General features: G+C 51.6%; 21 protein-coding genes, 1 non-coding gene and 2 pseudogenes across 23 annotated transcripts in view; 17 read left to right on the forward strand and 7 right to left on the reverse strand.

Annotated features, from left to right (window-relative positions):
• Positions 1-283, forward strand: part of LOC100902469 (fatty-acid amide hydrolase 2-A) — a 2556-nt gene extending 2273 nt beyond the window's left edge. The window contains exon 6 of the mRNA XM_029112522.1: positions 50-283. Within this exon, the coding sequence (XP_028968355.1) occupies positions 50-283 (234 nt within the window). The remainder of the gene's footprint in view (positions 1-49) is intronic.
• Positions 284-8491: 8208 nt separating this feature from the next.
• On the forward strand, positions 8492-10697 carry pch2 (pachytene checkpoint 2 protein). Its single transcript, XM_018640940.1, has 6 exons — positions 8492-8549; positions 8896-9058; positions 9154-9312; positions 9440-9861; positions 9985-10138; positions 10250-10697. Exons 1-6 carry the CDS (start codon positions 8518-8520, stop codon positions 10496-10498), a joined length of 1179 nt encoding a protein of 392 aa, XP_018496456.1. The 5' UTR covers positions 8492-8517; the 3' UTR covers positions 10499-10697.
• A 1499-nt stretch (positions 10698-12196) lies between these two features.
• On the forward strand, positions 12197-16947 carry LOC100902610 (tyrosine-protein kinase JAK2). Its single transcript, XM_003747120.2, has 9 exons — positions 12197-12305; positions 12618-12750; positions 12901-13002; positions 13143-13542; positions 13650-14060; positions 14179-14553; positions 14644-14840; positions 15144-15704; positions 15825-16947. Exons 2-9 carry the CDS (start codon positions 12620-12622, stop codon positions 16945-16947), a joined length of 3300 nt encoding a protein of 1099 aa, XP_003747168.2. The 5' UTR covers positions 12197-12305; positions 12618-12619.
• A 3420-nt stretch (positions 16948-20367) lies between these two features.
• LOC100902902 (tyrosine-protein kinase receptor TYRO3-like) lies at positions 20368-23078 on the forward strand. Its single transcript, XM_018640909.2, has 3 exons — positions 20368-20817; positions 20866-21061; positions 21982-23078. Exons 1-3 carry the CDS (start codon positions 20368-20370, stop codon positions 23076-23078), a joined length of 1743 nt encoding a protein of 580 aa, XP_018496425.2.
• A 1044-nt stretch (positions 23079-24122) lies between these two features.
• Positions 24123-25015, reverse strand: LOC100903050 (mediator of RNA polymerase II transcription subunit 30 pseudogene; annotated as a pseudogene).
• A 4829-nt stretch (positions 25016-29844) lies between these two features.
• LOC100903189 (SCAN domain-containing protein 3-like) lies at positions 29845-31880 on the forward strand. The gene is made up of 3 exons (XM_029112523.1): positions 29845-30653; positions 30782-31145; positions 31404-31880. The coding sequence occupies exons 1-3, from the start codon at positions 29845-29847 to the stop codon at positions 31878-31880; spliced, it is 1650 nt and encodes a 549-aa protein (XP_028968356.1).
• Positions 31881-32778: 898 nt separating this feature from the next.
• Positions 32779-36162, forward strand: LOC100903334 (tyrosine-protein kinase SRK3). The gene is given in 4 exon segments (XM_029112524.1): positions 32779-33004; positions 35013-35176; positions 35263-35586; positions 35588-36162. Coding segments are annotated over 4 exon segments (1242 nt in total). The 3' UTR covers positions 36116-36162.
• Positions 36163-36999: 837 nt separating this feature from the next.
• LOC108864730 (uncharacterized) lies at positions 37000-40179 on the forward strand (annotated as a pseudogene).
• A 409-nt stretch (positions 40180-40588) lies between these two features.
• Positions 40589-41738, reverse strand: LOC100904242 (mediator of RNA polymerase II transcription subunit 30). Its single transcript, XM_003747051.1, has 3 exons — positions 41566-41738; positions 41288-41458; positions 40589-41201 (listed from the first exon to the last, which is right to left on the reverse strand). The coding sequence occupies exons 1-3, from the start codon at positions 41719-41721 to the stop codon at positions 40809-40811; spliced, it is 720 nt and encodes a 239-aa protein (XP_003747099.1). The 5' UTR covers positions 41722-41738; the 3' UTR covers positions 40589-40808.
• Positions 41739-43992: 2254 nt separating this feature from the next.
• Positions 43993-46160, forward strand: Bap55 (Brahma associated protein 55kD). Its single transcript, XM_003747052.1, has 5 exons — positions 43993-44099; positions 44471-44750; positions 44883-45064; positions 45186-45613; positions 45713-46160. The coding sequence occupies exons 1-5, from the start codon at positions 44075-44077 to the stop codon at positions 46055-46057; spliced, it is 1260 nt and encodes a 419-aa protein (XP_003747100.1). The 5' UTR covers positions 43993-44074; the 3' UTR covers positions 46058-46160.
• A 2691-nt stretch (positions 46161-48851) lies between these two features.
• Positions 48852-50860, forward strand: LOC100904529 (adhesive plaque matrix protein). Its single transcript, XM_003747053.1, has 4 exons — positions 48852-48880; positions 49485-49547; positions 49682-49959; positions 50059-50860. Exons 2-4 carry the CDS (start codon positions 49490-49492, stop codon positions 50464-50466), a joined length of 744 nt encoding a protein of 247 aa, XP_003747101.1. The 5' UTR covers positions 48852-48880; positions 49485-49489; the 3' UTR covers positions 50467-50860.
• A 2130-nt stretch (positions 50861-52990) lies between these two features.
• LOC100904677 (PP2C-like domain-containing protein CG9801) lies at positions 52991-64867 on the reverse strand. Its single transcript, XM_029112512.1, has 7 exons — positions 64482-64867; positions 61631-61842; positions 57891-58140; positions 54516-54754; positions 53910-54220; positions 53551-53772; positions 52991-53452 (listed from the first exon to the last, which is right to left on the reverse strand). The coding sequence occupies exons 1-7, from the start codon at positions 64646-64648 to the stop codon at positions 53054-53056; spliced, it is 1800 nt and encodes a 599-aa protein (XP_028968345.1). The 5' UTR covers positions 64649-64867; the 3' UTR covers positions 52991-53053.
• A 2561-nt stretch (positions 64868-67428) lies between these two features.
• Positions 67429-71483, forward strand: cutlet (chromosome transmission fidelity protein 18 homolog). Its single transcript, XM_018640913.1, has 15 exons — positions 67429-67549; positions 67651-67813; positions 67927-68041; positions 68124-68318; positions 68425-68550; positions 68686-68767; positions 68864-69040; positions 69164-69365; positions 69568-69653; positions 69766-69934; positions 70041-70180; positions 70287-70447; positions 70537-70677; positions 70841-70977; positions 71099-71483. The coding sequence occupies exons 1-15, from the start codon at positions 67429-67431 to the stop codon at positions 71481-71483; spliced, it is 2400 nt and encodes a 799-aa protein (XP_018496429.1).
• Positions 71484-71796: 313 nt separating this feature from the next.
• On the reverse strand, positions 71797-74895 carry Adk2 (Adenosine kinase 2). The gene is made up of 9 exons (XM_018640947.1): positions 74804-74895; positions 73887-73969; positions 73642-73763; positions 73413-73546; positions 73100-73261; positions 72802-72945; positions 72476-72634; positions 72258-72368; positions 71797-72172 (listed from the first exon to the last, which is right to left on the reverse strand). The coding sequence occupies exons 1-9, from the start codon at positions 74820-74822 to the stop codon at positions 72057-72059; spliced, it is 1050 nt and encodes a 349-aa protein (XP_018496463.1). The 5' UTR covers positions 74823-74895; the 3' UTR covers positions 71797-72056.
• A 4745-nt stretch (positions 74896-79640) lies between these two features.
• LOC100904966 (uncharacterized) lies at positions 79641-80521 on the forward strand. The gene is made up of 3 exons (XR_001951225.1): positions 79641-79706; positions 79969-80029; positions 80292-80521. It is a non-coding gene; the product is annotated as an uncharacterized LOC100904966 (transcript).
• Positions 80522-86456: 5935 nt separating this feature from the next.
• On the forward strand, positions 86457-95002 carry CRMP (Collapsin Response Mediator Protein). Its single transcript, XM_003747128.2, has 8 exons — positions 86457-86504; positions 86613-86631; positions 89892-89998; positions 91793-91977; positions 92073-92272; positions 92424-92531; positions 93447-93560; positions 93680-95002. Exons 2-8 carry the CDS (start codon positions 86629-86631, stop codon positions 94739-94741), a joined length of 1779 nt encoding a protein of 592 aa, XP_003747176.1. The 5' UTR covers positions 86457-86504; positions 86613-86628; the 3' UTR covers positions 94742-95002.
• Positions 95003-97019: 2017 nt separating this feature from the next.
• LOC100905350 (adhesive plaque matrix protein) lies at positions 97020-98196 on the forward strand. 2 transcript variants are annotated; one of them, XM_003747059.1, is made up of 3 exons: positions 97020-97199; positions 97276-98022; positions 98121-98196. In XM_003747059.1, the coding sequence occupies exons 1-3, from the start codon at positions 97046-97048 to the stop codon at positions 98135-98137; spliced, it is 918 nt and encodes a 305-aa protein (XP_003747107.1). In that variant the 5' UTR covers positions 97020-97045; the 3' UTR covers positions 98138-98196. The 2 variants fall into 2 exon arrangements, with proteins under 2 accessions (XP_003747107.1, XP_018496454.1); XM_018640938.1 differs by having other exon boundaries at positions 97276-98188.
• A 1231-nt stretch (positions 98197-99427) lies between these two features.
• On the forward strand, positions 99428-100342 carry LOC100903906 (beta-1,3-galactosyltransferase bre-2-like). Its single transcript, XM_003747129.1, has one exon. It carries the CDS (start codon positions 99428-99430, stop codon positions 100340-100342), a length of 915 nt encoding a protein of 304 aa, XP_003747177.1.
• Positions 100343-104383: 4041 nt separating this feature from the next.
• mRpS18A (mitochondrial ribosomal protein S18A) lies at positions 104384-105245 on the reverse strand. The gene is made up of 3 exons (XM_003747060.1): positions 104932-105245; positions 104714-104817; positions 104384-104547 (listed from the first exon to the last, which is right to left on the reverse strand). Exons 1-3 carry the CDS (start codon positions 105238-105240, stop codon positions 104427-104429), a joined length of 534 nt encoding a protein of 177 aa, XP_003747108.1. The 5' UTR covers positions 105241-105245; the 3' UTR covers positions 104384-104426.
• Positions 105246-105887: 642 nt separating this feature from the next.
• On the forward strand, positions 105888-109253 carry LOC100904055 (protein kinase C-binding protein 1). Its single transcript, XM_003747130.1, has 8 exons — positions 105888-106027; positions 106371-106465; positions 106567-107105; positions 107206-107461; positions 107561-107840; positions 108071-108361; positions 108518-108808; positions 108966-109253. The coding sequence occupies exons 1-8, from the start codon at positions 105968-105970 to the stop codon at positions 109251-109253; spliced, it is 2100 nt and encodes a 699-aa protein (XP_003747178.1). The 5' UTR covers positions 105888-105967.
• Positions 109254-111255: 2002 nt separating this feature from the next.
• Positions 111256-115807, forward strand: LOC100905642 (cytoplasmic aconitate hydratase). The gene is made up of 6 exons (XM_003747061.2): positions 111256-111447; positions 112407-112572; positions 112679-112829; positions 112940-114608; positions 114719-114966; positions 115148-115807. The coding sequence occupies exons 1-6, from the start codon at positions 111347-111349 to the stop codon at positions 115498-115500; spliced, it is 2688 nt and encodes an 895-aa protein (XP_003747109.1). The 5' UTR covers positions 111256-111346; the 3' UTR covers positions 115501-115807.
• Positions 115808-116550: 743 nt separating this feature from the next.
• On the reverse strand, positions 116551-117702 carry LOC100905789 (histone H1-delta). The gene has a single exon (XM_003747062.2). The coding sequence runs from the start codon at positions 117636-117638 to the stop codon at positions 117042-117044; it is 597 nt and encodes a 198-aa protein (XP_003747110.1). The 5' UTR covers positions 117639-117702; the 3' UTR covers positions 116551-117041.
• Positions 117703-127959: 10257 nt separating this feature from the next.
• LOC108864732 (pollen-specific leucine-rich repeat extensin-like protein 1) lies at positions 127960-128569 on the forward strand. The gene is made up of 2 exons (XM_018640914.1): positions 127960-127977; positions 128120-128569. Exons 1-2 carry the CDS (start codon positions 127960-127962, stop codon positions 128567-128569), a joined length of 468 nt encoding a protein of 155 aa, XP_018496430.1.
• A 4568-nt stretch (positions 128570-133137) lies between these two features.
• Positions 133138-134438, reverse strand: part of LOC100904197 (serine/threonine-protein phosphatase 6 regulatory ankyrin repeat subunit C) — a 7009-nt gene continuing 5708 nt past the window's right edge. Inside the window, exons 11-14 of the mRNA XM_029112525.1 lie at positions 134277-134438; positions 133924-134156; positions 133552-133806; positions 133138-133448 (exon numbers count right to left, since the gene is read on the reverse strand). The exon at positions 134277-134438 is cut by the window's right edge and continues 408 nt beyond it. Of these exons, the coding sequence (XP_028968358.1) occupies positions 133288-133448; positions 133552-133806; positions 133924-134156; positions 134277-134438 (811 nt within the window). The 3' untranslated portion in view covers positions 133138-133287. The remainder of the gene's footprint in view (positions 133449-133551; positions 133807-133923; positions 134157-134276) is intronic.

Here is a 134438-nt window from a genome sequence, read left to right on the forward strand (position 1 = left end):
CGACGCCGATACTCGACTCACTCAATCAGTTTACATATCTTCTTTGCAGACGTATCTGTCACCGAAGCGGTATTTCTCCTATCCTGCAATCTGGAACATTCTCAATTTGCCGGCGACCGTATGTCCGGTCGGCTTGACGCAGGATGGTTTACCTGAGGCCGTGATGCTAGTGGCGGGACGTTTCCAAGACAGATTGTGTCTTGCGGTCGCGCGTTATCTCGAGAGCTCGCTCGGTGGGTGGCGTCCCCCGTGCGATATACTTCCGGGTTCTCAGTCGGAATGAATTCCCACGGGTCCTCTGCGTATTCGGTCGCGAAGAGAAGAGGAGGGACGGAGTGAACCGACTGACGATACATATGACAACGTGGTGTCCGTTGGAGCTTGAGTTCGCCGCCCGATACTCAGAATTCAGAGCATTGTCACAACACCCATCGCGCAACGATGTTTCTTTCAACATTGTCCCGGAAGGAGTTTGATGGACATCGAATCAATATTAAAACATACCGAGCTCGGTTCCTCCGCTCGCTCCCACGATTTCGACAAGTTTCTCGGTTCTCTCCCACTCAAGCTCCCGAGAGTCGTCCGGAGGGCGCAAGCAGGGAACAAACAACAACGGCTGGAGACCGGACGACGTCTCATGGGGGAGACAACATTAGCAATAATGAAGTTTGAAGACATTCATCCACACCCCTGATTCGCAGATTATGCAAAATTACGCCAGGGAGATTGTTGATGGTTGCGAGATGCAGAACGGCGGCGGCTCTTCAAATCGAGATCAAGAAGTCTTGGATGCTGCGAGGAGGGACGCTGCGAGGGACGTCAGGAATGAATAACAGGGGTCAGATAATAGGAACAAAGGGCAGGCGAGCCGGGGGAACGTGGCACTCGGCGAGTGAGCTGACTGAAGGGCCGATTTTCTAGGGGAGCAGCACATCGAGTAATGTCGTTAGCAGCGCCTCCGACCGTCCCTTGTAAAGCTAATCTGGAGGACAGACCGACCGATGGACTGACAAACGGGCGGGCAGGACGGCGAGCGAGCGAACGGACGGACAGGCAGGGATACACTCACACTTACGCACGCAGTCAGGCAGAGCGTGGTACACAGACAGACGGACGCACGCACACACGCGAGCAAGCACGCACGCCAATGAGTTAAAGTCGTTAAGACAACTTTAAATTACGTTAGAAGCTCAAGGGACGATTCGGAGAAAGTCACAGCAACGTTCTTTGATGTGTCCTGCGCTCTTGGACTGGCGATCCGAGTTCACGTCTCTCTCGGCCGACATCGAGCTGGTCACTCAGGACAGGGCTCCGAAGGTTCGGTTTGATCTCTACCGTTCCACTAAACCAATTCACCCGATAATTCCGCGACGTCGAACAACAAATCAGTCTGCGAGCGCGAACCAAACTCGTGATCGAGGCTGGACGTGTTTCTCCTAATCTACGTAGAGTTCGGATCTCGAGTAAACCAGCCCGAGTTCACTGTGCGAGCCTCGATATTTCCAGCCGCTTGCCGCGACAAATCGACAGCATGCCGCACCTCAAGACCGCGGGAAGTTAATTCGGAGAAAACGACAAGAATTCTCTCCCCCTCCCCCCCCCCACCGAACTCGACAGGAATCTGCGTTGACAAGCTGCGGATGATTACCGCTCATAAATCAAGTGATTCAACACGTGGTCAGGGGGGAATTCCGAGAGACGTCGATGATGGTATCCCTGCACGACGGCCGCAGAGAAATGTGAGTGCTCGGCCTGGCCACCGGTATGGTGATGTTCGCGAGAAAAGAAATTGCTGCGCCCGCTTTAACCTGACTGTGGCGCTGAGAACAGGCCAACGTATGTACGTACGCACAGACAAGGCATCTAGCTGGCCGGCCGGCCGGCCGGCCAGCCTGCCTGCCACCCAGCGTGTGGGTAATGAATCTACACCAGCTGGACGGCAGAAAACGCGTTTTTAGAGGCAAGTTTCAACCGCACCAGCCAGCCTGATCTAGCAACCGAACAAGCCGACCAAGGCTCGAACGTACGGCCATTGCAGTTCCGGGACGATCTCCCTCCGCGTCGCGAAGCCTAAAGATAGATAGCTATTGCGGGAGCTGCAGCTCGAAGCGACTCTGCAGCGCCAGACGTTGCCGTAGTTAGACAGGGAACATATCGAAACGGCGAATTTGAGGTTTTATCAAAGCGGGCGCTTAGCTGGTGCCACGCACGGTCATTCTTTGGGTGGAGAGGGGATAACTTATTGCGACTAATGAGGGGGGAGTTCGCGCCACCGAGGAACGGTAGCTTTTCTCAATCGACCTGCTATCGTAGTAATGCAAATCAAAAGCAGCGAGATATACCCAGGAGGTGGAAAAGCCGGGGGATCAAGCCGCTAAGAAATAGAACTCCAAGTGGAGAATCGACCGGGCGACGATTCGTGGTCAAACCACCACGATGGTCTGGATGGTCGGCGGTTCTGGGCTACGGGAAGTCTCAAGAGGCCCCGGAAGCGCGCGAAAGGGGAGGCTAAGACAGGCAACGGTAAAGTGGAATTCCGTTTAAAGGCAAACGAAGTCCCGGACTGACGTGCCCGTTCGCGGGTCCGGTCCTCTTTCCGTTTGTCTATACGTCTGCTCGTCAAAGCTTGGAAGGAAAAGAAGAGGGATAGGACGACAGATATATAGTACAGAGGGGAACCGACGGAAGGAACAGATGTGGACGAACGCTCACTGTGTCGCTCGGTTGGTCTGACAGTCATTGAGCGACCTTTGGCTCGTCGTTTGACAGACCAGATTCTACACTACAGCGTTTGGAAACTCTAGGCTTGCGCGCGCGCTGCAGATTCCTCCTTTTCTCCCTTTGAGAGCAGCGACAGTATAGCGACGGCGACTGTGAGCTGAACGGGCCTAGGAAGAGGTATTGACATCAAAAGAAGACTCGTTAGTTGCTCGCACAGAAATGACATGGAGCCAAACAATCGGATTGTGTCTGTTACGTTACCGACCGCCAAACAAGGAACGCACAACAGCCACGACGTATTAGTTCGACTGACTCAATGCCATCTCGGCTGACCCTCGTGGTCAGCCGACATTGATTATTGGCAGCCGTTTCAAAGCAAAACTATTGTTCGCCTCGCTTATTTTAGAGAAGAAATGGCCCGCTCCGGGAACGGGGGACAGAGAGGGAGCGAGGCTGCGGGAAAGAGTTCGGGGCGGCTCCAGCAGGACGGCAGCGGCCAGGCTGCAGGAATCGGTCGTAGCCTCAGCAAGCGAGCGGATCGTGGTCGGTGGAGGAAGACATCGCTGCGATCACAAAGGAAGCAATCAGAAGCTCTTCCCGTAGGAAAAGGATGAGTTGGACGATACGAGACAGCTCACGCGACCTGAATGAGAAAGTGTTTAAATTTAAATCGTGAAGCTCCACGTTCTTCTACGCCGGCTCATTCGTTCGCTGAGCCGTCCGCTCGTGCGAACGCGACGCCGCGATGCCAGCACCCTATTCAATCTCTAGACTTCGTTTCCTACGGTCCTGACGTCGAAGTCGTCCTCGTATTCTTCTCAGCTACAAGCTATTGCTTGGGAATCAGTCGGCGCGCGATCCGGAGACCGGATGGACGACCAGCCGGCCGGGCATCGAATTCGCATCGAATTCAAAAATCCGAGCTCTTGATTTCCGATTCCCCTCGTGAATCATTGATCGTTAGCGAAATCCTCGGACTATTCCATCGTATGTTAGTGGCGCATTCAGTCGAAGCGGCTTTGGCCTTCGGGATAAAAGAAACGAGTTTATTCCCTTCGCTTCTGTCCATTATTTCGATTGAAAGCGCTTTTAACTCGCTCCGTCGAGTCCACTAGCGCAGCGGAGACGCGTCGGCAGATCCACTTTTGGGCAGCGCGGAATCACAATTCCCGTGAGTCTCAAGAGTACAGATCAGAGGGAGGGCGTTCGGAGGGACTCTCATGGGAACAGTCTTGGTCTCGACGGACGGATTTCGTCGGATCTTCGTTGTGCTCCTCCATGTGGATTATAGTGCGTGACTTCAGATTCTCGTATCGGTCCTGTAAGTGACTTCGCCTCACGGAAATTCTCTCGAGAATAAATGCTACAAGAGCAGATCCACGGGCCAAGAATAATATGCATTCTTGTTGAGGGTCTCCCATCGATAACTTTTTCCTCTCCCTCTATGGGACACTGTCGAGGACCTGCCGATGTTGGAGCACTTGATGTACCTAGTTCCACTCGTCGCAGTCGCGTTCACGGTCGTCGTAGGTCGTCCTCATGAAGCCGAGGCATAATTTGTCCCTGACTTCAAAATGTCCTCAGACTTTTTCGGCCGCTGCGGTCTTCGCACTGGCTCGGAACAGGGCGCAGAATGGAACAGAGTAGAATCTCATTAGTCAAACAACGGAGCCCGCGACTCTCTATTTTATCCCGCATAAACTAACTTCCCTCCTAGATTTAGATCTAAGTCGGGCGAACTTTGCCCCTCGCAGAGAACGGCTGGACGTCTCTACGAGCGGATAGATGAGCAGCCCGGGTCGCGCGCGGCTCAGCGCGCAGACCTCGCTCTCGACATGGTCTTCAAAACCTAGCGAAGCTTTCGATGAGCAAGAAGCTCTCCTGGGTACCGGATCAGAGTTCGTCGAGCTCTCCCAATCGTGGAATCGTGGTCACGAGCACCGAATCACGTTCGTTCCGACAATCGTCCTCGATGAATGAAGAGGGAAAGATTGCGGTGCAAAAACGGAGACCGCGTTGCATTTGCAACATCCGGGCGAAGTTTTATCCAGATCCTCTTCCTGAATGCCACGGTTTCTTCTCGCCCTTCGTTCCCTCGTTCTCTTGAAACTTAGGTGAACTAAGAGTTTTTGCAGCTCAGCAGCTCTCGATAATTAAGGCTAATTGCAGTTATTCAAATAAAACAACACCTAAAAACCCGAGCACCTGGAGGCATGGAGGGTGCTTGCCGGAGACTCGCCGCAGCGGAAAGCAGCACGCAGGTTTGCTTTACTGCGCCAAGTGCTGCTTGCCACCAATCCCTAGGAATGTTCCTCTCCTGCCGAAAGTTCTTCGTCACGCCAGCTCGTTAAGACGATCACCGAATCTCCTGCAAAACTCCAGATGCCGAGCTCTTGTGCTCAAAGCTGGGGATTCGGCTCGAAGCTCGGATCCTTGGTAGCGGAATGCGAGAGAACGGAAGAAGATAGATTCGTCTCAACAACTCCCGGCCACCGCCGATATGACAATGTCGATATGAAAAAGTTTCTGTCCCCGTGGCCATTTTTGTAAATTTGGTCGTGGTGCCTCGCGACCGGAGACAGCCGCCGAGCTACGCACAGTATTAATGTTTGACTGAAACGGATTGCAAATCTCCTGAGGTTAAGAGCGTTGGATGAAAACAAATTTGAGAAGCCACACGCGAGGGATAGGATGAACGCAGCTGGGTCGAGAGCGAGACGAGGAGACACGCGCGAGCGGACGGAAGAACGTCGCAAGAATGGAGGAGAGAGAAAGCACCGTCGAGGATAAGTCCGACAGGATCCGCTTTGTTGGTGAAATATCGCTGCATTTGGATGATTAGATTCGTTGTGGCTCTGACGTCGCACGGTCGACGCGGCTACCAGCACCGCCGCCGCGTCGTCGTCGTCTCGATCCCTTATGTCGTCCTCAAGTCATAACTGGAGCTCTTGCGTGCCCCCTCGCCGCTCGAATGTCCTGCCCCTGACGACGACGGGAGCGCTTATTCCTCCGGTCTCTTCTATTCCGTTGAGAAACGATCTCTCCATATTTTATCCCGAGCGACAAGCACGCGTTGGTGGGGTGGCAGCACGGCTCTTCGTGACGTTCGTGGAGAATCTCGTCGCGGTGGTCAGCGCTCGGAGGGAGAAAGGGACATGTAAATGAGGTAGAGGCTCGGGTGAATTGTCTCCGGACCTGTCTCGAACGGACTCCGACATCGTGAACCCCAGCGAAATCCGTGACGATGGGACTCGCCAAACCCTGCGTCCCTTGAATAATGTACAGAAGGAGGAAGTGACCAGTGTAGCTCTCGAGCACAAGGAACATGAGCAGGGAGCAGTTTACTGTACGATGCGGGAGAATGGGGGATCGCTTGGGTGGAAAGCGGAACATCCTCCCGATGAAACTTTAACTCTACCAGTCCTCTGGGTAAATATTAATGTTCAGCAACAAGCAATCCTTGAGTCGCAGAACGGGGGAAAACGAAAGATAATCCTCGTCCTCCGGCTCAGCTAATCGAATCGTTCGCGGCCAGCGAAACTCGGCGGAGTTTCCCCAGCGTCCCTGACGATGCACGCAGCGATTCGCGGCCGAATTCGATTCGCATGGCATGGCGTACTCCGCAGGAAATTAATCGAAAGTTCCGTGTGTCGGACGTCGTGACTTGCGACGACCGTTTCGGAACGAAACGCTTCCGAACGACCGCCGCCTGGCTAGAACTTCGACAAGCTGAGCACTCTCTGCATGACTCGCCCCGACGTCTCCAGATCACGGAGCTAATCTGCGGTCTCTGGCGTGCGGTGTGTTGTCTCGAAATCACGACAGTGACATGTTAAATTGACATTTGGAGAACTTTAAGGCAGCCTCGGTCCCCCGAGGTACGGGCGTCTCTTCTGTTGCTGCAGCGCCACACGACAACTTCAAACACCGCCGCCCATCATTGCCTCTCACTCGCGTTGCCGGAGTTTCCTTCTCACTGCTCCCTCCCTCCGATCCGGAAGAATTCTGTGACCAGCCAGACGGGCTAGGTCCTAACTTGCAGAGGCGTCGATGAATACAAAACAGAAGAGACGTTCTGGACGCACGGAGTCGGTCCCCACCGTTTTCCGGAAACGGACCCGCTCTATCCGACGAGGATTGAGTTCTCTCCCAGCAGTGATGATTATTCTTGAGCCGGAATGAGTTCGTCCACGCGCAGGAAAGGCTTGTACGCAGCACGCGTTCGAGCCAAGGCGGCTCCGGGAACTTCGCTCGATAGAAAGCTCGAAGTGGCCTCCTTCGCCCTGTCTCCCCTAGCACGGCACGCAATGACAATATCCTTCATCAAGTAAAAAGCGCCCTTTCGAGAACTTTCGTCTCCGCTGCATCCAGATAAAAATGAGAATGCTCGGAGCCGGTTGTACCCCTCTAATGATGAGTATTCAGGACACGGCATACAACAGAGGCAGAGCTCGCACAGAAGAGATGGGGAAAGAAACGCGCGCGGACTGTCAAGAAAGGGGATCTCTGATCCGATAGCTCGCTAATTCGGGGATTCATCCACCTTATTAGGGTCGACACAACGCTTTCCGGAATGCCTTCCGCGTATCTTCCCAAGGCTCATGAATCCATGAACTCACGAGGCGGAATCGCTCCTCGAAGCTGCTCCTTGGCGGGGAAGGTGAACTCTGCGATCCAAGCTCAAGTTACCGATCATCGTCGGTCGATGAGAGGAGCGAAAAAGCAAGAAAAGCGATCTCATTTCGCTCAAGTCCATTTGAACCTCGATCTGGCCAACACGGGAGGCATGTCGTGAGCCGAGGCAGCACATAGGGGCATGACATGGGAGAGCATAGCCCGCGTGGACGAGGAGCGAGGTTGTGAAACGAGTCCTGCTTAATTCTGCCCACCAGCCCGCGGAGCCGGAAGGTCTCAACAGCGGGGAAGGAGGAAGGACAAAAAATTTCGGTACCCTGATGTACAACTTGACTTGCCGACCCGATCGACTCCTCTAGCTAGCTCATCCTCTGAATCACCCTGTGGCTTTCCAATCGAGACCGACAACTTGATTGAGAATGTCCCGTAAGCACAGTCAGTTGCGGATCCAGGAGGGGGGGGGGGACATGAGGCGACCGCCCCTACCTCACGCCTTCTTCCCGCCTATGTACTTCCCATGTTGAAAGAACGTTCAGGTATCAATCCGCACCCACCCAAAGACGTTGACCCCCCCTCGCAGAAATGCTGGATCCGCCACTGTTCCCATTCTACTGCTAACCGTCCACAATGCTGTCCAACTCTCTGCACGACGCCCGAGTCTCATGCAGAGAAAGGGAATTCGCGAAGACTCGAATCCTCTCTCAGGCTCGTCTCAATCGGGCTTCTCAATGATGATCGCACAAAACTATCCGCTCAGGTTTATGAAAGAATCCTGCTCCCTGGGCCTTTGGCAAATGTCTCGAATCCCTACAGATACATCAAGCGGATTCACTCGGATCAACCCGTTATCCCCGTGCGGAAAGATCTTATACTTCGGTTCTTCAACTTGCGAGAAGATCTGACGAGGCAACCTCCTTTCTTCTACTAGCTAGGTAGCGGCGTCAGAGGACGACGCTCTACGCTTGAGTGAAGACGCCAGACCGGGCCTCACCGAGACATCAGCCGCATCGATACCGCCATCGACGAGCGATTTGAATTTCCAGAAAGTAACCGTAACCAACCGGTTCCGGCTCGGGGCAAAGTTTGTGTTGTGTCAGAAGAGCAACGCTCGTTGCTAGAGCTTCGCATTTGTGATTCGTGCGTGGACTTCTGTCGAACGGAATGCTGATCGAGGTTCAACTCAATTTGGAGGGGTGAGTTTAGGATTCTCGATCGTTGGTTCAACCTGTTGATCGTGGGGATGAGCGCGTTTCAGACGCGAACATCTTTCGCGGACTCCTGGAGATTCGTGAGCGGCCAACCATGGATTTGAGCTCTCGTTCGGAGCCATGTATGACATCCCCGCCTTAAGATTGTCAGAGCTCTCAATCGCCAGGTTGCTCCGAGTCCGGGAGCATAATCGGTTTTATTGGTCATGGATTCATTTCCAATCGAAACATACATTGAAGAAGTCAGAATCATGATTGACCTCGTAAGCTGCCGGCTTCCAGAGAGGAAATTGGAAGTTCTGGGTTGTTCATGACCTTCCCTTCATTCCAGCTGTTCCAAGTCACGCTTCGATGCAGAGTACATCAAAGAGCTCGTCGGAAGTTTCGTTGAAGAACGTCTCCCGTTCGAGAGAGTAGAGGAATTCGTGGGCACGAAGCTCCATGAAGTGGTCGATAAAATCGTGACGGATGACTCGGATGTTTCGGAAAAATTGGTAGATACTCCTCCGGTCAATATTTCAGAAGATCGAACTCTCGGTTTCCCATCTCCGTTGGACCTCTCCTTCGAATAACCGGTATTCTTTTTCAGAAATATTACTTCTACTTCCTCAACAATGATGGGTACGGCACCGAATTCGTCGAAGTGGACTCAACGAACGAGAACGCCGCTCAGATCCTGACACTTCCATGCTCAGAATTAGAAGGGATCTGGGAAAATCTTCATTTTGAAAGCGATGTTAAAAATAGGGTGAGAGATGCATACTCGGCGTCCGGGAGAACAGCCGCATACGCGATGAGCTCTATCATCGCTCCTGTCCTTTTCATGACAATCACAGCGGACCCAGAATCAAGCTAATAGTATCCAATTCTTTCAGCTCTTATCGTATGCCTCGAAAACGGTGCTCTTCTCGGACATGAAAGTCGACCAAAACATCATCTCCTTGAATAAAGTGATACTCCTGCACGGACCTCCAGGAACCGGGAAGACATCTCTATGCCGGGGAATAGCACAAAAGCTGGCGAAGAAGTTCTCAGAGACTTTCGAGCACAAATACTTCGTCGAGATCAACGCTCATTCTTTGTTCAGTAAATACTTCTCTGAAAGCGGTAAACTAGTCCAGCAGATGTTCGACAAGATCTCGTATATCGCTAGCGATCGAACAGCTCTTGTCTGTCTCTTAATCGATGAGGTGGAATCACTGGCGCATTCGAGGGCAGCTGCGGCTTCCGGGAACGAGCCATCTGACTCCATCAGAGTGGTGAACGCTCTTCTTACCCAGCTCGACAAACTCAAATCGTAAGCTATTTACCGCTGAATTCTGCCGACTATCCTCTGATTCCTCGATCCCTGGTACGGGAATCAGTTTTCTCGAGATTCTGATCCCTTGAGCGTATGCGACCCCTTGCCGTCATATTTCAGATTGCCCAATGTCTTGATCTTCACCACATCGAACGTTGAATCGACAATCGATGGAGCCTTTGTTGATAGAGCTGACCTCTGCCTCTACATCGGGCATCCTTCTTCGGGAGCCATCTCGAAGATATACGCTTCCTGTGTCGAGGAGTTGATCAAGGTCAGCAGTAGATTCTGATTTTGAGTATGCTTTTGAACGGAACCCAGGCATCATAGACATATCGATATTCCGAGAACAGATCGAGCAAAGGAGCGCCATTTTCGATTGCAGAGAAAGCTCCTAGAGAAAGCCCCCTTCGGGGAGGGATCGGACCTCGCACCCATCTGGAACGATTGTGTTCGACTCTCTGGGGGACTCAGCGGGAGATGTCTACGAAAGCTACCTCTCCTGGCCTACGTCGAAGGAGACCAATCGATGAAGGCTTTCATGGAGTCCTTCCTGAAATTGATCAAAGCCAAGGCTGCCGAGAAAAAACTGTCCCAAACCCACCACATGTTTCAGTCCATAAGTCTCGTATAATGATGCTAAATTCGTTCGCCGATCATTAATGGATCAGCATCAGAAACCTGTTTAATCTCGATTCCTTGATCGGGCACGATCTCTGGTCTGATGCTGACCCATGCGGTCGAAAAAAGCTCACTAATGCTCTCTCCCGTGCCAACTGACTGCTGTACATATATCAGCGAGGAAACTTTCTACAAAATAAATGAATGTCGTGCTACGGCCGAATATTGTTTTGTCCTCGACCATCCTGATTCCTCTCTGTCCGAACGCGAGATGAATTCTTCTCCCGAACCGACCTCGGAGCTCCTGGATTTCAGGGTGAGAACGACGATGGGGATTTTCCGCCTGGGGACACGATATCTGGGCCTCCCCGGAGATCTCAGGTGGCCCTGGATCTCGAAACTCCGAGCCCTTCGCACCAATCCTGGAGAAGATTCTCTGCAGAACTTTCTGGAGTCCCCCATGCCTTTCACTTCATTTCAGTCAGCATCGTTCTGCATCGGATGTCCGGAGAAGGACCACCCGAACGCTTGAAAAATGGCCAGAATAGAGATTCCGAATGGTGTTTGCGAAGATGGGAACATTATACGCTCAACTAGAACGAGCATCATGCTTCTATCGATCGCTCATGTAGTGTAGTACAGACTTTCTAGATCTACATAAATGAGACGTTGAGCTACCTGATGCCTAAGCCTCATAGGGTGGAAAATGTTCCCGTGGCTCCAGTGTATCTCCAGAAGTTCGCTTCGGAAGCTAAATATGGCTGGTGTAGATCCCTGCCCTCATTCTGCTGGAAACTCAATATTGCGGCCTCTCTGGATGGCCAGGTCCCAGAGATCTGAGCAACTGATGGGCCTGTTGATTCGCGCTTCCAGACAGGGCTGATTGTCATTCCCGAGCACGGGAGGAGACGTTGAAATTGAGGTAGTGAATTGAAACGTGCATGACGCGTGCATTCTCAAAACATCTGGGTAGGTAATCGAGCACCCTTTCGGAGTATAGCACCCACCCTATTCACTAGATCTGTTCCTAAGCAACGCCTAAGTGGGGATGAAGGACGAACGTTGTGTCTGAAAGTCCGAGCTGCTGCTCTGTTTCTTGATACGTAATCCCTCGGAGCTCCTGAGCTTTTCTGGTCCCAAGCTCTCTCGCGGAACCCGTGATCGGACAGTCCGAGTTCGGCATCTAGCTCCCCTCCAATCTTTAGTTTCTTTGGATTGCATCAGCGCGGAGGTGGGGGAGCCGGAGTCGGACCTCTGGCAGAAGGAATCGCCCGATTTCAAAGAGGGTACAGCCAAAGATGAACAGCATCATTGTTTTCATCTCTCTGGCCCCTGAGAGAGCCCGCGCGGCATCTGCAGGCAAGATCGACTCATCATCGGTGGTTGCTTGCTCGGAAAATTCCGGGAAATCAACGTATGTCCGACCGATCGAGACTTCGAACCATCGTTCTGTTTGTTTGGTTTTGGGAGGGTGCTTGAGATCACCCCCACCGCTATTGAATTGAAGAGTGTCAGTGGGACGGTTCTGCGTTGAGAGCGCGGTTGTCATCATTTGTTGGAGAATAGAGTATTATTCCATTTCGTCGAGTTCCTTCGTTCACCGAGGACAGATAGCGACTGTGATCTCGATAGGCCGAGCTAGCGGTCTTCAAAAACAAGCGAGAGTGGTCGTCTGATACTCGGGCACCCTAACTTGTTGTTTTCCGCTGCACGAGTACGCACCGGTCTTCGCAAGAGCGTCAAAATTTCTTGAAAACAAGGAGTTTCTGACTTCGGAGTGGGAGTTGCTGAGAGCGGGGTTGTCATCATATGTTTGAGTAGTGAGTATTATCTATGGTGTGTTCAACTACCGAGTGATAAACAACACGGGTCGTAGGTTGAGTGGCTACGTACTCAATGAATTTATCGTTTCGTCCTTTTTGCGTAATGATATGGAAGCGTGCGGCGCCCGCCACATTATCATCCAGAGAAACTATTCCGAGGCCTGTTCTGAGACAAAGTCTCCGCTCTGCGAACGTATAATAGAATGGAGACTGGAGTGGCTAGATAGTTCTTCCGTCAACTGGGGGAATCAGATGATGATTAGAATGAGCGGAGATGCGGAATCCTCAGGACGGTTCCTTCCTTCCCAGAGATGGCGAAAATCTCGCTGGATAGCTATCTGCCCAAGGTGGAAACATTTCTGCTGGAGTCGACGAGCGCTTATTCGGTCGATGATTTGATCCAGAGAGCTTGTGAGCTCAGTGGAATCACGCCCGTTTACCGGTGGGTCCCTCATCGATGGGAACTCAGCATGGATAAATATCCCAGGAGGAGCTGTAGCCTGGCATTTCATTCTCCGTTGTCCTCCGTAATAACCCCTGCTCCTTCCGGGAGCTTCAGGAAATTCGCATAATACAGAAATTTCGATTGCAGGTACTTGACAACGCTCTACAACTTGGACGAGAGAGTTTTCTTGAGCCCCCACCAGACGGTCGGGGGCGATGGGAGACAATATAATCTCCAGCTGCGCATCAGGTAGTCAACCTTCACCATGAAACTCGATTGGAGGAAGGAATCTGTGGGAATTTCCCTGTGGCGTAATTGGGACAGGATGCTTCGCCTTGTGGCACCATGCCGATCAATTTGAGCTAAACGGGTATCATCTATCTCGACAGGTTCCATCCGATCAAGACGGAGCTCTTGTTAGAAGACAACGTCCTAGATTTTTATTATTACCAGCTTCTGGATTACCTCTTGAACGAGTTCAAATTGAAAGAGCCGAACCCTGAGCTAGTCAGTCATCTCATCGGTCTAGTCGCGGTGGATTACGTCAAGCAACTGGTGGAAAACAATGAGACGCCCAGTAACGATAGAAGTGCCGACTTTCTTCAGTCGATCACCTTTCCCCCGAGCTGGAATTTCTCGTGGTGGAAGAAGAGGGTTGTGAAAAAGTTCTTCATCCAGAACGTACAGCGGTGCTACGAGAATTGTAAACGAGATCTCCGGTACATCGAGACTGCCTTTATCGACGGAATCTGGGAAGTTCTACTCGAGAGTCGTCAAGAAGACTTCAAGGTATGCAGGCCTTACACCGCGGAGTCGAGCGTGGTCGGTGATGCCGCGCTCTCATGGTCTCGACCAGGTGCGGATTTAATTCCACGAGATAATTTAATTCCTCGCAGGTTCGCGTTTTCGACAACGAGACTGTTCATCAAGCCGATGTGATTGTTGGCCACCTGTCGTACTGCACGGCGGAAGCGAAAGAGGGTCCTTTCCTCAGAATTTTCCGGGATCAGCAAGATGATAGACGCTTCCCGATAACGCAGATGTGTTACATGAACATCGTGAATAAAAATCTGTTGGAATTGAACGTCCGCGACGAGCATCCAATCTACCTCGCTCTCGAGGAGAATCGACTCGTCGAGCTCGTGACACTCATTGAGGGTTACTATCGTATGACCGGACGTTTCACAGCTTTTCTGTGCCCCAACATCCAACCGCCCTCGATCGTCGCAATGAAGAAGCGCAAAATCCACGGTCCAATCAAGAGAGCGGTTGCGGAGAACATTCTGCACGAAATCAAAGATCATAGGGTGAGGACAGATTCTAGAGATGTCGGAGGAATATTTTGCGACGGAGAACTTCGATCATACCGAAGGCAGATTCTGATTCAGTGGAGCATCAGGTCGACGTTTTTTCTTTCCTTCTCAGGGGTGCTTCTTGGTGCGGCAAGATCGTCAACTTTATAGAGTCTATCACGTCGATATCCTTTCGCCAAACGGCCGCGTGGTCTCGAGCAGAGTTATCGAGACGAATGAGGGCCACTTCAAATTGAAGGGAGACTCGGAAGAGAATGCTTTCGTTCAGCTCACTGATCTTGTCAACGCGAGGCTGACTCCAGGCTTGAAACTTTATCATTTGGCACCTTGTGACTACAAGAAGACAGGCCTGCAACTTTGTAAGGAGATCCCAGAGGAGGAAGCCGGTGGTGAGAACGATGGGAAGGGTCTCCTCCTCAATCGATATGTCTTAGCTCGGATGGAAGGGACAGTTCTGCGGAGCAGCTGGCAGCAGAGGGTGCTCAAGGTGAGATCTTGAATATCCGGCGTCTCATCGCCGATGGAAGTAGATCAAGATTTCTCTAGGAATGAACACGTATCGTCAACTCTCTCACAGGGCACTTATAGAAATCGTGTGGTGGTATACCGCATCCTCCTGGACAACAGCCTCCTGAGGAGTTTTCTCGACAAAGCGGATGAGATAGTCAACTGGAGATGTCGTGAAATCGTTCCCGTACTCGGCCTCGGAGTTCATCCATACAATTGCTTAGCATCGGAATTCATACCTCTCGGGTCACTCGATCTCTACTTAAAGTGAGTTCAGAACATAGCGAATAATCAGCCGAAAACCTCGTCTGGTCATCAGAGCCCGTGGCCTCAAGCATTGATCACGTTTTCATTAGCTCCTATCCATTGATGAATGATTAATTATGATAATGATATTTTTTTTCAATTTTTCTCTCGATCCTCCTCATTCTTTCCCCAACGAGAAGAGTTTGAAAAAAAATTGGGAAAATAATTCATGACTATAAGTCGATGGAAAATCATAAATGCTTGAAAGCACGGGCTCTACTGAGCATGTTTTCCCGTGGATTACCAACTCTTCCGTTTTCTCAGAAACTCCGGGGAGGACCTCACGATTGGTGATCTGGGCGATGCTGCCCTGTGTTTGGCAAAGGCAGTATGGTATCTGGAAGAACAAGGCTTCGTTCACGGCAGGATCCGCTGTCGCTCTGCTTTCGTAGTCGACCGATCAGAAAACTCGTTCAAGGTCAAATTAGGCGAACCGGGACTGCAGGTGTACAACGAGGACGACGTCCCTTGGATCGCCCCGGAATACCTCTCTGTGATGGATTCGGTCGCACACGCTCAGAAAGCAGACCTTTACGCTCTCGGGACAACCATGTGGGAGATTTTCCACCAGGCGGAAAGTCCTTTCAAATTGGTTTCTTACGAGGATGCGAAAGCATTCTTCGCGAGCGGAAACCGCCTGTCGCTTGCGGAAGTGCCTCAGGAATTCTGCCCAATCATATCGGACTGCTGGCACAGCGATCCGGAAAAGCGCAGGGTCCCGAAAGAGATCGTGCGCACCATACATCAGCTACTTTATCAAACGTACAAGCCTGGGAAGTACAACACTTACGCTCAGATCGACTTCTCGAAAATGAGCACGGTCAAGTAAGTTGAGGAACAGAATAATTACTCACTGGTAGTCGACAAGAGGAAGATTCAACGACGGATCTTCATCCGTTGGTGCTCGAAAACTTCTCTCTCCCTGACCAGACCCCGTCTTTGCAGCCCGGCGCCGCCCCCGTTGCCCTCCCGGTCGAATCGGGAATCCATCAGAGATCTCCGGAGACGAGATTCAGTGACGAGTCAATCAACCATAGCGAGCAGGAAAGGATGGAAGCAGAGCAAGTTCCTCCGATTACTGTTGGGGAAAAGTAAGGAATACGACACCCTGTCAACGGTCAGCTCTCTCGCCCTGTCGCAAGTCACGGTCGACACTGAAATTTGCGACGACAACATATTCAGCTGCGATAATTCCGAGGGCAATCAAGAAGAGAAGCTATGCGATGTCTCGAATGATGAGACTTGGCTCATCCAGAGGAGTGACATCAAAATGGGAGAGCTTGTCGGTCAAGGATTCTACGGGACTGTTTTCAAAGCATTTCTGACGCGGAGCTCGGGCGAACCGCAAACTGTCGCCGTCAAAAGAGTGAAATCCGCGGTTAGAGACGGTAATCAGAAGGATCTCGAACGAGAACTAGATATCATGAAACAGCTCCAACATCCAAACATCGTTGAAATCATCGGACTCATCGACGAGGGAGAGATGTTCCTGGTCATGGAGTTCATCGGTATGGGTGCATTGCCGGCCTATCTCGAGGCCAACAAAGAGAAATTGAGCCATCGTGAGCTCATCAAGTTCACCCGTGATGTTGCGAGCGCTATGGAGTACCTGGAGAGCAGGAAGATCATCCATCGGGATCTGGCTGCGCGTAACATTCTTGTTCAGTCCGAGACGTGCGTTAAATTGAGCGATTTCGGACTCGCACATACCCTCTCCGATGCGGACTATTATACGATCAAGTCCATGGATCGCAGCCTCCCGATAAAATGGTATGCACCAGAATCCATCCTGTTCAACAAATTTACGATGAAGAGCGATGTTTGGAGCTTCGGTGTCGCCATCTGGGAAATGTTTACTTTCGGGATGGATCCCGTCGTGAAGTATTCAGACAATCCCACGGAGATCGGGAGAGCCCTCATGGACGGACATCGCTTGCCCTGCCCGGATAACTGTCCCCCGGATGTGTATCTGATGATGGAGCAATGTTGGAGATCCGACCATAACTTGAGACCCAGTTTCGCCACGCTGTTGGCAACCTTCCAGAACATGGTCGAATCGACCGGGTGATCCACACGTGGAATATAGTCATACGTACATTGTGATATAGACGTGAATCATGTAGGTACATGGTGGACATAGGTGTAGGTACATGTAATTGTTGGCACATGTTCGCTGGAAGAATAAAGCTCGATAGATATTGATTTGGAGGATGATGTGATTAACCCTCAGGGTCGCTTATAATATCCATACCCCATTGCTCTCCGGGGCATTCTATAAGATCGAGGAACACCTGGCCCACCCCTTCCTATTCCTCATGCCATACTAATCCGTCTTAGGGATTGCTTCAGGACATGATCCTGCCCGCAGGGGCGAGGAGTGCGAATAGATCACGTCACGACCCGTTCCCTCAGCAGGCAGGAAATGCCTTCTTAGATCCCTCTAAAGCTGATTCTCAGGAATCCGCGGAATATTCGATGACGTGCACCGCAGAGAAGTTCGTCGCACGAAGGGTTCTCAGAGCGAGGAATCATCGTTCCAAGGAACACTAGCAGGGTTCCCTAAGGTCTCGAAATCCTTCCGAAGCTTGTCCTCTCATCAGACTCATCCATGAGATAGATCCCGATTCACCTACACTCTTCAGAGAGCCGCATGTCGCTTCTTACAATCCTTGACCGGGGGATTTTATTCGTACCCCCGTCGCGCTGATCGGAATTATGCCAGCAGCTCCGACGTGTCGGAGCGCGGAAAACTCACGTTTCTTCAACCATCTCCAGCACGAGATCAGTGATATGTTCATTCCTATTCGGCATGAGTAGATTGCGCAGATGAGTCGGGGGGACTCGAGACCGTTCTGATCCGGAACCTCTGAGAGCTCCCATGATAGGCATGGATTCGAGCACGACCTCGTTACCCGATATCCACTGCTTTAATCGTCATGCTCGGACATGCAACTCAAGATTCTTCAATTCAACTCTATCCGTTTCGAGTATTCAGAAGATAGAATAGGCGCGTTTGATGTCCTCTCTGATGATTGGCCATTCAAAAACATGAAGATGTTCGTAGCCACATATTCTTTCTTGTAAAGACCCTACTTATTGAGATTCACCCGGAATACATCGATTTCACAAAGACGTGACATCTGATCACCTGTCGCACAGGCGTAACATATACATGGAGGGCTCCCGGATAGGTGAAGAGCATATATTCCATGCGGATTACGACAGAGGTACGGTTTACATTCCTGAGGAAGGTCATGCCCGTCTATTTTCCGAGCCCTCGAAGACCCTCCAGGTCTAGAGGTTGCCCGTGGGTCGAGGCTTTCTGTCTATTTTTCTCATCTTTCTAGGAAAGAATTGATCAAGCTTACTTCACGACTCAGGTCCGGGACTTCCCCCCCCATATGATGCCCGTCTCTCTAACATGAAGCCTATTCGTATGATCAGACCGTGTAACGCACTTGCTCGCTCGAACTTTTTTCGTCAGGAGCGGAAATCCTTTTCGTATATTGACATGGAGAACTTTCAGAAGTCATCGCTTGGGCCCCTCGCAACTCTGGACTCATAGCGCATACGTGAACACCGCATTGCGTGAAGTCGACTTTTTTTCTCGCCTCGATGCATTCAGCCTATTGTACAGTACCTCTGAGAATTTAGTCGTGAGGTCTCTCCGAGAAAACGAAAGCAGGCGCCTGATAAGCAGAGGAAATGAGGAGCCTTGGAATTCTGTGAACGCCCCGTACCATCTCAAAGAAATTCTAGAAGTGACAGGCGGGGCTGAGTGATGAGTAGAGCTGAGAAGTTCCGGCAATCAGATCTCGTCTTCATATCCTAGCCTAAGTGTGCCACAGCGGCCACTCCCGGCTCGATCGACGTCCACTTCTCCAGTGGATGTCGACAATCTCGGATCCTCAGCTTAAAGACTGCTGGTTCGAGGATACGCCTTGGTCGCGACACGCGTGCCTCGGGGGAATCTCAGTTTCCGAGGATTGACGACGTGCATGCCTGACTTCCTTGAGCGAGAGGTTCCCTACGAAGTGGCGATTCATTCCGTAAGCTGAATCAGAGTCTTAATTTATTCTTTGATCCCCTGAAGCGACGCGAGTCTGTGTCGTTCTGGGAGCGATTGCAGCACGTTCTCGGCCTTCCCGTGCCTCTCCCGGGCTCCATTTCGGTGTGCTCGCGAGGTGCTCCAACTGCGTCTCCCTCGGATTTTGGATGTTTTAATTCAGCAGCTCCTGTGATGGGTATGCTTGTCCTCCCCATGGATCGCCCATATCCAGACCCTCAACTGGGATTTTCCGAGCATCCCTAGGGTCCTCAGCATATTCAGTGAACATCGGTTTTCTCTGCGGTCATTGGAAGCATTCCTGGCGCTGAGGGGCTGTACCCGATCCCGGCAAGAGGGGCGCTCCGAGACTTTTCTGCAGACCTGCGGTGGAGCAAGGCGCCTCGAATTTTGTGGATATGCCAAAATCTGTCCTGTACGACAGCCCGCGGGAGAAATTGAGTATGCTGGGGCGAGGCTCTGGTGGTACATCTGCCAGCGAAGTTTTTCTGTCTCCATCCAGGATCACTCCTGCGGGTGGAAATTCCGGAATGAAGAATTCTCATGGCGCTTCTCCAGAATGCCCCCCTCTACTTTCCGGAGATTGCTCCGGGAATGGGGGGCTCCGTGTGACGGTACTCTTTCCACCCTTCGCCCATCGGCATCTAGGCCGCGTAAGGAATGCAAGAAACGATACCCATACATAACAAGTAAAGGGCTGAGAGCTGGGACGCTCTCTTTTCGGCACATTCTAATCATAGGATGAGTAGCTGATTTCAAAAAGAATCTCCTGCTGCACAGAGCGAAGCTCGAGATATTCTCCATTTCATCTTACTCATAGGCGCAGAAAACCCGATCGACAGCCCGGAATACCTTGACGATGACTATGCCCCCGACTGAAATCAGAATCGACCCTAGTTTAGGCTGTCAGAGCTCAAATCGTTTCGTGGATAATTGGATGCGTTCACTCTTCCAGGGAATTTGCGGACAAGTATGTCCAGCTCCGACAGGTTGATCTTGAGGACCAGGAGCGCCTGGTAGCTGCCTTTATCTGATCGCTGGAACAACACGATTATGACGATTCTGACGACGGGGAAGTCATGGAGAAAAACTCAGTGGAGCCGATCACTTAGAGAGAGAGCAGCACCACCACGCGCTTTGAGCGGGCAAAATCGAAAGTCCAGACGTCCAGATCGAGCCTGTAAGGAGCCTGTCTTGTAAGGGGAATCTTACCGCGGAATTCCGATTTTCCTCTCTGCTCGCGCTGGAAAACCAGGGCTGGGAGTTGAAGGCGCTTGTATTCGACGGGACACCCTATTTTCGCAGTCTTGCGCCCCCGGCACTGCCGCATCGTCGGAATCAGGAGATAGCCGAACGTGCCGTCAGAGTCGCGGTGTAGATCTGACGGGCAAGGACCTTCCGAAATCGCCCTCGATGCCGTCAATGGGGAAACGCAGATTCGTCGATTCTATCGACGAAGCGACCGCGGGACAAAAGTTTTGCGGAGCGGAGTACCCACTAGGCGAGGAAGTCGTGCTCGCAGAATCCCTCCTGGAGAAATGCCTGCTGATGGAGTTTGGGAAAGTGAGGCATGGCGTTCCCGTATCGCAGACCCCCTCACTAGCCCTTTCGTCCCTCATCAGCGGGAGTGATCTCCATATGGGTCAGCGAATCGGCAAGGGATGCTTCGGAACAGTCTTCGAAGCCAAGCTGACGAGGGACCAGGACGACCCTCAAAGTGTCGCAGTGAAGAGAAAGGATCCCGAGGCCGACCGATCCGTCGTGGAAGATTTCGAACGTGAAATCGCGACAATGACGCAGCTCGAGCATCCGAATATCGTGGGGATCATTGGAGTTGTCGACGAGGGCGAGAGGCTCATGGTCATGGAGCTGGTAGGCCTTGGTTGTCTGCCTTAATGTCTTCACGCCAATCGCGACCAGCTGGGCGAAGAAGACCTGATCAGATTCGGCTGTGACATCGCGAGTGCGATGGAGTATCTTGAGAAGAAAAAGATCGTCCATCGAGATCTCGCAGCGCGGAATATCCTGATAGAGTCCAACTCATGCGCCAAGTTGAGCGATCCCGGGCTCGCACGTTGCTTGGAGGAGGATGGCATCCTTCCGGCCATTTTCCTGGGTCGCTGCTTGGGTCGTCAGCAGTTGAATAGCGAGCTCCGGAGTCGATCCCGCTCGACATGTTCACCACGAAGAGCGATGTCTGGAGCTTCGGGGTCCTCCTCTGGAGAATGTTCACATTCGGTTTGGACCCCATTCTGATGTATTCGATGAATCCGAGAGAAATCGGGATGGCACTCATGGATGGTGATCGTCTGCCATGCCCGAATGACTGCCCCACCGTTGCATATGAGGTCATGCGAAAATGCTGGAAATCTCGCCCTCGCATTTCCAATGAGCGGAGTGACTCCTTAGGCTCAGTAACAATCCGCAACCTCAATGATCCGAGGAAACACATTGTCATCGCTAGCGAACGAGAAGTCCGATGGAAAGACCCCGGGCTCGATTAGATGAGCCCTCAGTTGTTTACTCGATGCTCAGGCGCATTAATTTGGTCTGTATTATTGAATTATTATTTCTGTGTTCTCTTTGCACGGTGCGCTCAGTCTCATTATTGATGATCTATGGACCGGGGGTTCCAGAATAACGAATTCCCATGGGGCTTATAAGCCCTCTCTCACACCCGAGGAATTCCGAAATCAGAACCCTCCCCGCCTCACCCGCCCCATTCGCATATGAGCCGCATTCAGAATGCGGGGAGGGGGGGGGTACATAGTATGGGGAGGGGTGAGAGCTCGGACTCTCTGTCCGGTACATTTTGGTATATATTGGTTAGCACATCTACGGCGAATATCTTTCGCTGGACTGGAGCGGAGTTAGAGATATCTTTTTCTTCAACCTACTCCTTAGCCCAAAATAACACTCGAGAAGGTAAGTGTTCTTCGAAGACGACTGTTTCTATGAATGATTCTGCTTACATTCAGATAGGCAGGCGGTATTCCGATCTTCCTGTATAATCACTTATAATGTCCTCTCTTGCAGAAATGGCCAAGACTTCCAGCTTCCGCGGTGTCGATCTCACGGGCAAGGACCTTTCGGGATCTCCCTCGATGCTGTCAATGAGGGAACGCAAACTTGACGATTCCATCGGCGAAGCGGCCGTGGGAACAATGTTCCGCGCAGTCGAGTATCGTCAGGGCGAGGAAGTTTCGCTTGCAGAATCAGCTCCCCTTTTGGAGCAATGTCTACTGATGAAATTCGGCGGAGCGAGGAATGACGTCCCCGAAGCGCAGGCGAGCTCACCGGCCTATTCTTCGCTCATCGACAGGAATGATCTTCAAATGGGTCAGCAAATCGGCCAGGGATGCTTCGGAACAGTCTTCGAAGCCAAGCTGACGAGGGACCAGGGCGACCCTCAAAGTGTCGCGGTGAAGAGAGTGGATCCCGATGCTGACCGATTTGCCGTGGAAGATTTCGAACGCGAAATCGCCATAATGACGCAGCTCGAGCATCCGAACATCGTGAGGATCATTGGAGTTGTCGACGAGGGCGAGAGGCTCATGGTTATGGAGCTGGTGGGCTTTGGCTCCCTGCCTGAGTATCTCAACGCCAATCGCGACCTGCTGGGAAAAGAAGAGCTGATCAAATTCGGCTGTGACATCGCAAGTGCGATGGAGTATCTCGAGAAGAAGAAGATCGTCCATCGGGATGTCGCAGCGCGGAACATCCTGGTAGAGTCCAATTCATGCGCCAAGTTGAGCGATTTCGGACTCGCGCACTGCTTGGAGGAGGATGACATCCTTCCGGCCCATTTCCTGGGTCGCTGCTTTGCAGCTGAATGGCAAGCTCCGGAATCGATCTTGCACGACATGTTCACCACGAAGAGCGATGTCTGGAGCTTCGGAGTCCTCCTCTGGGAGATCTTCGCTTTCGGTTCGGAGCCAATCCTAATTTATTCAATGGATCCGAAGGAAATCGGGATGGCACTCATGGACGGCGATCGTCTGCCGTGCCCGATTGACTGCCCCACCGATGCATATGAGGTCATGCAAGAATGCTGGAACTCCGACTACAACTCGAGACCCAGCTTCGCGTGTGTTCTGAACATGCTCCAAAGAATAACCGGATTTGCGAAGTAGGTATCTTAGATAGCTAGAGTAGTATTGTCTCCAATGGAATAAAAATTAGTGCAGTATTGTTCGAAATCTATGATTGCATGATTAAATAAATTCGGAATTCTATCCTAACCGGAAGCCGTGAATTCAAACACTTCAAATAACAAGTTTCTGTATGCTCGAGCCAGAAAGCAATTCTCGTGACTAAAGGTGAGGTGAGGTCGCTTGGATCGGGCAGTCGTTCACGGGTTTCCTCTGACTGAGCAGCCACCTTTGATTGGGACCTTCTTTCCCGAGTTTCCTCCTCTCCGTGACTTATACCCGCGTTCCGAGACATCTCGCAGCGAGACCAACGGACTTGCGATTTGGGAGCTATCCTTTCAGAAATATGATCGGAAATAAAGCGCACGTGCTAGGCGGAGGGAAGAGATTGTAAACTTCCGTGTAGGATCCACGCGTTCGCGGGACTTGCTGGGCTCGTTCTTCGTGAGAGTCTTCACCGAGACCAATGCGACCCATAATCCACGGTGCGTTACTCAATTACGGAACGTGCCTCCTGCCGTTGAAGACGTCCGTCCTGGGCGGCTGATTTTGAGACGAAATTCCTTCCCAACAAGAACATCAAGTTCTAACTGAGGATCCAGCGAATGCAATACCGCATACCGCAAAACTCCGGAGGAGGGAGGCAATAGCGTCGAGGACCTCTTCGTATCGGAATTTGGGGTGCAAAGGAGATCAAGACCGATGGGTACCCGGGGGAAGGTTACTCCAGAGAGCGTTGGGCTCATCGGGGAGAGGGGGGCATCCGGCTACGTCTTCAGTGAGAGATGATGCCTCTGATTGAGCCAGTAGGGAAGATGATGTATGTATATGTGTATTCAGAGAATTTATTGCAGTTGGAGACGCTTATTGATTTTTCGGAACCTCTGGGTGGTCTCTCTATCTATCAAGGCCTCGAATCCTTATTAAAAAAAAGATCAGATGAGGATGAACGCACCGCCGGCAACTCGAAGGGGAACACGTCAGTGCAATGCATCGCGGCTCCTCCGCGCCTCACTCGAGATCAGCCTAGAACATCGGCGGCTTAGACTTGAAGCCCGTCACTCTATTCGAGAAAGGAAGATGTTTCTTCCGCATGGCGAGCATGGTATTGATCTCATAGACAATGCTCCTGAGTACATCGATAATTTCTTTCATCTGCTTGTTCTTCAGGCAGACTTGTTCTTCCAGCTCCTGGTGCTCGTCCATCAGAGCTTTCATGCGCTCGGATGGCTTCTTCTCCTCTTCGTCCCTCCGCTGCCCTTCTTCGAGGGGGACGAGTTGAATCGCTCCAGCGTCCCGTTTGAGTGACGAGAACTCAGCGCCTGATCCATTCTGATTGCAGACTCCGTAAATCCGACGCAGTCTCATGAAGAGACCTTGCAAGGCTCTCGAGGTTTCTTTGAGCTTCGCTTTCCGTTCCTGAAGGAACATCGGAGTTCGGTAAGGTGAGCTCGCTCGCAGTGAGACAGAGAGGAGCCTGGAACCGGGCAGTACTCGAGCTTTTGACTCACCTCATGGAAAATCCGTGCCTGAGTGTTCGTGGTCCCTGTGGGCGGCTGCATTGTCCTAAGAATTTGGAAGAACTCACATGCTTTTGTCACGACCTCCTGGACTGTCTCCTGTCCGATCCGACACATGACGGCTAGGTTGAAGTCTGAGCCGTTCTGCTGTTGGTTGATCTCCTAAGATGAAATCTGAAGTTAGGCCGGTTGTGGAGGACTCCTGCTGTACCACTGAGTCGGAACGTTCGATACCTTTCTCGAATCAACAGATTCTCAACTGACCTGCTGATTGCCATCCTGGTCCTGCTGATCGCTGTCGATGTTATGATCATGGAGGGATATGCCGCTCATGTTCGGCGGGGGATAGCCCCTCACATTCGATTGAGGATAGTCTCCTGGCCCACCCCTACCACCCATGGCGCCCTGAATTCCTCCCGTTTGATTTCCATGTCCACCGCCCACCATACCGCCGCCCTGATGGTGAGGAGAAGCCATGAGCAGGCTCGATGATAGGGTCTCCGGATTAGAGTCACACTGAAAGTTAGAGGAGGGTCACCCTAAGACAGGGCGCCAGAAGTTCTTCCGTGGTGAAAAGATAATTGGAAGCGTGTTTTTGTTTTCATCCATTCCCGCTCGCAGCTTTCAGCAGCGGGGTTGCTCTTTACCCTCGCGACCGGCGGGTGATCCAAAAGGGCAATCTTCCCCTCGACATAGAGGGAGTACCCCGCACAAGCATCTTCGAAGTCAAATCGCTAGCCTATCGAGGATCCCGGGTCGGTGTCGCGGGGGTTCCCGGGGTGAAAGAATCATCAGGGTCTGAGAACGGCTCCGGTAAGCTCCGCGAATGAACGGGCGCCCGCTGCGGAGCCGTAGGGCTCAGGGGTCCACGACTCCAAGCGCGAGGAAGTGCTCCTCATGTCAACCCCTTCCACCTGTTCATCGATGGAATGTCAATGGAGGGCAGCGGCGTGCGAACTCTGAGGGCGTCCGTTGCGACGAGCAAGGGATCCCGTTCGAAGATGTCTCCGAACAAGGTGCCTCCCACGGTGGAAGTTCCGGAAGGCTCCTCCCGCGTTCACGAGATTCATCTATCGGTATTTTTCGAGAGAATCTTTTTTCTTCCTCTTCCCAGCGCCGGGACTTCGTCCTCCGTATGCGCCCTAACCGCCATAATGGAAAGGCCTGATTCTTTCACTGCAGCGATGCCCCCTTCCGACACAGCGGAGGAATTCCATTCACATACGTCGGTATCCGTTCATCCGTAACCGGCGTAGGTGATATCGGTGACGTTTGGTGTTAGAACTTCGAGCTCCACCTCATAAGCCAGATTGAGTTTCCCCGGGGTCTCACTAAAACTCATCGGCCTAGCGGAAAGGTTTCTGGTCCCATTCCTTCCTCCGATCCTTTCCAGTCTGAAACACAGCCGCCCTCCGGACTCCTATCTGAGCCGGCTCATCGGATTCTCTCCGTTGAGACAACTCCCGATACTAATGCTGGTCGCAATTGCAATGAGCGAAAATCTGGAACGGAGCCTCTGCGAGAAGAGCACTACTGATTACATCATCTCATCGGAGACTGATTCCCCTCCGCAAAAACTCCGAGGCTTCTCGTAGTTGTTATGGTGTGATGTCCTCGGCTTATCCTGAAGGACTTCAGTGCACATTCGCAGGCTCGCCCAAAAAAGCTTGTACGGATGAACGAAAGGGCATGACTAGGCACTCAATACCCATGCTGTAGGAGACGGATAAATTGATAAGACGAGTTTTTGGATGATGCGAAACGTTCAGTTTTTTATCCGCTCGGGGATTTTCGTCCGGAGAAATTTTTCATCATTCCCGAACAATTGCGGATTGACCCACATTGGCTGCGAGAGGTAGAAGACGAGGACGTCGGAACCGTGGAGTAGAGACCCTCCCGCAGACAGGTTCTTCTCAAGGACCGAACACGGTCATTTCACGGCAAGAAGTCAGGGGGGCTAAACCGCCGACCGAGCGAGATGCTATTTGGTTGAAACGCCTCACGGGCGGGAACAGTTCTGTCGACGAGAGCGTCGAGTGGGCAGCAGCCTCGGGATTGAATCGAGCTCCCGAATTCCATGCTAGGCCGCTCATGGCCGCTCCCCGTAAGTTGCTCGAGAGTTTGATTGCACGTTTGTAGAGATGAGAAAGCGATAGCTGGAGGATTCCTCTCATTTCCAGTCCGTCGTCCAATAGGCTGACAAGCCTCATCTGCAGCAATTTCCCTACCCCGATTTCCTCGAACGATGGCTTCCGCCTGACGCAATCCCGAAGACTTAGTGCCGGAGTACTCGATGGGGTTGCCCTCGGACCTACGAGAGTCCAGAGAACGTAGAAACGCAGGATAGAGAATACCATTCAAGGCGCATGACCAAATGCTCGGAGGAGCGCCCTTGCCTGGTGGAACCTCTTTGAGCAGCGTCGAGTTTTTCCGTTCCTCATCTCGGGGATCGTCAGAGCTGATTACGTGCAAGACCTTTTTCTCCGAATAGACCCGATAATTTTGGGGCTCCACATCCGACAATTCTTGGATTTTCGAAATCCGCGCCGAATCTTCTCGCGCCCTGTGCATCATTTGGCCGCTCCTCTCGCACACATTGACATTTATTGACACACATTAAGATTTCGAACACAAAGTTGCGATCATGGAGCAGCCCAGGCATCTCGGCACCGTGCGCGTCGATTGAATCGTCGACGAGGGCGAGACGCTCATGGTCGAGAAGCCCGTGGGCATTGGCTCTCCGCCAGATTACCCCCACGATAATTGCGACGGTCTGGGGGAAGAAGAGCTTATCAAATTCGGCTGTGACATCGCGAGTGCCATGGAAAACCTTGGGAAGAGGGAGATCTTTCATCGCGATCATTCCGCGCGGGACATCCTCGTAAAGTCCAATTCATGCGCCAAGTTGAGCGATTTTGGGCTCTCTCACTCCTTGAAAGAGGAGGACATCCTTCCGGCCAAGTTCCTGGTGTCACGAAGCGGGTTCGGTGAAGCTTAGGTATCTACATATTTACGCGTGGAGAGACCTATTTAGTATGTATGTATGTACTCTATCCATCGTGAAGTGTAAAATCTCCGGGCCCGAGAGGGAGAGGGGTCTCGGGAAAGGAGGGCTGTTACGCGGTTGTCTCAAACCGCGCATCCACTCAGAGTTTAGTGAGTCAGTGACAGCTTCAGAGACGATTCACGGTCGTCTCTGCCAAGCTCTGAATTACTCGAATAAAGCTACCCCTGTGTCCACACCCAGTGAAACATAAGTTTAGGTTGTTTTCCATCTGAATCAGTGGCGGGCGGTAACACCTGTATCGCTGCTCACTCAGCAGTCGAATGGCAAGCCCTGGAGTCCAACTTGCTCGACATGTTCATCACGTGGAGCGATTTCCGGGGCTCCGGTTTCCTTCTGGGGGAGATGTTCACGTTCGGTCAGGAGCCCATTCTGATGTATTCGATGGATCCGAGGGAAATCGGAATGAACCTCATGGAACGCAATCGTCTGTCATGCCCGATTCACTGCACTACCGATGCATATGATGTCATGCAAGAATGCTGGATCTCAGACTTCAACTCGGCACCCAGCTTCCCCATTATTCTGGACACGGTAGAAACAATTATCGGATTTGCTGAGTAGGTAGATAATTTAATCACTCGTCAGCTAGAATAACGCAAAGTTCTGCTCGGAATATATTATCTTATGAATCAATAAAGTTAGGACTCTTTCGCATCGGCCTCCACCGCAAACGAGAAACAGATTGGTGTATCTCCTGGCCCAGACCTCCAGATTCCAGCGAGGACCTGAGAATTAGATTCAATCTCGCCGACACCGAAGCATTAAGAGATTTCCTGACGACTCAGGGACAAAAGATGGACGACGTCGATCCAGAGCTCTACAGAACACCAGCGATGACGAACAACAGATGGAAAGAGGCTGACAGGGATAACCGAAATGCAATAACAAGATTCGCAGTCCACGGATTCCATCACTTGGTCTGCGCAAATCGGGAATTTCACGAGGCAGACGACCGCTGCCGATGTACCTTCTGCGGCGCGAGATGCCCAAGATACCACCTAAGGGAGTGTGTGTCACATACGAGTCGTCGTATGGTGTAAAGTAGGGCCCAATCTGTGCATATTCCCGTATCCATACAGATATTTCCAGTAATGCAGTGTCCAACAATAAATGTCGTGCATCGGGGACGGTCGCGTGAGGGAGAGGGGAGAGAGGGAGAAAAAGATAACAATCATTCACTCGGGAAATCATCACGAGAGATGTCTATCACGTTCGACAACTCCAAGCCCCAATCCCTCACTAGCGCACGTATCCCCCCATCAGCGACCGTGAGGGACAACCCCGTGTTTTCCTTGACTAGCCAGTGGAGGATTCGTGTGTACGTGTCGGTTCGATCAGCAAGATCGGAAGATCCGAGGGAGGAGCGATCCTCAGAGTTTGAATGCCCGGCCCGGCGTACACATGTATATGTATGTACCTGTATTTTAAGAAGCATTTACACAGCTCGTGTGATAATAAACTGTTTTGATTTGATTCTATCGTATCGAGGAGACAGTTCCGAAGGAGATAGACACCGAAACAGGTCTTCGCCAAGGATGTCCCCTGAGGCCGTTGTTATTCGCCCTCTACATATGTGAACTGGAGGGCCGACTCCTCAAAACAGGAGCGGGCTTCCGCGTGCGCACGAGAGGGGTTTCTTTGTCACTCGACAGAAGAAATTCCTCAGCATCCCAGGGTTGCTGTATGCCAACGATCTAGTCCAGCGGTGGCCAAATGGGGGTCCGCGGACCACTGGTGGTCCGCGACCTATATTTTGGTGGTCCGCGGAGCATTCTGTCCAGTTTACACCAGAGGGAGCTTATCTGACACGAGCACAGCCCATGACTTTCGCGGCGGAATCTGCACAGCCCTATGTGCGTCAGTCATGAGACGGCCGCGCGTGCTGCTGAAGGCGCATTGGATACGAGACGTGATTGTGTATGTACCTGTGCTCTGCGTGTCGAAGTTTCACACACCACACGCCGAGCGAGCAGATGATTCCGTCTCGATTTGGAACGTCCGTTCCTAAATATTTGTGCTTGGGTATCGCGCACATGGGTTCAGTCGAATGTGTACGCGCCGCGGACTGTTCGATCGAGAGTGAGCTCGAGCCTGGCTTCTAGCCTTGTTTCCGGAAGGCGTCACCCAAGTTCATTGAAGAATCCCCAGCAGTTTCCTCGGAATGGGCGGGAAGAGTCAGGCCAGAATCCAGAGCTTCTTCAGGAAGCGAAAACACGTTTCCGCGGACGCCGATGACAACCCATCTTTTGGAGAGCTAGCCACTGAAGGGGAAGTACGATATCCTGTTATTGACTTGGAGGAAGAGGCCATGCCGTTAATTGAGTCGGAGATACAGATATCTGGGACCTCGAACTTCTCTCCGGTCAGGATAGGTGGCAGAATAGCGGCATCGGGGAGGCCGAAAAAGCAGTACAAACGCACGCGGAAGTACGATGCGAGCTATCTCAGATTCGGATTCATTCAAGAGCCCGGTAGCGAATTCGAGCCTAGGCCGCTGTGCATTGTTTGTTCGGAGTGCCTATCGAATGAAGGAATGAAGCCGTCCAAACTTCAGAGGCACCGAGATTTGAAACATCCCGATCTGGCTTGCAAACCGTTGGAGTACTTTCAGAGAATGCGAGACGAACTCAAGCAGCAACAGAATTCAATGAGAAATATGACCCTTGGTGACAATAACTCCCAGATGAGAGCCTCGTATCTGATATCGCTCGAAATCGCGAAGAACAAGAAAGCATACGTCATCGGCGAGGAATTGATAAAACCATGCATCCTACTGGCGAGTCAGGAGGTGATCGGACACGACGCTTACCAGAAACTCAGAGGTATCTCCCTGTCGCGCAACACGGTGAAACGGAGAATCGAGCACATGGCCGATAACATCCAAGATCAAATTATCGATTTGGTCAAGAAGTCGACATTCTACTCGATCCAGATCGACGAGTCAACAGATCTGACGATAAAGCCGTATTGGTCTGTTTCGTCAAGGTCGAACACGACGGAGAACTCTTGGAGGAACTTCTCTGCTCTGTGGAACTGCCGGGTCGGACAACTGGCTCCGAAATATTCCGAGTCCTTGACGGCTTTTTCGAAGATCATAGCATACCGTGGAAGAACTGCATTGGGGTATGCACGGACGGAGCCGCTAATATGACAGGACGTCTGATGGGTTTCACAGCAAGAGTCAAGAAGGTCGGACACCCCAACTTGCTGAGCACCCATTGCATCATACATAGGGAACAACTGGTTGCGAAACGACTCTCTCCACAATTGCACAGCGTTTTGTCTGATGTGGTCCGCATTGTGAACGAGATTCGTTGCAAACCATTGAATTCGCGTATCTTCGAAGCTCTCTGTGAGGAAATGGGTTCTCAGTTTTCCCATCTCCTCTTGCATGCAGAAGTCAGGTGGTTGTCTCGTGGGAGAGTTCTCAATCGACTTCTTTCTTTGTTGCAAGAAGTTAAGGTATTTTTCCAGCAGCAGAACAATTCGACGTTCCTTGCTATCATGTCCGATGTAGATTGGAAAGCCAAACTATCATACTTGGCCGATATTTTCTCTCATTTGAATGAGCTGAATTTATCCTTACAAGGGAAGCATTGCGATATGTTCACGCTGCGAGCGAAGATTGACGGCTTCCGTAAAAAACTAGTTCTTTGGCACGCCGCAGTCTCAGAGAAAGATTTTCCGATGTTTCCTAATTTCGATGAGTTCTCGAAGCAGAATCACCTCAGCGAGGGAGTGGTCGTAATCGTCCGGGAGCATTTACAAACCCTCATGGATTTGTTCGGTAAATACTACCCGGAGCAAGAAGATCCCAGAAATGGCAGTCTCTGGATTCTGGATCCGTTCACCGCGAAAATTGACGACACGAACTTGTGCATGAAAGGGAAAGAAAGCTTGCTGGATCTCGCTTCAGATGCGAGCCTGCAGATGAAGTTCCACGCTTCGTTGTCGAGAGCTCATTTTTGGCTCGGAGTTGGACAAGAATACCCGATGCTGAGCGCGGAAGCGATGAAGATTTTGGTGCAATTCTCCACAACTTACCTCTGCGAGAAAACGTTTTCATCTGTCACTGCCATCAAGACTAGATATCGGACTTCCCTCGAGATGCACGCGGAACTTCGACTAGGAGTTACGAATCTAGCGCCTCAGATCGACGCGATCTTGTCGTCGAAGCAAGCACAGGTATCGCACTAATTCTATTTATACACGTTAACGTAGGTTGCGTGAACGTTCTTAATTGTTTTCGAACTCGGAGTCCATGGAGATTGTGAAAACTCCTGCGCAGCTCCTCTTTGCTATCTCTATCATGCTTGTATTTCGAAGAGGTGAAATATCTGGTGCTATGAAGATAAATTAAGTGCATTCTTGATGTATTCTGGCCCCCTTCTTCTCGCGTTCTGATTTTAAAACGGGTGACCTAAATTTTGGTGGTCCGCGGGGTCCGTCGCCATGACTTTGGTGGTCCGCGGGACGAAAAAGGTTGGCCACCCCTGATCTAGTCCTCCTCGGCAGGAGCGTCAAAGAATTGGAAGAACTACTCTCAGTAACATCCGTCTTTGGGTCGGAAATGGGAATAAGCTTCCATTCTCAAAAAGCGCGATTGTAGTGTTCTCCGAAGGGGCGGGACTCACCTCCCGGAAGTTCCTCCTCCAGGGAAAGCGACTCCCGATCGAAGACTCCTACAAATCTCTCGGCATAACTCTGTCCAGCTCGAAGAACTATCTGGACAGACAGGAGAAAATGTGATAAGAGGGGTCCTTGAAGCGCAAAGACAGCTACGGGCCCAGGTCCTTTGGAGTTTCAACAGATTTGAAATCTCTAGAATCCTCTGGAAAGCCACAGCAGTTCCACAAGTGACGTATGCTAACGCCGTGGTAAGCATGTCGGCTAGCTTGAACAAGAAACTCACGACAGCCCAGAACGAGGTCGGAAGATGCGCCCGTGGTATCCCTTACTCGGCGGTCGCTACCTCATTTGTCGGGGGGAACTTGGCTGGTCGCCTTTCATAGCGCGGGGGGCGCAAAGTAAGATTCGCTTCTTCAATAGAGTGAATCTATTACCGGAGACAAGATGGGTGAAAAATATCTTGGATATGATCGAGCCAACCGGAGTCGAAACAGCCGCGTACGAACGTATGAAGCTACTGCGAGAGCAGTTCGGTTGCTCCCTGATTCAACCGACTTTCCTGAACGGACGTTCACGTCTGAATAAGTTCAACAGTCATATCGGGAAACAGGTAAACTTGACGGTGGATGGCGTGCGGGTGATGGAGAAGAAGTCTACCCTGACGAGGTATCGTAACTTCAAGAGGATCAGAGGTTCGAGGGAAGTCCGATACGACAACTCGCGTGGAAGCGCCCTCCTGGCGCTCGCAAAGGCAGGAGCCTTGCAGACAAGGAGCTCCAGGTCTCACTTCACGCCGAACCTGGACAGCTCATGTATGAAACGTGGTGTCCACTAGGAATCGGTCGAGCACGTCCTGCACGACTGCGGGGATAGATATGTGGAGGACGAAAAGCTCGTTTCGAGACGCTCCGGACCTCTCATCACTCGACAGAACTAAGAGGCTGCTGGAAGATAGGGAAAGAATCCAAGATCTGAGGTAAATCCGCCTCTGAAGAAGAGAGCACTCTGATTTTGTTTATCAAGTAGGAGGGATCAATAAATTACCATTACCATTATCACTGCGGAAGTCGAGATTCCCCTGGTGAGCTACTCACGAAGCGGAGCAAACTACATTGTGCCGCTTGAGACGGGCTCCATTCTTGGGTCTCCTGTGAAGAGTCTCCTCAATGAGGATCTCCTCGTTCGAGGCTTGGGGCCGTTCACCTCATCTAGAAGGCTAAGATGCTCCCTGCATTGACCAGACAGGCGATCATGCGATCTAATCCGCTTTCGGATCCGATCGATGAGAGGGAGCTACTCGGGAATGTGCATCGCTGCGGCGACCACTCGGCATATTATTATTAGTCTACCTCTAGATGAATGACGGACCCGTCGAGCTCCTTCCAGTCTGAGCCTAACCATTCACTGTCTTATCAGACTGTGGGGACGATAAGTTTCCGTCTGTAGGGGTCAATTGAACACGACTTACTATACTCATTGCAATGACGACGAGTCCCGTAGATAGGAGACAGAGATTCCCATTCGGAAGCGACATTTTGGTCTGAAATCTGCAGAAACACTTAAGAGTCTAGAGGAGCACTGGGGGTGCGCCAAGAGGGTGTTGTGTTCGAGAGATGCTCTCGAGTGTTAGATTGGCGACCGAAGTCTGACTCTGACCTCTCATTCCTAATCGAGGCAGCAACTGACGATACTTCTGAATCCGCTATGTGAGGCGATTGCACCCAGATAATCTATACTGGAATCTTCACGTCCGATACTGTCATATCTCGCGATGTCGGATATCCATCAAAAGGATACTGCGCACATGTTCTGCGGGGGACAATGAGTTTCGAAACTTCAGCATTCGATCCGCTGCATCCGTCCAACGTGGGAGTTCCTCGCAGATCAGCTCACCGTCATTCGGGAGCGCGGGCTGTCATCAAATCGAGGAATAGACCGGGATGCCGGAGATCAATTCATCGACGCACGCACCCAGTCGATTATGATTGATTATATCTTCATAATGGAATTTGGAAATGACCTCGCCGAAGACTTGCCCTCGATATGGATCCGAGCTCTCGCCTCGAAGTCTCGGGATCCTTTGGGAATGATGTGTGCTCAGCGAGTGTAATGTGCCTACGCGGGCGCCCCGCGCTCTTGAAATCTCTAATATCATTGATAATGAAGGCGAGAAGCTGGGACGGCTCCCTGTGGAGGATCCTCGCTTCCTCCGAAGACTTACACCGGAGTCCTCTTCTGTTCTCTCTGCATGGTGCGCCCAGTCTCATCATTGATGATCTTTGAACCAGAGGTTCCAGAATAACGAATTCCCATGGCGGCTTCTGAGCCCTCTCTCACTTCCGAGGAATTTCGAAATCAGACCCCTCCTCGCCTCACCCGCCCCTCCCACAGCTGAGCTGCATTCGGAATGCGAGAAGGGCGAGTACTAAATAGAGGGAGAGGTGAGAGCTCGGACTCTATTCCAGGTACATTTTGGCATATATTGGGTAGTGCATCTATGGCGAATATCTTTCGCTGGGTTGGAGCAGAGTTAGAGATATGCTTTTCTTCAACCTACTCGTCAGTTCAAAATAACCCTTGAGATGGTAAGTGTTCTCCGAAGACGACTCTTCCTGAGGACTTATCCTGAAATTTACATTCAGATAGGCAGGCGGTATTCCGATCTCCCTGTATAATCAGTTATAATGTCTTCTCTTACAGGAATGGCCAAGACTTCCAGCTTCCGCGGTGTCGATCTCACGGGCAAGAACCTTTCGGGATCTCCCTCGATGCTGTCGATGAGGGAACGCAAACTTGACGATTCCATCGGCGAAGCGGCCGCGGGAAAAATGTTCCGCGCAGTCGAGTATCGTCAGGGCGAGGAAGTCCTGCTTGCAGAATCAGCTCCCCTTCTCGAGCAATGTCTGCTGATGAAATTCGGCGGAGCGAGGAATGACGTCCCGAAGCGCAGGCGAGCTCACCGGCCTATTCGTCGCTCATCGACGGGAATGATCTTCAAATGGGTCAGCGAATCGGCCAGGGATGCTTCGGAACAGTCTTCGAAGCCAAACTGACGACGGAGCACGGCGAGACTCGAAGCGTTGCAGTGAAGAGAGTCGATCCTGATGCTGACCGATTTGCCGTGGAAGATTTCGAACGCGAAATCGCCATCATGTCGCAGCTCGAGCATCCGAACATCGTGAGGGTCATTGGACTCGTCAACGACGGCGGAATGCTCATGGTCATGGAGCTCATGGGCTTCGGTTCTCTGCCAGACTACCTCCACGCCAATCACGAATCACGACCTGCTGGGGAAAGAAGAGCTGATAAAATTCGGCTGCGACATCGCGACTGCGATGGAGTCCCTTGGGCAGAGGGAGATCGTCCATCGGGATCTCGCAGCGCGGGACATCCTGGTAGACTCTGATTCATGCGCCAAGTTGAGCGATTTCGGGCTCGCTCACTCCTTGAAAGAGGAAGACACTCTTCCGACCAAGTTCTTGGACCGCTGCTTGCCAGTCGAATGGCAGGCTCCGGAGTCCATCTTGCTCGACATATTTTCCACGAAGAGCGATGTCTGGAGCTTCGGGGTCCTCCTCTGGGAAACATTCACATTCGGTCAGGATCCCATTTTGATGTATTCGATGGATCCGAGGGAAATCGGAATGGCACTCATGGATGGCGATCGTCTGCCGTGCCCTATCGACTGCCCCACCGATGTATATGATGTCATGCAAGAGTGCTGGGACTCGGACTACAACTCGAGACCCAGCTTTGCAATCATCTTGCACAGGCTTCGAAAAATTATCGGATTCGCTGAGTAGGTAGATCGTTCAATTCGAATTGTATCCCATCAAATAAACAATGCGGAGTTCAGCTTTATTGTCTCATGATTCAATGAACTCAGGATCCTGTCGTATTAGAATGTCCTGAAGACTGTCAGGACATTCGAATAATGATGTTCTGATGATTCGAATAATGATGCGGTCGAGTGCGCACTCGAAGAGAAAGTCACCGGCAATGAGTCAGTCGGTGATATCTGGAATTTTTCCCACAACTTCCTGTGAGAATGCCCTCGCATTCCCGATGAGCAGATAGACTCCTTGGACTCGAAGACAACCCCCAACCTCAATGACCCGAGGAAATACATTGTCCTAGCTAACGACCGAGAACTCCGATGGAAGAACCTCAGACCCAATCAGATGGCCACTCAGTGGTGTCCTCGATCATTAGGCGCATATAAGTGGGCATTTTCTCTGAATCAGTATTACTCAGTCTCATTATTGATGATTTATGATCTTTGAACCGGGGGCTCCAGAATAACGAATTCTCACGGGGGCTTATAAGCCCTCTCTCACACCCGAGGAATTCCGGAATCAGAACCCTCCCCGCCCCATTCGAGCCGCATCCAGAATGCGGGGAGAGGAGGTACATACTAGGGGGAGGGGTGAGAGCTCGGACCCTCTTTCAGGTGCATCTTGGTATATATTGGTTAGCACATCTACGGCGAATATCTTTCGCTGGATTGGGGCAGAGTTAGAGAGATCCTTTTCTCCGACCTACTCCTTAGTTCAAAATTTCCCTCGAGAAGGTGAGTGTTCTCCGAAGACGACACTTCCTAACGATTTATTCTGAAATTTACATTCGGATAGGCAGGCGGTATTCGGATCTCCCTATATAATCACTAATAATGTTCTCTCTTACAGAAATGGCGAAGATTTCCAGTTTCCACGGTGTCGATGGGACGGGCAGCGACCTCCCGGGGGCTCTCCCGATACCGTCGATCGGGAAACGCAAGTTCGACGATTCTGCCGACGAGGCGGCCATCGGAAAGAAATTCCGCGGAGCCGAGTACCCACAAGGCGAGGATGTTCTGCTCGCAGAATCAGCTCTCGTCATGGAACCAAGTGTACTGGAGAAGTTTCGGAATCCATTCGACCAGATCGACCTTCCTGAGACTGAACTCCCTTACACACCGGAATCGACCATCTCGGCCATCTCACCAGCCTCGCCGTCACTCTCTGTCGAGGCGGAGGTCGGCGGAGATAGGATCACCTCGTGCAATGATTCCGAGAGCTGTGATGACGATAAGCAGATGCTCATCCGGAGGAGTGATCTTCAAGTGGGACGTCAAATCGGCCAGGGATGCTTCGGTACAGTCTTCGAAGCCAAGCTGACGACGGAGCACGGTGAGACTCGAAGCGTTGCAGTGAAGAGAGTCGATCCTGACGCCGACCGTTTCGCTGCGGAAGATTTCGAGCGCGAAATCGCGATAATGACGCAGCTCGAGCATCCGAACATCGTGAGGGTCATTGGACTCGTCAACGACGGCGAAATGCTCATGGTCATGGAGCTCATGGGCTTCGGTTCTCTGCCAGACTACCTCCACGCCAATCGCGACCTGCTGGGAAAAGAAGAGCTGATAAAATTCGGCTGCGACATCGCGAGCGCGATGGAGTACCTTGGGCAGAGGAAGATCGTCCATCGGGATCTCGCAGCGCGGAACATCCTGGTAGAGTCTGATTCATGCGCCAAGTTAAGCGATTTCGGGCTCGCTCACTCCTTGAAAGAGGAAGACATTCTTCCGACCAAGTTCTTGGACCGCTGCTTGCCAGTCGAATGGCAGGCTCCGGAGTCCATCTTGCTCGACATATTTTCCACGAAGAGCGATGTCTGGAGCTTCGGGGTCCTCCTCTGGGAAACGTTCACATTCGGTCAGGATCCCATTTTGATGTATTCGATGGATCCGAGGGAAATCGGAATGGCACTTATGGATGGCGATCGTCTGCCGTGCCCTATCGACTGCCCCACCGATGTATATGATGTCATGCAAGAGTGCTGGGACTCGGACTACAACTCGAGATCCAGCTTTGCAATCATCTTGAACAGGCTTCGAAAAATTATCGGATTCGCTGAGTAGGTAGATATTTCAATTCGAATCGTATCCCATCAAATAAAACAATGCGGAGTTCAGCTTGATATTTATTGTCTCATGATTCAATGAACTCAGGATCCTGTCGTATTCGAATGTCCTGAAGACTGTCACCGAATGCATAGCATCGGTCATAGCGCACTCGAAGAGAAAGTCACCGGCAATGAGTCAGTCGGTGATATCTGGAATTTTTCCCACAACTCCCTGTGAGAATGCCCTCGCATTCCCGATGAGCAGATAGGCTCCTTGGACTCGAAGACAATCCCCAACCTTAATGACCCGAGGAAATACATTGTCCTAGCTAGCGACCGAGAACTCCGATGGAAGAACCTCAGACCCAATCAGATGGCCACTCAGTGGTGTCCTCGATCATTAGGCGCATATAAGTGGGCATTTTCTCTGAATCAGTACTATGTTCTCTCTGCAAGGTGCGCTCAGTCTCATTATTGATGATTTATGATCTTTGAACCGGGGGCTCCAGAATAACGAATTCTCATGGGAGCTTATAAGCCCTCTCACACCCGAGGAATTCCGAAATCAGAACCCTCCCCGCCCCATTCCCATTCGAGCCGCATCCGGAGTGCGGGGACAAGGGGTACATACTAGGGGGAGGGGTGAAAGCTTGGACTCCTTTTCAGGTACATTTTGGCATACATTGGGTAGCGTATCTATGGCGAATATCTTTCGCTGGGTTGGAGCAGGGTTAGAGATATCCTCTTCTTCAACCTACTCCTCAGTTTAAAATAACCCTCGAGAAAGTAAGTGTTCACCGAAGGCGACTCTTCCTGAGGACTTATCCTGAAGTTTACATCCAGATAGGCAGGCGGTATCCCGATCTCCCTGTATAGTCAGTTATAATGTCCCCTCTTACAGGAATGGCAAAGACTTCAAGCTTCCGCGATGTCGATCTCGCGGGCAAGGACCTTTCGGGATCTCCCTCGATGCTGTCAATGAAGGAACGCAAGGTTGACGATTCCATCGGCGAAGCGGCCGTAGGGAAAATGTTCCGCGCAGTCGATTATCGTCAGGGCGAGGAAGTTTCGCTTGCAGAATCAGCTCCCCTTCTGGAGCAATGTCTGCTGGTGAAATTCGGCGGAGCGAGGAATGACGTCTCCGGAGCGCAGGTGAGCTCAGCGGCCTATTCGTCGCTCATCGACAGAAATGATCTTCAAATGGGTCAGCGAATCGGCCAGGGATGCTTCGGAACAGTCTTCGAAGCCAAGCTGACGAAGAACCAGGGCGACCCTCAAAGTGTCGCGGTGAAGAGAGTGGATCCTGATGCTGACCGATTTGCCGTGGAAGATTTCGAACGCGAAATCGCCATCATGTCGCAGCTCGAGCATCCGAACATCGTGAGGATAATCGGAGTTGTCGACGAGGGCGATAGGCTAATGGTCATGGAGCTGGTGGGCGTTGGTTCTCTGCCTGAGTATCTCAACGCCAATCGCGACCTGATGGAAAAAGAAGAGCTGATCAATTTCGGCTGTGACATCGCAAGTGCGATGGAGTATCTAGAGAAGAAGAAGATCGTCCATCGGGTATCGCAGCGCGGAATATCCTGGTAGAGTCCATTTCATGCGCCAAGTTGAGCTATTTCGGACTCGCACACTGCTTGGTGGGAGATAACATCCTTCCGGCCCACTTCCTGGGTCGCTGCTTTGCAGCTGAATGGCAAGCTCCGGAATCGATCTTGCACGACATGTTCACCACTGGAGCTTCAGAGTCCTCCTCTGGGAGTTTTTCGCTTTCGGTTCGGAGCCGATCCTAATTTATTCAATGGATCCGAAGGAAATCGGGATGGCACTCATGGACGGCGATCGTCTGCCGTGCCCGATTGACTGCCCCACCGATGCATATGAGGTCATGCAAGAATGCTGGAACCCCGACTACAACTCGAGACCCAGCTTCGCGTGTGTTCTGAGCGTGCTCCAAAGTATAATCGGATTTGCGAAGTAGGTATCATAGATAGCTAGAGTAGTATTGTCTCCAATGGAATAAAAATTAGCGCAGTATTGTTCGAAATCTATGATTGCATGATAAATTACATTCGGAATTCTGTCCGGGCCGGAAGCCGCGAATTCAAACACTTCAAACAAGTTTCAGTATGCTCGCGCCAGAAAGCAATTCTCGTGACCAAAGGTGAGGTGAGGTCGCTTGGATCGGGCAGTCGTTCACGGGTTTCCTCTGACTGAGTAGCCACCTTTGATTGGGACCTTTTTCCCCGAGTTTCCTCCTCTCCGTGACTTATACCCGCGTCTCGAGGCATCTTGCAGCGAGGCCAGCGGACTTATAGGGGAAGGAGCGAGCTCATCTCCCCGTGGCCGATCATTTCTATCATTGCGCCAGCGAAAGGGATGGTATAATATGTATATCGGGAGGATTTATTACAGTCGGAGATGTACATCATGTTTCTGAAACCTATGGGCGGCGTCTCTATGGAGACTCCGAGTCACAATAAAAGAGGATCGAGATTTACGTGAACGCACTGCCACCAACTTGAACGGGAACACGTCAGCACAATGCATCGCGCGACAGTCGCGCCTCGCTCGAGGTTTCCGTCTGTCGAAATCGTATATAAAATCGGTCTAGAACATTGGCGGCTTGGATTTGAAGCCTGTCACTCTATTCGAGAAAGGAAGATGTTTCTTTCGCATGGCGAGCATGGTATTGATCTCGCAGACAATACTCCGTAGCATGTCGATGATTTCCTTCATCTGCTTGTTCTTCAGGCGGACTTGTTCTTCCAGCTTCTGGCGCTCGTCCATCAGAGCCTTCATGTACTCGGAGGGCTTTTTCTCCTCCTCGTCTTTCCGGCGCTCTTCTTCAAGAGGGACGAGTTGAATCGTTGCAACGTCGGGTTCGAGCGACGAGAACTCACCGCCCGATCCATTCTGATCGCAGATTTCGTAAACTCGACGCAGTCTCTTGAAGAGACCTTGTAAGGCTTTCAGGGTCTCGTTGAGCTTCGCTTTCCGTTCCTGGAGGAAGATCGAAATTTGCTTGGGTGGGCTGTGTCGCGGGAAGACAGAGATAAGCACGGGAGAAACTAAACCTTGGGACTTACCTCTTGAAGATTCTGCGCCTGAGCGTTCATTGTGCCTGTGGGCGGCTGAAGTGTTTTGAGGATTTGGAACAACTCGCACGCTTTCGTCACGATCTCCTGGACAGTCTCCTGTCCGATCCGACACATGACGGGTATGTTGAATTCTGAGCCGTGCTGCTGTTGGTTGTTTTCCTTCGGAAATGATCAAGAATCAAGCTGGTTGGAGGAAATATCTGATTTGACGCTGACTCGGAACGTCGAAGACCAAATACTCTAGCATCAAAAGATTCTCAACTGACCTGCTGATTGCCGTCCTGGTCCTGCTGATCGTTGTTGATATTATGCCCATCGAGAGACATGCCGCTCATATTCGGCTGGGGATAGCCCCCCATATTCGGCTGAGGATAGCCTCCCATGCCCCCCATACCACCCATAGCGCCCTGCGGTCCTCCCATCTGATTTCCATGTCCACCACCCATCATGCCGCCACCGCCTACCCCGCCTCCCTGATGGTAAGGGGACGCCATCAGCAGACTTCGATGCTGGGCTTAATGTAAGGATCACCAAAATCGAGACACCACACAAGAGAACAGGAGGGCCGCCTTCCAACGGAGCGCCAGAGGCTTGAGTCTGTGATGGGAGCGAAACTGTTTGTTTTCATTCGTTCCCGGTCGCCGCTTACAGCACCGGGTTGCTGTTTACCCTGGCGGCCGGCGGGTGATCCGAAAAGGATCGCCTAGCCCCAGCGGTGCGGGAGTATCGCACTTACGCATTCCTCTTTCATTCCCGGTATCCATTCATCGGCATTCTTCGATTAAATCACACTTTTCCCGATTCCGAAAGCCGGGAAGGGACAATATGTATATACTCCAGTATTTGATAGTATCGGATCTCAATGCACTTTCAGGGGTGGTAAGGACTTCGCAACGCTGATCGACTACAATCGATGGGCGAATGATCTGACCCGGACTTGTAATTGATACGCGAAACGAAGTCCCGTTACCAGAATACTAAGCTCTCGATCTTTGAGGGAAGCCTGCGGCTTCCTTGCCGTCTTCTCACCACGGAGACTCATCGGGTCTCCACAGACGTTCGCTCTCAACCTCGATCCAGACTCATATCAGGGGATGATCCTTATATCCTGGGAATATTCATCCCGCTGACACCTCAGGAATCGCGAATCACTGCAGCGAGGAACTCGAGTTCCGTCTCCGTTCTCGGTTTCTTTCTCGACGAATACAGGTCGGGGCTGACGACAGGGGGAACCAGCCGGGAGTTCCGCCCACAGATCACGGAGCTCTTAAGACGATCATTCCCGGGATTTTTGCTTGTCAGTGCGCAAAATAGAACTGAAGAAGATTGAGAGTCTCCAATTTGAGATACTGTTGTACTTCTTCTTTGCCCCTCGAGAGGTTCTTCCCTGTTCTGCAGAAGTCGGGAACGTCGGAAATCTCGGATGTCTACGTCGGCGACAGAGACTTCTGCTCGGACGGGATCTCAAGTTTCACAAAGAACAGCGAGATATATGGACGTACCTCATAGGTACAGCACGACATCGTTTTATGCGTGGTATGATTCTCTGAACGTCATGGCCTTGATATGAGTGAAATGATATGATGAGTGATATGAGTGAGAAAGGAAACGATCTGTCTCAATGAGACGGGCTCCGTCTCCCCACAAGAACTCTCAAGGAGAAACTCCCCAGGCACAGCCACTGAGTGCGAGGAGAGCCGTGTGAGCTGTACAGCTCCGAGTACATTGTCCGATTTTGTCGTGCAATTCCCGAGCGACGCAGCAGAAACAAAGGGAGAACTCCGGAAATGAATACATCGTCGTGCATCTGATCCGTCCTCGCGGGTTCAACGAGATCATGAGCTCAAGGAAGCAGAAGAGATTTGTGCTCACTCGTGAGTAGAGCACGAGTGCCGTGGCATTCGATATTGCCATCGCGAGAGATCCGATGTATGAGGGAGCGAGGCCTTCAAAGAGTTCCGAGTAGAGGATCGAGCGAGCGGTGTCGAGGAAAGACAGGGGTCGCAGTTTCCGGGCGGAAACCTACCGCCAACTTCTGAAGACCCGGGACCCTAGAGATGAACTCAAGTTGCCGCGGAGGGAGCGGCTGCAAGTCTCCCCAAAAGAGGAATCTATGAGGTGGCTCTCGGATCTCCGATGACTCTCCTCAGAACATTGGAAGACATGGTCAAAGACATTATGCAAGGCGGATGGTATGGCATATATATGATAGAACGCTCGAAAGCGCGCATGCGCCAGATGAATCCGGAAAGGAGCGACCAAGGACTCAATTTCCTTATCTCGAGGAACCTCGAGTTTTCAAAACCCGCGCCGAGCTGCCCATTGGCGCCGTCGAACAATAACACCGCTCCTCTCATTTGTCGTGGAGAGCTGGGGGTCGGCAGTTCGGCAGGCCGGTTCTGGGTGGGCCGCCAGCTTGAGCCAAACAGACTCAACGAAGAACAACAACACGAAGTGGCTTGCAGCGCCATGGCGGGACAAAAGTGAACTATCAGAGCCGGTGTCTTCTTCTCCCATTGTAGCCGTGTGAATCGTATCTCGAACCTGTACCCCGTATCAACGTTAAGTTCAAGCTCTGAAGTCTTTGATTGGCGTCTCAGAAGTTCTCAGGCAGGCGTGAGAAGTGCACTCAAGGGAAGCCGGACCGTTTGTTTTCATCCGTCCTCTCGGTCGGCGCTTACATCGCCGGGGTTGTTGTTTAGCCTCGCGGCTGGCGGCTCCAGCGTCTCCTCACGGTGAAGTTTAAGTGTTCTTCGCAAAATCCAGATCTGAAGAATGAGTTCTGGAATCTACGGTGGAGGTAAACACGACGTGAATCTACAGATTATAATCCTCTAGGTTCTCAGCTCCGTCTCGAGCGAATTCTGGAACTGGAATCCCTATAACCAGAGACACACAGTCGAGCCCAGTCGTCATATTATTGAGCGAACATCCGTGTTTTCGATACCTGGTCCATGCCGAGCTATCATCGGAGTCGCGTCTTTGATCCCCGGGACTCCGTGTCTGAGCCCGGTGACCGGTGTCGTCGACAAGAGCTTGTGGCTCAGAAATCCGAACCCGATCAGAGGACCTGGGGCGCTTTGGGCGCCATCATCGAATTTAGCCCTTCAGAATGAAAGCGAACGTAGTTGAGATGTGTTCTTGAGTAATTCGCGATTTTTAATGCTTCAGATGAAGTTGGAGCGGTCGTGTTCGACTACGGACACTATTCATTCCGCGCCGGATACGCGGGAGAAGATGCTCCGAAAGCCGATATACCGTCCGCGATCGGTCTCGTGGATCAGCTCATCGAGGGCAAAGACGAACTAGAAAAGAAGTATTTGATCGACGTCGGAGCCCTCAACTACCCGCGGAAGGGGGTCGAGCTGCAATCGTTCCTCAAGGATGGACTCATCGACGACTGGGAGCTCTTCGAGAAGATTCTTGATTACAGTTATGACAAACACATCCGGTAAGAGCTTGGGGTTTTCTGATTCCGCATCTCTGAACTCATAGATTCGAAGGGATCGTTCAAGCTAATCTCGTGATTTCCTTGGCCGCATCGGATAGAGAGACTGATCGAGAGCAAATATCTGCCTTCCAGCTCCGAGTCGCAGCTTCATCCGGTGTTGATTTCGGAGGCGTCATGGAACACCCGGCCGAAACGCGAAAAACTCACTGAGCTCATGTTCGAGAAGTACAACGTTCCCGCATTTTTCCTCATCAAAAATGCTGTCCTCTCAGCGTTCGCGAACGGAAGGGCTACGGCGGTGATTGTCGATTCAGGTAAACGGCAGAACAGCTGAAGAGCACACACCTAGACCTGATTCGCCCCATCGGAACACCGCTTCCACGAGTTACAGACTCAGCGTTTGAGAACATGAATCACCGGATCATTCTCTTCCAGGTGCGACTCAGACTTCTGCCGTGCCGGTACATGACGGCTACGTGTTACAGCAAGCGATCGTGAAATCACCCTTAGCTGGCGATTTCATCACAATGCAATGTAAACAGTATCTCGAGGACCATGAGAAAGTCGAGCTCGTTCCCAACTATCTGGTCGCGTCGAAAGAGCCTGTCAAGGAGCGGGAACCTCCGAAATATACGAGAAAGACCGTGCCCGAGGTGTCGAAATCCTGGGCCAATCTCCAAGTGAGGACGCTGTTGCAAGACTTCCAGGCCTCGGTCCTCCAAGTGTCCGATGCGCCCTACGACAAGGAGGTCGCCGAAGGCATGCCCGCTGTTCACTACGAGTTTCCCACGGGCTATAACAACGACTATGGAGCGAAAAGATTCGAAATACCCGAGGGTCTCTTCGATCCTTCGAGCATCAGGGTGAGTATTCTGGATCGCTTTTGATTGGGACTCGACTGTCGGATGTGAAAGCTGTTTGAAGCATCGAGGAAAGCTAAATATGTTCTTATCGCGTTACAGCAACAACTTCCGGGTACTCCCCTTGGAGTCGCGCAGGTGGTCACGACATCGGTCGGCATGTGTGATGTCGATATGAGACCTTCATTCTACGGCAACATTACCGTAGTTGGCGGCTGCACTCTCCTGCAGGGCTACGCTGACCGCTTGCAGCGAGACCTCTCCCACAAGACTCCGCCATCGATGAGGCTGAAATTCATTGCCCCAAACACACCTGCCGAGAGACGGTTCGCTCCTTGGATTGGCGGTTCCATTCTTGCCTCGCTCGGAACCTTCCAACAAATGTGGATATCGAGACAGGAATACGACGAAGGAGGCAAACAGGTGGTCGAACGAAAATGTCCTTGAACAAATGATCTTAAATTTCATTGTATATTGAGAACTTTCTAATAAATATCATATTCTTATTGCGCCGAGCGGAAAGAAATAAATGCGGATCCAATACACCGGACCCCCTCTCGTCTCTCAATGAGGATTCGCTGCTCCAGCGTGATCTGTCGAATGCACAAACATATATATTTTTCCTATATTCACAAGTTCTTCCAGGTTCTCGAGTGATACTCTCATATTCACACTTTTTACAACTTTTAGTTACAATTTACACGACTGACTTCTTTCTCGTCGCGAAGTTAAGTGCTTCTTAATGACTTCGTGGAGGGCACGATTTCAATGTTGCGGAACGTAAGTGACCGCGATCGTAGAGCGTAGCTTTGAAAGGCGAGTTTTCTGAGGGCGACCGCTCGCGAGCCGAATACACCTTGCGGTCAGCGGAAAAAAATAGATTGAATACCAAAGGTGATTCATGATAAGTGAGAGGCTATGATGCACCATACCCTATCCGTGGGAAATCAAGATCCAAATTCATGGACCCTTGTCGCATCACGACTTTTAGGAAGTGCAAGGTTCGGTGTCAATCCTGCACGAATCGGTCGAATCCCGGCGCTGAGTGTATCCTACGTACATATCATACGGCTCACGTGCGGAAACCACCCCGAAGATGATATCGAACACAAGAGAAGCATCGGGAGAGAGGGAAAGGAAGAGTATCGATAATCACACGAAACCGCAACCGTCAACGACCAGCTGAATCAGCACCTTAAGCTAGGGCCTCTCCTCTCTTCCTTAAATTCCCTCAAATGCAAAACCTTAATTTACTGGGGAAGGGTCAATAGACAATCGATCAATCACCATTGAGGAAGGACTCGGATCCGGAGATGATTTTTGGCGGTTCTGAGTGCGGTTTTCGATCCTCGGTCGACTTTGACCGCGGTTTCCGATCTTCGATCGACTCTAACCGCGGCTTCCTGGAATTGCTCTTTTCTGCGAAATCTAGACCCGAGGCACTCCGTTTCTTGACATTTGTCACCGCTGGCTCGCAAGGGCCCTGCTCTCCTTGTGACTTCGACTTAGCCGAACACGGTAATCTCTTAATAGTTCCGCAAATTCGGCATGTGATTATCATCCGCTTGCATCCTTTTTTCCCGCGAATTCTGAGAAGGAATAGAAGATTCAGTATCATGGGAGGAAGCTTGGAATCACTGAATTGTACCCTCATCTGTGAGAACAAACCTCGATGTTGCGTTCGTGCCCGGAACTAGGAGTGTGGAACATTTTTTGCACATCGAGCGCTTCAGAGTCGGATGCATCTTGCTCTGAGTTCTCCGGGAAAGCACATGGAGAGTGTGTCCGTAGAATGCCTGAAGATTCGACACGGCTGGATCGCTCTCCATCAGTGCTTCTTGACACTGACTGAGAAAATTCATCCGGTGGAAAACATGGGAGTTCTTAAAATTTTTCGCCATGCCTCCGATTCGGTGAATAAACTGTCGAATGAGAACAACTACTTCCTCCGGGAACGTCGCACCGCTCAGTACACCAGACTCACGTTCAACACCGCAGTGCGCAACTCAATTGAGTCCCGATGGTGGGTGATCTCCGTCGAGCCGCCGCCTGATCATATTTTGGCGGATGGACGCATTTGCTGATCGCGAGGCGCTCATGAGTTCGCGCGCGGACGGAGTAGGGTTTCTCCGTTTCGGATCTAAGCCATCAATTGTGGCCCAGACTGAAGATGCGAGTGACCAGGATGTACCCGTAATTATCTCAAAGGACGGCCGGAACAGTGAAGTCTCACGAATTCCCCCAAGTATCCGGATAGTGTGGATGAATCGAACGTCAGGACACGACGGCGCTTCGCCCCCTGGAACTCCTGTCTTCAGTCGTGGATGGACGAATCCGAACGTCCCCGGAGAGATCAAGAAACCACCGCGGGTATCGGATAATCTTTCGGATGAATGATTCTCAAGGCTGGAGCTAATATCAACCCTCGGTCGGGTTCATCTAATCGACTCACAAGCGGTTGTTTGTACTGAAGTATAGAGGTCTATCAGGTCCCAACCCAACCCCAACCCATGAGTAACCCATGAGTCTGACTGAGCCGGCACCACCGAAGTCATACCCGCTGACATCAGAATTGGACCCGAAAACTCGATGGATATCGATGTCCTCCTCCCTCTCTCCATCTTCCGGAGCTTCGCCAACTCAATACAAAAGTTCTCGAATGAATTAGAGCCGCGAACACGGCTGATGGTATGAAGTTTGCCCTGTTTGTCTATTCGTCCTCTGTTGGCATGAGGCATGATCCATTCGGGAGTCATTTTCTCTTGAATTCCCAGAAAGAGAATCGAGTGGGGAGCGTCTCGTTCAGATCTGCCGATCCCCGATATCGGAGGTTCTCCCGATTAGGCCTCGACTTCAAGGACCACCCTCAATATCCCCACACGAGATCTCGTTCTCCAGAGCTTAGTTTCTTATGTCGCAAGATCCAGACGCAAGAGATTTTCTACTATGCAGATTCGAGTCGCAACGCATCGCGTGGCAGTCATCAGATCATCAGATGTGACACAATCTCTGAGTTGTTCGAAGATCCGGACCGTTGTCAGAGTATCGACGAAATTCCGTGGAGGGTATTTTCCTCCGTGAATCTCATCAGTCCGTTATCGATCTGAGCGGCCGGATTTCCCGTGGGATGGTCCCGTTCAAGCCTGCGATGCAATACTTCATCGGGGACTTGCCCTTACCAAAGAGAAAGAAACTCTCCGCTGGCTCGACGTGGTGACCCTCTCCTTGAAGGACCATTGCTCCATTCACTCAGCGTCTACACGACAACCGGTAAGCAAGCTAAGCGTCGCGAAACTAATACAGCGCGATAATTATTTCTTTCGTTCGTTTCTCTGGATCTCACCATAAATTCGGTGAAGGTGCACTCATTGAATTCCAATATTCCCACCCCCTCGTTCTCCTTGACAATCTAAGCATGAAACCGAAGATCGCATGACTCTGCTTGTGAAAGGGACTACTCGAAACGAACGCCAGAGAGCAGAGAATCGAGGAAGACGAACTCGGGATCGGCCCCGATTCATGAATACTGATCAGACGCTCTAGAGATTGTCTTTCCAAATATCTGGGGAGAAGTGTATGTGGGAAGCGGTATGTCGTAATACCGATCAGGCTTTCGCGCCGAGTCAAGTGGGTGTCACTATCCAAGGGTCAACTCGCTTCATCCGCTTCTGAGAGTTTTTTTTGCTTTCGCCAGAGTCCCTATTCTCTGGAACGATCTCTTAATCATACATTTTTGGCGGATTCCGTGACTAACCGTTCTAGGAACGTTTCATTCGTGTTGACCTTAGACCGCCAAGAACATACTTGCGTGTCTCCGACGCGAGAGCGGAACCAAATGTCCGAAACACGTACTCTGATCCCTTTTTCTCGGCAGCGAACATGAAACTTTCGGTTTTGGCTATCGCTCTCCTCGTGGGCTTCGTCCAAGCTCAGAGAGGTGAGTAACATCCGGAACTTCCTTTCCGTCCCCTTTTCCCATGGGTATGGGATATCCTCCGCGAGAAGATCCTCTTTTCCGCTTAGAGCTAACTGAAGATTCCTTCTGATTCCTGCGATGCCCCGAAATCTCAGCCGTGAAGAAAGCTCACGATACCTCGCATTTGGACAAGTTGGACCGTGATGAACTCCTGAATATTCTCGGTGAGATCGAGAGCAGCGCTCCATCGAAATCGACCAATTCCCCGTACAGGCCGCCATCGTCGTTCGGCCCTTACCCACCGGTGAATGCGCCCACGGCGCCGCCACGCAACAAGTATACTACGACATACAAACCCTTCCGCGTACCCACTACATCGAGATCATCGTCATCTGACATTGACGATCTAATCAACAAATACAAAAACAAGAAGGTAAGCCGATACGTCTTGATAGGATCATTTGTCACGCACCTTGTTTTCGAAAGATGCCTGATCAGTTCTCACAATCTATCCTCTACTCCTTTCCAAAAGGGACAGCCGGGCTCACCGACTGCCGACGAGCTGCTCCGTCGCTTGAGGAACGGTAGTCCCTCCCGTCCGCTTTCAACCTATAATTACCCGGGACCGAGTTACGCAGCTCCAGGAGGCTCTTCGAAGTCGTCGTCCCTACCATATCCTACATCCTACGATAGCAAATTGTACCCGTCCAGACCGTCGTCTTATCCCTCGGCGCCGTCATACCCCAGTGCTCCAAAATACTCCTCGTACCCTTCGGCTCCTTCGTATCCATCTGCACCGACCTATTCGTCGAGACCCTCTTACCCTTCGTCGTATAGCACGCCCTATACGTCGTCTGGAAGCTACGGGAATCCTTCCCCTAAATACGCAGCGACAACAAAGAAGCCCAAAAAAGGATTCTTCGGCAAACTCTTCGGCTAGAGTGAGTGGGCGGGATGCGCGCATTACAGAAGATGTCATCGCGTATTGCATTCAAGCCTTTTCTCGATGAATGCTCCGGCTATACTGAGTGAGAGGGAGATAATCGAGACAGCGAACTGCCCGGGCTGAACGGATCCTAATATTCGTCGGTGTGCGAGAAACGTCATCGGTCAGGAAGAACGCGAGATTTTCTGGTCTGTCAAACAGGTCGCTTATTATCTTACAAATCTCCAGATGCTGTGCGTAACGAGCTACGCGAGGTGATACACTTCTCCATTGTCGAGTGCTCGGGAGTGGGGTCTCTCTGTTCGGTTGCGGATGTCTTCTGCCCTATTGTATTGCGCGAATTGTTCGGTTTATAATAAGAGAGCTAATAAACTCCTGACGACACCTATCCGGGATTTTTGCCTTCACATTCGACTCTCCTGAGTCGATTCCGATTCGCTTGCCTGACGGCAGCGGCCCCGCCCTTTCTTCGCCGGAACTGGAGAAACTCATCCGAGGCTAAAATGAATATTCCTCGGAGCCAGGGCCTTCCCGGAGCTGAGTAGTATTTCCGATAAAACGGTCCAGCCCTAGGGAGTTCCGACAGACGACGCGTGTACTGGATCAGTCACGGGGAAATACGAGAAAGGGTAAGCTGGATTTAGAGATTGTCCGATCGGTAAGGCCAGAATACCTGCTATCGCCTTGAATACATCATTCCGCCTCAGGAAGGCTCAAAACCAAGCGGTTCGCGAATCGTTCCGTCCTGCTCCATCGTACGCGCAGTAGCGCACGGTCGGTCGACGAGTCTGACTGCTGTCTGTTCAGACACTCAGGTCTCGTTACGGCTCCCCTAATTCGAGCGATTATTCTTCCCGCTAAGGATACAGTTGACTCGAGAGGGATTCGCATTGAGCGACCACGGTCATAAACCCTCCTGAAGGTCTTTGATTCGTCGGCACAGGGCTCTCCAAACGCGAGGAGCATTGGATATTTTTTGACAATATAGCTAGGGGCACATCTATGAATAAAAACCATCAGGATCGGGAAGCGGCCGCGGAAGGCTCCGATGAAGCGGAATTTCACGAGATCTCGGTCTCAGCAGCCGACAGCACCTTCGGAAAGACTCGCGCTCATGAATGACCCGTAGAGAGACCGCGAAACTGATTCTCTTTGCATCAAGAAGCGCCAGCGAGCATAGACCAACTCTTTTGGGAAACGGTATTCACAATTATTATGCTTCGACAGGAGTATGACAGCAGCGGGACCGATGAATCAGATCCATATTTCAAAGTTTATTCTCGCTCGTGAGTGATGATTCTAAACAGAATAATATGGAGCTCGTCGAGAGGTCTCGCTGAGCTGAACGGAACTCAAGTCTATTCGTCCAATGCCTTCGCGGTTGATCTCATCCTCCATAAGTTTCACGACTTCTCATTAGCTCGTTATCGTCCTTCGCGGAGTTCGGAAGCCGGGCTTGTTGACCCCCGAAAGCTAGAGGGCCGGTATACGACAGATGGGCATTCACGATCAGACTTTCTCTAGTCAGCGCCGGCTGTCTCACGCTGGACATTTGTCACAAACAAGCGCATACCCCGAGGAGCTGAGGTCGCGAATGGGAACAAAGCAGGCCGAGTTGAAAAACATTGGATTCAGGGTTCCAATCAAGTGAGTGATCGCGAGTGCAGCACAGAACACAGCTCACGAGGACGCTCGTGTAGACTTCTGAAGCGGAGTCGAAAGCCATGTGGTTGAGGATACCTGAAGCGAGCGTATCAGACATCACAGTGTTTTCCGGGGTAATTGACTCGTACGCAGAAGATTTTCGGGGAGCATTTTTGGACGAGAGCGATAAATCTCAGTCGTGAATCAGCGGTACTTCTCCAACGTCCCCGGTGCTGATCAGGGACGATGAAAAACTCGCGGCGGGAACAGAGCTCGAAATCTGACGCGTGGAGTTCCGAAGGTGTTCCTCGATACTTGATGTCGAGAGTCTGATCTCCAAAGGTGTTCCCGAAGCGTCGAGAAACTCTTGTCGATGTCTCCCTCGGAAGTATGCCTAGACAGCGCAGGCAGCCCAGATAGAGCTCGCTAGGAGCCAAAAGCTACCTTTTCGTGCCATTCCTGAGCCCGTTCGTCAACCAGACAGAGATAACTTCGAGGGAATCAACGGGACATCTCTGAAAGATCCTCCGTGAATACATTGGAGTTTCCCATTCTATGGCCTAATTCGTTAAGAACAGGCGTACTCTTCCCCGTCCTCTTATCTTTATCCCATTGGAAGTGAGTCTCTCAAACTTCTGCTCCAGTCTGCGGAACACTTGGAATTATTGAGATCTTAGGGAAATTAAAGTCGAATCGGGGGAGATCGATGGGGGGGGCGCTGTGCCAAGCACAGCATTAACCTAATTCCGAGGAGAAAATCCGCTCATGCTCCATTCGCTTTCCTAGTCTGCGATATTATTCCCCTACCCCCGCCGCTAGGACAACCCGGGATCGTTGCGAGCCTAATTCCAAGTCTGGTTAATGGGAGTTCTTGTAAAAATTGCACCATTTATTCTCTGAATGAGAGCACGCATAATCAACATGGAATTCGCTCGCATCAAATCATCGACTCAAAACTACAGAGCGGAGCGCTTCGTTTACTCTCCGCGGTCGATGGTCTCGATGATGACGTTGCCGTCGTCGGGTTCGTCGTCGTGGGCGTTGCGGACTTGCTCCTGAGCTCCGCGGTGCCGTTGCTATTCGTTTTCGAGAGCCTCGACGACGAGGTGGTCGTCGATGAGGACGACGAGTTGTTGTTCTTCTCCGTAGTGCGTGTGTCGGAAGTCACGGGTGATTCGAAGAACGCTTTCCGCGCATCCGCTATCGATCTTTTCGTTGGCGTTGTTTTGGCCGAGGGTGTCTTGTGATGTCTACCCAAACGCACGGCACACAGAGATGCATGATCCAACTTTCCCGGGACAAGAGCTAGCTTTTGGCACACTCTCTGACGTCGCTCCTGTAACGAGAAATTATCAATGGCCTGATGCCCTTCCTCTATGTTAGGGCGTTCTGTTCTTTCGGAATTTCGTCTGCCACTTCGACAATGAAACTCACTCTATTTGTACACTGCTCGTCCTTATAGAGCTCGGGGTCTTCGAGAATTCTACGTTTGGCCATGGTCAGTCTGGTGGCGAATTCCACCATTCTCTCGCAGACCTCGCGCGAAGTTTTCACCGGAACCTGCTCGTCACCTCCCACTCCTTTACGCAGAAGATCCTCCATCCTCAATAGCGTCAGGGCATGTCTTTGGTGTGCTTCGACGATGGGCAGTTGATTCTGGAACAGTCAGTGCACGTTCGTGTCAAATCTCGATCGATTCCGGAAGAGGCGGGCGGACCGGGTCATTAGGGAATCAGGAGTCTGAGGAAAAATAATCCAATCCATATCCACGCTCTCCGTAAGAAACTGCGTACTTTCTCGTTTGCTGAGGCGATCCTGTGGCTGGCGGATCTCTTCACACTGGCGGAAGTTCCCCGGTGACTAGAAGACTTTTCTTTGTTTCGGTCTTCTGCGCCGGAGCCAACTTTCTTCGCCAATGCGAACTTGCCAACAACGGGATCGAAATTATCTGAGATTCCATCCGACGTGAGGAAAACCATATCGCCCTCGTCAGCCAGCGTTAGGGACACGGTGAGGTTGTTCAGTTCGGGGTTTTTGCCATCGACAGGTCCGAGCGCCCCGAGCGCGTCACGCATATCCCGCATTGAATGAATATCATGGGAACCTGGATCGGGTATGAACGATCGTGACTTGGACATTTGAATTAATTAAAATTTTCATCTGCACGGAGGTTCAGCTTCCGCCAAGACTATTCGAGGAATCGCTTTGTCTACAATTAGGTCATACGTTTGAGGCTCGGAAGCTATATCGATCGTGCGCGGAGCACTAATCGATTCACAATTAAAGTTTCGAACGAGATTACGCTATTCGACCTCGAACCGTCCGGGGACTTAGAGGGGCTCGCACATGATTTCGGTCGGAGAGGCCATATCTGGCGTCTCTTACATTAGCCTACTTACCAAGGGTGATTTCGCGGACGCCGTGTTTCTCGCTGAAAACGTACGCAAACGAATCGCCCACATTGCAAACGCAAACAGCGAAGCGTCCGTCTTCGAGAGGACAGACTACACAGGCGCACAATGTCGTCAGGAGAGCGTCTTTTTCGAGAATGAGATTGTGAGCTGCTTCGAATGAGCGCAGAAGGCAAACGAACACATCGAGCGTCGACGTAACGTTGTGAGCTCCCGCGAACAAGGCTCTGAAAGAGGACAATAGGTTTTAAATTCATTCAAGGGTCAGGTCGATCAGTTTTCTTCAGCCGTCGAAGTTCCTCGGCCGTCCCATGCTCAGATTAGGCTTTCAGCTCGATTTCTCATGGGCTTTGCGGAAGTTTAGGACCCAGATAGGAAGTTAGATAGGCCCCGGGCTCTCCACGGGAGTGTGGCTGGCGAGCAGGCTGTGCGCTGAGCCGTGTGTCCTCGATACTCCCTACCGACGGGCTCCATGGGTGACTCAAACTCACTCGGTCAAATCCCTCGTAAGATCCCCACTACGCTCGGAAGATGACCGCAGCCGAGGCTGGTCAACAGCTCAATGTTTTTGACCCGACGCGAACTCCCCTCGAAGGAACCATAGTTTGCTGTTCCTTGCAAGATCGGTGGAGACCTCGATGAAGTCACAGCGGAATTCTCCTTTGGAGAGCGACGGCGACATCGGATTGAATGTTCCAATGGCCTGTTTCATCGCAAATGATTGTCGTTTGGAGTTCACGCAAAAGTTCAACGCTCGCCTTCAGCTGGCAGCATATTGATCGGCGTGACTGATCGCTTGTCTCGGTCTCCGCTCAGACTACAACACAGGGAAACGAATCATCTCGCATTAAAAAACGTATTAAATTGAGCGTTCCAAAGCAAGGGATGTCCGACGGTTGGTCTCTCGGCGCCTGGCGCAGTGGCGGCTGCCGGGTCTCTCGAGAGGGGAGGCGGGAGAAGAATGGAAGAGAATTGTCGCGCCAGCTTCCATTGTCGCTGAGTGCCTTAGGATCCGGGAGAGCAGTAAGAATGGCTTTTCGCCTTCTCGGTCTGATGCTACATCCAGAGGAGCTGTTCTCGGGCTCACAATATCCGAAGGGCATTTACCCTGGAAATCCGACTAGCAATAGAGAGATGAATCGAGAGAGTGGGAAGCGGCATTGAACCTGGGATGAGGTCCTTACAGTGAAAACTGCAACGGCTGACTGTCTATCTGGCTCATGAATGATAGTCGGTCTCGGACGCTGGTCGCAGGCCCACGATCAAAGTCCCCGGAGGATCCAAGTCTAGGCCATGGGTTTCAGAGAAGGGGTTCGGAGCTCTCGAACCTATCGGGGATGATGGACGAAGCCAATACTTCTCGATATTCCCGAACCACCTCAAGCAAGATGCCGGGAGAGCGTTCCGAGGTTCGCTCCCTGCCTGCCTGTTCACCAACAAACGACAGCTCCACGTGCTCGGTCGGATCGTTTTCCGACATCTTGACTTTCATCGCAAAGTTTCCATTCGTCCATGTTGTCAGTTGTCGATCAGCGCGGGGTCACTCTGCTAGGCCCTCAAGGCCTGAACCTCTCTGAGCGAAGGCGAGCGACGTTCCGCACTCCGAGTCAGAGCCTTCTCCGGGATCTTCCTCGAGAGTGCAGGTCAAGCTGTCCTATGCGGGAACGGGGTCAAGCCGAGCAGAAATCAATCCTCGAAGACACGCTTCGCAAGAACGTTGCACTCGATGAGGCGCGTGGGAACTGAAACGACATCGAGGATTCTCTCTATTTCAGTGGGAAGCGTGACACGCACGGTTGCTGAGTTTGCGCGCATCGATGCAGGCACGCGACCACGCCCTGAATGGGCAAACAACAGAACAGACAATTTTGCGGTCCGCCGACGGACATAAAATTCCGGTCCAAAACTCATCTCCTAGCCATCAATGGAATACGCGCTCCGTTCAGGGAAACTTGTCGATGATTTCGCATTCCGAACACCATATCCCGAATCGGAGGGTCCTAGACCCGGACGACACGCACGTCCTCCATGTCGTTCACCGATGACCCCCGCAGCGTAATTCGAGGGAACACGATGATCACGATCGTGATCCACCCTTTCTCTCCGAGCGAACCTTTGTTGCTAGCTGAACTCGAGTCCTAAATTGAGAGCGCCGCGTGAGGTGGCTCCGAGTTCGAATGGCTACGAAAATGCCGTCGTCTCGGCCCCGACGTCACCGTCGGTCGCAGAGGAGGATAATTATGTTGGTAGGTAAAATGGTTCGTCAAACGAAGAAAAATATCCAACGGCGCAGTCGGATCCCCTCTCCCGACCCTGTTGGAAAGATCTCAACTCCATTCGCATCGCGCGCCTGCCGCCACTTAGGGAGTTCCATTTCAATCCCCGACTCTCTGCACGCTACACAGGTTCATTACCGGCGGAAAGTTCCTGGAGAAGAAGCCTGCTCTCGTCCTCGTCCATTTTGTCGGTGGAGCAGTAATGACGGGAAGACGACCCTCTATGTGAGGAAGAACTCTATCTCTCCTTTGAATCCGACTGATATTGTTCCCAACATACTTTCCCGGATGAGAATCGGCCCTTTGGATTAAACTTGCGCCGAGCGAACCCGAGCAACGTGGAAGTACAACAGCCGGAGCTCCTCCTCGTCAGGGAAGGACTGACTTTTCATGAAACAAAAGCGATGCACACCATGAAGCGAATGGATGAAGCGGGGCATCCGGTTCCGCAAGTCTCGCTGCGAGCGGACCGAAACGACTTCTTCCTCCACGACTTATCCTATTGAGCCGGATCGGAGGAATGTTCCCTGACCTACCGGGGAGGGTCGATGTTTCTCGCCGGAGAAACGCCCGAGAACGGAATTGAATTCGAAGCTGCGTGTGAATCGAGTCATGGCTTCCTTCGGGTTGCGGGGAAATGGAGTCAGGCAATCCGAAGCGTTCCCCGCAATACGACACGATCCTCTCGACTCGCACACAATGTATCCAGATCGGTCCTATGGCTTCTTGCTACGATACTCGCAGCATGTCGCTCAGCTTCAGTCCCGATTTTCAATACCTCCTCGCCGATCCACACGCCTCCCGCGTCCATTCAAGGAATCTTACTGCTCACAAAGTCTTCCCTCGATGCAAGGCTTCCCGCGGAACCATGACGCTTTGCTTTTCCCTCGACTCCCTTCCACCACGATGAATCACTGAACCAATTAAGGGATATCGGTACATTGCAGACGACGGCCTCGAGGTCCCGTCGACTTCGGGCATCATCGTGTGAGGCCCGGGAGCTTCCTGCCATTGTTTGGGTCCGCATCGCTTGATTCAGGACTCGACGACGGAAACTGTGAGCCTCCGGGAGGGCGCTGATACTCACTTATTCAGATAATCAACACAGCCGTGAACGGCGCATTGCGCTGCTAAGCAACTTTTCTCGCCCCAGTTTACTCCATCTGCCAAGGCGAGGATCGCTGAGTTTTCGCGCACGCAAAGTCCGAAAGCATCTGCAATCGGTTCACCAGTGTTTTCCTTCGTGTTCGGGTTACATTCATACAGCGTTGTCGCTAGCCCACAGGCGAAGTCGGTGGGACACTGCCAGCTCGGGATACCGGCCACTTCCGTAGGTTCTGCAAAGAAGGAAAATATGAGTCTCTCAGGAGAGAGGAATTCAACTTCGATCGATTATGTCATCCATTGGACAGCCCCAGGGGTGGGCTCTCGATTCTGAAAAAATAAGCCCCCCTGGGCTCCCGAAAAATTGGACTTTGGAAGCTCGGGAACAGACCACGGCGCGTGTGAGCGGAGGAATGAATTCTGTTCCTTCGGTCAGCAAACAGTTATTTTGCTCCGTCTGCTGAATAGCTACGCGCATAGCACGGGGAGTCATGGAGCGAGGAAAGCAACGAGGTACTACTCGCTAGTCCAACTGCTGGGTCCCTCCCCCCCCAACGACGCACGCCCCCCCCCCACCGATCGGAAATAGGCAGGAGCTCGCAAGGCGGAATTAGGTTCGGCTCTGCCACAGTGAATCACTGACGGAGACGATCACGTATCGACCCTTCATACGACCCACTTTGGGAGCTCCTCGAAGAGTCTGCTGCTCATTCAGGCAAACAAGGGGCAATCGTCTCCAATAGATTTGAGACGACACGGTGCCACTGTAGCCACGACCGACGTTTGACGGACAGGGGCACGTTCCTTCTCCGCGAGATTTCGCCGAATCACCCGAACGCTCTTCCGCGAAACGGATCACGCTCTGGGTTTCGAAACGGTTATGGGGCAATTTTCGTTCGAGCGTGAGCTCGACGCCGCGAAGCCGAATGAGAGGAATCCGTTTTCTCCTGTTTTTCCTTACATTTTCGCAGCTAGACTTTTGGCCCAACTCCAAGCTTAGATGGAGAGCAGGGGTTGCGAGGGGAGGAAGTGCTGGTCAGAGGCAATGCTGATGAGCGAATGCACAGAGGGGTGGGCAAGCTCGTGGTGGGCAAACTATGGTCATCGCCGTCATCAGAGACTTACCGCCTACAAAGTCAATAAACCCTCGCGACTCAGTGTGCTCACACGGGTCGGGGCGCAGTAAAGTGTCTGATTATTCCTCCAACGTTATGGTCGGAAGGATAAGAATTATGGGCTGTCTTACGAACTCGTATTAACAAAATTTATGATCTCTCGGTCTCCAACGGAATGCTGGAAAAATGGATCGAGCGAAAGCAGAGCTCAGGTTCGCAGCCGTAAGTGAGGCAAGGAGGATTCCCGCGAGACTTTCATATTATGAGCATTGATTGGTCGGCCGACGTCTTATGTTTGATTTTATTCAATTCGACGGAAGGATGCTCTTGCTGGGAGAGACTCCCGATCATCGCAAATCTATCGGCGTGAGTCGACACAGAAATTGCATTTAGGGAATGGTGCCTCGCATTGAAGTCATGCGACAGATGGGAACCCTCCCTTCGGCGGACGCACAGGAATGATCCCTCATGGAAATCGTCTTCCGTGACCCCGTGATGCTTTTGTGATGGAAAATCGTCCCAATCACGTAATATCCCTCCGATATCATTCCTGAGCGGGGAATCAGATCACAGGACTGAACGGCGAGCATGACCCAGTTTGGCGCGGATTTTTATATTACCTAAGCGCACTCAGATCAGACGACTTCTCCATGTGAGGAAAAACTTACACTACAATTGTGCATTGAATAGGATGTAGCAAGACAATTTTCTCTCAAAACGGAATCCAAGCACGGATCGTCAGCCAGAGAGAAAATCACATCGAGGAACAAGACGTGATGACAAGACGAGCGTTTCGTTCCAAGGCAGCGGAATCCATATTGCTCGAATCGACCCCGCTTCGATTTCCCCACAAGAAGGGATAAAATAGCTCCAAAATCACTTCAATCGGAAATGACCCCGGCAAACCTGCTGCTGCCGCTGCTCTCGCTGACAGCGACGTCGCAAACGAGAAAATGTCGTGGGGATTCCGTCGAGTCGGAGTAGTCGACCCCGAGACTAGGCTCTGCCCACTCGGAGGATATCAGTTATCAATCGAGACCGACCCACCACGCTACGATATCGAATGTCGTCGGGGCCCGTCCTACATGAAGGCACGGGTGCATTCTCGACAAAAGTTCCTTAGTCTACTACGGCAAGCTGTCGGTCTTGCAAGGTTTTCCCATCGGAGTGTCCGCCTGAAGATTGTGCATCGCGTATCGGGAAGTCTCTTTGAGCAGAATGATCTTGGCGGGAACTACCTTCCAGGGTCCACTCGAAACGAGCTGCGAGATGAGCAATCCAAACCGCAGAGCGTCGCATCGGATGTGTCCGTCAATAGGATACGATTGAACTGTATGGAGACCATCTGTCGCTACAACGATGCGTCCGGCGAGCGGTTTTGGACCGCCCACGGACGACCTGAGGCTGTTGAACTTTTTTCCTTTATATTCTGATGCGACTAGAAAGATACATCTGAGAAGAGCTCAACGCCGCTTGCGGTCTTCATTGAAAGACAAATCGATACGCGACCCGGAGACAACCGACGCTATTCGATGAAGTTCCATGCACGCATCGTCCAATCAGACACGCCTCGATACGATGCGGGGGAACATCGGGTATCGCCGGAGCCAATCGTTCTAGGGACTGGGGGAGATCAAACGCAGCTCTGATCGCTCCCCGACCTCCCCAAGCGCTCCCTTCGGTGTCAGATTCAGACTCCAAAATTCACCCCGGCTTGAGATATGAACGCAGACTGATGATCATCGACTGGATCTCCTATCGTCTATTTCTGCTCCGATAAAAGACTTCAGAAATCTCCCCAACAAAACTTTCTCGTTGAGCTTAGTATGTCTCGGGAGACATCGGATCGCTCAGAAACGGATAATATGGGCGTCGAAATCTGTATCGGACGAGTCTATTTCCGATGCCAGTTGTGGTCATGTCTCTCGAAGGGAGGAAGGAAGTCTTGTCCTTGCTTCCTGCGCTCTCGTTCGGGCCGAGAATGGACCGCTCTGAGAATTTGACTCATGGTTTCTCCCGGGGCGCCCCTCGGCGGCGCGCAGCATCCACCACACCTAGCCCAAAAATATGACTGAGAAAAATATCCATGAGATTGGCTATCGCGGAAACCGAACCGAACTGTTCCACGGGAGGAAATGACCGACGAGCTATGCGGGGAGAGCTTCCGACATGTCCACCCGGGCTCGAGAAGCCTATAATCATCCGTCCTACTCCTCCAATCGAGGGTGCAGAGCTGGGGAGACGTCACAGAGATGGCGATCCCGATCTGGTGTCGTTCTCGACAGAATCGAATCGATGCAAAGCAACCGAAGGACGACGATTTTCCTCTATGCGAGACCCAGCTCGGAAACGACATTTGGAACTCTGTCGGGATTCCAGCTTAGGCAGCTTCCGTGTCAGGAGCTCAGGGAGAGACATTTCCCTCTGCCCTCGTTCGAGCTCCCGTCGAGATTGTTCGAGAGCGGCAAACTTCCAGACCGCGTTTACTAATGAGGCTTGCGCAAGCGAGAATCAATGCCGACGTCATTCTTCCGTGGTCGTACCTAGACCGGAAACCGACTGTGCCCTAATTGACAAGACTCGAGAGCTTCTCTCGGAAGGCGCATACCTTTTTTCCTCGGCGAATCGTCAATGAAATCGACGGAATCATTTGGAGCGAAGGCCTCCTGGGAGTCTTTGGGAACGATTGCCGTGAGGCCTTGATTGGGTCCCGTGTGAGCCGCGACGACTCGCGGAGCCATGTATGCCACCGGATGGCTGGGCAGATCGTAACAAGACTTTCCATGTTGGATTTCCGGAGCTGTGCAGCCGTTGCTTTCTCTGGAATGCGGAGATCGAGAGTGAATTCCTTCGTTGTCTCGTTGAGCTCACCCGGCGGAGTTGCCAGACATATTATCACAGAGAGTTCGACAGAACCAGAAGCGTATCATGAGCTCAACTCTCGAGCCTGAATAAGCAAATTTAGTCGACGTATTCCCGGACAGAGTCGAGACTCGAGACCCTATTTGAGCAGCTGTCACTCTGTGGGGTAGGGGAGCGCCTATCTACTCACATCCCAAACTCGGATAAGATTAGGGGCAATGCGCCGGTCGCTCGCAGAAAAGATCCAATTTCGACTTGACGACTGCACCAGCTCGACGTTCTCAACCCTCCATCTACTGACATCTGCTCTTTGTCTCAAGCCGAAAGAGGAGAATAATAATGTCATTCCGCGGCGGTGCTTTCAGCCGAAGGAGAAGGGTGCGAATTAGAAAGGGAAACTCGATTTACGTTTAGTGTTCCATAGAATCCGACGGGCAAGACTCTTGGTCGAAGTTGAAAGTTCGACTACTACAACTAGCCGTCGAGTCGGTTGAAATTAGTATTCTCGTGAAACGCGTCGGCAAGCGATTCTATCCGATAAGGTCCAACGGGATTCCTCAGCTCCTCCTTTCCAGGGGACAATATTGGGCGTTGACGTGAGGAATATGATGATAATACGGCTGTCCGATTCAGGGAGATCTCTGAGGGGCTTTCAATACCGAGCGCCAGAACCTCAAGGCCCAGAGAGATCCGGAATCTGGATTTCCACAGCACAAAGCTTTCCTTGATTGCGATCTCTGCAGCCATCAGAAAATGAAGCTTGGACGACAAGCGTGATATTGGCGTTGTTCGGTGAACGGGCGTACAAAACGGCAATTGTTCCCTTGGCAGGTGAGAATTGCGAGAGCACATTGCGGTTGAAGGTGACAAGCGACGCGAGTAGTGGTCACGAAGCACATCAACGACCGAAACTGTGACCAACTGGAAGAAGGAGCGGCCGAAAGAGCGGGGAAACGCGCGAGCGAGTGAGTTACTGGCTCGTCTCTGATTAATAGAGGTCCATTACAGCGACATCTACTACTCTGCGCGCGTGGAGTGTTCATTCGCACGCCAACCTGGACCACGAAATACTTTCTTTCTACAACATGGCTCGATTTTCCCTTTCTTCTGATGAGTGTTTCCCGCCGCTCATGGTGACAATGTTGTCGATAGACAGGGCGGGCGATCGTGCCGACGAGAACAAAAACTCATGCGAAAATGGTTGAGAGAAGCAGTCGGTCGGAGGTCCTCAATAGCGCGGAGTCAGGTTGGAGCAGGCTGAAGCTCAAATACTGTAGGGTTTCTCCCGCCGTTTACAGAACGTTACCCCGGAAGGACTTCCCCGATTTCTCGAAAACCACGTCCTAAGGGCCGCGAATCGAAACCGGCGACGAATTTTAGCGAACTCGGATCGGGGTGCCACGGTGATGGACAGAAGGAGAAGTCCAGGAAATTATCTCTGCATGTCTCACGGTGGGGACATTGAGTCTTGTCCCAGGGGCAATTGGATAGTTCCGTAAAGTCAGAACATATGTATGTCCGAGCTTCTATGTACCTCGAGGTACGTGACAGCTGCTCGGAATCCTGATCCGCGAGCCGTTGGAATTGACTCCGTCCCCGACATTCTTTGTAGCGTTTGGTGTGTTTTCTGTTGTGGTAGTTGGGAGCCGCCCATCAGTCGTCGCGGAGCAGCAAAACGTCCCCAACAAACGTTAGCGCGGCTTCCCTTTCTTTCTATCGGAAAAGCCGCAGAAAACGCCAAATTCGTCCCAGGCAACGACAGCAGCGGCTCGGGCAACAACATCAAGTGTTTCACTCACTCCAACAGTTTGCCTGTCCCTTGTGAACCCGAGCATGAGCGGCGGTTCAACGGTAGCAGCACCAACTGAATCATCAACAGCGGTAGCAGCGGTAGAGAGAAACACGAGCCAACATAGTAGTCGACAACATCACCCCTTTGATATTATAGCGATGCGATGTTGTTTCCACCGATCACCAGGATCGGACCCTAAGCAAACAGGATTAGCAGAGGGACTTATCTTCTCACAAACAAGCTCACCGGTCTAGCGAGGGAAGAAAAATCTCGGAAACCATTATGAAGCAACCTGTCACCCTCCGCAACTCGTCATTACAGAATTTCTCTCTATGAAGCACGGTGATGTGACGGCCTTCGGAGATGAAGAAAAGAGAGGAGAGAACAAACACTCGTACACAACGGAACCAACAAGAGTCACCTGAATGAGTCGTTCAGCAAACAAGAACCACTTCGCGATGAGAGAACAAAATTGCCTGACTGTCAGATCCGACCTGACAAGGCAGATAAAAACGAACGCTGATTCTCTCTGGATAAGCTTTCGCTCGGAAGCCGTCCGTGCATATCGCGGCCCGGAGATAGCGAGCAGCTTAGTCACCTGTTCCTCCAGGGTCTTCTTCGAGCATTCAGATGGGCTTCAATGACATGCGCGCATCCTTCAACTTCTTCATTACGTGCTCTCGACCCGCGAGGGAATGAACAAACAGACGACACGAGTAGCTGGTCTGGCGGTCTCGCACATTTGTAGCGATAAACACACCCGTGTGTCTAATCATCGATAATTCGGAGAATTCTGAAGTCTTACCCGTTCAGATAGCGGTGAATGAAACTGTCATGCGTTTCAGGTGACGTTGACGCTTCAAACTTCCGTCGAGTCGACGGCTGATCCGGTACAGGATCACAGTCTTCTTTCAAAGAGAAACTTCTCCACAAATCGACCACCCGGCTGCGCAAAGTCTGCGTGGAACTCATTTTTACACTCTTTCACTCAAACGCTATTTAGCTCGCACAAGTGGTATGTTCTCTCGGCATCACAGAGTATCACAGAAGGGGAAACCTCGCCAACAGAAGCTTAAAATAGCGAATTAGCCTGATGGAAATATCATGGCATGGCGTGAACTTCTCCAGCGCCTCCTGAAGTCCTCCTGTTTGCTTCACATCTGTCTCGTCGGCTGCTTAGTGGAAGTAGACAGACGGACGGGCTGGCTGGCTGGCTGGCTGGCTGGCTGGCTGGCAGGATGGATGTTGGTGTGCAGCAGCACTCCTCTCAGAACACTGGGTATGGATGCATGCCCGCTGCCAAGAACCCCTCTCCCTTGTGTTTTGGACGGATGCAGATGGCGCCACCGTTCACTTCGGTTTCCCCGCTCTCTTGTCTGCTGCCTCGCCAGCAGCACCAGATCGCTCGGTTTGCTTTCTCGCCACCGCGCCGGTGCTTGGATGCCTATAGAGGGCACGCGGGCTCGCTCAATGCTGTCCACGGCCGCCGCCGCGGCCACAGACCATTTCGACGTTGTCGTCGCTGCCGCCGCCGCCGATGACAACAACCGAGGCGGTAGCAGCTGAGAGTCGGGTGAGAGCTGCTGGAGAAAGTGAAAAGCGAGCGCGAGAGCGTGACACCATCACGCAACTGGCTTGCTCTCAAACACGCAACCCCCACACGCACGCTCTCGAATCAACGACTTCTAAAGGAGCCGGGGTGCTTGAAGTTTCACCTGTGGGCCCTCCTACCGGAGGCTCATGACGCGTGAATCGAGCAGATGTCCCGCATCGGAGGACAGCCCGAAATCCTCTTTGGATCTTGTGAACTTTCAGTTTTTTTTTCGATGAGGAGCTTTGATCATCCCGTTTTTTACCCTCGTTGCCTTCCCATCATGTCATAGAATCCGACTTCGACGCCGACTCGGGGGACTCCAGGTTGGCCTCGTCGTTCGAAAATCCGTCGCCCTCTTTCGTTTTCGCTGGTCCCGTCAGCTGTCACCCCCAGTCCGAGCAGCCGTCGCGTCGTCGTGACTCTAGTCTTGCTCTCGAACGAGCGCAATTCAGGGACGCCACACCGTTGACCTCGAGTGACATCGGAGAAAATATTTCCTCGCGAGTCGATTCCTAGGAGGGAGCCTCTTTCGGGAAGAAACAAAAGAGGAGCTCCGTTCTTTCTTTATCAAGTTCTGCCTCCGACCGATGAATCTTTAATTCGGAATAATAGCTCCGCTAGGTTAGAACTCCAGAGGCCGTCGCGAACAATGGCTTATCTTCCTTGCTCATGAGGGGAGGGACCGAGAAAAGCGTACCGAAAGAGCCTTCAGCGGCAATAGATGATCCAATGCATTCGAACCTACCTTTGACCTCCTCAGCAGATCAACTCTCCCAAATGGATTTTCTCTTCCCAACACTTTGGGCAATATTCTGCGACTTCCTCCCGTCGACCACTCGAGCGCCGACCGATCAAGCGACTTCGAAAATCGGCAGAGCTTTGCTTCTACATACAAAGTTGCCAGTTTCCTTCCTCTTCCACCTGCGAATGCACTCCCGCACATCGAGAGAGTCGAGTGAGCTAAGCGCATTCGCAGGCTGGGACCCGCGATGATTACCGTCAGGTCGCTGAAATTCGGACGTACGGGTCAATCTTCTGGTGATCACGGCTGCTGCGAGAAGGGATCGAATGAGATGACTGAAGCAGGGCGCGGTGGAGACGGGTGCATTCGAGATATCGAGATTTCCGCCCCTGCGAGGAATCGAGACCACGGCGGAATAGCGAAAAAAAACGTTGCGGAAGCAATCGAAGTGACCTTGATTCCAAATCGAAGCTTCTCAAAATACGGTAGATCACAGAGAGGAAACTGCCGATGATGGAATTCGACCTTCCAACTTGGTCCCGGTGGCGATATGAAGGCATTCCGTAGCACGTGACACATTCGTTTCTGACACACGGTGAATTTCCAATGCTGCTCGAGAGAGCCATATTTCACGCTCGGAATTTCAATGAGGGACTCCTCTATTCTTAGCTTTAGCCTCTAACGTTCATCCGGCTAACAGGAGAATGCCGATGCATGGGCCTGGAGTCTACCCCAATGGGAATGTAAACAGCGGGGCGTCAGGAACAAAGCAATCGGGGCGGATTGACTACTTCTGCGTATACAAGCGCGAGTTACGGATCCGCGACAGGAGCTTTCGATTAGAACTGGCCGCCGTCGCCTGAATTGCGCTGATGGTCTGTATGGCTCATCTCGGTTGAGATTCAGATCATGTCGTTCAACTTGATGCACTCTATGAGAGAAGGATCAGATACGCGCAGGGTAGAGCCATGAATGACCCCAGCGGCACGTCAGCGAGGTCCCCAAGAGGAATTTCCTAGGTAAGCGGGTCCAGAGTCAGTGGAAGATCCGCCCAGACGTCGAACCATCGGAATTCTGGCCTCAGGGAATTCGCTTCCACAATCCGAGCAAGTGTTCGCAGCAGTGGCGGATCAATTCTTTGCAGCGTTTTGAATTTGGCGCGCTGACTCACGATCAGCTGACACGGAATTTTTGGCGGGCCGAGGGCTCCCTTGCCTCTCCCGTCTCCGTAAAAGTCTCTGATACCTCTTACCTCGATCAAACAGATCGCTACTTCCCCCGCGAAGAGTGAATATGCGCAAAATTGCGCATAAGAGCAACTCCGATCAGTGAAGCCGGGACTAGGATCTCAAGGGATCTCTGGGCCTTATGCCATAAAAATCCTCGGATCAAGTCTCTCCACGGCCACCGAGGGACATGGAGGACATGGAGGAAGAGCCCAGTGACACTCTCACGAGGGAAGATGAGGAAGAAGAAGAAGCGCCTGCTGGGAGGAGCGTCAAGAGGCTTGCTTCTCCGACCCCAGGATGCTCTTCAGGTAAATGGAATCATCTCCAACAGGACCCTATGGATGCAATTCGATCTCCGGAGTCTCATTTCGCAACTGAGCGGCTCAAGTCCAGTCGATTGTTCCAACAGACTCCCCTGACGCGAAGAGGGTCCGATCCGAGAGTCCTTCAGGCGATCTCGAGATCGACCTCGACACTTCAACTCACGAGGAAGTTCCCCCAGTTCCGCCGGTCACTAGATGGGCAAATGTTTTCCCCGTTCGAACTCGCGATGGTAGACTGTCCCTGGTTCCGTGAGTATTACTTTTCACTATCCAGTCCCGGACTGATGTGAGCGCTGAAAATATGCCAGTCGACGAAATTCTCTTCGAAGATGGGATGCGAATGGCGGCTTCTCGCATTCCAGGGTGCGCAGTACAAACTCCATCGAAGCATCTACTGAAAGCGTACCGAGCAACGGGGAAAAACTGTCCCTACTGAAAAAACCCTTCTGGGACGTATTTCTCGAAGCAGAGGCGGAGGTAGAGTTTCTTTCCGTATCGACACCTACGCATTGTCTGCGATCCCGACGAATTTCATCGTTGATGAGTCTTCTCCCCTCAGTTGGAGAGATTGCGCCAAGTTCCCGTCTCCCACCTTGATACCTCTGCCGAGAACGCCGCCTTGCCCGAGGGTTACGCCGATGTGGAAGAAACGAGACCCGGGGGTCACCGAGACAGCAGAGAACAGAGGCCCAACGATGAACTATGGACTGAAAAGTACAAACCGAAAAGCTTCCGAGATCTTCTCAGTGATGCGGTGAGCTCAGAGTTTGTTGGGAAAAAAAAGATTTCCGCTTTTCGACCCAAGATGGAGGCCAGGAAACTCAACTTCGTCAATGATCAGAGACAGTCTCGACTTCCAGGCGCTTAACCGTATGGTCTTGCAATGGCTCAAACTGTGGGATGCTTGCGTCTTCAATAAAGAGGTGAAGAAACCTCCCCCCGTCCCTCAGGAAACAAACGAAAGGAAACGTTTCTTCCAGAGGTGGGTCCCGCTTACCGCTGCTCGCTGATGCTCCGGTCATAGATTGACATCATATTATCCATTCTATGTTTCATATGATGATTCCTATCTCTTCCCATGCGGCTGAGAATCCAATATGACTCTTCATTCTAGGGATCAGCTGCCAGAGCTGAACATGGAGCTCGATAAGTCGAGGCGTCCCGTGCAACCCGTGGTGTTGGTGGCCGGACCGCCCGGGCTCGGTGAGTGGGTTTCCCTGATTCTTCTAGCCCGAACGCGTATCGGTGTTCGAAATGGCGACGCTATTGAATATACGAGCGCCATTCTCTTCAATCCAGGGAAGACGACCCTAGCTCATGTTCTCGCGAGACACTCCGGCTATAATGTGGTCGAGCTGAACGCGTCGGACGACCGTAGTCCGGAGGCTTTCCGATCTGCGCTGGAAAGCGCAACCCAGATGAAGTCCGTCTTGGATAAAGAATGCCGGCCGAACTGTCTCGTCATCGACGAAATCGGTGAGCTCGAACGTTTATTTCTAATACCCCTCCCAGGTCCAAGGCCTCAAGACACGTCTCTCCCGTCGCGATCCAAGTTATCGGTTGACCTATGATTGGAAATTCGCTTTGCTCCAAATACAGATGGCGCACCGTCGCAATCCATAGCCGTCCTGCTCAATATGCTGAAGCCAGAACCCGCTGCGGAGGGCAAAAGCAAGAAACGGAAACCTAAAGTCCTCACACGGCCTGTGATTTGTATCTGCAACGACCCTTGGGGTCCAGCTCTGCGACAACTCCGACAAAACGCGATTCTCATTCAGGTGCCGTCCATACAAACCCAAAGGTTAGTGATCTTGGGGTCGATCCTCGGAAGGGTGTCTTGCGACCATTCCTCTGACACAAGGCAACTGCAAACCGGGAGATTTACCGACCCACCCGGGTCTGTTTCGTTCTATTGGTATGAACGAGATGAGAACCTCGTTCCCCGTGAGATCTTCTCAATATCTGGGTGCTGAGAGGTTCTTATCGGAATACTCTGATTACAGGCTTTCCGCGAGATTACAAAATATTCTTCGGAGAGAACGTATGAAGTACGACTCCGCGGCCTTGCAAGCCCTAGCTGAGAAAACCGGTGAGGTTCTGATTCGTAATTCACCCTTGAGGTACCAAGGGAGCGCTCCGGCTCTTCAAGGATTCGAGATTTAGCTATGAGTGTTCGGTCTATGATTGTCTTGTGGCTGCAGGGAATGACATCCGGAGCTGTCTATCAACTCTTCAATTCCTCCACTCGAGAAAAGGTGCTGTGAGCATGACCGACGTGACAGCTACAAACGTCGGCAATAAAGACACCCAACAGACTCTAGGCAACGTACTTCATGGGATTTTCAGCAAACCTCGAGAGACTCAGACCAGGTATGAAGCTTTATGTGGCCGGCCATCGATGCCCGGCGATCGATGCTCGGTAGAATCGATTCATGGCTCGGACGGAAGAGATCGAATATCAAATTACGGTTTTCAGCGGCCGACGTGCGAGATCGTCTGACATACCCGGTCTCGTTCAATCCTTTGGGGATTACGAGCGCGTGAATCAGGCTCTCTTCGATACCTATATCAGCCGACAGGGACTCGACTCTGAAATGACCTCTAAGGTTCCGCTATGTGAGTTGAGGCCGTGCGTCACCCGGTCATTATCCATTATGCTGCTTCCGCCTCTCAGTGGGTATCCATCGCCCACGAATTTAATTTCACTTATCTCTGACTCCAGCTTCGGAATGGCTCTGTTTCGCGGATCAGGTACAATCAGTCATAATGAGCACTCAAAACTACTCATTGATGGCGTATGGTTCGTTTACGGCAGCTCGTTTCCATACCATGCACGCCAGCTATAGACCGACCAAGCTGGTGATGAACAACTCTCACGTCGAGGTAAGACTCTAGTTGAATGATATCGTCTACTCGCTTTCTATCTGGACCGGAATCCGAAGCGTTCTCCCCTCTAATCACGAATTTTCCAGAATTACATGAAATCCCAGAAAATGAAACACCATCTGTCCTCGCTTCTGTCTTCCACCACTCCGTCGATGGCCGCTCAATATTCGGGATCGAATATTCTGCTTGAGGTTTTGCCTTTCGTCTTCGGTATCATCCAACCCCAGGTACTTCTCGGAAGCTTCAATCACGATTGAAGCCGAGCGCTATGAGTCGCTCAAGTCACTTCCGGGAAACCCTGTGATTGAAATTGACAACTACACATCGCTGTCCCTCCGTGGCTTGGCCGTGACGAGAGACCTAACGTTCGAGTTCCTCTCCGAATTTCAGCTGAAATCGTCTAACGTTCAGCTCCTCAACGACGAAGACCGCACTAAATTCAGAGCCGCCACTGGAGTCATGTCAGCCTTCGGTCTGATGTTCCAACAGCGCCACATTGAAGGCCGATACTCGTTCGAGCTCGAACCGTAAGCAAACCTCAGAAACTCTTTCAGAAATCCTGACATCGATACGAAAAACGCTTGGGTTGGACGGAGACCCCGCTGCGGGAGCAAAATGAAGCCTTCACCGAGGAATTGCTTGTTTCAGGAACATCGAAGAGCTCGTGCGCTTCCCCGGTATAGAGCAATCTTTCACGCCCCTGACGTACGCCGCAAAACTCATGTTCTCTCGGACCCTGGAGCTGCAGAAAGTGCGCAGCTCGGAGGACTCCGTTACTTCGACCGTCAGAGCGAAGAAGGTCACGAAAAGCTTGGCTCAAGTATCGAAACCGGCCATACAGCCAGAGAGAGTCAGGAAAGACTTCTTCGGTAGAGTTATCAAGAAAAAGTCACTGAGCGACGAAAGCCCGAGTCAGCAGACTGAGAGGGAGCAAGAGGAAGCAAAATCGGAATCGTACTCGGTGTATTATAGGTTTAAGGAAGGGTTCAGCAATGCTGTTCGAAAAAATTTGAAGATTAAGCAAATACTCTAGCGAATAAAGAAATCAGTCTTTGGACTTCAGCCGGACGTGACGTAAGCTACAAGCGACAGAATTCTTTGGTTTTCTACCCATGTATTCCCGTATGTCATCATCATCATCCATCATCATATCATCATTCATGTGTTACGAAGACGGGGGAGCTCTTCGATTTGGAAAAGGACTGCAAATATCCGAGAAGGCATCTTTGGGTAGTTCGGGTGAACCCCACGACTAATTGACGACATGTGTGCCTCTTCTGCTCGACTGATTCTCAGGCGAATCGGCAGGAAAATTTCCACAAGAGCCTACACAAAAGATGAGAGGGTATTATCGTAGAAAACTTTCTTTATATCTCTCCTCCGACCCGTCGAATACTCCCGCTAGGGCAAGGTGACGAATAACACCCAACCAATCCCGAATCGAAGCGATTTGAGCAACAGCCGTGCCGGTGGTAAGTAAAACAGATGCAGTCTCCTTGTGCAAGTTTCTGGGTCCCGATGTGCTGACGCTTCGAGAATGCGGAGTCAGAAGCTTACAAAATTCGCATCGATCCCTTTTCCCGTCAGACACTCACAGGATGAGCTCTCAGAAGCCAAGAGCGTTTTCGTATGATTTGCGGTCTGGCAATGAGCATCCCGATTGTCGGATCATCATACTTGCGCACTTGACCCCGAGAGCCACGCACTCGGCGATGGTTTTTTCTGCGGAAAATAATACCAGTTTCAGAGAGCTCTGTTCCCGGAATCCCAGCTCCGTTGGTTATCGACAAGGATATCGCGCTTCAACGAACCTGGACGTATCCAGCCAGGAAGCCTCCCACGAAGGAATCTCCGGCTCCGTTGGTATCTATGATGTCCTCCTTGGGAATTCTTTCGACAGGGTACTCCGTTACCGCACCTGCGAACGAAACACCAGTCTATGAGACGCCACGAACTCTCGAGGGAATCGAGCCGAAATCTTCAATTCTGGGACGCATCGACCCTATCTGGGTCCGGAATACCCACCGTTCTGTATAACAATGACAGGATCGCAACCCTGCGTGAAGACAACCAACCGGGATCCGGATTCCTTGGGCAGCTTCTCTGCACGCTTGGCAATTTCCTTCGTGCAGTCGCTAGGCCAACCCTGGGCTTTCGCTAGCTCCGCCGCCTCGCTCTCGTTGCCTTCGAATGGAAACCGTTCCAGAGGTCACTCCAGATACGCGAACAGTTTGTACAACGAATCTTGAAACCCAATGATTGAACGACTCCTTCGCCATCGGAGGGACGTGAGTCACTCATTCGGGAGAAGAGCCCCCAGAGTGATCGACAGCGAATAGCGGAAAACTCACCGAAAAGTATGTCGACGTAGGGCATCACCGACATCATCTGCGTCGAGAATACTCCACAAAGGAACGGTGCAGACAGATTCATGCAGAACGGCTTGCCCTTGGCGGTGGCGTGTTTCCCAACATGAAGCATAGAGTCCACGCTCACTGTGGACATCACAATCAATATTATAACCGTTCCTCGACTTCATCGGACAGGTCAGGAAGCCGAGGGACAGCTCTGATGTGTTCAAATCTTGGGGTTTGCAGGAGATCAGATTGTGGGGATTTGAAAGAGGGAAAGAAGAGTGGAAATGCGGACCTGTCAAGAAGAATCCAGATATATAGTAATACTGAGCGTTTTCCATGAGCTTCAAATTGTCCTCTTTGAGGAGATGATCTAAAGTGAAACAATTCGCGGCAGCCAAATTGGCGCATAGCGATCGATGAGTTCCACCGTCGGTCAACAGAACGGCACAAGTTCCTGAAAGGCACGAGATAGTCGATGCTCCGGAATTGGTCTATTAGGAGCGCGAGTTCACGCTGAGAGATGAAGAGGTTGATGAAGGTCTCAATTCCAGAAACATATGCATATTGTATGATTTTTTCGCGAAAATCTTCCTCAGTAGACGCACCGGTAGGAGTAGTCTCATTGATCTGGTAGCGGACGTTGACGCCGGCTTCACGAGCTTTCTCCGCCAGGATATTCCCAAACTCATCCTTCCCGATGCAGCCCATGTAAACACAACGATCCCTCTGGCGGACGACCCTGAGGTTCGAAAATGCCGTTATTTAACCCGAGGCCTCGTGCAAGGGTTGTAAAAGCAAGTTTCGGAATAAAACGAACGACTGAACTATGTCTACCATTGGAAAACCCTGCAGGTGTTCTGAGTAGCTCCACCGGCAACGTAGTCTACGTCTGTCTTGCCTTGCAATTCCCTGTACATGGGAACATGCTTCTCTTCGGCCAGAATTGCATCGTTTGCCTGGAATAACGTCTCTTGGACGATGAGCGCTCCAAACATCTCCACCCACGGTCCGAAAATCATTCAAAGATCACTTCCCGGGATTTGGATCTTTCTGATTACGCCGATCCCGAGTCTCCATACCTTGAGTCCGAACCTTTCCAAAAATGATTTATCCACCTCGGCGCTGATGTCCAGGAGAGGATTCCCCATACAGAAGAGAACGCCTGGAAGATGAAGGAAGGCGATCGAATTTCATAAATTAAGGAAGGAATGATTGATTGATCGGTCGATCATCGTTCACCGATTCTCATCGTAGGCTGACGAGAATGGAATCACACGATATCCTATCGAAGCCAAGGGCAGACCATGAACGGCGCACACGTCTTACGCGCCGAGAGATGTGACAAGAGATCGATATCGCTCAACGGGATGAGGCTATCAATGACCATGCATTCCCTAACGCTCGATAATAACACGTAAGACGTCTACGGGTCCCCGAATTCAAGCGAAAGCTCTTGACCACCGCAGCTGCTATTCTTCAAATTCCGCTTATGTAGGTGAGACCTAGTCGAGGGAATGAAACGTCGAAGATAAAACGGGAGATAGTCTTTGCCGGGACATTGTAAACTGACAATGATTCGGCCATGTGACATCTCCCTCGGGTCGATGCTCGTGGAAGATTGGACGTCAAGGAAGCGCCCTGGAATTGTGGCGGGGGTCTGCGCACATAATTAGAGTTCCTCCTCCGCTCGACAGTCAGCGCCCGAATCCCCTGCAGACACCGGTGCCGATCAGGTGATTCGGATATCGAATATGATGTCGGGAGGCAACCCGGAAACCCGATGGAATCCCAGATGTCCGGTATAATCGGGAGATTGCCATTGGGAGTTGGCAGTCCTGGATCAAGACCGCCGGGATGCGCGTCTATTGCCAACCTTCGCGGACGGGACGAACTCCCCTCAGAGGGAAGTATAGTCGAAGGATTCACAATGGGACGTGTCCGCAGTTTTCCACTCAGCTGTACTACGATTATCGTTCGCACAAGGTACGGAGCTCACCTTCGGGAAGTTCAGACATTATTCCACCTTTCGTACTTATCGAGAAATAATGGTTTCCCACAGACAACGTGTTCGTTAAGTGAAAGGAACTGCCGCTTGGAGCTCCGAATGTGGAGAGAGTCGTTTCCCCTTGCCGTCGGCATGGCGGCAAATATTCGAACTTCTACGGTGCAATCTCATTCGTTCATCGGCCAACTCAGTTCAAGGGAAGGAGAGGCTCAGACATTAATTATCCCACGTCTAGGCCGATCGCAAATCGCCGGACCCTTCCGGCGTAGGGCTTATTATCTCTGGCGAGCTCTTCGAATTGAAGAAGAAATTTCCCAATCGGAAGCGTTCGGTGAAACCGGCAGATCCAAAGAGACGCACATTTTGCGTTCAAGAATATCTACTTCGTGGTCTGAAACGAAGGCTTTCGCGATCACCTGGCGAAGCCTTCCCCTCTCAGGTCTCCTCGTCGTCTCAGAACTCTCCGGGAGCTATATTGAATTTTGCATCCCTTATCGACGCGCTGGCATGTGCGCGAAGAGATCTTGTGACGCTCTCCGATCTCGCGTCGTATCCTTCCGGAGACAAAAGAACTGAAGCTTTTCATTCATAATAATCAGATTATCCGGGATGTACTCGTTTTCCATAATTTTGTACTCGATAATCCGCGATGTAAGCGAAAGGAGTTTAATGGCAGCCGAGCCGTCGATCGAGAGAAAAGTTTTTCAGCCTCAACAACGACAAACGACCTGGAAACAGATATTCGATCTGCTGCCTCTTCGTGGGACTTGTTGACACTGGGCGTGGGGCCACACATCGACGATGACGAATCCTGCCCCGGGAATTCAGCGCAGCGATAAACACGGAAGATCTTACGATGCGCGGCTTTTGTTTCCTAGCGGCTCGTATCGATCTCTCTTCGCATCTCTCAGTCATCCCACGGAGAGCGCGACGTCACAATATGCTCACGCTTGACCGCACATTGATCGATAGTGTGTTAAGCGATATACGCTGCGGCTCACATTTCGTAGTCGCGTCATGACTCTCCTGTTCTCGTCCTCCAGGAACCCACCGCGGAGTACCGGATGAACGTCTTTTGAAATTCGAATATTCTACTTCCGCTTCCGGCGCGGCGAAGAGGGAGAACAGTCGTTGGAGAGACGACGAGCTGCGAGTATTCGAAAACAAAAACGGAACGTGCTAGTTTCACAATCTCCTCCGCGTGAACGGAGCCTCTGGATAGGAGAAAATCGTTCGACCGATCCGGCCTCGAAACAGGTAGGCTCAAGGCAGTGCAATCTTGCGCCGAGGTTGTCCGTCTGCACACGAACACTTGTTGCGCCAGTGTGCGAAAGGATCGATATCCCGAGCCTCGTTTTCTCCCGCGGGAAATCGGTACGGATGACTTGATTTCATCGGGTTTGCAGCACGTGTCATCATGCCGGCCGACCTGGAAGAGACGAAGATCCTCATCAGCTCGATTCTCACGGCCAGCGAGAACGCTCTCTCGCTGGGCCAGTTGGAGGCCGAGTACAAAATGATGGAAAACGAGTTCATCCCGTTCAAGGAGCTCGGTTTCAAGTCGTTGATCGAGTTCCTCAATAAATGCCCCGATTGCGTCCGAGTAGTCCATTCGGGAGGGACGGCACAAGTGTTGCCTGTCGTGAGTGATGAAGTGAAACACATACGTGACTTTGTAGAAAACCAGAGGAGCGACGGATCAAAAAAAGTGAGTTGAATAGAAACTTGGCTTCTCTCCACGTGAATTCAAGCTCCGCAATGTGCGATTCCGGAACCCTAGACAAGCTGCAGAATGTGCTTTCCGTTCCTATATTCCGCCGCAGTGTCGTCAACAACGAGCCGCCGTAGACCGCTGCGGGGAGAGTCCACCTATAGAGACCAGGACTCGTAAAATCGGCGTACCTCCGTCAATTCACGCTCCGATCTCGAATTTCAGGTAGCCTACAAGATCACGCAGGTTGTCGAAGAGAACATTTTGCGTCTCTTGGCGAAGAAACCCGGTCACAGAATCTTATTGAGCGAATTGACGTCCTTGTACAAGCGAGCGTACCAGGCTCCACTTCCCGCGCCCAAAGGGAAACTCGTCGCATGGTTAGCGACTTCGAATAAGTTCGCTATATTGTCGTGCGGTAAGAACTTGAAGCACATCGAAGCACTCAGTCACGTTAATCTCAACCACTACAAGAGCTCGGTGCCACTAGCCGAGTTATCCGCCCTAAGAGCCTCGGTACAAAAAGCCTTGTCCGGCGCCCAGAGAAGTTGCGCACAATCGGAAATTCGAGTGAATCGAAGCGCTCCCACGAGTCGAAGCTCAAACCTCGCTGAGGTACAATCGGCAGCGTTCACGCAGCACACAACGACGTATGCACCTGCGGTCTCGCTACCAGCCCCGAGCACCCAATCGATCCCTGTACCGGGAAGTAGTCCGTCCAAGGCAAGAAAGTCGCCTCTACTACCTACTCCGGACCCGAGCCTTCGTCTCAACGCCACGATGGGGAGTTCGATCGCGAGGTTCATGGAGCCTCGATGCAGCCCCGAGGCGTCCGCGGCGGAGCCGAAACGACCACCTCTCCAACCGGTGGAAGCTGCTCCCAAAGAAGTCGCGAGGGAGCTCACGTCCGAAAAAAAGCAATTCCTCATCAGGATGATGATGAAGAATCCCGAGAGTACTTCCGTCACCGCTTTACGTCGAGCTTACGAATATAATTACGGAGCCATCGATACGCAGACTTTTCTCGATTGGTTATTCTCAATGGATGAATGTCTGGTGATCGGTGCGGACAGCGGAAGAGTTTACTTGAGACCTCAGCATCGCGTCCTAGCCACCCCGAACGGGTACCATCTTCCGATCGCGACGGCGACGCGTTCCGTCGCCGTTTCGCAGGACACTCCGCCGACTCAGAATCAGCTGACAATCCCTGTTCCGCCGCACGATTTCGGCGCCCCGGTGTCGGAGACCCTCAAGGTGACAATCCAGGGCATGGCCGACCAGACATCAGCCGACCCTGGGCAGACAGGCCTCGAGGTCGCTCCTGATTATTCCGAAGAGGATTCCGACGACCGTGTCCTGGAAGGTATCTGTGGTCTCTCCGTCACGGATATCGTCGACGTAATGCAATTGCTATGGAGCAAACCGAAGGTCCCGCTCGACCAGCTGCTCGAGGACTTCGAGGCGACCTTCCAGAGAAGGATCGATCCGATCGATGGCGTGGAAGCTCTTGTGGAGAAACTGAGCACGCTGGGTCTGGTCAAAGTCGCACCAAACTCAGACGTGTCCTTGTTCTCGCCGGTGCGGCTGAGAACTTTCGATTACGTACGCTCATCCGGGGTTGAGTCGCAGCTCATGAACGACGAGCTCTGGAGTAATTACATCGCTGGAGGCCCCTTGTGCCAGGGGTACTCGACGACGGGCAAGATTCTCTGTTACAGCCAAGATGGATCCTGTAGCTTTGTTACGGACTGGAGTCCGCCCGACTCTCAATACGTCCGGACGGAAATCGTTCCCCAAGGACAATATGTCTGTAAGTTCCCAGTTGGTCAATCACCTCGATCTAACGCTTCTCGTAATTGGCTGCATGGGAACCTCCCTCCCTCGAATGGACGCTGGCAGAGGTGATCTGACCACCGACGGGACTGGAGGGGCAATCGCAAAATCTCATAATTTCCTCTTGTTCTCAGATTGTAATGATGGTCACAAGTTGAACGCGATCGCTCAAGTGGCTGTCTCCCGAGTAGGCCACTGGCAGGTTTTCCTCCCCGACCTGCAGAAGTTCCGACCTTGTCGAGCAGAGCAGCTCCTTTCTGGACCTCCACAACCAGTTCTGAATGTTATTCCAATTGGGAGATGTCCACCTGTCGGGGAAAACATTAAATTGACAGTGAGTTCACCTCCTCTGTGTTGTCGATAAATGTGGGGGTGGTCTCGAGGTGCTTTTCATCAATACGCACTAGTTTCACGCCAAAGCTTGACTTCTAATTCCCAGATTGTGAAGACTACGGAGACATCGACCGAGGGATATCCTCGAACATACGTTTCCTTCGGCGATGAAGAAGTCGTCGGTATCGTCAAGTCGAGGGCCGACCCGAACTTCGCCTTCAGGCTCCTACGTTGGGATCATCAAAGATTCATTCCTCGAGAGGACTTGGCCAAACTCTCTTTGGATAGAGGTCTGACCCTGGTGGACCCGTCGGCTCTCGAGGCCGGAGACGTTTTCAGCGAGGGCGACTGGATGAATACCTTGAATGAGAAGCTTTTCATTGCAATGTCGGAGTTCGTAGAATTGCTCGACACCATGGGCTTCCGAGCGGACGCCATTCACGACCTTCTTCTCATTTAGATCATAGATTCTTTCAAAGTGGTACAGTGTTTGAGGTTTCGGATTGAGGAACGGAAGCTTGCTTTTCGTGCCTGAAAATGGAAGACGATTACTTTATTGTACATGTTCCCTGCCAGATAATAAAACGTCGTCAGAATGTAGTCGACGAATGCAGATGATCGGTATTTTCCACGCGTCCGACTCACTCGACGCCAATGATTATTCATCGTAAGGTTCCTCAAAATCGACTTGACGTTCGCATGATTATCTCTCGGATCGTTCTCCCTAGAACACTCGTTGATTCATCGGAAATCATTGTAGAGAGCTGAATTATCTCGTCGAATTTGGCAGCTTGTCACGCTCCTGTTCGTTCGAAATTCCCATTAGCGATGCCGATTCCGCTCTCGTGAGATTGGTATTTCTCGATCCGTGACGCTGTTGAAATCCAATGCAGATTGGGAGATGGTTGAGTGATGGACAGCTCTCCGCGTCGTCAGCTAACTGCCAAACTTGTCTCCAGATAAAATGATTCGACGCATCAACGGCACGCCAAAGCCGACGAACCGCAGCGAGGAAAGGTGGGTAATTCGATCTCTTCCATTGCCGCATTCCCCTCGAGAAACTGATCATTTCGACTGAATTCCCACCCTGCGGAATCAGTTCCGCGATCATTGTTCGGATCATGGGAGTGCACCTGTAAGGAGTCGAGCCTAGGGTTCCTTGGCGGCCGAAAAGCACGCTCCGGGGATCCGCGAGCAGGCGAACCTGCGACTGCGGGAATGCAATCGACCTCGGTCGGCAGCGTCTCTGGACCCCTGTAATTTCGTACTCCATTTCCAGATGAAGTCGCTCGTACTCCTGTGCCTTGCGGTGACGGCCTTCACTTGTCGCTCGGTTGAAGGTTAGTCAAACGCTGAAAATCGCGATGATTCACGATTCACCGTCGTGAATCGTGGAATTTTTCAATGGATTTCCTTCACCACTCTGGTAGACGTCCCTATCCCCCTTGGGTAGTCGGTCGCCCGATCCGTTCAATCAATCAATTGAACAATCATCACTGTTGACATTACTTGATCCTATGATTGGGCAGTGTTCCCGCTAGTTCTGCCTGTCAGTGTCACCACAAGGCATCGCATAACCTGACCACTCGGTATCATTCGCAGCGGCCGATTGTCCCGATGGCAGTTCCTGTGACGATTCTCAAACGTGTTGCATACTGAGGAATGGGACCTATGGCTGTTGCCAGTATGCGGACGCAGTCTGCTGCTGCGATAAAACGCATTGTTGTCCCAGTGACTACGTTTGTGACATATCGACCTCGTCTTGTCGTCAGGGGAACAGATCGATGAAATGGGCTGAAAAAGTTCCAGCTCTTCGATGAAGTCATCACGATGTCTATCCGAGACCTCGGCACTGTAATCTTTTTGGAATGCGATGGAATAAACCATTTGGTTGAAAGATATATCAGCCTATCATCAATCATGAACGAGCGGTCGAAATCAACAAAATTGGACTTGACGCTTCTAGATCTTTCCAGGAGCTCATTTGGTTTTGCGGCTCCAGCAGCTCCGCCGAATACCTTATACCTCTATTCATTCTCGGATGAACTTCTACCAACGGGTCGTTTCGATGAGCCCTTAAGCCCTACTGCCGACAGAGCTGATGGCAGTGTAACGACCGATTTTCGACCGAAGACCCTTATTCGAGTTAACGGCGCACCGTCGCTTCGGCGCCGATCGGCCTTTCCGGTTTCGCTTATTGGTAGGACAGATATCATTATTGTCGAACAAGCTCTCCCTCGATGTCGCTCCATGAAAACAGTTCCGGGATTCCTATGTGGAAGCTGGGAACGCACTCAACGTGATGGATGCGGCATTCGAAGTCGCAAGTTGAGCTTGAAGCGAGTGTGGAGTCACTTGAAGATTGGATTGAATGGCTTGGTTGCTCTCCCGGAAATGGAACAAGCTGATTACTATCGATGAGCTTCGTGGAGTCCGGCAGAGACTTTCTCCAGTGACGAGCGCTCACAATTAGTGCGAGAATAATCTCTCATACGGGCCGCAGATGAAATCTCGTGAATTAGTTCAAGACACTCGACGCAGTGTTCGGGAAGAGATTGTGGAAGGAACGTTCGCATGCAGTGAAACCTCGGTGCAGGACCGGGAAGCTTGGACTCGTAGGATTAGTTCTCCTCGTGACAAGACTCCCACATCCCAACTCGTCGGCTCTCTCAGGGGATGTGTTGATATTCCATGCGCTCCAAGGATACGCATTGCTCTCCGGGTCAGGTCTCCATTTATCTGCGTTTGGCTTCTCATCTGGCAGAAAAGGAGCCGGGAAAGGCATCGAAGCGGAGTTTCAATAATTCTCAGAGATCAATGCTTTGCGAGCCGAGAGCCCCTCCTGTAGCAGAAGCCTGAGGCTGTAGCAGTATGAAATGAATTTGCTTCCTCCCTCGTTCACCGAGAGCCCTTTCGTCACAAGGAGGTGCTACCAGTGTGGTAATCTAACGGATAGTCGAATCATACCTTTTCCTCCCTCGGATTTATTCCCAATATTTTTTACGTACCTTTCGGTTTTCTACCTCCATCGCGAGAGATTCTCCAGCGCACCCAGCGCCCTCACTGCGTCCCTCCCCTCAAGGAACGCCGCCGCCCCTGAAACTTCCATCTGCTCTCGGTACATTTGCAAAGCCTCTTACAGCCGAGTCATACGAATGATTTCAAGTTGTCTCTCCCGAATCGATACACCCAGCGCATACTTGAGTCTAGCCCGATTCTAGCTGAGTACGGTTCCCCTCAGCCTCCCCACCCTCACCTACCCATGCTCATCTGTCAGGGAGTGATTCCTACGCTGAACGCGATGGTTGAATCGCAGAGAAGATTTGTGCCCTCATTGTGAGCCGCTCGGAGCGCCAGACACAGGAACGTTGGTGAGGTTCTACGAAACTACGAATGAATCGCGAATAAACAACATTATAACCTTATCATTCATGGCGCCCTGATCGCCCATCGCCGTGATCGCCCATCGCCCTGATCGACAAGATCCCCACGGATCGACACTTCGAGGAACTGTTACAGGAGCACTCCTCCAGTGCTCGACAGAGCCGTCAGAACATTCCCTCATGATTAATTGACACAACGTGCCGGTGAATTATGCGTAATCATTCATGGTGGATCCATGACTGTCTAGGGGACGCCCTGCGCCATCGTTCAATATGTGTTGTTTTGGTTCACCCCCTCCTCTTCGAGTTTCCGTCTCGACGGCATCGATGGGGGAGTCCCCCCTTCCCCCGTCCCCGCTTGACCAGAACGCCGGGACGCTCGCCGAGGCCAGTCCCTCGTTGACTTCGCCGAAGACTTAGCTCCCCCATCGCCAATGTGCCTTCGACTAGGGTCGGGATTCTTGGACACGGGGCTTTCTGGGGGACCCACGGTGGACGACGTCAAGACCGTAAGCAGGATTAGGCCGGCCGAGGCTGCGTTCGTACGTGGGAACGCACTTTTCTCGGGCTTGCCCTCGCTGAGCTTATTTCTTCCAGCCGGGCCCCTTTCCGCGTTCGACTCTGGCTTCTCGAGCTCCCACCACGAGACTACAAGGCTTCCGATTGAACTTCCGAGTGTCCGTCCTGACCAGTAGCGAACCTAGGGGGAGGGGGTCAGAGGGGTCCATGGATCCCCCAAACATCTCCGATCATTCGAGTCGTTAAGAAGGGCTCCCGAAGATCCATGAAGCCATCAGTGACGTCCCAATCATCACGGAGCGGACCCACGAGAATATAGACTAGGCGTTCCACAAATAGGGAAGCATGTGGCGCCCCTTCCAAATGATTTTCTCCCATCAATGGTGAGGTATATTCGAGTGCTCCCATCTTGGATCCTCAGCCTCCTCAAAGACATACTTTTGCTCCCACAAAAAATCCCGTATGGGCCCCTGCCCGTCCCCAGGTCATCCATGGGAGCGTTTCCGAATCTCAGCGACTTCCATCGCAGCCGTGAATAATCTTTCTCTGTTTTACGATCTTTATAAGGCCGCGCGATCTCGGTAATCTATAGCGGTGCAATGAACTCCACGCACCTGACGCTTTCTTGGTTCCGCGCCGGGGCCGCATCCATCGCTCTCTTCTTCTCACAGATGACCTACCCGGATGAAAACTGAACCCTTCCATCGAGATCGTTCACAACGGCGCGGCATCGCTGTGATTTTCTTTTGAACGACGATCAGACTTCCAAGCGGGACTGCTTTTCCGAGAGTCGATTGAGAAAACAACGGGATCGGCTATGATGACTTTCTGCAAGCCAACCAACATTCACTTCAAAAGTACGTCGTGTCAGCGGCAGCAGAAAGTTGGATTCGGCAACGGCGACTCCGGAGCATCTCGGCTGGGCACTCCACGCCGATCGTTGCGATCTATGAAGGTCCCCCACTTGGCTACGTCGGTCGCCATTCGACATCCTGAAAAAAAAAGCTGAAACCCGATTGAGCTCGCGGAGAACCCTCTCAGTGCATGACGATCGAGGCCCAATAGAAAGAACCATCTGGCTTCACCAGCAGCTCGAGGGAAACACCAGCTGCTATTAAAGGTCTAGAAACAACTCCGCGTTGAGACGAGCCCCCAACAACGAAAAAGACGTTTGTTTGAGCCGCCGAACCTCCTCATGCTATCATCATCGTCACCACTACTGAATCATTCCTAGAGGGGCCGTCATGGGCGAGACAACAGCACGCATCGCATAAGAAAACAGCTGTCCGCTCGGGGTTCGTTTCCACTGCCGGAACCGAGACCCCCTGAGCAGCGCGAAGAAATGCTGCATCATGCGCGTGGATCATTCACAAGACACGAGTTTCTCGCGAATATTCTACAACCCCAGAGACCCCGAGATTTCGGACATCGGCGGCTTGCGAGGTCGCTGTCCCTGTCTAACCCGAGATAGCGATAGTGAGAACAAGACGTATTTTTTTACGGTTTTAAGCTTTATTTCGACGATCGATCAGTGTCCGCGTGTTTTTGTTTTATCAACATACATTTGTTCGGCGGCTGAAATGCTTGCGAGAGCCAAAGCCAGATCACACTCGAGCTTCGAACTGTGAAGTCGTTCAACAAGGCATACCTATTAGTATCGTTTTTCTCTTCTCTTCCGGGTGCCGAGCGGAGGCGAGGTAATCGAAGTTCGACCATGTTCATGATTAAACGTAAAACACATCCAGAGAGCGGTGAACATAGATTTGAGGTCGGATGCTGAGTTTCAGATGATGTTGGTCTTCTGCTCGATCAGATTTTCTTTGTTGGCCTAATATCTGCGCTCTTCATAACGGCTTGGATTAGAGATGGCTTCGTCAACAGATTCGTGGACCTGAGAGCTTTCACAGATGGGGCATGGAAATGGATAGGAGGAGTAACATTCCTAACAACTCACGGCGGCTTGCCGATACCGTAGTACACGTCCGAGCCGCAGTGACGACAACGAGGATCCTGCCCAAGGTATAAATTGCGGAAATGCGTCGTAGATGTCGATGAGGATGAGGCTCCCATATAGGATTATGACGTTAGCGAATCGATCCATGATGGGCAAGCGAAGGAAAAGAATTTATTGGGAAGAAAAAATGAAACGCAAGTCAGGCATCGGTCCGTCGGGGTCGAGTTGTTCTTTCCTTAGTAGCTTTCGAGCATATCACGGCGAACTTGTTCCTCCTGAGTGGCCGGCGGAGCTCCTTCTTTCGGCAAAGGTCGACGGAAGCAAAGAATGTGTGGCTCCGGCTCATGTATCATATAATGGATCCAACCTGGACTTTGTTGGACGCCGATGTTTCTCCATTCCGTTTCCGACATGAGATGAGTTTTAGGGACTTTGGCAGCGATATCCTTCGGCAGTACAACATGACGGTATTCATAAGTTTCGTCGTAGTAACGTTCACTGTAGTAGATGTCCCGCGTCATCTTGGAACAGCTTTGAAATCACCAAAAATTTTCAAATTCTAGCTTCGGTCCAAACGGACAAGCAACGATTCGCTGGCTCAAGGGACCGCGCTTCGAGTAGTTTCGATACCAGACGACGCCGCTGTTCATAAACAGGGGTGGCGCTGCGATCTGCGATGGCGATGCAATCGCTGTACCGGCAACAGATAGTGAAGTTTCACTGCTCGAATCGTGTTAGAGAATTATTCTCTTGTGGCTCAAGCCTCGCATATAATTTTTTCGTCTCAGTTGTTCGTACTGTTGAGGGAGCATGAAGTCAACAATTGCGGCAGTCGTTGGGGGATGATGAGGCTGAAATTCGAGAATGAGGAATCGCTTGATCAGGGCTGAGTCATGGCAATGAGAATAGTGATCTTTGCTCATCAAATGAATGATTCCGGGCGGATCCTTCCCTGACCGCAAAACTCAAATCGAAGGGTTCTCACATCGCCTTCAATCAATTCGGAACGAATCGAATCAGTGAGCCGATGATAGCCTCAAATGTCGTAAGATCACACTGGATCGGGCTGGACCAATCGGGGCTTTTCTTAGGACGACAGGATTCTCGGGGCCGAGCATAGACTCGAGCGACCGTCGTCACCAGGAAGCGTTTTGCTCTTGTAAACAGCCTTGATCACTCTCAATCGGAATCTCTCGCGAGTAGCTCTCATTTTCGGTAGATTCTCAATGGATGTACGCTACCCGAATGCGACAGGCCGTTCTAGACGATTCAAGTTCTCTGCATGCCTTTCCGAAGCTAAGAATCGATTCGCCGGACACGATATCTATTGGATACGAGTACGCACTGAACATTTCCAGGGGTGAAGAATGGCTGGTCGAAGTCGACTCCGAGAGGCTATCGGTTCGAACGTTGCGAATATGTGCGCATCGGGTGCGGTTGCGAGTTTCGAGTTCTCGCCAGACTGCGGGGCTGGCAAGTCGGTAGAATAGGCAAGGTCCAGTGCCCGCAGTCGCGATGGAGATGCGCCTGACTGCGGGGTGGCGCAAGGCTCACAATCTCTGCTCTCTTGATATCCCCTGCTGAAATCAGTCGTTAATTCCCAGCTACACATACGTATGATACATGAGATTCTCCAGTTTGAGCCATCCCGGGCTGATGCTCGATGCTGAGGGACTCTGCTGTGGAAATTAGGAATTATCCGCTTATAAAATTGGGACTTGTACTTCCGACGAGAGAAGTCCCAGACCGAAAACCTACTTGAAACTACCGAAAACCTTGAGGGTAGCCGTGCGCGCTTTCTCATTCTCATCCTCTCATGTTTTCCGTTCGTTTCTCCATCTCCCACCTCTCTTAATTTCCCTCTCACCGGACGGTGCAGTAGCTCGGCGGGGTGTCGCGGGTACATTGCTCTAGCGCGCGAATCGTTGGTGGTGGAGAGTCCGTAGTAGTCGCAGAACTGTGAGTCCCCGGCTAGGGATCCAGTGAACATTTTGAAAATTGTCTCAAACGTTACCCCAGTGCCCTCGTGTGAAGGCGAACCGTTCTTCTCTTCGTCTCTATCCACAGCGAATCTCGTCGCAGCATGGTAAGCGATCGGGATTTCCTCAACGGATGCGGCGCGGGTGGGGTCAGGGCGTGAACCTCGAGTCGGGCAACTTTGGCCTGTCATTGTTTCAGGCAGCGCAAATTGCCAAATCGCAATCTCTGCCGCACTCCGCAGGGAAAAGAGTCTTGCTCATCATGTCTCAATCACGAGGTCATATAAAGCTTCGTACTTTGCGCCTAAAGAGTTCTACCCAGAGACAGCTGAGCGGCGTCTGTCATTAGAGTCAATCGCGACAATGAACGAGAGCGCGTCAGCGTAGAATGAACAACTTGTTGGCTGCTTCTGATTGATCAGATGATTGTTCTCGATCGAATCCAGCTGATCGAACGGAAATGAGCTCCCATGAGATGCTCGGAGAACTTATCTCGCGAGTCGGGAGCGTCTCCTCTCTCGATCGCATCTGTTACGAATTCTTGAGATTCCCTCGAGTGCTGACAGAAGCACAATGATCGACGAAGAGCTCCTAGAGCGCGACGCATATGGTGCAGACAATCAGCGCGTTCATTCCATCGCCTCCAGGAAGAGCTTCACTACGATCAGGACGAAAAACATCGTGACTCATAGTCGTCGCGTTTTCCGGTCCCGCGAAGAACTTCCGAGCTAACTTCTGGAGCTTGAGAAGCTCTACACGACAAAAACCTCTTGTCAAACACAGCTGGCTCCCGCTCCCTTCAAATGATATTTCTGTTGTGAGCGCCCCGGATTCTCTCGGGCTGAGTATTTTTTACTCGTTCCATTTAGAAAGCTGCAATTTTTTCTTTGCGTTCGGCGGTCGCGTTGAGAGCTGTCCGACTCGAAAGCTTCCTTTCCGCTCGTGGGCCGTTATCCCCCAAGTTTCTCTCGCTCTTTTTTCGCTACTTTTCTAAGTTAGAACAATCGAGCCGGGAAAGCGGCGAACGTCGGCGGGCTTTTTTCTCTGACTGACCAAGCGGCGGCGGCGGCAAGCAGAGCGCTCGTGCGTCTGAGCGCTCATAGCGACGATACGTTTCGCTCCGCAGTCGATCTTCAACGGATTTGCTGACGGTTGTTGGAGATGCCACGGCGATCCGCTGTTTCCTTCAAGGCCGATTTTCAATTTGTCGTTCTGCTCGCCTGGAGTGCCGGGTCGGGCAAACTCCGTGGAAAGTATCCGTGAACCGTGTAGCTCGATTTTTTCGGATATCATCGCCGCTGACGCAACCAGAGGCGAGCACGGCCATCCATTCGACCATGGAGAAACCATGTCCCGGTCTCGGGAAAAAATTTTACTCCGATCGTCATGCGGCGATGAGAGCGCTCATCTGGAGCGATCGGAATTTAAACCGAAGAAGAAGTTTAGGGAGGGTCGATTCGACTGGCTAGTCTTGGTCGGCTGCTTGGCAAACTTGCCGCGGGGGGGAACATCGCATGGAGGCAAAACGGAGACACACTTAATGTGGTCCGTTGTTGTTGTTGTTGCTGCTTTCGTTGTTGCAGTCGTCGCTGACGATGATGCTGTTCTTTAGTGGCGGTGCGCCATTCAGAGCGCTATCTGACCCGTGACTTGCCGGTTCTGCCGGCGGCTGGGCTCCGGGCGAGCGGGCGGGTAGCGGTTACGTTGCGGGAAGTCATCATCGGACTCGCGGTCGTCGTTGTCTACGTACCGACGAACTAATGACAACACTCGCTTCCGTGAGTGACAATGTCCATTCGAAGCTGTATCATCAGCTTCATCATCATCCTCATCTGCTTTAGTAGCGTCATCTTCACCATCGCGAGCACTGATAAGGAGACTTCGCCTTTTTCCTCATCGGGCTTGGATCGCTCTGACTGAGCGGAAACACGTCTGAGTCGATATTTACTCATCTGCATACGGCGGCGACGGCGGCCTCCGCTCCTCGGAGAGGTCCTAGGTGGCCACGAATAAATTAGCGCAGCGGAAAGTGGATGTTTTCTCTTTTCTGCCGCCTGCCGTGTTCTCTTTCGCCTGGCGCGGGGCAGAATCCAGCCACACGGTTCATGGATGATGATAATAATCGATGATTCTTGGTTCTTGAGATCTCCGAAAGAGGCTCATGCCCGACAACTATTTGAAAGTCTATGCTTCGTTCTTAGAAGTAAATCTTCGGGTGCTAGCATCGACAGGAAATGGATCCCGGGAGATGCGCATCGCTAATGCATGATTCCGATTCGAAAGAGCTCAAATGAATCTCAGGGAAGAGCTTCAGAGAGAAACAGCGAGTTCGTAAAATGAGCCATTGGATTGGAGCGGGTCGGTTTTCAGACCAGACGAAGCACTGCCTTTGGTGTCACAGACCACTGTTTCCCAAGCAAACCATATCAGAAAAACTATAAAAAAAATCTGCCGCGGATCCTGTGGTTTCACAGAGCTCTTCCACCCTGTTCCCACCGTGGAACTTTGGACAATATAATGATGCTGCAAGGAATTCTCGAAGAGATCCGAACTTCCGTGTCTTTGTATCTTAGTAGCGACTGCCCTGTCCAGCCAAGGTTCCATCGTTGAGAAAGTGTCGCACCCGACCGGTACCGTAATCAGATCGATTACGATGTCTGTGAGTTTCCGCTCTGCCGCTCTGGCCCACAAGTAGCGGACCCACCGATGATGAGATCGATTCGTCAGCCGATGATCGCCGTTTTGGCTATTGGCGAATTTAATGCCCACTGCACATACTTTCTCTACTGCCACGCAGTTAGGCGTTCGGTCGGGTCATATGGTCGTTTCGGGCAGCTTTGTGCTCAGACAACAATTTAAAATCATCACGATGTTACAGTCGTGCGCTACTAGGTCTCGGTCCTCGGTTTGGTCATTCGAAGAGAAATGAGAGTCACGCTGTCCGGCTGGACATGGAGAAACCGAACGTCCCTGGAAGCAGCGACGTTCTAGGTGACTCATACTGTTGCAAGAGCCAGAGAATGGAACAATCCAGGACCCAGCTCGAAATTCATCGAGGGTGATAACGTATTGAAATTCAGCTCCTATCGAGGGGTGATTTAAACTTGATGCACCGTGAGAGAAGAACGCATACCCCGCCTAGGAAGTAGTTTCATCATTTTCCGAATGCCCACTTATTCAAAACTCGACTGCCAATTGCTTCCTGCTCCGGAGGGCTCCTGGAACCGATAGCAGTCGATAGTAAATGGTCGTTGCTCATCCCTCCGGCGAAGGGCCGCTCCCACAGTTGCATCTTCGAGAGGAACTTTTATTCTTCGATTGTGTGTGTAGAAGGTTTCATTGATAATGAATATCGTTACGTTTACAGGCTCCGTCTCGTCTGGGTCACGTGAAGTTGCTCATCAAGAATGCGAAGATCGTCAACGATGACGCCATCACTGAAGGGGAAATCTTCATTGAAGACGGGATCATCAGGTGATTTTCAGCTGCTAGCAATGTTTCATTCGCAATTGTCAAAGGAAAGACGGTGACTTCTCGCTGAGTTCGCCGCTGCGTATTCGCCACCGCGCCTCGTCCGGATCCATTGCGCGTCCCCCATTCCGCCATCTATGAATTCCCGTTTCGAGCTGATTCTCGAATCTCCGTCATTGTCTCCGCGATTGCCGTTGTGGATCGAGTGCTTCTCTCACAAGGCTACCCTCCGTGCAGCTGACGAAGGTGGACGGTCTTGTCGGTTCGGAATTTCTATTAAAAAAAATACCAACAGGATGCTTTCCAGCCTGGCTCGAGCTGGATGGACCTCGTGTTCCATCCGGCCGAGGGACGGTTTTGTCTGCGGATCTGTGACGGTCCTAGGGATGATCCGGGGAGACTAGATTCACAGCCCGGTCCTATTGATCCGCCTGTTCAGCGCCCGTATGAATGTCCCAAAGAGAATCGCTCCTTTGCTCTCTTCGCGTCCTACTGCGACCGTATGTGGAATCCGGTGGGATACCGAGTGAAAAGCCCACTTGCTCGTTTGAAAAACATCTCCCAGTCATCGATTGCAGTGGGTTCTGTATTAGACCGTGGGCTGTCGTCGGGCTACGCGAGAATTGTCCGAAAAGTATCGCCACGCATAAGAAAACAGAAGAAGCAGGTCGGGTACTGTACGAAGCACTGAATTCCAGCAGTGGCTTGTCGCAGTGTTCTATCTCGGGAGTGGCTCGCTGAGCAGCCACAGATTGCGTTCACAGTCGTGGGAAGCCGGCTTTGTCTTTTGGCTTCGGCTCTGGCTCCGACTCTCCTGCGAGGGGCCTCAGTCGGTTCCTCCCAAGTTGTTCCACGGCGATAAAAAAAAACAACTCGACAACACTGACTACCTGATCTGTTTACCTTAGACACCGTGTTTCTCGAGCAAATATTGTCTTGAATTTCTTCCACTTTGTTCTCAGAAGGGATCATCACGCGAGCCGGTGACGGACACATTTGTGTGTAGGTGCTTCGTTTTGCTAGGCCAAGGCCGGCGAGCACCTGGTCGCAGATAACGCCAAAACAACTTGGATTTGAATCAGGTGGATCGGCCAGATGATTCCGCTGCGATAGCTTTACGAATGGGAGGGCTGGAACTCCGCCCATATGCAGGATGAGCTTTTCCGGACCAAGGATTTCGGTCACCGGCACTGATGCGCGAGAAAATTGAAGGCAAGGCACAACGAAGCTGGAAAGTCTCTTTTGAGTTCCGCTCGAGTCGATGTGACGACAGTAGGCTCCGGAAAATCTTTTGGACCCTCTTCTCCGCTAATCGAATCCATGGTGAGCGATGAAGGAATTTGTCGCTCGATATTCATGCGAAAAGTGTCTTTGGGGAGTTTGGCGACTCACGGCTCCACGGATCGACCCTGAACCCGGTCCCAGTCGACGAGCGTAGAATAGAGCCGCCAACGTCATCGCTCGGAACTGACAGCCACGACACGTTCGCCGTGGCATGGTGTCCATAGTGGCAAATTTAATGTGCTCGCACGTACCTTGTGGAGCAAGGATGACTCATGAGAGCCATCGTTGATTGCGAGGCATCTGACCGCACAAGGAGCGTACAAGAAGAGGAGAAGACTGCCTCAGCGCTATCGAGTCAGAGCTCGGTCGATTCCTTCCTTGAGCCTATCGAGATTAATTCCTGGGAGGGAGAGCCCGCGGATAAGCGAGGACTTCTCATTAATCACTTTTCCCCATCCCTCGTCGAACGCGCAATTCTCTACGCCCAACTCATCCGGAATTTCCTTTTCACAGACAAGTTGGCAAGGACATTCTCGCCCCAGGAGGATGCGAGACCATCGATGCCAAAGGGTTGCTCTGCCTTCCCGGAGGTGTGGACCCGCACACTCACATGGAGTTCTATTTCATGGGCTGCAGGACTGCCGATGACTTCTATACAGGCACCAAAGCGGCTCTGGCTGGCGGAACTACAACGATTCGTGAGTGTAGAGCTGTTGTTGCGGATTCACGTGAATTCTATTCTATGCATCCCGCCTCAGTGAGCACACGATTGACAGCTTGATGTTTTTTTCAGTCGACTTTGTCAGTAAACGCGAGCCCGGAATGACTTTGACTGAAGCATTCGATGACTACACGGCCCGTGCTAAAGATAAAGCATGCTGTGATTACGGATTCCACGTAGTTCTCAATGAAATGAATGAGCAGGTCGAGGACGAGATGGAAGAACTCACCAAGAAGGGCGTGAACTCATTTAAAATGTTCATGGCTTATAAAGTAAGTTCTGCTCTTCAGCAGCTGACGCCCCGGAATCCTCCGAGATTTTCGCTCCGATATCGCAGGATCCTCGTTGCGAAATCACTATGGATCTTACTAGTCGAATATGCCGCAATTGAGCTGAGTAAACATACATCGAGTGCTCTCCTAGGACTCTCTGCAACTCTCCGATGCGGAATTGATTCGTGGAATGAAGAAATGCGCTCAAATCGGAGCCATCGCGCAAGTCCATGCCGAAAACGGAGATGTCATCCAGGAGGTATGCAGGCTTCATCAAATGCGTGTAATGTCGAGGAGTTTTGTTCGAATTCAAGTTTCTAACTCCTAACATCGAATCGATGAACGTACGATGTACGTAGTAATGCTCGTTGAGTGCGCGATCTCAATTTTCTTCCCCCCCCTCCTCTCCCATCTGGCAATGTCGGCTCTTAAGAATTTTCTAAGTAGTGCATTCGCCTCGCTCATTCATTGGTGGATTTAGAAAGTCAAACGCTCGTCCTGTCAGCCTGATTCTGGACTTGGGTCATGATCTCAAGAACCACCCTTTATCGTGCTTTGCCAAGATCTATCGCTTCGTCGGAAAGCTTCCTGCCTCTTCCTGGTTTGCTGTGTTTGCTCAATACTAACCGATTTACGAAAAAATGCTTGGGGTCTAAGAGGTCTCACTTTCCGGTATCTCTTCGCGCAGCCTACTGGAGATAATGAGGAGGAGGTAAGTTTCCTGCATCGCTTCGAGCCCTTGAGCCTTTCTCGTAGATAAGAACTGCTTCGGTATCCTTGAACTCGCTCCATCCTGTCTCCGGTATTCAAATCAACTCATTTTTCGAACGGTGGATTTCTGTCCAGCTCTGATCCGCATCTTTGCTTCGGAGGATCGTGGGTTTCTCTTCGGGGTGGCCTTAGCATGAGGGATGAGTCCCCCCGGGCTGTATTCGACAATCGTTCCTTCTCTCTGAGCGACAGAAAGGGGGAAGAAGACTTTGCGAGGAAGTTCCTGACTGGAATTTTTCACGGGGTCATTCTCGCTGAGGAAGATCAAGTTTCAGTATCTCCAAGCCTACGATAAAAACAGCCGACTGGGACAGGTCTTCCCCAGGCCGAGTGAAAAGAAAAGACGGAAATCGTATCGAGCCTCGAACTGTCCCTTATATCTCACTGAGAATGCTTTCTATAGAATCAGAAACGGCTCCTCGAAGAAGGCGTCACGGCCCCCGAGGGACATCTCGCGTCTCGTCATGAAGAAATCGAGGCCGAAGCCACCAACCGTGCCTGCGTCCTCGCTCATCAGGTACTTATCCGACACTCGCGCACTTGAGCCCCAGCGGGAGAGTCGAATGCGGGGAAAGGAGAAGATGAGATTCCACTGTTGCTCGGGAGTCTTTAAATACAAAGTTCCATCCTCCACAGGTGAATTGTCCCCTGTATGTGGTTCATGTCATGTCAAAATCTGCCGCTGACGTAATTTCGGCCCGTCGCAACAAAGGACAAGTTGTATGGGGTGAAACTCTCGGCGCAACTATCGGAATCGATGGCGCCGAGCAGAGACACTCTTGCTTCAGACACGCAGCCGCACATGTCATGAGCCCACCGATCCGGGACGATCCCACTACTCGCGATTATATAGTGAATATGGTCGCGAGCGGAGCGCTGACTTGTCTTGGCAGCGATCATTGTACGTTCGAAGCTCCGAAAAAGGCTCTGGGTGACAAGGATTTCACAAAAATCCCTAATGGATGTAATGGCGTCGAAGAGCGCATGTGTACTCTTTGGGAGATGGGCGTCAATCGCGGACGCATCGACGCGTGCCAGTTCGTCGCTGCAACTTCGACGAACGCTGCAAAAATTTTCAACCTATACCCACGAAAGGGCAGGATCGCTGTCGGCTCCGACGCCGATATCGTGATTTGGGACCCACAACTCGTGAGGAAATTCACGCCGGCCAGCCATCACAGCGCCGCCGACTTCAACGTCTACGAGAAGCTCGTATGCAGAGGAGCGCCGAGATTCGTCGTGGCGCGAGGCCGTGTCGTCGTCAATGAGGGTGATCTGCATGTTGGCCAAGGTTGGGGTCGGCTGCTCCCGATGCCAACAAATGGTCAACACGCATTCGCCCGTATCCGTGTCCGAGACAACCTACCGCCTGCTCCGACGGAAGAAGAAGTTATCGAAACACCACCTCCTCCGCGCGCCTCTGTGACCGCATCCCCGGCTCCGAGCGCCGTCGATTCGGTAGATGGAGGGTCAGTGTGCTCGGGCGTCGCGACTCCCGAGCACCGCAGACCTTCGAGGGACATTTTCCCGGCTCAACCAAAGGAATTCCACAGTAGGCCTCTGACCAAAGGGGGCTCGAGGAACTTGCAAGATTCATCTTTCAGTCTGAGCGGAGCCCAGATCGACGATACAAGGAACGCAAAGTCCTCGGTTCGAGTCCACAATCCTCCTGGCGGTAGAAGCCACGGTATCTGGTAAGGGTCAGACCCCTGGATACGATACGTGCGGCCCATATATCTGGGAGTTACGTCATCATAAACCATTGTTCGTGAGTCCCACTCCTGAGACTGTGAGGCCCCGTATTGCGCGGAATTCTTGAAACCAAAGAGACCGCCTAACAACTTCATCACAGGACTCGAGCCCAATGAATGATACCTGAACGATGGGTCAGAGGGATACGGCGATTATCACGATGGCGAAAACTTCAGAATTATCATCATCCGCCAAGAATTCACGGTCGATTCGACAATTTTGCTTACGATTCAGGGAGATAAGAATCTCGCTTCCGGCTGGCAAGCACAAACGAAGTTTCCGATATTCTGTAGTTCGTCGGTCTATGGTCCCATCTCCGGAGTGTTTGCTGGATGGGATTCTCTGAGAGCAGAATAAATATTTTCTCGAACTGCCAGGGATGTCAGGACCGAAAATTAATCTCGAGAAGAATTTGCGAGCTCCCGTCGTGCGCCGGGGAGCAGGTTCCGGAATCGAAGCACTTCTGGTCGCTCGTTAGGGCAAGCTTTTCACTGTGAGGCGTAAGCTTTTTGTGTAATTATCGCGATTGCCGCGTCTATATCGAGTTACTTTGTGTTATTCGTGCATGAAGAGTAAAAGTCTAATCTCGATTCGTCCATGGGCGAATCGGTCAAGGAAACCGACTCTATTCTCGATTTCATACAGCAGCCTACAATAGAAGCTAGAAAATGCTGTTGTTTGAAGCTTCAGCGGATATATCATAATGGGAAAAGTAATGAAATTAATATAATCATCATTGTATGCATGGAGGAATGAGGAGAGGGAACCCTAATCTACCAAACTCAATGAGGAGAGTGCAAGTTTTCTGATTTCTACCATATGATGAAATAAATGCATAAATACGGCCCTGAAAGAGAACGTCTCGTCCTTCAAGAAGGTAGTGCGTGCTACAGGAGTGACATTGAATTGACTCTCACGGCAAGGACCAGAGCCTTCAGCCATCGCCGAGAATTACGACATCCTCGGCTAATCAATCAGATAGGAATCGACTCATCAAGAGATCTACATCCGTCAGGTGAAATTCGGTGTCTTGCTGAGCGAATCGGATGAGTTGGTTCACGGTCACTTAGCGCGAGCGACCCATATAGATCAGGACGATACCGACGATTTCGGATCCTATGGTGAATTGGACAGCGAACTGAAGCGAGTGATGCCGAGTACCTGATCTAGGCTCAGCGATGAGAATGAGTGAGCTCTCCTCGATATCCTCAAATTAGTAGCACGGGAGTAGTGGCTGCGGGAATCCGATTCTCCTCCCTCAGGCGATGCCTCACGTCGACTCGTCTCCGAGTTCCGCTACGTTGTGCGGCCCAAGTACAACAGGAGCGACAACTACAGTTTACAGTAATATGCCGCTCCTGAGCTTTTCCTGGATCCTAACAGGTTCTCCCAAGACGTGAATCATCGCTCCCCCTGTTCGACCTCTCATACGGCCTGCGAAGCAGAGCCTTCGGGTCAGATGCGCGGGGCTGGGTGATCGAGGTCTTACTTTGAGCATACTCACTGGCTTAGGTGGTTTCACTTGAACGTCTGTGCTGTGACTCCAGCTTGAAACTCGGAAACGCTTGGCAACGATTGCAATTTTGTTCGCAGGAATATCGCAGCGAAAATCGCGAAGTCTTCGGAGCCTGAACGTGGTTTCCAGGAATATGCTATGAGAGCCGCGCCTGGGAGCATACTCTCTACGACATATTCCTTCGCCTTTGCCGACGCCTCGACTCCAACTCCCACGCTTTCCCTACGTATGCAGGTCTTCGGCAGGCTCACTGAAGAAACTCCAGAAGCCTCTCGAGCCCTTGTCAACATACCTCCGAATTCCGGACGAAGTACCGGGGGAAGGCTCAGAAGCGGATGACCGCTTCGTAAAAATCGACGTACTGTATCCGGGCAGAAAATGAAGACACATTTACCTACGTACCTACCCAGACCGTATCTACCCTCATCTCGTACTACGGAGCACTCGACGAAGCGTCTCCACGCTCCTTCTCGATTATCTTACCCTCGGTTTGCATGATGAAGGCTCATCGGGTTCTCTGAAGGATTCCATCGTCACAATTATAGATCAAACATTCACATCAGAACATGAGACCAAACCTCGGACTCGCCTACATAAGCACATGACTCGGCAGCTGAACTGTTTATGAGGATTAACTCCGATCGAGGAAGTGAAACCCAAGCTGTTTGAATTGAGGCTGCTATTTAAGATGGTACGCTCAGCTTCACCGCAGTGGCCTTCTTGACCGTTGAATCATGAGGCTCTTCCTAGTGAGCAGTCTCTTGTTGATAGGCCTGGCCGCCACCGCGTTGGCCACGGTTCACGAGGATTTAGATAAGCTCTTCAAGAAAGACAAGGACGACGATTACGACGATGATGATTATGATGATGAGGCCTACCCACCGATCCGTAAGTTACTCTCACCGGAAATGCCCCTTCTGCCCCGATGCACTATAGCCATACTGGAGTACTCTTTCCTCCACAGTTCCCTTGTACGGCGGCGCAGCTTATGGAGGATACGCACCGCCATACGGCGCAGCAGACTATGGTGCTGCACCCTACGGACTTCCTGCATACGGTCTAGCGCCGGCTGGTTACGGCGCCGGTCTAACTCTGGTACCCTTGCCCGAGAAGAAACTCAAGAAACTCAAACCCAAGAAGGGCAAGAAGCTGAAAAAGACCAAGAAGACTTCTTTCATAACTGTGTACGCACCTCCGTACGGAGCACCACCACCCTACGGGGCGCCACCCCCACTAGTCGCTCCACCTCCCTACGGAGCGGCACCCGCCTATGGAGCGCCGCCCGCCTACGGGGCATTACCAGCGTACGCGGCGTTGCCAGCCTACGGAGCATTACCAGCCTACGGAGCGTTGCCAGCCTACGGAGCGTTGCCAGCCTACGGAGCATTGCCGGCCTACGGCGCACCACCAGCCTACGGCGCAGCACCGGCCTACGCACCAGCACCAGCACCAGCATACGCAGGAGGCTACGGTGGGTTGGCTTACGGCGGAGCTGCTTACGGAGGAGGCTACGGCGGAGACTCTTATGGAGCTCCTTATGGGGGCGACTATGACTCTTTCGGGGTCGCTAAGAGCTACCCGGCCAAAAGTAGCGCGTACGGAGCCGCGAAAGGCTACGGAGGGGGGTCGAAAAGCCACGCTGGTGGATCTTATAGTGGCGGCGCTGCGAAGTACGCCGGAGCGAGCTACTCCGGTAATGCAGCGAGTTACGGTAAATCGAGAGGGGGCGACGTCTATTTTCCCGTTGGGAGCTCGAAAATCATTCCCTATCGCTCCCTCGAGGTACTGAAGTGTCGACTTTTCTTCTAGGTGGAGCAGCGTACTGAGCCAGACATCGGGAAAATCATTTCGAAATTGAATAAACGTGGAAACTGTGAGAATATGAATGAGATCGCTCATAACTCAGGAGAATAGCAGGCGAAAACGCGCACCGTTTTTCGAGGAGAGACTCTTAACTTGAGCATTCCACATTGATCAGCTCCTCTGCTATAAAGATCACCGCGGGTTATTCGGGCTTTGCGCACAAATACAGACAACAAGCTTTTGACTGAGGGCGGACAGGGAATTTATTCGCCCCACCCCCTTCCCCTCTATTCCAGAACTTGGGCTCCGGGCGGAACTCCACAGAAATTGATGTGTTGTCTCTGCGAGATTTCCCTCCCAGAGAGTCTGCCATCCACAGGCATTTCGAAACGCATCCACTTCCAGGGGAACTTAGTTCGGGTATTTAGAGCGTTCGATCCGAGGGGGGGCGCAGGAGGTAGGTCCTCTCTTGTCTACTGGTTGAATGAAATCCACCGACTGAGCATGGGTTTTTGTCGCGATGTCAAAACTCGAGGTCAATCTCTCCTCGTTGAGTAGAAGTTCGAGCTCCCCGTTCTGACCTCAGGAAGGTACCTATCTCTGTCGAAAGCGAGAGCCTCGAAGTGCGAACTCGAGTTCGACCGCGAGGCCGAGATCCGATGGATTGATTGTCCCCTTTTTTGGAGGTAGAGTCGACTTAATGGCGACATGGCGTCTCTTCCCGGTACTCTTGACTCGGGGCCAGCAGGGTGATTTTCTTGATCGATCGCCCCGAGAGTCCGAACAAGACGTTGCTCCTGCAAGTGATTTCCTCCAATCTTCGAAATGCAATTCCTTCTTTGATATTCAAGAGTCCTCAACATCAATGCGGGAGGAGCAGGCGGCCAGGCTCTCTCCGTGTAAACAGAAGAGACCCTGAATTATCGTGTATGAGGAACCTTCATTGCACCTCTCCTTCTTCCCACTGCTCTCTTAGACTCGTCTTAGATTCTTGAGAGTCTCGATAGCCACTACTTTCGTATGTACATGAGCAGCCAGCCGAGACTCCGGCTCCAAGTGGAATGGGCCTCGCTGTTCGTTGTACGCGAGGTTGTTTATGCGCGGGACTTCGAGTAAAGGAATCCTCGAACGTCCCTTGCATACATTTCGAATGAACCAATTTCTTTAATCCTCGAATGATCTTGGATGTTTCTACATCATCTGAGGATATAATGTCATACCTTGCATATGGTGGAAAGGGTTGACAAGCGAATCTGCTTGCCACTCACCATGAATTGAACAGACACAGGCGTGTCGCCCGTGTGGTGAACGACATGAGGTGGATGCGTCGACTTGTGCCACTGTGCCTTATAAGTGCATTATCCCTGGTCTCTCTCATAGTTCTCTTGACACGTAACGTCGACTTCTTTGGAACTGGAACCGGAACGAGGAACCGTTCGTGGTCTATGGATTACCGAATCATCTTCGAACCCACGGTCTTCCGGGAGGACCGACCCGTCCTTTTCGTGGTCACATCAGCGCCTGGGAACTTCGGGAAACGGAACGCTATCCGAAGAACATGGGGTGGCTCACCCAGCGCACGCGTCCTCTACCTTCTTGGAGTATCTGCGAATCAGACCGAAGAAGAGGAGAGAAGAATCGAACTCGAAGCGAAAACTCACAACGACATCCTGCAGTTTGATTTCGAGGACAACTACAGGAACCTCACACTAAAGAGCTGCGCGCTCGTTATGTGGGTGTTCCGGAATGCTTGGCCAAAACGAAAAGTCGTAATAAAAGTGGATGACGACACTTGCGTCGACATGCCATTGTTATCACACATCCTCGGTGATTTCAAAGATGGAATCTATGGTGAGTACCGAGGAATGTCGAAACCGCTCCGATGCGTCTCTCCCGCCTGTACAAAATGGGGACTCACAAATGAGGAATATGAAGCGGCGTATTTCCCCCCGCATCTCCAGGGATCTTTCTACGTGATCGCGGAGAGCGCCGTCGCCAAATTGCATGAGTATCTTTTCACACCGCGATTCCTCTTCATCGAAGACGTCTATCTCACTGGTTTGGTGGCGCGCGCGGCAAATGTCTCGGTCCAGCCTATGCCGAGGGAAACTATAGTGAATCCGCTCCACGCGAGACTCGATTGGAAGAAGCAGAAGAATCTTGTGGCTCAGCATCAGTGTGACGAAAAGTTTCAACAAGAGTTTTGGCAGCACACTTCAGGGATTTGAGCGTTGGATGTGCCTGCTATTTCCAATTCTCTTGTAATTTTGGGCCCGGGAGGGGCATGGCGTATGTACATAAAGAAGATCCTGTGAAAAAAATAAGATGTGTCGTGTCTCAGTCTGGAATCAAACAATCCGAGCCTATGATATTCCTTCTGGACGAAATTCAGCTCTGGGGAAATATGGGATCCTCGAAAAATAGACGGTCGTGATCGCAATATTCGACCGCTGAAGTTGAGTTAAGACCGGCTCAAGTTTCCTCCGTATTTTCGAGAAGGCCCCCGGGGTAAAAGCGGCCTTATTTTTCGATCGGAATACGTATTGAAATCGGCGGGAACTTCTATTCCTCGATACGTCGCGGCATTCTCTCCGGACCATAATATATACTTCAAAATTGTCGATTATCTCTCCAAAAGCGGCGCCGGCGAATCGTTCCTGTGTCGGCTGAAAGCCACGACTTCTACACTGGAAACACGAGAGTGTAACTTGGAATTCTCGGAAAAATCGTCACGATATTCGACATGGATGCTTACGGAATCATAGCTCCGAATCTCCTCTTGTGGCGGATGCACGAATCCCGATATGTATTTCACAACACGATGACGGAGACAACATCAGCTTCGCCAGAGACGTCACAAAGTGGCTCCTGATTTTCTCGTCGAAGAGTCAAGGCTCCGAAGGAACAAATGAATACAAAGAGGGTTTCAATGATGAGAGTTATGCTATCCGAACACCTATGCTGAGCTCCATGTCTTCGCAAGCTCGGTCAGTCTCGGCCCAAATCTGCTCCGGGACGGCAAGCTACGCGTGGTCTTCGCGCTCGATTCCTGAAGTGCTCCATGTTGACCCCTTGGCAGTGGCGTATCTAGCCCAGACGGCGCCAGGGGAAACTGACGGAATGTGCGCCTGTCATCATCATCACTTCACTCGGAAAAACACACGCTCTTCCGACGATTTCCTCAAGTTGGGTTCGTCACATGGGTAGTCACAATCTACGTCATATGAAAACATGAAAATGCCGCTTGCCTCGCTTTAGTTGTGGCGAAAGATTGCATAACCGCGATTCTTCGTCCCTTTAAGTCCTGCCCCCGGGGACCCTTATCCACTTTGCCTCCCTCCCCCTAGGTCCGCCGCTGCCCCCTGGAGCTCGATGCAATTACTCGATTTCTCACAGGACCCGATGGACAGGGCTCCCCAGGGAGCCAGGGGGATTCACACAGCGATACAGTTCACGAGCCGCTGGACTACGTAATTCGCAGAAAGGGATGAACTGAACAGTCGAGGTTAGTATGGAGCCTGGAGAGAGTGCATCGTGATCTTCACGGAAGATATTTCAAGAGGCTTCCCGACTGTGGTACGACTCAAGGAATCAATGACGGAGCGGCCAACATAAATTGGTGGGGAAAAAAAATTGCGGCCTTCGATTCCAGACGATCCGACCAGCCTGCTCCCTCAAGGGAAGAACCAACGCATACATATAAATCCCTATGTTGCGACCGCGGGCATAACATTGACATTTCGGACATCGTGCGAGGGATGACTCGAAAAAAAAAATGCTGGGTCTCGCACTTTTAATCGCGGCGATCCGCCGTTAATCCATAATCGGCAGGGACAAAATCCATGAGAAGACTTGGGTGAGAACGAGAGCATGGACGGTCGCCGTGGACCTCACGATCAGAAGTGGTAGGATATTGTGGAAGATCGTTGGTGTGATGGCCACCCCTGCGAGTTTCGGAATCGTTGGACTTGCCGAGAATGCCTCCGCAATCATGCAATTCAGAGAGTCTGCGGAGAGATTCGTGTATTGCGTTCTAAGGTCGACGGCTCGGTTGTCTAGGTGGAGAATTCAGTGAAAGCTCCTCCGCAATCCCAGACGTTCCTGACTCCGGATCCGAACAATCCTCTCCCTCCACAATCCATTGATATCCGGTGGGTCATGTGGTGGACTTCAGCTCAGGGCTCGACACGGAAAATGGGATTGAATCGGGGAGGGAGAGCCCCGCTTCCATACCGCTCGGGCGATTTCTGGCGGGCTCGCAAAAGTTCTGCCCAGGCTGTGAACGGGCTCGTACTCGGAGAACCTCTACCCTGCGAAAAATCCAAAGACGATGATCCGGCTCCTATTCTCTCGAAAGGTGTCCCGGCTTGAAATTCTTGGGGGGAAAACACTGCAAGTAGACCGCTCAAATAGCCAGCATCACCATCGCTGGAACCTGGTCTCGCCGGGACCAGGCTCGAAAAGGAACGAGAGACAATGACGACATACCCCAGTTGATGTACGGCTTATTCGAAGCGTTGCGGACCGTGACGCTAATTGCTCCTGTTTCCCTTCAAACGAGTACAATCGACCCTTCTCGTATAAATCCGCCGGGATGTTAGGAAGATCACCCCATTCCAAGTCCGGATCATGTGCGGAAATGGAAAATCCACTGATAATGTTCCCGTCATCGATTTCGAAAGCCTGCTTTCTCAGCAGTGCCGTCACCTCAGGTTCTGAGTCATTGGGGAGACGTTTGACAGAATCCTTGAATCCGGCAATCGAGAGAGGATATCGATATCATCGACAGGAGATGGAACTAGAGTCTCCTCACGAGTCTGCGCCTAGGTCATACAGATAGTCCGAGGAGAGGGCACGGACGAAGACGAAGCCCCCCCTTCCCGGCCCCAGACGGATCTGGTCGAACGGCCCGCGAAGTTCTCCTTCCGCCGGATGCGGAACGTTTGCGATGGCCCTCAGGTTCGGATGCGACCCCTGGCAAAGAATCCACCGATCGGAAATGCCGACAATTGCGGCAACAATGACGGACAGCCAACGAAAGGTCGGTGTCTCGATGGAACCCCAATCCAATGTTTGACTCGGCTCGACGATCCAGGTGATCACTGCTGACGTCACAAACGTCCATGCTCGCGTCAACACGATTCGAATCATCAGTCAAGATGGGGGAGCTTACTGTGGACGTGAGATAAGGATCCCAACAGAAACGAGCACGGCGCCCCACCGAGATCATCATTCAGAGAGAGGAGCGGATTTCTGGACGAGCTTGAGCTCTGGACGCCGAGATGCAAACTGAATGGAATGAATAAACGGATCAATGACAACTAACCGAGGGCTTCTTCATCCGATAATCAGATTTTCGATTGATCTTCTTTTCTCATTCCGCGGATTAAGACCGCTTCCTCGTTCTCCCTATCGGACGGCTGTTGGGCACAGAGTATCTTAGACGGCGTCAGCTTCGACTCTCTTCTGAAGCAGACCAGACTTCTTTTCAGAAGACGTTTCAAACATCATAAGAACTGCTCTGATGCTGATTTCAGATACCGGAACCCTTCTGGTAAAGCCGCGAAGCATGCTGCCATGGATCGCGAAGATAGAAATCAAGGCAGATCCTTGCAGCATCAAGAGATGTGTGTAGGGAACTCACGAATCTACTCCCAAATCGGTCCGTGAGTTCTTGCGTGACAGCTGACGAACGCATTTCTGGACTCGCCTCGTTCCCTTTGGGATAATGAAAACCTTCAATAAAACGAGCAGTTTCGAGCTATCCTTCTTCAGACTCCCAAACGGCTCGACATCTGAAAGACAGCTGGAAGCCTTATTGAGGGGACTACGAAGCTCCGGCTCGCATGTGAGGGCATGACCACGGATGCGACTGGTTGCACGATCAGATCAGGAGAGCTCCTTGAATACGCGAGTGCTCTCTATCCGTTCTTCGGCTGACATGCTACGCTCGCGATCTGCATCTCGCGGCTCTAGATACCTCAGGTATTGACGATAAGCTTGTAAAGACGGATGTCACGGCTCATGTCGAATGAGCTCCCGGTTGCGGAGCCAGAATCCCAGACTGGTGTGGAAGGGATGGGAAAGATGGATGGTGGATCTATCATAAACATACTCCTTTGAATCGCTACTGACAGTGCCCGAAATACGGGGAGAGTATCTGCTTAAAATTTGCGTTCAAGCATTCGGTATTCGGGGTCAAATTAACCTAACCTCCGAAAAGCGGGAGCACCCATTCGAATATTATTTATCAAAGACTCGTCTCGATCAATTAACTAGGTAGTTTATTGGGCAGCGGTATCACGGTGAGCGTCAAGCTTTCCAGAAAGGTTTCATTGTGGGTTTCCTCAAGAACTCTCTGATATCGATTTTCGGCTTGCCGAAGTCCGTTCGCGTCCTCGTTTTTCCAAAGTAGTTGTTGAGCTCTTGCCACCTGTGGTCGGAAAAAATTGTTCGACTTCGACGAGTACAGGCAAACCCCCTCCGCTATATAGGTAATCTGAGACTGGGAAGCAATGGAGAGATTCCCGGCTCCCGGGAATGAGGATCAGGACGAGTATCCCCATCAGAAGAGACATGAGGAGATCTCTCGCACTCACCTCTCTCGCGGTGCATGTTCCTCTGTTTTAATGAGGCCCAATCTCTGAGCTTGATAAAGCGCCGAGGAAACGCGCCGGTGTTGCTTCAAGCAGAGCTTGGTGACCTGCGACGGCGCGAAAAATCCTTAGTCCAATCCACAGCTGATCATCACAGAGGTAAGTCGCTCATTGGAATGGACATACAACTATGAATTATGGCGACCGCTGGCGCTTCTCACCTCCATTGGTAGCATTTTGCCCTTGCTATCCATGAATTGAGAAAGGATTAGGACATCGTCATGCGTGACTCGGTCGATCCCCAATCGACACAAGGAGCAGCCCGGTTTCGTGGACGAGATCAGGTTTGCGGCATGGGGCGATTCCACGAATTCGCCTTTGATCACCGTTACTCCATCTTCCTGCCTTTCCACTATCCTCTTAGCATTCAATACTGCTGATGTTCCTAGGCTTCGCTGGGGACAACCGTGATGATTAGGTTTTCTTTTTGGAATTTTAGAAAGGATGAGACGCGCGGAGCACAGGGCCATGTTTATAGTGTGGTCGAACAGAGAGAAGTTTCCGCCAGTTAAGCATGTTCGGATCCGACATTTAAGAAGCGGGAACAGGGTGGAATCCTCGAATCGAACGGGAAGAAGGGGATCACATCTCTTAAGCCCCGGTTTTCGATCGGTTCCAAGCGTCCGTGTCTTAAGGAGATGAGACTTTTGGAGAAACAAGCCAGATACTTAAATGATAATCTGATGGGGTAACACCACAGATCGTACCACATATAGTATCAAGGGTGGACTGAAGTCACCACGAACGGTCAGGATCTTCTGCTGGACCTCTGAACATCTCTGGATGACGTTGAGAAGCAGCAGTAATGCACATAATGGTCCCCTCAGCTGATTAAGAAGTGTTTAAAACGATCTTCAAATGAGTCTCATCGAACTCCCAGCTGAAAAGGTTCGTTCCAAATAGGAGAATCTTTTCTGAGAATCCATATTCCCTCTGCCTTGAGAGACAGTCCTTCCGGAGTAGAAAGCGGAATCGGGCCTCTGAGCTCCAAACATTTCCTGAGTGTCGGCAGAGGAGATGCGGAGAAAAAAGCGCCAGGCTCCAAAACGCTATCATTGGGCGAGGGAGTGTGTTGGTAAATATTACGCAAAGAGCTACACGGAGCAAGGAGATCTAGTCCAGAATCCGTCGCGTTGATGGGCTAAGTTTAGTAGTGTACGCCCTTGAAGCGATCCGCTATATTCCGTGTTCACAATAATGACGAAGCTCAAAATGATAGTCAGACTGCCTTCAACATCCAGGCTGGCTGAAAATCAGGTACTCCATGCCAGCTGGCACTTGGGAAGCTTCTAGCTGATATACTTCGTGACTGCGCCTTAGATCACCCGACTGCGGAAGCAGCGGGCGCTTCTCCATGGCTTACCCCGGATGGTCCCCGATCTCCGGGAATCCGATTCAGTGAGATGCAATGAGTTCCCGGGGCCTGCTATAGGCCCCAACGGGAGCCCGTCCCGCTCCATCCCCGGCTGTGGTAGCCATCATCAATTCAGGCGGTCATGCAGGGGAGTGAGCCCGGGAGGAAAGGCAATGTGCTTCGGGCGGGTCTGATTTGTTTAATTCAATGGAGTGCAAGTGGAGTGAAATCGCGCATGTATTCCAGACGAAAATGGCGCCGACGGTCGAGAAGAAGTCATCGCCGAAAAACAAGAAACCGCGTCTCTCGGTGACAATCGAAATGCCTGAGGGCAATGATCGGTACGTAGATTCGAAGCTGGAATCCCCGCGAAACCTCGACGAGATGGCCAGAAATATGTGTCGACAAGTTGCAGAGCTCGGACCAATTTCTTCGTTTGCAGGTACTGTTGGAAGTGCCACAGCGAAGACGCTAATGTGCCTTGTACTACGTGTCAACGATCTTTCCATGAATACTGCGCGCCCGGTGATCAAGACCTCTATAGTCTCGTGTGCCCTGAGTGCATGGCAATTATACGTGCTGAAAAAGATAAACTCGAAGGCACCACAAAAGGACCGCTATCACGGGTTGACGTCGATCTGCTGGCGGAACTTTTGACGTTCGCCGTGAAAACCATCCGGCCGTACGCTCTCGACGTTTTCTACAAACCAGTCTCTTTAGAGGAGTATCCGGATTACAAGAATTTCGTCGTGAAACCCTTCGATCTTGAGCAACTGGAACAAAATGTCATCAGAAAAAAATACACTTGTGTCGAGCAATTCCTCGCGGACCTCAAGTGGATCTATCACAACTCGGTCGTTTACAATGGGCCTCAGAATCGCATCAGTTCTTCGGCGATGGCGATGTTGAAAGCCGCTGACAAGGAGGTTGATGAGATGACCCTGTGTCCTCAATGCTACCTGAGCATGAAGCGTACCAGCAGTAAGTTCATGAGTTTGATGTTCTCTCCGAGAATTTTGAGGGGTTGCTCCCTCGACCTTTCCAAACCCTGAAGTCTGAAATGGATGTTTCCTTCTCGCAGTCGGATACTACACCGAGCCATGTAGTCCACCCCACATAATTGTCTGGGCGAAAATCAGGGGCTTCCCTCATTGGCCAGCGAAAGTTATGAACGTCGACTCGGATCAAGCCGTCGTGAAGTTTTTCGGAGATCACAACAAGAGCTTAGTTTTGCTCTCCAACTGCACTTTACTCACAGTGAAACCTCCGGTGACACAGAAGAGCAAGAAGGGTTCCTACTGCAGTGCTATGGAAGAACTGGCCTCATACATCAAAAAGTAGGTTCCCGCCCCCAACCATACCCTTCTGCCGCTGGGATTCATCGATGGGTACTTGGAGTAGGGAAAAAATTCTAAGTTTGATTTTTGCTCTTGCAGATACCGCGAAAAGTTCAATGCGGAATTCCATTACGAGACAGAGCAGAAAAAATTGACGCGAGAGATGTTCGAAAGGCAAACCTTTGATGAGTTTCTGCCGGCACAGATCCCATTGCCTTCGGCGAAGAAGATCGTAGATGAAATTCCCGAAAAGAAGACAGAAGATGAGGACATGGGTAAAGATACGGCTGAAGAAGCCGAAGAATCTCGCATTGATACCGTCCTCATCTCCAGAGTTCCTGCATTGCTTGCCGAAGACGAAGAAGACAAAGATAGTGGGGTGAGTGACACTCAGTGAATATTCATGAGTAGGGTTGTGATTCCGTCGCGGGACGCGATTTTTCCGTACGGAGTTTCGAGCCATTCCCAATTGAGATACAATGGAGATCGCGACAAGTCGCGAATTCTGCGGCGGATTTCCGCGACGGATCAACGACCCTATCCACGTCGGAATCCGGAAATAGGCCTCCGCTCGTCGAATCGCCGTACTAAGCTCATTGTCTCCGGCAGACGGAAGAGCAGAATTCCATCCTGGAGAGCATTAAGAGAAAATTGAACTTGGATAAGAAATCTGACTCGACCGACGAAGACAAAGAAGAAGATAAAGAAGGTGTGGCAACCTCCCCGACTGTGAACGCTGCGAACGACCAAAGCGACAGAGCTGCTGCGCAGCCAACTGCCGAGAGTCCATTACCCCTGCCCCTGGGCGTGGATGACACCCCGAAATCTCCGGAACGAACAAATTGTGCAGAGGTCTCAAGCACGACCGCTGACACCGATCCACCAACCGTCATACCAAAGGTACGGTATTCGATTTCTCGTAGTTTAGTTCTTCCATGTGCCATCAAAATCGAATTCGACGATCAGCGTCGAGCGGTAATTCGGAGCGAATTAGAGGTTAGCGATGGAAGACGTAAGGCCTCCCTCCAACGTTTGCGAGAACTCTCTTGCTCTCAGGTGGCTAGCGGAGACACGTTCTTCGAGAAGTTGCGCCAGACTATCGAAGAATGTAAGGAGAAAGTTGGAGTCACGGAGTTAGCCAACTTGCCAGCTCCCAATGATGTGTACGACGAGTCGGATACCGATGTTTCGGACACGGAGCTGATGCCGTACCAACAGAAAGCCCTGGCTTCGCCAAAGAACGATGCCGACGCCTCAGAAATCACCGTTTGTAAGGTCGATTGCGCTGTACAAACCGAGAGGGAAGCCGTCGGTGCGGTAGATCCTTTCGACAAACGCCAGAACCAGGTACGTGGAGCGCAGGGAATTTTTCCAGCCTTCGTTTCCCGCCCATCGAATGAGCTAACTACGATGGCTCGAAAATCCAAAACGCTTCTGGAATCTGCTTTTCCCAGAGCCTTCTTGAGGCGCCCTTATTAGATATTCATGTGTCCTCGATTTGCAGGAAATGGTCGCTCGAGAAATAGCTCTTCTAAAACAGAAAATCAATATCAGAGAATTGATCACGCAAAGGACCATCTGGCAGACCAACACCAATCGAACTACGGAACTCATCAAAACGAAGCAATGGTGCTGTGTGTGCAAGGCGTTGGCCACGATGACCTGCTGCTGGAATACATCATATTGTTCACAAGCCTGCCAGAGCACACACTGGCCGCATCATATCAGACATTGTGAGCGTGCCCAACAAGGAGGTGAAGCAGGCTCGAGCTCGGCGAGCAGGAGTCAATGATTGCCATTTTCTTGTGCTCTTCGCTTGCTATCCGAAAAATGGAATGAGATGCCTTGAGAATATTTCTCCGTTTTGATCTGAGCGGAAGTGGCATCCGGGAGAAATCACCGCGCTCAGATAATTCCCTTCCGGGGAAATGCCGTAACGGGTCGTTGTTCTTAGACTAAAGACGCGCTTCCTGACGAACTTCCAGTAATTATTCAAATTTTACTGACTAGAGCGAATTGAATTCCCACGCCGGTGGTCGTCAGATTCGTGCCCCGGGGGAGCGACGCTCGATGGGACAACCTCGTATAGAGATTCGTCGCCGCTGTACATAGATGAAACTGAAATCATTCTATCATCGAATCGATCACGCCGTCTGGAACCAGCTCTCGATTGTCGAAGCAACGTGGTTATCCGCTGATTATTATTATTATTATTAACATAATTATTAAAATAGCGTTCGAATGGCTTGTGTCTGGACCGCCAACAACGTTGTGTCAGAAAGGATCTCATTATGACTGGAGAAACGGGAGGGGTGAAAACGGATTGCGATTCGATCTCCAGAGAATCGACTGTGCTGGCGCCGTCCGGCATTCCCACGCTGCGCGAGCGATGTGGTGGGGGTTCCGCGCGACCTACAAACGCTTGCGATAGCACGAGTTCGCTCTCGGGAGCTCTCGACTGGGAGACTCTGTTTTAAAACCTCCAAGCTAATATCCCAAGAAAAAAGTCAGGCGCTTGAACATCCCCATGGTTCGGCAGCTCTGCTCGACCCTTCTCCTCCGGATACCGCCGGGGTGTGCAAGAAGCAGAGGCAGAGTGCAAGACCGACGGTGCACTCGCGAGCCGTGTCCATGTGAAAGGCTTGACTTCAAAATCAATCGAATCGAACCTCAGAAGAGAGCGTAGTTGAAAAAATCCTTGCTCGAGTAATATGCATTAGGTAGAGAAACGAGTCCGCGCGGATCTCCCGCCGTCGGCGGGGATTTGCTGTGCGGCATCGGATCTAGAAACTGGGAAGGGAATCTGCTTCTCCTCAAATTCGTGTGTCTGAAGTTCTCACCAAATATAAGAAGATGCACACTGTCTTCGCCGGATCCCTTCCGAGTGTAAGCGAAGTTAAAGCGATGGGGATTAAAGTTTTCGGAACTCTCAGGGAGGATCTGGAGCTTGCAGGATACCTACAACATTTATATCTGTGGACACACATAAATGGGAAACGCATATACATTAATATATTTGTGGGCAATGTCGTATAGATGGATGCCGTGCAGTTCCGGTGAATGTTAGCCGTTGTGTTAGATGAAATTGTGTAATATCTATATGAAAGTTAAAACGAACGTACCGACACTAGCTCGGTGTCGGTGTAAATACTAGAAACTTCAGAGATTCATCTCGAGTAGGGATGCTCGCTTCCTAATGAATAATGAGTGGCGAATAAATCTGTTGAGGGGAAAATCCGCAGTCTTCGTTCATCCGAGAAGCTCCTCGAAACTCCTCCGTATGCGAGAAAGGCAACCGCAGGCGAAACTATTGCGAGGATTCAGATATCTCACGATTGCCCATAAAGATACATCCTCTCATTTGTCGGCATTTTTCTTTCCGAAAAGTACTCATTGGGATTCCCCGGTTCAATTCGCGGAGACTGCGGCGACGATGACGGCTGGTTCGTCCGAGGTGCCTACGTGACGATTCGGTGAGCGGAGGCTTTAGCGAGACTTCCAACAATTGGTAACGGCGAACCGCTCAAAGTACATCTCGCTCGTCTTCGCGCAGCGTCCATAGGTCAATGTCGAGAGAGGAAAGCGTGCGAAAGTTCTCATTAAACACGCCGCTGTGCAGCTACCATGGCGTTCGGTCAGTCAACCAGTTCCGCGTACGTCGACGGTGGGGAGACCGCGAGGGAACGACACGGAAAGAAGTGAGATAGGGCTTGCCGCACTAGATGCAGAAGCGTGTTCACCCGGAACAGCAGCAGCATCTAGTCGAACGAAACCTGTTCACTGCCAGCAGTTCCACTACACCGCCACTTCAAGAGTGGCCAGTCGCTATCGGCGCACAGCTGAGAATCTGCTCCGAGCTGAATTCGACCAGTTACGGGAGAAATCATGTCCTCAGTGAATCCGTTCGAGGCCAAGTGTCTGAAAACCATCGAGATCGGTGGCAAGCAGTTCAAATACTTCAGTCTCCCAGACCTGGGCGATGCAAGGTGAGATCAGATTGAAAAAAAATGTAGACAGGTCTCTGATTCGTGTCACTTGAATCCATTGGATGTAGCATCTCCGAGCGAGCCCGGTGGGGGAGGCTGATCGGTTTCGGTGTTCTATGTCGGAGTTTCTTGTCGTTTGGGACTTCTATCAGCTGTCAGAAAGTACCGGAATTTCGAAAAATTGTTTCGACCGTGCCGGCATGCTCAGGAAGGTAGAGGGGTCGATGACTTCATTGCTTTATCCTGATCCTCATGTGGAAGACCTGAGCCTGCCTTGCCATGGAAAGCCATGGTGAGCCGACGTGGAGTCGGCGTTCGACGATAAGAAGCTCCGGTCTTCCGCGACCGAGAAATGGAAGTGGTAGCCTTAGAGTGGAATCCGACCTGGCCATATCATTGAGCACTCACTCAGTGTTTCTAACATGTATCGCGACAGGAACACATGTCTGCAGAGTTCTAGTTCATATCGCTCGTTTGATCCTTCTGTTTTTCCTCGATCGCCTAAACTGTGGATGCGTGGCTATCCGCTCCGAGGAGGACAGGGAATGGAAGATTGTCGGCAGCGCACCGGGCGGAAATCGGAGTCGGCCCGTACAGTTGAAGAGCTCAGGATTCTCCACGGCAACTAGACGCGCTACGTGGCCGAGGATCTCCGAATCAAGATACAATTTCGTAGGTCTCGAGGTGAAGAAGGCTCAGGGTATGCGATACCCGTGGAGACCGGGAGAAATCCATTCTCGCTTCTGGTTTCGTTCCTGTCGTCCCGTTCCATCCTAGCCAATCTGTCCGATCCATGTCCCTTCGACGCTCATCGTGCGACAGAGAGAAGTCTCTGGGCGCAGCCGAAATTGAATGACGTCCGGAGTATCGACGCTCGATGACTAGATGCTTCCTCGAACGCTAACCGCGAACACTCGCACAGCGACATGCGGAAAATTATTGACGGAAGACCATTCCAGGTATGCCGACTTGCCATTCTCCATCCGAGTCCTGTTGGAGAGCGCCGTTCGGAATTGTGACAATTTCCACGTCAAGGAGAGCGATGTTCAGACGATTTTGGACTGGCATGCCAAACAGGAGGCCGGCGTTGAGATAGCCTTCAAACCCGCTCGCGTTTTGCTTCAGGTGGCCTAATAGAAAATTTTAGGATCTGCCATCGATACGAAGGGGCAACTCTGAGAATGCGAACCGCTGAAAAAAACGTTTGAGTAAAGTCGTGTTTTCGCCTCAGGATTTCACCGGGGTACCCGCTGTTGTGGACTTCGCCGCCATGAGAGACGCCGTCCAACGGCTAGGAGGCGACCCTCAAATAATCAATCCCATGTGCCCCACGGATCTCGTCATTGATCATTCGGTTCAGGTGGATTTTTCCACTGCACCCGGTAGGTTTCATGAGCCCGACTGACTCCGATGCGGATCGATTCGCGGACATATCCGCGAGCATAGAGCCGGAACACTCGAGCCGCTCAACGTAGTTCCCGTTACATTGCAGAATCACTCCAGAAAAACATGGATATGGAGTTTGAGAGAAATGAAGAACGCTTCAGTTTCTTGAAGTGGGGCTCCAAGGCTCTGAAGAACATGCTCATCATCCCCCCGGGCTCCGGAATCGTGCATCAAGTCAACTTGGAATATCTCGCGCGAGTAGTGTTCGCCAACGACGGAACGCTTTATCCCGATTCTCTTGTGGGAGCCGATTCTCACACTACCATGGTCAACGGTCTCGGGGTTGTCGGTTGGGGGGTGGGGGGCATAGAAGCGGAAGCCGTCATGCTGGGCCAGGCGATCTCGATGGTCCTCCCGAAGGTTGTCGGCTACAAACTGACGGGACAACTCAGTCCCCTCGCTACTTCGACAGATCTGGTGCTCACGATCACAAAACATCTCCGACAAGTCGGAGTGGTCGGAAAGTTCGTCGAATTCTTCGGTCCTGGAGTCAGTCAACTCTCGCTCGCAGACAGAGCCACTGTAGCGAATATGTGTCCGGAATACGGGGCGACGGTCGGCTTTTTCCCGGTCGACGAGAAGACCATCGACTATCTGAAGCAAACAGGTCGAGACGAGGAGAATGTGGCCCGCATCAAGGAGTACCTCAGAGCTCAAGGCATGTTCAGGAATTACAGTGCCGGAAAAGATCCCCTCTTCTCGCAGGTTGTCGAGCTCGATCTGCGCACCGTTGTCCCATCGCTCAGCGGCCCCAAACGACCGCAAGACCGCGTGGCTGTCTCGGTCATGAAGCGTGATTTTGAGGAATGTCTCGCCAACAACGTCGGCTTCAAGGGATTCGGCATCGCCGCCGATAAGATGACGACGACAGTGCCATTTATCTATGAAGGACGGGAGTACACCCTAAACCACGGTTCCGTCGTTCTGGCCGCCATAACGTCCTGCACGAACACCTCGAACCCGTCCGTGATGTTGGGAGCCGGCCTGCTCGCGAAAAAGGCCGTGGAGAAAGGCCTCACCGTTAAACCGTACATCAAAACCTCACTGTCTCCAGGATCCGGCGTAGTGACCTACTATCTCCGTGAGTCGGGAGTGACGCCTTTCCTGGAGAAACTCGGATTCAATATCGTGGGCTACGGCTGCATGACCTGTATCGGGAACTCGGGCCCCCTGCCCGAAAGCGTCACCGAGGCGATCGAGAAAGGCGATCTGGTCGCTTGTGGCATCCTCTCGGGCAACAGGAACTTCGAAGGCCGTGTCCATCCGTTCACCCGAGCGAACTATCTCGCCTCTCCCCTCCTGGTCGTCGCCTACGCCCTGGCCGGGACAGTGAGCATCGACTTTGAGAAAGATCCCATCGGCCAAGGATCAGACGGATCCGATGTTTTCCTCAGAGACATCTGGCCGTCTCGAGAAGAAATCCAGACGGTTGAACAGAAGCACGTGATTCCGAGAATGTTCAACGAGGTCTACGCGAAAATTCAGAACGGCTCGCCGCAATGGCAGGCTCTCACCGCATCGGAGAAGCTTCTCTATCCGTGGGACGATAAATCCACCTACATTAAACGGCCTCCCTTCTTCGATTCCATGGAGAAAACTCTCGCGCCGATTCAGAGCATCGCTAACGCTTACGTACTCGTGAATTTGCCGGACTCTGTCACGACGGATCACATATCGCCAGCCGGATCAATCTCGAGGAACAGTCCCGCCGCAAGGTACTTCATCCTCAACCATTCGTGATCGAGTTCTCATGGAGAGAGTTCGGGAGTTCCTGGCTGGAGGAGGAAATCGTCGAATCGTCAAACTCCTTTTTTTCTCTCCGCAGGTATCTATCGTCTCGCAATCTCAACCCGAGGGACTTCAACTCGTACGGGTCCCGCAGAGGTAATGACGACGTAATGTCTCGGGGGACCTTCGCTAATATTCGTCTCGTGAACCGTTTCTTGAAAAAACCGGGACCCCGTACAATTCATCTGCCATCGGGTGAGGAACTCGACATTTTCGACGCCGCAACACGCTACAAGGAGAACGGCGATCAGCTGATCATCCTCGCTGGGAAGGAATACGGCTCAGGTGAGTGTTTGGGATACTTCCGCCAACGAAATCTCGTATTGACCAAACATTGCTCTGCGAGATCGTTGGAGTTCCTCTTATTTTCGCTCTCGGTATGCGCCAGAACTGTTCGCTCTCGAGATTCTTATATTGTGGCTCTACGCTCTGAGCCGTCTTACTAAGCGTGCCATGTATCCAAAAGGTTCCTCACGTGACTGGGCCGCCAAGGGTCCGTACCTCTTGGGAGTTCGAGCTGTGATCGCGGAAAGCTACGAGCGAATCCATCGTTCCAATCTAATCGGCATGGGAATCGTCCCCCTACAATTCCTCGACGGTCAGAACGCGGAATCTCTTGGCCTCTCGGGCAAGGAACAATACACCATCGACTTGACAAAGGAATCGCTGGCGTCGCCTCGACAGATCGTCCAGGTCAAACTCAGCACCGGGTCGTCTTTCGAAGCGCAACTCTGCTTCTTCACCGAGGTCGAACTGGCCTATTTCAAAAACGGTGGAATCCTCCAATACGTTCTCCGGGAAATGCTCGCGAAGCATTGATGTCTTCTCTGACCATCGTACGGATCTACAAGTCTCTGAGGCTAAAATGATCGATTCTTCGGCCTCTTAGGAGCATTTCATTGAGAGAGAGAACCTCGTCGGATGGCTCAAATTGATACGAAATTCTGGTGTGCGGGTACTCTATAGCGGAAATTTATTGTTGTCAAGTGCCTTCCAAGTATTCATTTCTCGCCCTGTAGATGTCTCAATTCCCGGTATTCGAAGCTTGGTCCTACATGCGGAGTTTCGACATGATAGACACGCTGCATCGATTACATGAACTCTTGAATAAATGCGCGGGACTTTTATATTCACAACGACTCTTGTGCGACTCTTGTGGGTTCCCTTTCCCGGCCAGCGCGAGGGACGACCGGGACGGGGCTTTGAACTACAGGATAATCGGGTGCACTCGGGAGAGCTCCCATTCATCTTCAGGTGCTCCCCATCATCGAGATTACTCTTCGGGAATTTCATGGGACGCGGAACCGCACACTCCGAGTGCGAAAATAGTTCGACGAATCTTATGCGGCTGGATAACATCGAAGTCAGCGATCTGTCTGCGAATTTCGTCAACGAATTTCGTCAGCGAATTTCGTTCCCGATACTCTCTGGTACCCACGGAAGTCTCCGTGAACCCACTCGACCGTGCCTTAATCAAAATTTTCAGATAGATGAGATTCAAATGGGGTGATTTACATAGATATCTGCGGGTCGAGCTCAACATTGATGCGAGCCCGCTCCCTGACCACGCGAGGAACAAGTGAGCGCTTCGATAGCCGAGCCGGATCCCCTCGCCCACCATGATGATGACCTACTTCAGAGCATTCGCCACAACCGCACTGCATCATGAAGAAAACCATGAAAAGCTCCGATCACGTAAGCGTAGGCTATAGAATCCTGCTCACTCGTTCTCTCCGCATCCGTTTCCTTTACCCACGAACAGCCTGTCGCTGTTCTGGCTCACGCATAACGCGGAAGTTTGCCAGAGGTTCGACTTACGAGTTCTCCCCACTTCCCAAGTCTTCGACCCAAAGATTAGCGAATCATTCATGTTCGAGTGGATTGCAAACTCCGGCTTGCAATCTCGCATTTATTTCATTTCTGGCTCATTAACTTATGAAAAACCGAATAAATATACAATCTATTTACACAAAGCGACGGAGACTCGGGGGCCGCGATTGATCCAGATCGATGAGGATAATGAAATGAGATCGACAATGCGATGACGTCAAGACAAAATCTCGACGAGCGATGGATGAACAATGAATGCTTGACGATGATTCGATGGTTTCTGACGGTCGGAAGAACATCCCAAACGAAGTTCGTTCGAATCGACCGCCAGGGGCGGAAGGCGTGAGGTGATGAGAAATTTATCGCTGCGGCGACACCCTCGTCTCTAACCGGGATGACTTGTCGAAGGAATCAGCTTCGTAGACAGCTCAGAGATCTAACGCTAGCTTGCGTTTGCTGCTACTCCTACCAGAGAGAAAAGCTGATCAGCTGATGATGGTGATACGATGAAGTTGCGTGATTAGAGGCCTTTACTTCTTCGCCACTGCTTTCTTCGCTGCAGGTTTCTTCGCCTTCGGGGTAGCGGCCTTCTTGACGGCGGGCTTGGCGACCTTCTTGGGGGTAGCGGGCTTCTTGGCCACCTTAGGTTTCGCGGTGGCCTTCTTCTCAGCGACGGTCTTCTTGGGCTTGACAGCGGTCTTGGCCTTCACCGACTTCGGCTTGGCAGCTTTGACCTTCTTCACTCCTGCGGCTTTAGGCTTGGCGGCGGTGGCCGCTTTGGCTTTCGGCTTCTTGACAACGGGCTTCTTGGCATCGACGTTGATGCGGAAAGAGCCTGACGCGCCGGCTCCCTTCACTCGCTTGAGGGCACCGTTATCGGCTCCACGTTTGAGCGCGAGCTTGAGACGAGCCTGGGAAACCTTGTCGTCGCAGGTCTTGAAGTGAGCCTGGAGGTACTTCTGGATCGCTTGACGAGAAGATCCGTTGCGTTCCTTCAGGGTCTCGATGGCCTCCTTGATCATGTCCTGGTAGGAGGGGTGGCTGGAGGTCTTGGCGGGCTTCGCCTTGACAGCCTTCACCTTCTTGGGGGTCGCCTTCGGCGCAACGGCTACAGCGGCGTCAGACATTTTCAACTGCGTGGTTCGTAGGACCAGTAGATTCAGGAACTCTTTACTAGCGGAGCGCTGAACAGCGAATGAGCGCCGGCGCGCCAAGTCGGCTTATATAGGGAGAGGCGGCACCGCCGTGCGATGGCTCTCTCCCCGAACAGCTGACAACCGCCGTTTGTGTTTCCCATTTGTGTTTCTTGCTGGGATTGAGCCCAATTTTATATGGGAACTCAACTGTAGATTCCTCCCAAATCGGTCGCGAACTGTAGACGAAAGATCGACCTAGCTTGCGGCGGAGTCTCGAATGCCAGGCCATGATAGTTCTGCTAAAATTCTCGATATTTGCGGAATGACATTGCTAAGGAAAATAGAGTATGTCTCACAAAACTGTCTTAATTTTCATAGGTGGGCCGCCTAAAATCGCCGGAAACACACAAGCGGGCTTCCGAATGCCTGGAGAAGGCTTTTCATCCGTGAAAACTATAAAGACAACCGACGCTTTCGGAGTTTTTTCGAAAATTTTCGGGGCGGGAAGCACACTTTCCAAGGGGTCGCCATCTTGCGACCCGACTCCCTGTAAAACAGGGTAACTTAAATGTCTCGATATCTCGATCATTTCTGGGTAGATCTCTGAGATTCGAACTTCTATCGATTCGTGACGACTGTGCGAACATTTTGCACGCTCGTTCACGGAAAAGCGTCCGCTCGAGGCGAAGAAATCGCTGTTCGAAATTTTGATCGAATTCCCGGTGTGGGCTGCCTCGACGACGATCCGACCACTCGGCTCTGCTGAACGGAAAGATACGAGGCTTGGTTTCTGAGGTTTTCCTCGACGGATTTCAAAAATTTAAAGTGCTCAATATTCGCAGAAGCGTCCAGGAACCGTCGTGCTCGAATTTTGAGAGGATCCGCGCGGGCAAAGGCACGCAATCGGCTCCGAAAAAACTCTATGCGAGTTCCTGCGTGCGAGCGGGTCGGCCAAGCTTCCTCGAGCCGCTGCGTAGAAGAGGCTTAGGTCAGATTTTTCTATTTTTCTTGAAATTCCGCCCCGGGATTGCCTCCCCGTCGAGAAAATCTTCGAATATTCCTCTTCCCACTGATTTGTGGAAACTCTCCGAGAACGCATTCGAGTTTTGGAAGTCGAGAGAGAGCACCGCCGGGAAGCATCGATAGGGCGACCGGCAGCCTCACATCGCTGTGCGGTGGACGACGCGGAGGATCACACCAGAGTACTGAGTCTGTATTATAATCGCGTCATCAAATTTTCGGTTCTCGAATCCCTTCCGGACGCATGCCCCGTAAGTCTCGGTATCATTTGTCCCGGATCACCAATAAGAAAATACCTAAATCCTGGAAACATGTCCTAAGAGGATGGATTGAGTCCGTTGAGACCGTCGCCGATTCCATCAACTATAAGCAACAGGATTGGATCCTGATGTTTCCCGGAATGATAATTCCCTCGTGAGCTTCATGTGGATCTTTCGTGGCGCAATATGAAAACACGGCCGACTCTCATCGGTCCGGTCTTGGTGGCTCGGTCGGTCGGTCGTTTGGTCCGTCGCTCGGCCGCTCGGTCGGCTCGTTCGTTCGTAATTCCAGCGTGACGCTGCCCTGCGCTCCGAATGTCTGAGGGGGAATAGCCGTGAGCAGTTTGCAGGAGCTGAGGGCTATGCATGGAAAATGTCAGCATCGTTGGGCGTCAACGACAGCGTTCAGTTTCTACCCTCTCATCAGACTCCGATGCTTCGCGTTGAGATTCGGGGAGCGAGCGCGGCCCGCGACCGTTCCTGCCTGACTCTCGCATACGATTGAGATTTCTGTTCCGCGATTTCTCCCCACCTTCCGTAGACTACGATCGTGATGGGATTCGTTGGTAGTTGGCTTCATTATTCGACGGCTCCGTCGTACATCAACGCCGGAAGCTTGCCTCTAGGCGCTGACAAGAGACGTTTCCCAGATTCAATCGACACATGAACGGTCCGGCAAACGCATCGCTTTACACGTATGAGACCGGGATACGATACATTCCCATGGGGAGAAAGTTCCGGTCTTGCTTCGCTGTGGGTGTACCTGGAGATGATCCGGGCAATGGGAAACGAATTCGGCAGGTCTGCAGTCCGAAACCGAATCAAGAGCTCTACAGTCGGCAATGGCACGTTAGATACCGAACGAAGTGGAGCCCGCAACTACAGGTCTGAGCAAGGGGGTACTTTTTGCTTGTCAGAATTTTGACGAGAAATCCAATAGAACGACGGGACGAGCGACCTTGCGCGCTGTTGCTACGCTGTGGCAGGAAGTCGAGCTATTCGGGTCACCGGAGAAGCGCTAAGAAGATTCTCTGTCCATTCCCTAGCTCGTTCGCTCTGGGCTCTTTGGCCGCACCATTGCGATTGAAGCATCGCCAGAGATCTGCGGTCTCCGTCGGGTACGATGACCGTTAGGAGACATCCCTCAGGCTGGGGACGGAAATCTCAGGGATTCCCACGGAAGGGACGAACATCGCTTCATGCTACGTGTGACGCGAACCCGAAATTATTTTCCGGAACCTCATAAGGGCATGGAGGCAACTCATGGTGATTTATATCCGCGTCGTAGGATTGGTACTCAGGGATCTTGAAAAGGCAAGAAGTCCAGTTTCCTCGGAGTAGCTAGCTCGAGGATCAGAGAAGTCCAATCATGCAATGAACTACAGCCGGCAGGGTTCATCCCAAGTTTTTCCCGGTGGGTTTCACGTCGCAGTCCGTGAGCCAATCAACTCCTCGATTAGCATGGAAGATCTATCCTGCAGAAGTATCGACCAGATTGGGAAGAGGACGCTCAGATCCCATCGGCATCTCATTGTGATCGTATTCGATAGTTTTCAGGGGGTGTGAAGTTTAGCGGACGCCTCGCATTTATCCGCAGCGTCACGCGCGCCATGTCAGGACGTGTCGAAAGCTCCGAAACTAAATGGCGACGCCTCGATAGAGCCTAGGTGTGTCAGGTCTCTGAGGGAAAGCGTCGTCACTGTTCTCAGGTGGAGACGAGTCGATGGCTCCTTCCCGCAATGCAAGCCGGCGGCAGGTAACGCGCCCCACGCCACACTGCCGCTTGGGGTTCCGGCACGGAACATCAAATTGAGCGTTTTCATTCGTAAATGCCGCAGGGTAAATCACGCTTGCGTGAATTTTTCCATTTTTCGTCCTGCCCTCCATATCAGTCTATTCACTCGAGGTGCCGACGGAACGGCGCACCCATCGAAGTTGAAATACCAGTAAGAGCGGCACATTTATCTTGATTATCAGCATATGAGCATGTTAACTACTTCGATCGGGGGGATTGGGCATTGTACATCGGCGGACGAGACATCGGCGGCGCATAGTTCCCGCTTGAAGACCTCGTCCTGGATCCGACGAACCGCCAAGATGACTCTCGAGCTGTGTCGTTCCTGAATGTTGGAGACGATCAGAGTCGTTCTTGAGATCTTCCATGTTCTCCCCGAAAGTGCAGATGCGGATTTCGAAGCATGCGCTGATGCACAGAGGTCGCCAGGGATCTCATAATCTGGTATCTCCCGGTGGGTTAGGTGGACTATCGCGTATCCATTGTCTCCGTTCTCTCGCGGAGAGCGGAAGGGCTCGAGTTTCTGCTTACTATATGAGAGGATTCGGAGAGGGGTCCGGACGGTGGAACCTGGGGGACACAAGGAAACGGGACAAGGGAAATCGGAACAGCGGGGAAACGGGGGACTGGAGGGCGGGGAAGCGAGAACGGGAAAACAGGAAGCTTGGGGACGGGACAAGGGAGAAGCGGATGACAGGAATCGAGGAAAAGGGGAACGAGAGCGCTGGGGCATGGGAAAGCTGGAAAATCGGAAAACAGGAATACAGGTAAACAGGGAGATTCGGTGGGTGCACGAAAAAGAAAAGTGAGTCTATCGATTACATATTATTATTCATACTGTCGAACTTCAGCTCACGAACGTCCCGTTCTAGATGGCAATAATCCGAGTTGCGAAGGTGGATCCGAGTCACAAGCGGTCCCGAAGCGTAGTGGAAGTGAAAGTTACCCAGTATGATGTATAATTCAAATATGCGGAGCCTGACAACCGTTCCCATCGTGTCGAACGAGACCCCTGTGCACGAGAACGATGCGCAAGCTTTAATGAGATCCTAGGGGGAACTCTGTCCCGTCCCACGAACGGTCTCCCAGAACGAATCACCTAAGTGAGTCGAGGTTAGACTTCATGCAGATCTCCGGAGTTGACGCTCCCTACTGCAGCCCCCAGTCTCAGATCCACTCTTAAAAAAAATATCTTGAGGGGGAATCGATATTCATTGGGAGGATCTCATCTATCCCTGAAGGACTAATGGTTGCTTTCAAGAGCCCCCGATTTCGTCCGGAGGAACCCCGACTCGGAGGGTTTCTTGGGTTGACTGTAGCCCAGGCGAGCAAGGAAGAAAATTATGATATTGACGCGAAACATCGGGAGGCGCCGTTTGACTTTGGGCCCTGCTATCTCTCCATCATCGTATCCTGCACAGATATGAGATTTCTAAAAGACAGGTATCCATGACAGTCATTCTAGTTTGGACATGATAGGGGAGCGATTCACGAGAGTGTGCGGTGAGATTCCGGCGCCTCCCTTAGCCGCAGTGAGCCCGTTTACCAAATCCATAGCTGTGGTTTTTCCGCTCTACTGAATCCTCAAAAAAACATGCGGCAGGAGTGAGCTCATACGAATCTCAAACATACGGAAACTTGACTCGATGGGCAGATGAACACGATCTTGATACCGCGGCAACTGATCCGGAACAGCTCCGTCAAGTCGTTATTCATGGAGGATCTGAAATCCTCGCGGTTCTCAGTCCAGAGCGACGCGATTGACTCACATTCCTTCCTCTCGTTGTGAATCTGCCGCTGCGAGGTCCCGCTGTGGTGGTCTCGGATATCACGGCTCTCCATGATAGCAGTACTGGAACAAGCTCGGCTCTATATCTCCGGAAAACTTTATTTATTTTATTTGAAGAATGAAAATTGGATGCAGGCAAAGGCCGCGTTCATGGTGAAGCAATTAGTAGAGAATGATTGGAGCCCGAGAGGGATGAGTTGAGCCACAGGCGACTTTGAGCGCTTCGATTTCTTGGAGGCGGGGTACCGGTCAAGAGTGCGGCGGTCGAAGAGCATTCGAGATGACTAGAATGAGATGAAACGGAGAAGTACGAGCGAAGTCATATCGGAGGGAAGGGAGGGATGAATCTTGGGAGCTGCGGCGCTGGGCAGAGGTAAGAGGGCGGGAAGGGAGGTGTAGAGGATACTGTACCGAGAGCCTAGATAGCCGAGACATGAGCGGGGGTAGTGTTGGATTTGGGCAAGGGATGACGGGGAGAACTTGGAAAAGTATGCAAAGATCGGGGAGTGTTGTCGAAGGTCAGGGTCGACTCTGCGGGCAGAGTCTGGAGCGATCCCTATGTAGGTATGTATATGTATTCACCAGGAACCCTGCTCGGTCGTCACGCTGAAACTCCTTCCGGCGCAGACTCGGTGTTCTCTCCGAGGATGGATCTCTGAGCCTGGAATCTGGGACGCCGGAAACGATTATTCGGCGGAACGTAGACGGACGCTTCCGAGTTGTACGAGAGTGAGCCTTGACGAGAGCCGTGCGAGTTTCTCTGTGGAAATGAGCGATCAGCCGCGGCGATAGTCGCTCTTTGACGTCTTCTGGATCGTCAGATAGCCGATTTGTTCTGAGCGGTCTGTATTAGCATGCAAATAAGCGGAGTCGCTCAATCGGGCGTTCCGTCCTCTGAATCCAGGCTCCGTGAGGTTCTCTCGAGTGAGCGAGCGCCGAAGTTCTCGTCTCAGCCAGAGTCCGACTTGGGATTGCCGATTCTCCTGCGGTATTCACTCATTCCGGGACCACGACTTATTTCGCTTGCCCTCGGGATATTCAGGATCGTCTCCATCTGTCCTCGGTATCTTCAAGTGGTGACAGAGAGCGCATCGTCTCCGCTCGCCGACCTTACCGCGGATGAGCCCCCTCAAGAACGAGAGTGATGAAGAATACTAGTATTCCCCTCCTTGCGTCCTGGATGCTATATCACGGTGTTGGCCAGCTCATTCTCTTGATGCGAATATTCTCCGATCGATATCTGATCCGAGGCGTTCTCAATCATGTGATGGGAGTACGGGGATTCTTGGGCGATCGTTGCCCATCTCATACTGAGCCCGCGATCCCCAATAGATGTCACGCATCTGTGACTAGTGCAACGAGCGATAGTCTTCAGAAATACGGCCCTGAAGTTGTTTCCACGTCGCACAACGGACCAATAGGCACTTCAGCGGACACGGAAATCGGATAGGCGATTCGACGCCCTTAGCGTCGTATATCGCTTGATAAGTTGAGTGTCTGGAACAATGATATCTCACGATTCCGTTCTGCTCACTGGAGATGGGCATGCTGCCAGGTCGATATCGTATCAAACCACCCATGGTCTACGAACGCGGGCCAGTTGATGGGATCGTGTCATGGTGTAGGTTCGTCCCGGTTCAAGTATTCCGGAAAGGCCAAAATAATGAGAAGAAAAAAACTCATTCCTCCCCGGAGGGAATTTGATACCCTCTCGTGACGACGCGGTAATTATTTCACCAGAGAGGATAAGTATACGACAGATGCTCGAGGAAAAGTGGAGGTCCGAGGATTGACTTCCATCTCTCAAGAGAGCCTCCCTCAGGAACACCAAACAGAAGACCGGACTTATGACTCATACATTATTCTCATCCATGAGCCTTAAAGTTCTGGATACTTGAGGCTCTCCACTAAGATCCTCACGCGGAATGCCTGTAGGAGAAGATTCATTTCATTCATTCACGCAGCATCAGACTAACCAGCGAAGAGGGCAAACCTACGTCGTACGCGCTTTTCGTGGACTATAGAGCAGCATTCGACCTTGCTCCAGGGAGCATTATCATGAGCAACCTGATGGCAGCGGGAGTTGGTGCGAAAATCTGGTGACTCACCCGCCAAATTCTACAGGAAGGTGGAGTATCGCTGAAGGACGGGATCGGGGAATACCCGCAGTTCCCAAAGACCACAGGCGTAGCCCAGGGAGATAATTTGAGCCCACTGCTCTTTACAGTTCTGCTCAGCGATCTACCGAAAACGATGAGAGACTCCCACGACCTCGTTGAAACCCTTTTGTACGCGGATGATGCCCTCCTTTATTCCCGCTCACGTCGACAGTTCCAGAAAGCTGTAAGAACTCTGGAGACATACTCAGGAGCCAACGGACAGACGATAAACGTCGACAAAACAAAATGCATGAAGCTCGGGAGAGGCGGCTGCCCCGCCTCCGGGGATGTCTTCAGAACCTACGGAGAACGAATCGGAAAGGTGCAATCGTTCGCCTACCGCGGAATCGAGATCTCACGCAGGGTGAAGTCCTCCGCAAGGCACATGAGACAAAGAATCACTAAGGCAAGACATGCCTTCTCCTCGGTCTCGAGTAACTCGCGAGCTGTCTCTCGACACCGCCCTCGCACTTTTCTAGCTGAAGATCTCACCCATAGCCTCATATGGGATTCAAGTGATCTGACGCCACCTCGGACTTTCTCAGCTCGACAACTCGCCTTAAGTTTTTGAGGCGAGTTTCCTGAAGATCGCCAGGGGACTCCACAGAAAAACCCGAAACCGTCTGGTGTACCTACTGGCAGGAACCCCACTGATGACCAAAGACCTCCAGAGGCAATTCGACCCACCTCGGACCACGATGTTTGAAACCCACCAAGAAAAATGGCTGGACCAACTCTCGAACGTCGATGGCGAATTTCGGAATTGCCCTGCAATGACGTCCGAAGCCTGGAAGCTACCCCGCTTCAAAAACCGACAAAAACTAACTTGACGAGCAGTACACGGCTCTCATCACCAGATCTGTGATGACTGATAACGAACAAGCGCACAACCTAATGAATCATGCAGATGTGAGCTTGGTGGAGCGAAATGCTCATTGTATCATGTACATATACATATACCGGTGCAAAAACCAGAAGGATTTTACGTGGAGCGACTGACAATACATACATACATACATACATAAGATAACAGAACTTCATAGTAATGGTAGTAAATGCTCAAAAATCATTCCGGAGCTGAAGATTCTCGCTGTGGAGCTGCCCGATCCAGGGGTCCAGCGCAGACGCAGAGGACCACCTCTTGAGCTCATGCGGCATTCCCTATTGAAAAATATGGCTGACTGATTTCTCGTACGGCCTCTAGCCACGAATGTATCGGTGGACTCTGTTAATGTCCTGCTCAAGATCGGTGGACTCCGCGATCAATCCGATGCCAACAGCAGACGGAGGGCGAAGGTATCGGAAGCAAGACGTGGGGGACGCGCACCCAAATCCGTCGTCTGTGGAACCTTTGCCCACGAGGAGGATCTAAGCATTCGATGACGTCGAATCCCGCTGAATCTTCTTCGAGATGGTCGTTCTTTCACTCCCCAAGGAATATCTAGAGCTATCGTTCCCTTGCGACAGCGAGTCCCCCGTTTGAAAAAATCGATTCTGTTCCATGATGGCGGTCACTCACTGCGATCTCCCGGGAATGAAATGCTCTCAACACTGACACCGTGAAATTTCGAGAGATTTCGAACAGGGGAGGCAGGCATCTCTGGAGACAGTGTTCCCTGGCCCGGGCCGCAGTCTCTACGCATTAGATTCCTTCAAGAAAACGAATAGCTACTCCGTCTTGTCGCTGCAGAATATCCATCCCGAATGTATTGTGATCGACAATGCTGAAAGCCAGGCTCGCCTGCACTAGCGAACTTCGAATGCGAAGGCGGCTTCTCTTGTGATCTAGGGATGGCCGCTCCTGTTCGTTATCGGATACGCGATCGTTCCGAATAAGGGTTCATTCGAATCCTCCTCTTCTCTACCGACTCGCTTCTGATCCGGAGCCAAGCGGAAACTGAAGCGAGACTATCATTAGCGGCGATGGATATCAGCGAAGGAAGCAGGACGAGCGGAGCCTCATCAAAAATGAGAATCCGTCCTGAAACACCGTGACGGAACCCGTACTGTTCTCCTAAGGACCCGTCTCCTCAAGATGATGAGATGACTATCGGTCAATATCCGTGGCTGGGGTCCCATGGCTGGGTCCCATGGCTGAGAGAACTCTACGCTGAAGACAATGCTCGGACATCATGCTGAGACGCCCGTTGCTTCTTGGCGGGACGTTCTGCCGGTGGTCATCTGGTAGATATCTCTGGACTGTGGACCGGATCAATCGACTACTCGCGCGGTTGAGGATGATCTGACCTGCGCTAGGTACAGTGGGACCACGTTCAATGATCATTTTGCTCGATGAAAATCTGGATAACGAGCTTTTTTTTTCGTAATAACATGCCCCTGCACCACATTCTGGGGCGAAATTCGAGCCCCCGACCGCGTTCCCTTGTTTCTTCAACCAGACTCCTGGAGTCTACTCACGGGAAGCAGCGGCGGGACCGCAGCATCGAGTCGAAGAAAAGGGCTCCGGATGACGAACTTCTCGGTTAGCGGGCGGCGCCGTGGAACGGATCAAGTTCAATCACAGAGGTTTCAGTTCATATCTCGAATGTCAAGAGGCGCATAAACCTGGTAGGGGAACACAGCGGATGAAGAAAGGGAATTATGCGGCACGATAGAGACATGAGGCAAGACTCGAGATCATTATGCGGTGACTAGATCATTTGTCCCCCGTGGTTGTCACCTTGATTGCTGGCTCGGCGACTGGTGACGTCTTCTACACCGGGGGGTTAACACTCGCATGCCTTGCTTAAATGGAGAGTACTGATGATTAGGATTGTTTGGATCTGATGACTTGTGGAACTCACTGCATCACCTCTTCTTGCTCAACACTTTCCCTCAGCAACGCAGACTCTGAGGTGCTATACGACGAGGCAGCTCGTTGGTCTTCCTGTGTGACGGTGATCCGTGCTGAACTAACCGGGGACGAGCCGACTTCGCTCGACCAGTACCGAACCAAATCGGCGAAGCAGAGGCAATAAGATCTTCCATGGGCTTGGTATACCGAGTGGATTCGGAATGACGGGTAAGACACAACCCCCTGCGAAACCGGAATCCTCCGTGGATTGCCCCGAAAATTCAATCCGAAGAGCGCTTTCTGAAACCAGCGGGGACCGAAATGATTATTCCCTCAAGAATTTGTCAGTAACCTTGATGAAAGGCATGTTTGTCACTCATACTACCGAATGACCTCCGAGACTGGCGATTCGTCACAGTTTCCAGCGTATTATTCTCATTGCCGGCCCGAGCGGATCTGAACCTTTCGGCTCGCTTTCCTTTCGGCATGCGCAACATGGACGCCAACTTTACGGTGAACGCATCAAACATTCATGGGTCTACCGAATGATTTCACTTTTCACCTGCATATTTTTCCAACAGCTCATGACGCGCTACCGTTTCCCAGATGCCTTCGGGAGCTTGAGCTATAAAAGCCCCGTACCCGGCCCTTTCAGAGTCACCATCGAGCCGGATACGTAGATCGAATAAGTGTCATGATGATCCACTTCATACTGCTTGCCCTCTTAGGAGCTCCTCAGGTCTTCGGAGCAACTTTCTTAAGGCCAGGCCCCTATGGAGCACCGATTCCGACGCCTTATGGACCTGCGGCACCTGTTTTCGCTCCCCATGCCCCGGTAGCCTACTATCCGCCGGCACCGGCCGTCGCTGCGCCGGCACCGATCGTCGCTGCCCCTCACACTCCATACATCACATCCTACTCCTACGCCAGCCACATAAATCACGCGGTGCCTCCAGTGCACGTGGCACCCACCATCTACGCGGCCCCAGCGCTGCCCCGCCTTGCACCGGTACCGGTGGCGTACGGTCCGCCTGTGCAGCCTCTACCGGCATTCAGGCACGATCCGCATCACTACGCAGGGAAGTTGCCTTCGAGACATTTCTAGCCACACGGGTCTCGTCAGAGTTGTCTATTCTAGTCCTCGTCTGCTCTGTATATCTGTTCGAGCGTCCGAATAAAGAGACTTTACCGGTTTTGACTTGAGCTCAATTAGCTTAAGGTCTGTACTTATTCCGAGTTGGCCTCGCAGCGATCCGGGACTCGAGAACTGAGCGTGGATTCTGTGACCCGGATCGGGATTCGCCGTTTCTTCTCTGCTAATATCAGGCCGATTTTCTAGCCGAGCGGAGGCGAGCACGGTAACGGGTGAGGAACCACCGCCCCCGAGCTGACCAACTGTCGGCGTCGGCTTATAAGGGACACAGGTTTCGAATCCCGAAATGAGTGCAGATGGAAAAATCAAGGCTTTCGGGAATCAAATCTTCCAAAAATTCTGGATTTCCACCTGAGATGGGCCGGTCAGATAAGAGTCGATTCTGCGTGTTTTTTTTCACGGGCTGGCTCGGAGGAGCGGATGACAGGAGGGAATTCGTGAGGAGGACCCCTCCCCCCAAAAGGGGAAGATGGGACTCCATTAGTCTGCTAGCTCCAGAGCCCCTTCCGAATCGTATTGCGTTTGTGATGCGTTCATGTTCCGAGCTTCAGCGCTCTGATGCGTGTGCTCTCGATGGAAGCAGGAGAGGTTGTCGAAGAACGCATTCAGATATCCGCCATCCATGGCACTAATCTTCGAATTATGATCTGTAATGAAAAATCGACTATGTATCTGAATCCTACGTCGATATTCCAGTTCGGTTGCGGGAAAACGGATCCCTGCCAGCGAGTCTAAAATCCCGAGCCCGCGTCGTTACTTCAATTCGCTCTCGGAAAATTACTGTCATACTGTCCGTGTGGTACGCAGATAGGTTCCGGACACGACCCCGGCTCCGTTATTCTGCCGCTGATCAGCCAATGCCGTCCTCGGCTCAGTTCCCGAAGTGTTTTGCGAGACAGGACGATGGTAGAAGGAGATATCGCTTCCGTTTTCGTCTTCTCTATCTCGAAATGAACTTCCTTAATACACCCTGGCATAATAGATAAGCATCAGAAAAGAACTCTGCGGATCCGGTCCGCTAGTGCCAGGACATATGACCAGTCGCTGTCAGCTGTAGACTTAGACGTCACAGGCTCGTGGCTCCCGATGGCAGCACAGTCAGCGACATACTTGTGAACTGCCTAGTTCGTTCCTCCCGTCATCATCATCACGGCCCCATGCAGATGTGGAGACCGGGCCTCGGGCCTCTCCATTGACGTTACGTTGGGGGCTCTTCACCTGTCGCCTCTGGTGGGCCTCAGGGACCTCTCGAACGTTTTCTCACACCGTGTGCATTACACTGTGAAATTGGACTGATTACACTGTAACGGCTTTTGGAACGTATCTGAACGATGAGACAATAGGAGAGAGAGAGGATCCTCGTAGCGCCACGGAGAGAGGGAGTTTCCGCTCCGAGATACAGATACTTCCCGCGCTATCGGATGATCCGAGCGGAGAGAGATCGGAGTTCGTGTCGAGGAGCCTTTTCCTGACAGATCTTTCCGTCGCGCTGAAGACCGACTCGTTCGGACTGCTCCAAACACCAGAAAGAACAATATTAGCTGGTTGGACAAAATATTCGAAACTATTTATTCGAAATATCGGAAGCTATTATCCAAGGCGTGATTTTCGGTGCTGAGATCATTCGGAGACACTCAGCGATGCGGGAAACGTTTCGAGGTAGAATGATACATGGCTTCACAAAACGAGGTCTCTCCGAAGAATCATTCCTGGGTCCTGCACATTGATTCACTCAGAATATTCAATTCATGTAGTCGAAGCCACGCTTGGTACGAGGCTGCGGAGAGGCATCATCGGATGGGATGAAGAAAAGAACGGAAGTCCCTCAGAATGGATTCATGATGACAATCATACCGGTTACTCATTCCTCATCCCGAAGAGCGAAACCCTTTTCAAATCTTAGGTGGTCTCCGCTGCGAGCTCCCGACGTGCTCATCGACCTTCGCGACTTCATCGATTGAAGACAACGGTTGTAAGTAACTATCGACAATTTTATTTTTCATCCTTCCAGACGGCCTTCAACATTGTTATTGTGAGCATGGCGATGAATGAGATTGATTCACCAGATTCCAATGGTATCAAGATCAACGAGTTCATCATAAGCACAGAACTCTGTGAGCGCGACTTCATTTTTTGGCGGCGGGGAACTTGAGAATAAATGTATGATTGGTTCACTGATTGTTGCTCCGTAGGTTATCAATAGGTAGAAAGATAGATAAAGGTTGTTGAAACGGGTAGGTAGGTAAGTAGGTGAAAGAGGCACTGTGAAAGTTCATACGAGTAGATACTGGAGTTGACTCACAGAATAAGTCAGCGTGAGAAAGACATTGCACCGTGCAGATCACAGAAGCTCCAAGGCTCGTCAGTCAATATGTAGAGATATAGGGGCGAGAAGGACACCGGCGGAACAGCCTTTCGGTAACTCCTTCGAATCACTGCAGGTCAGACTGACGGGAGCTTGAAGAGTCGGGATTCACTTTGAGGGTCCCACGGGGACAACGACTAGCTAGCCAGCTTAACAAGCGACACTATATAATTACGGTAATTCTATAATATGCTCGGTTCCGTGAGGTGGTTGGGTGCTTCGTTGGTTGGTTGAATTCTTGCTAGGATACATTAGGACTACGGCTACAAACTTAACCCTACGGGACTTTCCTGGGACAAGAGGACACAATTTCACTAATGGAAACGTCGGAGATAACACGATCAAACTTCATCCAGGTTCAATTTGATGCGGTGTCTCCCGCTCGCGGGCTCGACAGCAGTCACCGTTTCGAGTTTTCGGGCAAGTCTACTTCTGACGGTTATATTCCTCATGGAACCTCTCACGCACCGAGAACAATATGTTCGAGGGCTGAGGAATCGATAATTTGAAATGAAAGCTCTCGAAACTGGTGCATGATGCACGGCCATTCCGTTCAATTTGTCGTATGCTATCTCTTGATTCGGTCGTTGATTGGGGTATTCTGCTGATTATTTCGTGTATATGCCCAGCACTATGACTTGGATCAGCGCGTCACCTCTTCTGCATCCCACAAATTCGTGTTTAAAGATCGCGGACTTCAATTGGAGAAAGATTGTCCACTCGAACCCAAGCGACAGCACTCAGTTTCGTTCATCTGACGTATAGTCCTCTCGAACCTCGAAAACTGCCCCCAGAAATGCAGCTCGGTGCGCCTGGTTAAAAGCCCGATCCCATCGATTCCATCTGCACTCTAATTATCATTAACATCGGACTTTCTCTGCATCTGAAGAAAGGTGACACTACGATGGGTCGAAGGATCCGGATACGATCAATCGGCACGGTAAACCTTCTGTGGAGAACCCTCATGTGTATTAGATAAGTTGGCCATCGGAAATCCCCCACAAGAAAATAGCACGACTGCTAATGAATCATACTCGACGGCCCGATGCGCACCGAGTATGCAAGAGTTCTTCGGGCCCGCAGGACCGGGACACTCGAATGGAGCTCATTATTATTTTAAGGCTATCGATTCGATATAGGAGCTTGAGCTCCCCTTAGGTCAAGCGTTCATCACCTGAAGCCTCAAGGGAGGGGAGCCGGTCTTGCACCCCCTTCCCCAAGAGTCGAGAGGTTAGACCACCCGAAACGAGATTTAAGGGAAATGCTCGACTGACAAGAAGCTATTTGGATAGCAGTGTCGATGATAATTATAATTATAGTAATATATAATCATATTGATGTAATAATCATAATAATCGTGATCAATCAGCACTGCGCCCATCGGATCATGATGACAACCATGATTCACGGGTGGTCGAGCGGAATTCGCTTGCCCATTGGATTGATCTGAATCCATTATAATCATCATCAAGTACATTGATAAAAAATCGCTTACTCTACCCACGCGAAGAACTAGATGTTTGCTGCTAGTAATAATATTATCGTAAGTATATCTTTATGCATGTTTTTTCGTATCCGATATCTAGATAGCTATGGTGTTTCTTCGGAGATCAGAACCCTGATCAAGGCAAGGTTGAAATGGACGGTCCGTCAGCTCACTGAAGCCAGGCTGCTCCGAATCGTCGGACGAATAGAGGGCGACCTTGAGCAGATCGACGACGCCAACAGCGTCCGACGGGAGGGCCGGCGATCACAGCGGAACATCCCTGGTGTTATAGGTTGGTTGGAAGATCACAAATCTCTTGTGATCACTCAGGAAGAATTTTCGAGACTAACTCGCGTTTCCCTAAAAATCTGTGTGTATGTGGTGTCAATGCTCGATACTTGCTTGCTCAATTTTCTCCTCAAAAAGTCCTAGGTTGACGTGATTGCTAGTTCCGAGAGGAGGCTGGTGTACGCTTGCTTAAGACCCACATACCGAAGATTCTCATGTGGAACCGAAGGTCTTATCACACGGTGAATGGCTAGATGGCTGCTCGCTTCCGCACCTTGTCGTGACTTCTTCCAAGCCGCCGATAAGATGCTCTGAATGCGCTGCCGGCTACCTTCTTTCTCTCTTTCTTTTTTCCAACTCAACGGAAAATCAACACAGCCATCACGATAACTAGAAAAGCATTTCGTGTGTGCTGTTTTCTTTCTTAGCCCCTTTTAATACTTTGTAACTCAGGTTCCATTTTGGCTACGCCATCGATCCTGCACGAAGAGCTACTATCGGTAGTTGTTGTACTTGTGTCTGAAGAGTGCTTCAGTGGGTGAAATTCTCCTCCTCCTCCTCACTGAGAGGCGGACTGGGTATGTCCGGACACGCTCCGGACGCCGAGAACGCCAAAGGGGACACATCGAGAATCAGTTTAAGGCATCGAGCAACCTGAGCATTTGTCGCGCAACACAACGCAGGAGTATGACCTGTGAAAACGAAGAAACGACGATCAGCCACCTGATTGGAAGACCTCCCAATAGAAGGAGATTGGTCGATGCTGAGGAATCTCAGAATACTCGCTTCGCTTACCAAACTTATCCTTCGCGACGACGTCAGCACCTTTGACAATGAGCAACTGTGTGGCGGTGACTAGGCCGTTCCGAGCCGCGAGGTGTAGGGCGGTGCGGCCTTCGTGGTTAGCAAGGTTCACGAGTTTCCCCAACTCGTGATTTTCCAGCAATAATTGTACTACGCTCTCTTGATGATGTATGCAAGCCTGATGGAGAGGACTATTGCCTTCGAAGTCCTGAGCACAAGGATCGGCACCGCGACGTAGCAGATGCTCTGCGTGAAATTTCGGAGACGGACATTAGGAACGTAGTCTGAGCAGGGTCTCATGGTGATATTTTTGATAATACGATCGACCGAAAGGATCTTCAATCTTCGGCTGATTGAACCCACCGATTATGGTGCATTGGCCACATTGAGCCGCCAGCATCAGAGGAGTGCAACCCTGGTTGTCTCTCGCGTCCGCATCGGCCCCTCGGATAATGAGCAGGTCGCAGTTTCGGAGCACACCGCGTATGGCAGCTATATGAAGGGCCGTCCGTCCGTGAGCATCTTTGGCGTGCAGGGCTTGCATCCCGAACAGTTGGAGAATGGATTCGAGGAGAGATACGCCGTTGAGGTGACCTCTGTTGGGAGCAGGAAAAAAATACTCATGTTAGGGTGTCGAGCCGAATCACGAGCAGTCCGAGATTCAAAAATAAAACAGGAGAAATAGGGGGTCGAGTCGTCGGCTGGTAAGTACTCACGCCGCGCAATGGAGCTCGGTGAAGTGAGCTCTCGGAGCGACCTGCATCTCGGCGTCCTCGCTCATCTCCTCCTTGGCTTTGTTCAGAAGCAGGGCCACGCATTCTCGGTTTCCGGAATAGCAGGCATAATGTAACGCTGAATAGCCTTGAGGATCTCTCAAC

Source organism: Galendromus occidentalis, unplaced genomic scaffold (assembly GCF_000255335.2).
Source record: "Galendromus occidentalis unplaced genomic scaffold, Mocc_1.1 scf7180000077512, whole genome shotgun sequence".
Taxonomy (NCBI): Eukaryota; Metazoa; Arthropoda; class Arachnida; order Mesostigmata; family Phytoseiidae; genus Galendromus; species Galendromus occidentalis.

Excerpts from the sequence above, each read along its gene's own strand:
- pch2 (XM_018640940.1), top strand. The coding sequence starts at position 8,518 with ATGCTGATCGAGGTTCAACTCAATTTGGAGGG. Across the intron at positions 9,059-9,153 it reads CGGATGTTTCGGAAAAATTG|AAATATTACTTCTACTTCCT; the intron begins GTAGATACTCCT and ends ATTCTTTTTCAG. Across the intron at positions 9,862-9,984 it reads CAGCTCGACAAACTCAAATC|ATTGCCCAATGTCTTGATCT; the intron begins GTAAGCTATTTA and ends GTCATATTTCAG.
- LOC100902610 (XM_003747120.2), top strand. The coding sequence starts at position 12,620 with ATGGCGAAAATCTCGCTGGATAGCTATCTGCCCAAGGTGGAAACATTT. Across the intron at positions 12,751-12,900 it reads GGAATCACGCCCGTTTACCG|GTACTTGACAACGCTCTACA; the intron begins GTGGGTCCCTCA and ends TTTCGATTGCAG. Across the intron at positions 13,003-13,142 it reads AATCTCCAGCTGCGCATCAG|GTTCCATCCGATCAAGACGG; the intron begins GTAGTCAACCTT and ends CTATCTCGACAG.
- LOC100902902 (XM_018640909.2), top strand. The coding sequence starts at position 20,368 with ATGGGGAAACGCAGATTCGTCGATTCTATCGACGAAGCGACCGCGGGA. Across the intron at positions 20,818-20,865 it reads GGCTCATGGTCATGGAGCTG|CTGGGCGAAGAAGACCTGAT; the intron begins GTAGGCCTTGGT and ends AATCGCGACCAG. Across the intron at positions 21,062-21,981 it reads CCTTCCGGCCATTTTCCTGG|AAATGGCCAAGACTTCCAGC; the intron begins GTCGCTGCTTGG and ends CCTCTCTTGCAG.
- LOC100903189 (XM_029112523.1), top strand. The coding sequence starts at position 29,845 with ATGGGCGGGAAGAGTCAGGCCAGAATCCAGAGCTTCTTCAGGAAGCGA. Across the intron at positions 30,654-30,781 it reads CTGACGATAAAGCCGTATTG|CATACCGTGGAAGAACTGCA; the intron begins GTCTGTTTCGTC and ends CGAAGATCATAG. Across the intron at positions 31,146-31,403 it reads CTTTGTTGCAAGAAGTTAAG|AATCACCTCAGCGAGGGAGT; the intron begins GTATTTTTCCAG and ends TTCTCGAAGCAG.
- LOC100904242 (XM_003747051.1), bottom strand. The coding sequence starts at position 41,721 with ATGGGAGGACCGCAGGGCGCTATGGGTGGTATGGGGGGCATGGGAGGC. Across the intron at positions 41,459-41,565 it reads ACCAGGACGGCAATCAGCAG|GAAAACAACCAACAGCAGCA; the intron begins GTCAGTTGAGAA and ends TCATTTCCGAAG. Across the intron at positions 41,202-41,287 it reads AGGCGCAGAATCTTCAAGAG|GAACGGAAAGCGAAGCTCAA; the intron begins GTAAGTCCCAAG and ends ATCTTCCTCCAG.
- Bap55 (XM_003747052.1), top strand. The coding sequence starts at position 44,075 with ATGAGTTCTGGAATCTACGGTGGAG. Across the intron at positions 45,065-45,185 it reads GGCGGTGATTGTCGATTCAG|GTGCGACTCAGACTTCTGCC; the intron begins GTAAACGGCAGA and ends ATTCTCTTCCAG. Across the intron at positions 45,614-45,712 it reads TCGATCCTTCGAGCATCAGG|CAACAACTTCCGGGTACTCC; the intron begins GTGAGTATTCTG and ends ATCGCGTTACAG.
- LOC100904529 (XM_003747053.1), top strand. The coding sequence starts at position 49,490 with ATGAAACTTTCGGTTTTGGCTATCGCTCTCCTCGTGGGCTTCGTCCAA. Across the intron at positions 49,548-49,681 it reads CTTCGTCCAAGCTCAGAGAG|CCGTGAAGAAAGCTCACGAT; the intron begins GTGAGTAACATC and ends CCGAAATCTCAG. Across the intron at positions 49,960-50,058 it reads ACAAATACAAAAACAAGAAG|GGACAGCCGGGCTCACCGAC; the intron begins GTAAGCCGATAC and ends CCTTTCCAAAAG.
- LOC100904677 (XM_029112512.1), bottom strand. The coding sequence starts at position 64,648 with ATGAGTTCCACGCAGACTTTGCGCAGCCGGGTGGTCGATTTGTGGAGA. Across the intron at positions 58,141-61,630 it reads CGATTCGCCGAGGAAAAAAG|AACCTACGGAAGTGGCCGGT; the intron begins GTATGCGCCTTC and ends CCTTCTTTGCAG. Across the intron at positions 54,221-54,515 it reads CGTCCGCGAAATCACCCTTG|GTTCCCATGATATTCATTCA; the intron begins GTAAGTAGGCTA and ends TACCCGATCCAG.
- cutlet (XM_018640913.1), top strand. The coding sequence starts at position 67,429 with ATGGAGGACATGGAGGAAGAGCCCAGTGACACTCTCACGAGGGAAGAT. Across the intron at positions 68,042-68,123 it reads TTCTCGAAGCAGAGGCGGAG|TTGGAGAGATTGCGCCAAGT; the intron begins GTAGAGTTTCTT and ends TTCTCCCCTCAG. Across the intron at positions 69,041-69,163 it reads TCTCGTCATCGACGAAATCG|ATGGCGCACCGTCGCAATCC; the intron begins GTGAGCTCGAAC and ends CTCCAAATACAG.
- Adk2 (XM_018640947.1), bottom strand. Across the intron at positions 73,764-73,886 it reads TGGAAAGGTTCGGACTCAAG|GCAAACGATGCAATTCTGGC; the intron begins GTATGGAGACTC and ends ACGTTATTCCAG. Across the intron at positions 72,946-73,099 it reads ATCTGGATTCTTCTTGACAG|TGAGCGTGGACTCTATGCTT; the intron begins GTCCGCATTTCC and ends TGATGTCCACAG.
- CRMP (XM_003747128.2), top strand. Across the intron at positions 92,273-92,423 it reads AAATGTTCATGGCTTATAAA|GACTCTCTGCAACTCTCCGA; the intron begins GTAAGTTCTGCT and ends GTGCTCTCCTAG. Across the intron at positions 92,532-93,446 it reads ACGGAGATGTCATCCAGGAG|AATCAGAAACGGCTCCTCGA; the intron begins GTATGCAGGCTT and ends TGCTTTCTATAG.
- LOC100905350 (XM_018640938.1), top strand. The coding sequence starts at position 97,046 with ATGAGGCTCTTCCTAGTGAGCAGTCTCTTGTTGATAGGCCTGGCCGCC. Across the intron at positions 97,200-97,275 it reads TGAGGCCTACCCACCGATCC|TTCCCTTGTACGGCGGCGCA; the intron begins GTAAGTTACTCT and ends TTTCCTCCACAG.
- LOC100903906 (XM_003747129.1), top strand. The coding sequence starts at position 99,428 with ATGAGGTGGATGCGTCGACTTGTGCCACTGTGCCTTATAAGTGCATTA.
- mRpS18A (XM_003747060.1), bottom strand. The coding sequence starts at position 105,240 with ATGGCCCTGTGCTCCGCGCGTCTCATCCTTTCTAAAATTCCAAAAAGA. Across the intron at positions 104,818-104,931 it reads GCAAAATGCTACCAATGGAG|GTCACCAAGCTCTGCTTGAA; the intron begins GTGAGAAGCGCC and ends GCGCCGTCGCAG. Across the intron at positions 104,548-104,713 it reads GAACATGCACCGCGAGAGAG|GTGGCAAGAGCTCAACAACT; the intron begins GTGAGTGCGAGA and ends TTCCGACCACAG.
- LOC100904055 (XM_003747130.1), top strand. The coding sequence starts at position 105,968 with ATGACGAAGCTCAAAATGATAGTCAGACTGCCTTCAACATCCAGGCTG. Across the intron at positions 106,028-106,370 it reads CCAGGCTGGCTGAAAATCAG|ACGAAAATGGCGCCGACGGT; the intron begins GTACTCCATGCC and ends CATGTATTCCAG. Across the intron at positions 108,362-108,517 it reads CACCAACCGTCATACCAAAG|GTGGCTAGCGGAGACACGTT; the intron begins GTACGGTATTCG and ends TCTTGCTCTCAG.
- LOC100905642 (XM_003747061.2), top strand. The coding sequence starts at position 111,347 with ATGTCCTCAGTGAATCCGTTCGAGGCCAAGTGTCTGAAAACCATCGAG. Across the intron at positions 114,609-114,718 it reads AGGAACAGTCCCGCCGCAAG|GTATCTATCGTCTCGCAATC; the intron begins GTACTTCATCCT and ends TTCTCTCCGCAG. Across the intron at positions 114,967-115,147 it reads TGGGAAGGAATACGGCTCAG|GTTCCTCACGTGACTGGGCC; the intron begins GTGAGTGTTTGG and ends TGTATCCAAAAG.
- LOC100905789 (XM_003747062.2), bottom strand. The coding sequence starts at position 117,638 with ATGTCTGACGCCGCTGTAGCCGTTGCGCCGAAGGCGACCCCCAAGAAG.